This window comes from Salvelinus alpinus, chromosome 9, assembly GCF_045679555.1.
Source record: "Salvelinus alpinus chromosome 9, SLU_Salpinus.1, whole genome shotgun sequence".
Classification (NCBI taxonomy): domain Eukaryota; kingdom Metazoa; phylum Chordata; class Actinopteri; order Salmoniformes; family Salmonidae; genus Salvelinus; species Salvelinus alpinus.
The window spans coordinates 70,743,253-70,887,431 of record NC_092094.1 but is presented as its reverse complement, the minus strand read 5'-3'; the positions used below and the strand labels follow the sequence as shown (position 1 = coordinate 70,887,431).

General features: G+C 44.0%; 2 protein-coding genes across 2 annotated transcripts; both read right to left on the bottom strand.

Annotated features, from left to right (window-relative positions):
* Positions 1-54,310: 54,310 nt before the first annotated feature.
* On the bottom strand, positions 54,311-105,853 carry LOC139530557 (procathepsin L-like). Its single transcript, XM_071327076.1, has 8 exons — positions 105,526-105,853; positions 101,196-101,338; positions 97,663-97,857; positions 63,866-64,063; positions 62,435-62,600; positions 61,750-61,858; positions 61,383-61,484; positions 54,311-55,129 (listed from the first exon to the last, which is right to left on the bottom strand). The coding sequence occupies exons 1-7, from the start codon at positions 105,623-105,625 to the stop codon at positions 61,385-61,387; spliced, it is 1,011 nt and encodes a 336-aa protein (XP_071183177.1). The 5' UTR covers positions 105,626-105,853; the 3' UTR covers positions 54,311-55,129; positions 61,383-61,384.
* A 9,795-nt stretch (positions 105,854-115,648) lies between these two features.
* On the bottom strand, positions 115,649-121,687 carry LOC139530556 (transcription cofactor vestigial-like protein 2). Its single transcript, XM_071327075.1, has 4 exons — positions 121,385-121,687; positions 120,447-120,789; positions 117,817-118,245; positions 115,649-116,858 (listed from the first exon to the last, which is right to left on the bottom strand). Exons 1-4 carry the CDS (start codon positions 121,469-121,471, stop codon positions 116,815-116,817), a joined length of 903 nt encoding a protein of 300 aa, XP_071183176.1. The 5' UTR covers positions 121,472-121,687; the 3' UTR covers positions 115,649-116,814.
* Positions 121,688-144,179: the final 22,492 nt, after the last annotated feature.

The following is a 144,179-nucleotide window of genomic DNA, read 5'->3' as shown; positions in this document are numbered from 1 at the left end:
GCTGAAATAAATATTTCTCTGTACAATTATTCTGACATTTCACATTCTTAAAATAAACTGGTGCTCCTAACTGACCTAAAACAGGGAATTTTTACTAGGATTAAATGTCAGGAATTTAAACTGAGTTTAAATGTATTTGGCTAAGGTGTATGTAAACTTCCAACTTCAACTGTACGTACACTTACAAACCCTCACACATACAGTACACCTACACACATCTCCATCCAATCGCAGATGACTACTAGCCGGATTAAGCATGTGTTATAATGTTCAAAGAATTTCAATAGTAGAATTACAGCAGACATGATTGTTTGATCAGTCTGTCCATTAAGATCAACCCCACTATCAGCCCAAACCATCAACTCAGAGGGAAAGGGAATGGAAGGAGATAGGGGAGAGACCACACACACACACACACACAGGCACACATTCACACCCACACAAATACACTTGCACACTTAACTGATAATACCTGAGAACACGGTGTTTGGAGGATATATTGGCACTGGTGTTGTTAGGCCCGAGACGTTGTCTCCGTGCCAATATATCCTCCAAACACCGCCTTTGAAGGTATTATCACTTTTATACATTGGTTTACCAACATATTCAAATAACGATTTCTATATTTTCATAAAAAATGTTATTTTGATTAATTTAGTCATACTATTTCATCCTTCCACAAGATATAGTTCCGACACAAATCTTTCTACCCAAGCCGGCTGGTCGTTCATTTTATCGGTTCGGTTACCAGTTACCCAGTCGTTCAGTCTTTTTGTTCTGTATCTATGCACATGCGACCCAGTCGTTCGTTCTAAGTGTTCCGTTGCCATGCTGGCAGGCAACGTTCTTATCCCTTGCTTGCTAGCTAGCCAACTACTTATTTACGGTCATGTCAAACAGTGCAGCCAGAATAACAACAGTAGCTGCATTTGTTTAAGCTGTTTTCTAGTGACATTTATTTGGATGAATCCATAACAATGAGCTAACGAGGTGTGATTTCACCTGGCATAGAAAATGTGCTCTCTCTCTTCAGGACACTGTTGTTCAGAGGAGCTAGCCAACAACACAGCTCACACAATCACTTCAAACTGAAGCTGGAAAGACTGCCAACTAGCTGCACTTCGTTTAGTTTGACCTTTTTTCAATTGACATTTCTTTGTATATATCCATAAAGATGATGCCATCTAATTCACAATTTCGACTGGATTAGAAATGCTGCCTGCCTGTCTGCCTCGTCCCGACTAACGACACGCTCAATACTATGGGATAGCTGGAGATCAAATTTGAATATTGAAACAACGTTGCAAATGTCGGAGAGACAGACTGCAAGGTTCATACAAATCTCCGCCGTTGAAAACGAATTGTTAATCTAAAAGAAATGTGAGAATTTCTAGATGCTTTTTATAGTGGAGATCAAGTTTATAAATTGAAGCTGGGCTGATCAGACAGTGGATTGCGCAGTCAGATGGAACAGAGTAAATAGGCATTTTAACGTCATAGATTTAGCTGATGGTAATTTGTGGAATAGACACTGGCAGGAATGCGGTTTTAACCAAATCAGCATTCAGGATTAGAACCACCCGTTGTATAAACACACATATGCACACCTACCCAACTACACACGCATGCACGCACACACACCCATATCTACCCCAAGACTTCTCCATAATCTTCAGTAGACCTACCACCAGCACTTCTGTTATCACTACTCATATATATATATACACTGCTCAAAAAAATAAAGGGAACACTTAAACAACACAATGTAACTCCAAGTCAATCACACTTCTGTGAAATCAAACTGTCCACTTAGGAAGCAACACTGATTGACAATAAATTTCGCATGCTGTTGTGCAAATGGAATAGACAAAAGGTGGAAATTATAGGCAATTAGCAAGACACCCCCAATAAAGGAATGGTTCTGCAGGTGGTGACCACAGACCACTTCTCAGTTCCTATGCTTCCTGGCTGATGTTTTGGTTACTTTTGAATGCTGGCGGTGCTTTCACTCTAGTGGTAGCATGAGACGGAGTCTACAACCCACACAAGTGGCTCAGGTAGTGCAGCTCATCCAGGATGGCACATCAATGCGAGCTGTGGCAAGAAGGTTTGCTGTGTCTGTCAGCGTAGTGTCCAGAGCATGGAGGCGCTACCAGGAGACAGGCCAGTACATCAGGAGACGTGGAGGAGGCCGTAGGAGGGCAACAACCCATCAGCAGGACCGCTACCTCCGCCTTTGTGCAAGGAGGATCAGGCGGAGCACTGCCAGAGCCCTGCAAAATGATCTCCAGCAGGCCACAAATGTGCATGTGTCTGCTCAAACGGTCAGAAACAGACTCCATGAGGGTGGTATGAGGGCCCGACGTCCACAGGTGGTGGTTGTGCTTACAGCCCAACACCGTGCAGGACGTTTGGCATTTGCCAGAGAACACCAAGATTGGCAAATTCGCCACTGGCGCCCTGTGCTCTTCACAGATGAAAGCAGGTTCACACTGAGCACGTGATAGACGTGACAGAGTCTGGAGACGCCGTGGAGAACGTTCTGCTGCCTGCAACATCCTCCAGCATGACCGGTTTGGCGGTGGGTCAGTCATGGTGTGGGGTGGCATTTCTTTGGGGGGCCGCACATTTTTATTTGACCAAATTCCCTTAATATTGCACTACTTTTGACCAGGGCCCATAGGTTGCCATTTCGAACATAGCCTCAGAATACTGCCTATGAGGGAGGAAAAGCAAATTGGTTAAGATGAGACAGGCTCGATCTAATTAGGGTATTTATGTAGCTGGCTCTTTAGTTTGGAGAAATCCTAACTCAGTAGGAGAATCTTATTCACGTATGCTGAGTGATTTAGCATTGCCCATGCTGTCTATTAAACACCTCACCTCCAGTTAATTACTGTCATTCATCCCTTATCAATGAGAGCTGTGGTGTAGAGTCGCTTGGATGTCTTGACACTCACACACACACATACACACATAGACATATACACAGACAGAAAGATGTGTACATATACACAAACACACACATACACGCACAAATGTGCGATCTCATCTCACACCCCTCTCACAGCATCATACGTCCCACCTGGACAATAGAAATACCTTTGTAAGAATGCTGTTCATCGACTACAGTTTAGCCTTCAACACCATAGTGCCCTCTAAGCTCAGGGCCCTGGGTCTGAACCCCTCTCGGTGCAACTGGGTCCTGGACCCCAAGTGTTGAAGGTAGGCAGCAACACCTTCGCCATGCTGATCCTCAACACAGGGGCCCCACAGGGGTGCGTGCTCAGCCCCCTACTGTACTCCCTGTTAACTCCTTACTGCGTGGCCACACGTCTCCAACTCAATCATCAAGTTTGCTGATGACAAAACAGAGGTAGGCCTGATTACCAACAACAATGAGACGGCCTACAGGGAGGAGGTGAAGAAATTTGTCTTGGCCGCTAAGACCTTCCAACTTCTACAGATGCATCATTGAGAGCATCTTGTCAGGCTGTATCACCGCCTGGTACGGCAATTGCACCGTCTGCAACCGCAGGGATCTCCAGAGGTTGGTGCGGTCAGCCCAACGTATCACTGGGGGCACATTGCCTGCCCTCCAGGACATCTACAGCACCCGGTGTCACAGGAATGCCAAAAAGATCATCAAGGACCTCAGCCACCCAAGCCACGGCCTGTTCACCCCGCTATCATCTAGAAGGTGGAGACAGTACAGGTGCATCAAAGCTGGGACCATGAGACTAAGAAACAGCTTCTATCTCCAGGCCATCAGACTGTTAAACAGGCACCACTAGCCGGCCTCCACCCATTACCCTGCCCTGAACCTTGGTCACTGTTACTAGCCGGCTACCACCTGGTACTCTACCCTGCACCTGTACATAGACTCATTGAACAGTGGTTACTTGAATAATGTTTACATACTGTTTAACCCACTTAATATGTACTGTATATACTGTATTCTAGTCATGGCTCATCTTTTATAACTTTTTATTTTACTGGATTATGTGTGTATAGTTTTTTTTAAATTGCTAGGCATTACTGCACTGTTGGAGCTAGAAACACAAGCACTTCGCTGCACCTGCGATTAACATCTGCAAATCTGTGTACGCGACCAATGAACTTTGATTTGATTAGGAGGCTCTTCCTGTGCCTCGGACACCTAGATGTTGAGTCTCTCATTAGAACCTGCTGTGTAAGGGCCTGTGGACTAGTCTTACCTGAGCCTATGTGAGCACTACAACTCTCACCTCACTCTTCCTCTCTTCTCCCTTCCAGCCCTCACTCTAATCCTCTAACCTCTCCCAGCCCACCCTGCAATCCTACCATCACATCTCCCCCTCCCCCTTGCCCTGGTGTCCCATGGCAACGCGCTAATTAGACCCTGCCACGGCAACAGAGGCGGCGTGGTGTCTCTTCCTCCTCTCTTCCTCCTGTACCTGTCACACCAGCAGCTCCCACCAGCCCCATGCCTGCGGGTAGTGTGTGGGGGCAGATAGGGAGGGGAGTGTGGGCGCTGAAGAGACAGGGGAATGTGGGGGCGGATGGGGAGGAGGGAGCGAGAAGGCCACTGCATGCCACTCCCCACGGCCACTAATAAAACACCCGCCGGACCTCCTGATCGATTGAGGCCTGCTTTGGGCTGACGCCCTGCGAGGCCTCATTAGATAAATGAGACGCATCTGAAAGTGAAGAAAGAGGGGGGAAGGAGAAGAAACAGATTTGTGTCACTTTTGTTTGAGGGAGTGAGGGTATAGGTAGTCTAAGACAGGTGGATTACGACCCAGGCCAACGCAGAAGAGTTTAATTGACCGATTAGCTATGTATAAAAACATAAATGCACAGCCCTTTTATGTTATGGAGATACTCATTAGGGTTTAGTAAGCTCTATATTGCTTCACTAATTTGAGAGTCTTTGCCTTATTGTCTCATGGATGCTTACATTACTTTGACATGATGAAAAGATGGAGACCGAGGGAGAGAGGGATGTATTGTAGATAAAGAAAAAAGTGTTGAAAGGAAAAGGAGATAGGGTCACAGACATGGGAGAAATAGAAAGAGGCGGAGGAAGCAAGAGCAGGAGGTAGAAGGACACAGATAAGGAAGAGAGGGAGTGAGGAAAGGGGGCATCATTAGTGCCAAAAGAGCTCTAATATCATCCAACAAATGTAAAAGCCTGGAGTTTGTGAAATGGCATTGGCACATCGATTGAAACCGGTGCTATGGTCAGATGACATGAAAATAGAGCTCTTTGGCCACGCACACCAGTGGTGGGCTTTGCGTCGAAATAAGGATGCATTAGCAGAAACAAACCACATACCTAGTGTAAAATATGGTGGTGGATCTGTGATGTTATGGGGCTATTTTGATTCCACTGGTCCTGGGGCCCTTGTTAAGGTCAAAACACACACACACACACACACACACACACACACACACACACACACACACACACACACACACACACACACACACACACACACACACACAAAGTCATAAACAAATATGAGAATGCTTCCACACACTTAGGCTGCAGACACAAATGAACAGAAACATATCCTACAAATCCAACAAAGTGAAAACACATTTCATAAATATGTCAACATTAAAAACACTGCAGTGACAATAACATATACACACTACACACGATGGTTGCAAAATTCCAGTAAATGTTCCCCAAAAATGTCAAGATTTTCTAGAAATTCCAGTTGGAAGATTCCTGGAATCAGATGTGAATAAGCAGGAAATCTGTGAATCCTTCAACCGATATTTCTGGAGAACCTGTGAATAGGGAAAGTTACCAGAACTTTACAACCCTACTGCACGTACACACCTCAAACACACATATTTGACACCTCAAATCTCTCCTTCCTTGTGAACGATCGCGAATTTCATCCAAGGTAACAACACTCTCTTCTCAGTGTTGACATCCACAGTATGAAGTGTATCCAGCCAGTCAGGCAGTATGCCAGTCCCAGAGAACAGACAACAGGATTTGAAAAGCTCCTGTTCAACACACGGGCTTTGCTCCATCCATCATAACACCCTGGGCTCCTAGCTACTGTAGCTCCCCTGGCTGGCCCTGTCACTACCAGTCAGCCAAGGTAACGCTCATATCCCTCCGCTTCACCAATCAGGGCCCTGCGGAGAGATATGGCTCTGCAGACTTGTGTATTACTCCACTACAACTGTCCTGTGGAGAGTTTTGATTGGGCCTCGGGATGCCTTGGCTTGGGTTTGATTGATGTTTGGGTGTTGCTTGTGTTTACTATGTGGATAAATTAGGGCAAGCTGGATATTGTGCTTTCTTCTATGAGGGGTTTTTATAGGTGTTATCTTTGTATCTTGTATCTTGTCTGCAGAAACTGTGTGGCGTAGTGAGGTTAAGGGTGCATTGAAGAACGCTGTGCTGTTTTAGAAGACTCATGCCACTTCGAGAGTTGATATCTGTCATTGGCATACCACAGAGCAAACACACACACACACACACACACCCACACACCCATATGCACATGAATATAGACACACACACACACACACACACACAGAACGGATGGTTGTGTACACGTGGGGTCAAGTAAAGGGATACACACACTGACCTCAGCTGTTGACCTCTACAGATAAACGATGGAAGAAAAACACAAGGAGGGCAGATGAAAAACGTTATTCCTCTCCGTCCCTCCCTCCCATAGCAGCTCATTCATCATAGCACCTCAGTGGTGATTGGGTGCGGCGCAAAATTTATCAGAGCCTAAAAATATTAAATACTGTATGTGTTAAGTTTCTAGCGGCAAGTGTCTCAGGCAGCAGTGAGGCTGTAATCGTTGCTGGCCAGCAGAGTTAATTGGATTTATTTGTGTGGGCTTTAATAATGTTGGTTTGAAAATAAACACAGCAGCCATGTTTTTCTGTTGTATTTTTTTGCCACCCCTCTCCTCTGGCTCTGTCATGCCCAAATGCAGATTTGTGCTGTCGGGAGTGTTGACGTTGCGCACATTATTTTTCCAGGGAGAATTGCTCTGTTTAAAGGCTTAATTAAATGGTAGGCCAGGAGTAAACACTCCTGTAGCATTGTGGAAAATGTGTTATTATGGTGTTGTATTAGAGACACGCAGGCACACAGAGCTGTTCGAAGTTTCTCTGCTATAGTCAGGTCGTTCCACGAAAAGAGTGCCTTTTTGAGTCCCTTTGATATGTTAAGTAGAAATAATGCACCAATAATGAATTGTAAAAGTCTGATATACAGTGCCTTCAGAAAGTATTCACACCCCTTCACTTTTTCCACATTTTGTTGTGTTACAGCCTGAATTTTAAATGGATTAAATTGAGATTTTCTGTTGCTGGCCTACACACAATACCCCATAATGTCAAAGTGGAATTATGTTTTTTGAAATGTTTGCAAATTAATAAAAAATTAAAAGCTTAAATGTCTTGAGTCAATAAGTATTAAATCCCTTTGTTATGGCAAGGCTAAATACATTCATGTGTAAACATTTGCTTAACAAGTCACATAATATCAATACACCCAATCACTACAAAGATACAGGTGTCCTTCCTAACTCAGTTGCCGGAGAGAAAGGAACCCACTCAAGGATTTCACCATGAGGCCAATGGTGACTTTAAAACAGTTACAGAGTTGAATGGCTGTGATAGGATAAAACTGAGGATGGATCAACAACGTTGTAGTTACTCCACTATACTAACCTAAATGACAGACTGAAAAGAAGGAAGCCTGTACAGAATACAAATATTCCAAAACATGCATCCTGTTTGCAATAAGGTGCTAAAGTAAAATGTCCCCCAAAAATTGCAAAGAAATTAACTTTATGTCCTGAATACAAAAGTATTATGTTTGGGGAAAACCCAATACAACACATCACTGAATACCAAGTATGGTGGTAGCTGCATCATGTTATGGGTATGCTTGTCATCGGCAAGGATTAGGGAGTTTTTGTTTTTAGTATCAAAATAAACAGAATAGAGCTAAGCACAGGCAAAATCCTAGAGGAAAACCTGGTTCAGTCTGCTTTCCAACAGACACTTGGAGACAAATTCACCTTTCAGCAGGACAATAACCTAAAACACAAGGCCAAATATACATTGGAGTTGCTTACCAAGAATGTTCCTGAGTGGCCTAGTTGGAGTTTTGACTTAAATCGGCTTCAAATATATGGCAAGAATTAAAATGGCTGCCTAGCAATGATCAACAAACAACTTGACAGAGCTTGAAGAATTAAAAAAATAATGATGTGCAAATATTGTACAATCCAGGTGTGCAAAGCTCTTAGAGACTTACTCAAAAAGACTCGATGCCAAAGGTGATACTAACATGTATTGACTCAGGGTTGTGAATACTTATGTAAATAAGATATTTCTGTATTTCATTTTGAATACATTTGCAAAAATGCCTAAAAACATGTCTTCAATTTGTCATTATGGAGTTTTGTATGTAAAAAAAAAAAAGATTTAATAAAATGTTGAATTCAGGCTGTAACAACAAAATGTGGAATAAGTCAAGAGGTATGAATCATTTCTGAAGGCACTGTATTAAATTAAGTTTCCCTTTAATATGGACCACATGGGCAATTCAATAAATCAGATTTTTTATACAAATAAAGACTTGCTAAAGTGGCAAAACATTCCGCATTTTGGTATGTCCCTCAATCTGTGCACACGCTGTGACTTCTCGGAAGATGATTTTAACCCACATAACCATGATTTTCACCGTCATTACAAGGCCCTAGTTATTTTGTTGCTTTGCCAGTCATTTCTGAAGATGATTATTTATTTAATGTGATTTAGTGATTCATTTACTTATGTCCGTTATTTAAGATCAACTCTTTTACGTGAACTGAACTCTTGATTTAACATTGTGAAACCTTAAAAAAAAAAAAAAATCTAATTAAACATTCAGCATAATTGTCAAATCATAGTGTAAAAGTGCTGGTTCTACTTATTTTGGCCATTTCCTGGTGTTTTGTAGTGGAAAACTGAGTGGGTTGAGCATACCACGTCAACCCTATTACCCATAGATAGACAGAGCAAGAAATGTTTTAACACTTTAAATGTTTTTGTGAAGCTTGCATTCAATTGCCACTCCATGTTGCACACAGCAAGCTTCCATTCCCCCTGTCACAAGGGGATCTATGGCTGATTTAAGATTAAATCATCAACCCTGTTACGATCAACACTGTTACATTATTTGGCACTTAATAGGCACTTACTATAGTACTTTTTTTAAACTCTTGCGATGGGAAAACATATTTTTTATGTGCGCTTTAAGACAGAATGTAGAAATTATGTGAAATCAAACATTTATTTTTCTCTCCAAGATACACTTCTCAAAAGGCACCAAATTGGTAGAACGACCCAGTCGTCAGTCACCCTCCCTCTCTCCTTTCTGGCCTTACCTGCCACTCAGGACTGTAAAGCCCACTCTTATGCTACCACACACATACACATATGTCCACGTTGGCACATGAACATGCACAACACACACACACACTAAGCCCAAAATGAGCGTCAATGTAACCTACGGTAGGAGTGTTATTTTTCCTGTTTTAGCACAGAACTCAAAAAGGACATTAATGGAGCCAGCTAATTTATAGAAAGCTGCAAGAAAACAGAAAGGCCTACAGCAGCAATATTTGCTTACCACCATGCTCCTTACCAGGTACATAATGCTTTTGTATGATCATGAGAGATGCCTCTTAACTGTGCTGCTTTGATGTAATCCCCCTAACCAACCCTACACGTACTCACCTTACAAAGAGCAATCCCAGGATTCCCAGATTTCCTGCTTTTTTTTGGGGGGGGGGGTTAAGAGAAAATGTTGCAGTTTTAAAGCTAATTTCCTGTAATTCTAAACATGCTTATGAATGACTTTACAGTGCCTTCGGAAAGTATTCAGACCCCTTGACTTTTTATAGCCTTATTCTAAAATGGATAAAATAAAGAGAATTCCTCAGCAATCTACACACAATACCTTATAATGACAAAGTGAAAACAGGTTTATAGATTTTTTTTTACAAATGTATTAAAAAAAATATAACAGAAATACCTTATTTACATAAGTGTTCAGACCCTTTGCTATGAGACTCGAATTTTAGCTCAGGTGCATCCTGTTTCAATTGATCATCCTTGAGATGTTTCTACAACTTGATTAGAGTCCACCTGTAGTAAATTCAATTGATTGGACATGATTTGGAAAGGCAAACAACTGTAAACGTATATAAGGTCCCACAGTTGACAGTGTATGTCAGAGAAAAAACCAAGCCATGAGGTCAAAGGAATTGTCTGTAGAGCTCCGAGACAGGATTGTATCAAGGCACAGATCTGGGGAAGGGTACCAAACCATTTCTGCAGCATGGAAGGTTCTAAGAACACAGTGGTTTCCATCGTTCTTAAATGGAAGAAGTTTGGAACCACCAATACTCCTAGAGCTTGCTGCCCCGCCAAACTGAGCAATCGGGGAGAAGGGCCTTGGTCAGGGAGGTGACCAAGAACCCCATGGTTACTCTAACAGAGCTCTAGAGTTCCTCTGTGGAGATGGGAGAACCTTCCAGACGGACAACCATCTCTGCAGCACTCCACCAATCAGGCCTTTATGGTAGAGTGGCCAGACGGAAGCCACTCCTCAGTAAAAGGCACATGACAGCCAATTGGAGTTTGCCAAAAGGTACCTAAAGACAATCAGACCATGAGAAACAAGATTCTCTGGTCTGATGAAACCAAGATTGAACTCTTTGGCCTGAAAACTACGCGTCACGTCTGGAGGAAACCTGGCACCATCACTACGGTGAAGCATGTTGGTGTCAGCATCATGCTGTGGGGATGTTTTTCAGCAGCAGGGACTGGGAGACTAGTCAGGATCGAGGCAAAGATGAACAGAACAAAGTACAGCGAGATCCTTGATGAAAACCTGCTCCAGAGCGCTCTGGACCTCAGAATGGGATGAAGGTTCACTTTCCAACAGGACAATGACCCTAAGCACACAGCCAAGACAACATAGGAGTGGCTTCGGGACAAGTCTCTTGAGTGGCCTAGTGGACTTGAACCCGATCTAACATCTCTGAAGAGGCCTGAAATAGCTGTGCAGCAACACTCCCCATCAACCTGACAGAGCTTGAGAGGATCTGCAGAGAAGAATGGGAGAAACTCCCCAAATACAAGTGTGCCAAGCTTGTAGCGTCATACCCTGGAAGACTCGAGGCTGTAATCGCTGCCAAAGGTGCTTCAAAGTACTGAGTAAAGGCTCTGAATACTTATTTTAAATGTGATATTTCATTATTTTATTTTATTAGCAAATATAAACATTTAAAATAATGGTTTTTGCTTTTTCATTATGGAAATTATGGGGTATTGTGTGTAGATTGATGAGGGGGGAAAACTATTTAATCAATTTTAGAATAAGGTTGTTGTTAGGTTCTTATTTTTCAGAGTAAATGACTCACAGACACTAGAGAAGCTTTAATCAAGTTTAAATCTTCCCAAAGGTTCTGTACAGCTGTAATCAGACAGCAAAACATGTCTCTCCATTGGTTATATACATCCTACGTAAGACACTCCCTCTCTCCAATCCTTAGTTTATGCCCAAGAGAAAGAAGGTAACCAGATACTAACCCTGATTACTCCCTTAAGGGGAACTGACCTCACCCCTCACCTCCTGACCTCAACCCCTCCTTCACCTAATCTACAGATATCCATCTGTCTTCCCTATATCAACACATCGCTCTCCTCTCCCCCATCAAACACATTCCAAAGCCTTCTGGCTTTTTACAGAGAACCCTTAACTTCTGACACAAAACCCATTCTCTTCCACTCTTCCTATTCAAGGCTTCTTCTTCTCTATCATTTATTTAATATCTCAATGTTCAAAGTTTAGCCGATTCCAAAACTGTAAATTAACAAAATGTGGGGAAAAAATCAAGGGTTCTGAATAATTTCCGAAGGCACTGAATATACCAAACATTAGCAACACCTTCCTTTTGAGTTGCACCCTCCCCCTTTTCCCTCAGAACAGCCTCAATTAACTGGGCATAGACTCTACAAGGTGTTGAAAGCATTCCGCATGGATGCTCGCCCATGTTGACTCCAATACTTCACACAGTTGTGTCAAGTTGGCTGGATGTCCTTTGGGTGGTGGACCATTCTTGATACACACGGAAACTGTTGAGCGTGAAAAATCTAGCAGCGTTGCAGTTCTTGATACAAACCGGTGCGCCTGGCACCTTCTACAATTCCCTGTTCAAAGGCACTTAAATATTTTGTCTTGCCCATTCACAATCCATGAATTTATCATGTGACATAAGGGATCATAGCTTTCAGCTGGATTCACCTCGTCAGTCTATGTCATGGAAAGAGCAGGTATCCTTGATGTTTTGCAGACTCAGAACCTTTTATTGCAAAGTTTGCTGTTTTAGTATACCCAGTGCACTCGGGCTCCCGAGTGGTGCAGCGGTCTAAGGAATTGTAAATAAGAATTTGTTTTTAACTGACTTGCCTAGTTATATAAAGGTTAAATAAATAATAATGTATATACTGAACAAAAATATGAACTCAACATGCAACAATTTCAAAGATTTTACTGAGTTAAAGTTCATATAAGGAAATCAGTCAATTGAAATTAACAAATTAGGCCCTAATCAATGGATTTCAAATGACTGGGTAAGGGTGCACACACTGGGGAGCCAGGTCCACCCAATCAGAATGAGGGCTTTATTACAGACAGAAATACAATCTCACCACCAAACCTGTTTAAAAGAAGGTCACTTTATCGTCCATTTTCCACACACACAGAGACTCCTAAAATACCAGCCAAATACATTTCGAATTGGGAAGAAGTATATGCCAAGGACTTATGTTTAATAGATACACATTATCTTGAATGTGCATCACAGTACCCCTATGCAATGTAGTTTTTTATGACAGTGCATTGAGCTAGCTCATTTAGCCCTCCAGTCAGCACTGACAACGGTACGCTACTTTCTCAACATCAAATAGCAATTACAGGCGTGCACATAACGGAGGTTCCACAAGAACTGTCACCGATCAAATCATTTCAAATGCCCATCCCTAGTGTTCAGTTGTAACGGGTGTCGTCGTCTGAAGAGGAAGAATCGGACCAAAGCGCAGCATGGTAAGTGTTCATGACTTTTATTTACTAGAACTAGAACAAAATAACAAAGTGCAAAACGAAACCGAAACAGTTCTGTCAGGTGCAGAAAACACTAAACAGAAAATAACTACCCACAAAACACAGGTGGGAAAATGCTACCTAAGTATGGTTCCCAATCAGAGACAACGATAGACAGCTGTCCCTGATTGAGAACCATACCCGGCCAAAACAAAGAAATACAACACATAGAAAAATGAACATAGAATGCCCACCCAAATCACACCCTGACCAAACCAAAATAGAGACATAAAATGCTCTCTAAGGTCAGGGCGTGACATCAGTGCACCAACCACACTGTAATTGTATAGTTTCGGGAATTGAAGACACAAAGAGACTGACTGTTCAGGCTGTTTATGTATTCCTGAAAATATTTGTGCAATATACTGTGTACAGTTTCCAATTCTTATTGGTTTTGCATATGCCTTTGGAAAAACATCTACTTTACAGTTCCACATTCTGATTGGTGTTGTGATTGCCCTTGGAAATACATTTTGGTTTGATTGGTAAATGTGTTCATGGAAAAAGATCACTCATTTGACTGTACTGTGTACAGTTTCCTATTCTGATCAGTGTCATGTAAGCCTTTGGAAAAACATTTGACATTTTTGGTAAACCCCAGAGCTCAAGATCTAATAAACCATTTGCTTCATCAAATTCCATCGAGGCCAAACTCAAGTGTACCAGAGCCCAAGAACAGACTCCAGTTCAGTTGTTTGTTCATGGAAATGGACAGTCACTCGTGGTACTTTTTCAACTCTTGGGGAAAAAGCTAATCACAAACTGTACAGTTTGTAGGCCTACCAGACTGCAAAAACTTTTACCAAGCTGAATGGTTCGGTTTCAATGGCGTTTGGCCACAATTCCTCAGTGGTTTTGGCCAAAAGATGGCACTGAAATGCTCCGTTCGCCAGGGACATTTCAGGCAGCTTTCATAAACAATCAAGATTGGGATGAATAATATCATTATTGTTTTCTTATTCCTTTTCATCTCGCCGACTATGATTGGTTTGTGTTCCCTAATCTGCTGACGACACCGTTCACCGTCGATGAGATCATCAGACTTAATTGTCATTTGGATTCAAATGAGTCTGGAACGAGGCTCGCAACATATCCAAGGATGTTAGACAAACAATTACTGTTGATTTTAATAAGCTTGATGACAGTTTGAAGTATTTTCGTACTATCAAAATATGAGCAACTCTATCAACTACCGGTCAAAGTCTCAGACTGTGTTTTGCCTGATTTGATGTTTATCAGTTGTCCTCCACCACACAGCATCTTCAAAAGTAAACACTCTTTACGTAAATGTGCTCACACTAGCTTATGACTTGAAAACGCTGATGAATATTTGTGAGACATACAAAAATAGGCTTGCATGGTTTCTCTTAGTTCTGACAACTCTCTCTCACACACACACACACACACACACACACACACACACACACACACACACACACACACACACACACACACTATCATTTATTGGGCTATAAATTCTGGTAACCCCACTCCACACCAAATCTAATGACAAAACTATAAAATCTGAAACTGTGGATATTCACATCAACAAATAACCTTAAAATCATTACATTGTCATCTCTCTTATCAAAATGAAGACAACAAATACATACATTTACTCAAAAACATTTGTATTATCCCATAAAATGATCTGTACTCTTAATTTTTGGACCCGGACTTACAGTTGAAGTCGGAAGTTTACATACACTTTAGCCAAATACGTTTAAATCCGTTTTTTCACAATTCCTGACATTAAATCCTAGTAAAAATTCCCTGTCTTAGGTCAGTTAGGATCACCACTTTATTTTAAGAATGTGAAATGTCAGAATAATAGTAGAGAGAATGGTTTATTTCAGCTTTTATTTCTTTCATCACATTCCCAGTGGGTCAGAAGTTTACATACACTCAATTAGTATTTGGTAGCATTGCCTTTAAACTGTTTAACTTGGGTCAAACGTTTCGGGTAGCCTTCCACAAGATTCCCCCAATAAGTTGTGTGAATTTTGGACCATTCCTCCTGACAGAGCTGGTGTAACTGAGTCAGGTTTGTAGGCCTCCTTGCTCGATTTTTCAGTTCTGCCCACACATTTTTTATTTATTTATTTATTTTTTACCCCCTTTTTCTCCCCAATTTCGTGGTATCCAATTGTTAGTAATTACTATCTTGTCTCATCGCTACATCTCCCGTACGGGCTCAGGAGAGACGAAGGTCGAAAGCCATGCGTCCTCCGAAACACAACCCAACCAAGCCGCATTGCTTCATAACCTGTTGAGGATAGAGGGCGCTATTTTCACTTTGGGGAAAAATCGTGCCCAATTTAAACGGCCTCGTACTCTATTCTTGCTCGTACAATATGCATATTAGTATTACTATTGGATAGAAAACACTCTCAAGTTTCTAAAACCGTTTGAATTATATCTGTGAGTAAAACAGAACTCATTTTGCAGCAAACTTCCTGTCAGAAAGTGAAAAATCTGAAATCGAGGCTCTGTTCCAGGGCCTCCCTATCAATTTGCTTGAAATTTATGACTATACATGCACTTCATACGCCTTCCACTAGATGTCAATAGGCAGTGAGAGGTGAAATGGGGAGTCTAGGTATATCTATGGTCAAAAGAGAGGTCTTGGAATGACATGACCCCAATTTCCTTTGTTCAGGAAGACGCGGGAAGGACATCAGCTTTGGCTTCTGAAAAGCTTTCCTTATAGACGGCTAATATCTCCGGCTTTGATTTTATTTGATAAATGTGATAATATCATCGTAAAGTATGTTTTTTCAATACAGTTTTATCAGATTATTGAAATTTTTTAGGGAGTTTTGGCGTGTTCCGTTCTCTGCGTTTGGTGACGATGGACAGCTTCGCGCCACTTGGCAAGTTTTGGTTGCTAAATCAACAGACGAAGAGGACATTCTAAATCCAAACAACGATTGTTCTGGACAAAGGACCCCTTGTACAAGATTCTGATGTAAGCTCACCAAAAGTAGGACCCATTTATGATGTTATTTCGTATTTCTGTCGAAAATGTTTACTATTAGTTTCCGCCCAGATTTTGGGCGCTCTCTCGCTATAACGTAAGCTGTATGTCGTACTAAAGTTATTTTTAGAATTCTAACACGGCGATTGCATTAAGAACTAGTGTATCTATCATTTCCTGTACAACATGTATTTTTTAGTAAAGTTTATGAATAGTTATTTGGTCAGAATAGGTGAGTGTCAGAAATATATATCCGGAGATTCTGGAAAATAGTTGCTACGTTTTCACAATGTATAACCACGGATTTCAGCTCTAAATATGCACATTTTCGAACAAACCATATATGTATTGTGTAATATGATGTTATAGGACTGTCATCTGATGAAGTTTATGAAGGTTAGTGAAATAATTAATATCTTTTGCTGGTTTTGTCGCTATCGCTACTGTTGCCTTGAATCAATGCTGTTGTGTGGTTGGCTATTGTAGTAAGCTAATATAATGCTATATTGTGTTTTCGCTGTAAAACACTTAAAAAATCTGAAATAATGGCTGGATTCACAAGATGTTTGTCTTTCATTTGCTGTACACCATGTATTTTTCATAAATGTTTTATGATGAGTATTTAGGTATTTCACATTGGTCTCTATAATTACTCTGGCTGCTTCGGTGCTATTTGTGATGGTAGCTGCAATGTAAAACTATGATTTATACCACAAATATGCACATTTTTCGAACAAAACATAGATTTATTGTATAACATGTTATAAGACCGTCATCTGATGAAGTTGTTTCTTGGTTAGTTTGGTTGGTTCTTGGTTAGTTTGGTTGGTTTTGTGCAAGCTACCTGTGCTGTGAAAGAAATGTCTGTGCTTTTTTGTATTTGGTGGTGAGCTAACATAAATAAATGTGGTGTTTTCGCTGTAAAACATTTAAAAAATCGGACATGTTGACTGGATTCACAAGATGTTTATCTTTCATTTGCTGTATTGGACTTGTTAATGTGTGAAAGTTAAATATTTCTCAAAAATATTTTTTGAATTTCGCGCTCTGCCTTTTCAGTGGAATGTGGGCGGAGTTCCGCTAGCGGAACCCCTGTCCTAGACAGGTTTTAACACAGTGCGAATCCAACCCGGAAGCCAGCCGCACCAATGTCGGAGGAAACACCGTGCACCTGGCAACCTTGGTTAGCGCGCACTGCGCCCGGCCCGCCACAGGAGTCGCTAGTGCGCGATGGGCCAAGGATATCCCTACCGGCCAAACCCTCCCTAACCCGGACGACGCTAGGCCAATTGTGCATTGCCCCACGGACCTCCCGGTCGCGGCCGGCTGCGACAGAACCTGGGCGTGAACCCAGAATCTCTGGTGGCACAGCTAGCACTGCGATGCAGTGCCCTAGACCACTGTGCCACCCGGGAGGCCCGCCCCCACATTTTCTAATGGATTGAGGTCAGGGCTTTGTGATGGCCACTCCAATACCTTGACTTTGTTGTCCTTAAGCCATTTTGCCACAACTTTTGGAAGACCCATTGCGACCAAGCTCTAACTTCTTGACTGATGTCTTGAGATGTTGCTTCAATATATCCACATCATTTCCCATCCTCATGATGCCATCTATTTTGTGAAGTGCACCAGTCCCTCCTGCAGCAAGCACCCCCACAACATGATGCTGCCACCCCGTGCTTCACTGTTGGGATGGTGTTCTTCGGCTTGCAAGCTTCCCCATTTTTCCTCCAAACATAACAATGGTCATTAGGCCAAACAGTTCTATCTTTGTTTCATCAGACCAGAGGACATTTCTCCAAAAAGTCCGATCTTTGTCCCCATGTGCAGTTGCAAATCGTATTCTGGCTTTTTTTATGGCGGTTTTGGAGCAGTGGCTTCTTCCTTGCTGAGTTACCTTTTCATGTTATGTCGATATAGGAGTCGTTTTTCTTCCTAGTTCCGGAAGCTAGAGTGGAAACCGGTCGCATTCCGCTTCGCTCCTCAGGTAGTATCACATTTTCACATTCTCATTTCATTTCATTACAGTACAACGGTTTGATTTGTTTAATCTTAGCTAGCTACTTAGCCGTCTTTGTATCAAAGATAATTGCGTAGCTAGCCAGCTATTCTTCGTTCTTTTAACGTAACTTTTAACGTAACGTAGTCAACACTGCTACCTAGCCAGCTAGCCACCGAACAGCAACACTGTAGTAACTATTACATTCAACGGAACGACTCGATTAGTGTAGTGTTAGCTAGCTACATAGTTGTCTTTGCTGTCTTTGTTTCTAAGATAACTGCGTAGTTTAGACTAATTCGGTTAGCTAGCCAGCTATTTTTCGTCCTTTTAACGTAACGTAACGTAGTCAACACTGCTCGCTAGCCAGCTAGCCACCGAATAGCAACACTGTAGAAACTATTACATTCAACGGATCAACGGAACGATTGATTAGTGTAGTGTTAGCTAGCTACATAGTTGTCTTTGCTGTCCTTGTATCTAAGACAATTGTGTAGTTTATACTAATTAACGAGCCAGTTACCGAGGTTACATAGCTAGCTACCGAGGTTACCTAGCCAGCGACACTCTCAAACAAAGTCAACAACGCAGCCACTGCTAGCTAGCCCACTTCCGCAGTACTGTATCATTTTAATAATTTTGGTCAATAAGATTTCTGCAACGCAAGCTTAACTTTCTGAACATTCGAAACGTGTAGTTCACTTGTCATTCCAATCTCCTTTGCATTAGCGTAGCCTCTTCTGTAGCCTGTCAACTATGTGTCTGTCTATCCCTGTTCTCTCCTCTCTGCACAGACCATACAAACGCTTCACACCGCGTGGCCGCGGCCACCCTAACCTGGTGGTCCCAGCGCGCACCACCCACGTGGAGTCCCAGGTCTCCGGCAGCCTCTGGAACTGCCGATCTGCGGCCAACAAGGCAGAGTTCATCTCAGCCTATGCTTCCCTCCAGTCCCTCGACTTCTTGGCACTGACGGAAACATGGATCACCACAGATAACACTGCTACTCCTACTGCTCTCTCCTCGTCTGCCCACGTGTTCTCGCACACCCCGAGAGCTTCTGGTCAGCGGGGTGGCGGCACCGGGATCCTCATCTCTCCCAAGTGGTCTTTCTCCCTTTCTCCCCTTACCCATCTGTCTATCGCCTCCTTTGAATTCCATGCTGTCACAGTTACCAGCCCTTTCAAGCTTAACATCCTTATCATTTATCGCCCTCCAGGTTCCCTTGGAGAGTTCATCAATGAGCTTGATGCCCTGATAAGCTCCTTTCCTGAGGACGGCTCACCTCTCACAGTTCTGGGTGACTTTAACCTCCCCACGTCTACCTTTGACTCATTCCTCTCTGCCTCCTTCTTTCCACTCCTCTCCTCTTTTGACCTCACCCTCTCACCTTCCCCCCCTACTCACAAGGCAGGCAATACGCTTGACCTCATCTTTACTAGATGCTGTTCTTCCACTAACCTCATTGCAACTCCCCTCCAAGTCTCCGACCACTACCTTGTATCCTTTTCCCTCTCGCTCTCATCCATCACTTCCCACACTGCCCCTACTCGGATGGTATCGCGCCGTCCCAACCTTCGCTCTCTCTCCCCCGCTACTCTCTCCTCTTCCATCCTATCATCTCTTCCCTCTGCTCAAACCTTCTCCAACCTATCTCCTGATTCTGCCTCCTCAACCCTCCTCTCCTCCCTTTCTGCATCCTTTGACTCTCTATGTCCCCTATCCTCCAGGCCGGCTCGGTCCTCCCCTCCTGCTCCGTGGCTCGACGACTCATTGCGAGCTCACAGAACAGGGCTCCGGGCAGCCGAGCGGAAATGGAGGAAAACTCGCCTCCCTGCGGACCTGGCATCCTTTCACTCCCTCCTCTCTACATTTTCCTCTTCTGTCTCTGCTGCTAAAGCCACTTTCTACCACTCTAAATTCCAAGCATCTGCCTCTAACCCTAGGAAGCTCTTTGCCACCTTCTCCTCCCTCCTGAATCCTCCTCCCCCTCCTCCCCCCTCCTCCCTCTCTGCAGATGACTTCGTCAACCATTTTGAAAAGAAGGTCGACGACATCCGATCCTCGTTTGCTAAGTCAAACGACACCGCTGGTTCTGCTCACACTGCCCTACCCTGTGCTCTGACCTCTTTCTCCCCTCTCTCTCCAGATGAAATCTCGCGTCTTGTGACGGCCGGCCGCCCAACAACCTGCCCGCTTGACCCTATCCCCTCCTCTCTTCTCCAGACCATTTCCGGAGACCTTCTCCCTTACCTCACCTCGCTCATCAACTCATCCTTGACCGCTGGCTACGTCCCTTCCGTCTTCAAGAGAGCGAGAGTTGCACCCCTGCTGAAAAAACCTACACTCGATCCCTCCGATGTCAACAACTACAGACCAGTATCCCTTCTTTCTTTTCTCTCCAAAACTCTCGAACGTGCCGTCCTTGGCCAGCTCTCCCGCTATCTCTCTCAGAATGACCTTCTTGATCCAAATCAGTCAGGTTTCAAGACTAGTCATTCAACTGAGACTGCTCTTCTCTGTATCACGGAGGCGCTCCGCACTGCTAAAGCTAACTCTCTCTCCTCTGCTCTCATCCTCCTAGACCTATCGGCTGCCTTCGATACTGTGAACCATCAGATCCTCCTCTCCACCCTCTCCGAGTTGGGCATCTCCGGCGCGGCCCACGCTTGGATTGCGTCCTACCTGACAGGTCGCTCCTACCAGGTGGCGTGGCGAGAATCTGTCTCCTCACCACGTGCTCTCACCACTGGTGTCCCCCAGGGCTCTGTTCTAGGCCCTCTCCTATTCTCGCTATACACCAAGTCACTTGGCTCTGTCATAACCTCACATGGTCTCTCCTATCATTGCTATGCAGACGACACACAATTAATCTTCTCCTTTCCCCCTTCTGATGACCAGGTGGCGAATCGCATCTCTGCATGTCTGGCAGACATATCAGTGTGGATGACGGACCACCACCTCAAGCTGAACCTCGGCAAGACGGAGCTGCTCTTCCTCCCGGGGAAGGACTGCCCGTTCCATGATCTCGCCATCACGGTTGACAACTCCATTGTGTCCTCCTCCCAGAGCGCTAAGAACCTTGGCGTGATCCTGGACAACACCCTGTCGTTCTCAACTAACATCAAGGCGGTGGCCCGTTCCTGTAGGTTCATGCTCTACAACATCCGCAGAGTACGACCCTGCCTCACACAGGAAGCGGCGCAGGTCCTAATCCAGGCACTTGTCATCTCCCGTCTGGATTACTGCAACTCGCTGTTGGCTGGGCTCCCTGCCTGTGCCATTAAACCCCTACAACTCATCCAGAACGCCGCAGCCCGTCTGGTGTTCAACCTTCCCAAGTTCTCTCACGTCACCCCGCTCCTCCGCTCTCTCCACTGGCTTCCAGTTGAAGCTCGCATCCGCTACAAGACCATGGTGCTTGCCTACGGAGCTGTGAGGGGAACGGCACCTCAGTACCTTCAGGCTCTGATCAGGCCCTACACCCAAACAAGGGCACTGCGTTCATCCACCTCTGGCCTGCTCGCCTCCCTACCACTGAGGAAGTACAGTTCCCGCTCAGCCCAGTCAAAACTGTTCGCTGCTCTGGCACCCCAATGGTGGAACAAACTCCCTCACGACGCCAGGACAGCGGAGTCAATCACCACCTTCCGGAGACACCTGAAACCCCACCTCTTCAAGGAATACCTAGGATAGGATAAAGTAATCCTTCTGACCCCCCCCCCCCCTTAAAAGATTTAGATGCACTATTGTAAAGTGGTTGTTCCACTGGATGTCATAAGGTGAATGCACCAATTTGTAAGTCGCTCTGGATAAGAGCGTCTGCTAAATGACTTAAATGTAAATGTAAATGTTTTACTGTGGATATAGATACTTTTGTACCTGTTTCCTCCAGCATCTTCACAAGGTCCTTTGCTGTTGTTCTGGGATTGATTTGCACTTTTCGCACCAATGTACGTTCATCTCTAGGAGACAGAACGCGTCTCCTTCCTGAGCGGTATGACAGCTCCGTGGTCCCTTGGTGTTTATACTTGCGTACTATTGTTTGTACAGATGAACTTGGTACCTTCAGGTGTTTGGAAATTGCTCCCAAGGATGAACCAGACTTGTGGAGGTCTACAAGTTTTTTCTGAAGTTTTGGCTGATTTCTTTTGATTTTCCCATGATGTCAAGAAAAGAGGCACTGAGTTTGAAGGTAGGCCTTGAAATACATCCACAGATACACCTCCAATTGACTCATGAGGTCAATTAGCCTATCAGAAGCTTCTAAAGCGTGACACCATTTTCTGGACTTTCCCAAGCTGTTTAAAGGCACAGTCAACTTAGAGTATGTAAACTTCCGACCCAAAAATGATTTGTGTCATGCACAAAGTAGATGTCCTAATCGACTTGCCAAACTATAGTTTGTTAACAAGAAATTTGTGGAGTGGTTGAAAAACTAGTTTTAATGACTCCAACCTAAGGGTATGTAAACTAACGACTTTAACTGTATGTGGTACATTTTCACAACTTTTAATGGACAAAACGCTAAACAGATATTCAAAATTACTCATATTTCTAAGTACAACAAATAAATTCATAAAGTCCCTTGTTCACTCTTTCAATTTGGATACATATTCAATCTAAGTGTTTGCTTTTAAAATGCAATATTCACTTTACTTTTCATATGATTTTTTTGTAATTTGTTAAAATAAAAATGACTATAATTTAATCAAACTACTCAAAACTGCTAAATACTGAACCAAAATGATGTAGTTACTGTAACGTGTATAGTTTGATAACTGCTGAACACTACACTTCAAGGACCTGGAGTGGCCTAGCCTGCGCTGCAGGATTTTAATCCATGACGGCATAGTGTGTTACTAATGGTTTTCTTTGAGACTGTGGTCCCAGCTCTCTTCAGGTCATTGACCAGGTCCTGCCGTGTAGTTCTGGGCTGATCCCTCACCTTCCTCATGATCATTGATGCCCCACGAGGTGAGATCTTGCATGGAGCCCCAGACCGAGGGTGATTGACCGTCATCTTGAACTTCTTCCATTCTCTAATAATTGCGCCAACAGTTGTTGCCTTCTCATCAAGCTGCTTGCCTATTGTCCTGTAGCCCATCCCAGCCTTGTGCAGGTCTACAATTTTATCCCTGATGTCCTTACACAGCTCTCTGGTCTTGGCCATTGTGGAGAGGTTGGAGTCTGTTTGATTGAGTGTGTGGACAGGTGTCTTTTATACAGGTAACGAGTTCAAACAGGTGTAGTTAATACAGGTAATGAGTGGAGAACAGGAGGGCTTCTTAAAGAAAAACGAACAGGTCTGTGAGAGACGGAATTCTTACTGGTTGGTAGGTGATCAAATACTTATGTCATGCAATAAAATGCAAATGATTTACTTAAAAATCATTCAATGTGATTTTCTGGATTTTTGTTTTAGATTCCGTCTCTCACAGTTGAAGTGTACCTATAATACAAATTACAGACCTCTACATGCTTTGTAAGTAGGAAAACCTGCAAAATCGGCAGTGTATCAAATACTTGTTCTCCCCACTGTATATATATTTATATATATATCGATGTGGCTATAAATACCACATCATTCTCCATCTGCTTAAATAGGACAACTTGGAAAGAGTCACTATGTGCTACCATTTGGAATTATAGTGTATTGTAAAATGTACTGCTGAAATACCTGAGTTGTTTAAAACAATATATTCAATGTGTGTCGGTGCACATACTCTACCTCCTGCCCCTGTCTCACTGTGGTTCCGGCCATGCCGCTGGAACATTAGGGGCCACATCCCCCCTCCCATCTGCCCCCGCCCTGACGTCTCCAGGCTGCGGGCTCCGACAGGCAGGGTTGCCGTGGTGATGGATGGCGCTGAGTTTCAGTGTCAGAGTGTTGCTCGGTTGCTACATGCCGCGTGTGTCCCTGTCTCAGCCTCACAGTCAGGTCAACTCTCCTCTCCTCTGCCTTTAATTAGAGAGCCCCACTTTACAGGGAGAAAAATACCTTGTTTAGTTTAGTTTTATTAGGGTCCCCATTAGCTGTTGCAGATGCAGCAGCTGCTCTTCCTGGTTTGACATGCGTCAACGAACGGTGCTACCTGTTGGAGTGGGGCGGGGTTTTGCCTTTAGAGCACTCCAACCTGTACACGGATCAAATAAATCAGCTAAACACTGGGCATTTAAAGGCAAAACCCCACCCCACTCCAACAGGTAGCACTTGCAAACAATCCCCATTAGCTGACGCATGTCAGATGAGGAAGAAAGAGAGGAAGTACAGTATACAGAGGTAGACGGTGGAGTTCGGAACAACAAAGCTGGGTAGAGGAATGTAAGAGAGGGTTGCGATTAAGGGAGCGATGCTGGTAACGCTTTATACAGATTGTCCCAAGTAGATGGTTTGTAGATTGTTTGTAGATGTTCAATAACTGTGAACAACAGTTCAACTAACTATCCACTAACCCGTACCCGTACCCGTACCCTAAACCTTACTCTCAACCTAACTCTAACTGAAACCTTAGCAAGTAGTTGCTTATCAACAGATAGTATGACCATCTGTAGATCATCTATATGGGACTGTCCAAATAGTGGGACTACTACCTATGAGGAAGCCAGGGGCCTAATTTATTAGGGCGAGGTGTCCCTCTGTCGACAACGTCCGGTGAAATTCCGGTGAAAACGCATTGGAAAATATGGATATTAAACATTTAGGTACATACAAGTGTCTTATGTCGGTTAAAAGCTTAAATTCTTGTTACTCTAACTGCACTGTCCGATTTACAATAGGCTTTACAGCGAAAGCATGCCATGCGATTGTTTGAGGACGGTGGCCCATATCAACATATTTTTCCACCGGCACAGGCTTCATAAATTCACAAATAGCGACTTAAATATTCACTTACTTTTTGAAAATCTTCCTCTGATTTGCAATCCAAAGGGTACCAGCTACTACATGTAGTGTCGTTTTGTTAGATAAAATCCTTCTTTATATCCCAAAATGTCAGTTTAGTTGGCGCCATCGATTTGAGTAATCCATGCAAAGAAAGGAATCCAAAAAGCTACCGCTAAACTTTGTTAAAACAAGTCAAAATACATTTCTATTTAATTCTCAGGTACCCTAAAATGTATTTAAACTATAATATTTAACACGGAAATAAGTATGTTCAATAGGAAAACAATATTAGCAGGTGCGCATCCTCTTCGTCGCATGCACAGACTAATTTCCAACTCTGAGTCCCAGTACTAAAACTCAGAATTCTTCCTCGGTTTGGAAGAAACAAGCCTGAAACCTTGAACAAAGACTGTTGACATCTAGTGAAAGTCATAGGAATTGCAATCTGGGAGCTGCATTTGGATATGCCCCTATACTTTCCATTGTAAGAGCATGGGCTCTCTCAAAAAATTAAATATCTGGTTGGTTTTTCTTTGGATTTTCTCCTACCATATCTATTGTGTTATAGTCTCATATGTTACTTTAACATTTCTACAAACTTCAAAGTGTTTTCTATCCAATGGTACCAATTATATGCATATCCTGGCTTTTGGGCCTGAGTAATATGCCGTTTCCTTTGGGCACGTCAGTCAGACAGGAAGTGGAGAAAAATAGACCCTAGACTGAAGAAGTTTTAAGTTCCATAGTGGCACATACTGGCACTCGCACACACAGACATGCACGCACGCACACAGACACACACACAGACAGACACACACACACACACACTGTCATGGGCCCTCATGACAAAGAGACACTTTGTCAGCCATCTTCCCCAGCCAATCTTCCAACCTTCATCAACTCAATTAGCTATTCCCAAGGTGCTGAGGATCACAGACATGAATGGAGATACATGTACACATGTAAACTTTTGTCTGTCTACATGATGCTACAGTTCAGTGACATGCCTCAATTCACTGAGGAGCAAGTCACATAGAGCATATTAAGGGGATGGTACAAATATATAGCATGCTAACCTCTACCACTCTCATTGGTTTACACTCCATGGTGTTAATGCTAAGTTGTAACCAATGAGGCAAGCCAACAGTTTGGATTGTTGATTCTCTGTCAACAATGGCCCATACATAAACAATTTTCTAGGTATCCACCCAATTTTGGTTTTGGGATCCTGGTACTCTCCTGACACAAGAGTTTTGAGTTAAGGTCATCCCTTCTTGACTGTAAAGCATTTTAGGTTTCAATTATGGGCTCCCGAGTAGCGCAGCGGTCTAAGGCATTGCATCTCAGTGCAAGAGGCGTCACTACAGTCCCTGGTTCAAATCCAGGCTGCATCACATCTGGCCGTGTTCGGGAGTCCCATAGGGCGGCGCACAATTGGCCCAGCGTTGTCCGGGTTTGGCCGGGGTAGACCACCATTGTAAATAATAATTTGTTCTTAACTGACTTGCCTAGTTAAATAAAGGTTACATGGTCTACTCCAATGGCTCATGACTCCCTCTGCCTTCCTTTGCAGGCACCATCATTCTCTCGCTCTCTCTTTCTCTCCCCACCCACTCTCTCTCCCCTGTTGATCTGCTAGTATGGTACTGGGGGATGACGTCACCAGCGGTAGGGGGACAGCAAGCACACCTCCTGGTCACTATATGGCCCAGAGTGTGGGAAGGGCACAGCAGTACCCCTCATGACCCACGGGCGCCCACGCGAAAGCAGGCAAATGCCACACATGCCTTCTGCTGCCAGGTTAAAAAACACAGCCACCCCTTCTGCCCTATATATCCCAATCTCTGTGGCTTTACACTCTGCTTAGTCAGACTTGAGATTAATTTTTTTATGCTTTATTGACTTAAAGGATAGTTCGGGATTTATCTACTTCTCCAGAGTTAGATGAACTCGTGGATACCATTGGTATGTCTCTGCATCCAGTATGAAGGAAGTTAGAGGTAGTTTCGCGGGCCAGTGATAACTAGCGTTAGAGCAATGACTTGAAGTCTGTAGGGACAGCTAGAATGCGAGCTATTTCCATGGTTAGCAATTGCGCTAACGCTAGTTAGCAACTTCCTTTAAACTGCACGCAGAGACAAAAATGGAATCCAAAAGTAGACAGAAGGGGTTAATTGCCAAAATCCTGAACTATCCCTGTAAGTCCATATTAAGTCAACTTATCTCAAGTCTGAATAGTGAATGTGGTTAAAGTATTCAACTGATTATAGCGATCAAATTGTCATGTGTGGATGTGATCACTATTAGAATAGTGCTCTGTAGTATGCTAGTGGGGATATTGGAACAGGGAATATGGATCCCTCATTCACTAAGACATGATGGCTGGTGATGCACGTATTTTTGCTAAATAATCACTACAGTTAAAGTCGGAAGTTTACATACACTTAGGAGTCATTAAAACTCGTTTTTCAACCACTCCACAAATTTCTTGTTAACAAATTATAGTTTTGACAAGTCGGTTAGGACATCTACTTTGTGCATGACACAAGTAATTTTTCCAACAATTGTTTAAAGACAGGTTATTTCACTTATAACTCACTGTATCACAATTCAAGTGGGTCAGAAGTTTACATACACTAAGTTGACTGTGCCTTTAAACAGCTTGGGAAAGTCCAGAAAATTATGTCATGGCTTTAGAAGCTTCTGATAGATAATTGACATCATTTGAGTCAATTGGAGGTGTACCTGTGGATGTATTTCAAGGCCTACCTTCAAACTCAGTGCCTCTTTGCTTGACATCATGGGAAAATCAAAAGAAATCAGCCAAGACCTCAGAAAGACAATTGTAGACCTCCACAAGTCTGATTCAGCCTTGGGAGCAATTTCCAAACGGCTGAAGGTACCACGTTCATCTGTACAAACAATAGTATGCAAGTATAAACACCATGGGACCACTCAGCCATCATACCGCTCAGGAAGGAGACGCGTTCTGTCTCCTAGAGATGAACGTACTTTTGTGCTAAAAGTGCAAATCAATCCCAGAACAAGGACCTTGTGAAGATGCTGGAGGAAACGGTTACAAAAGTATCTATATCCACAGTAAAACAAGTCCTATATCGACATAACCTGAAAGGCCACTCAGCAAGGAAGAAGCCACTGCTCCAAAACCGCCATAAAAAAGCCAGAATACGGTTTGCAACTGCACATGGGGACAAAGATTGGACTTTTTGGAGAAATGTCCTCTGGTCTGATGAAATGAAAATAGAACTGTTTGGCCATAATGACCATCGTTATGTTTGGAGGAAAAAGGGGTATGCTTGCAAGCCGAAGAACACCATCCCAACAGTGAAGCACGGGGGTGGCAGCATCATGTTGTGGGGGTGCTTGCTGCAGGAGGGACTGGTGCACTTCACAAAATAGATGGCATCATGAGGAAGGAAAATGATGTGGATATATTGAAGCAACATCTCACGACATCAGTCAGGAAGTTAGAGCTTGGTCGCAAATGGGTTTTCCAAATGGACAATGACCTCAAGCATACTTCCAAAGTTGTGGCAAAATGGCTTAAGGACAACAAATGCAAGGTATTGGAGTGGCCATCACAAAGACCTGACCTCAATCCTATAGAACATTTGTGGGCAGAACTGAAAATGTGTGTGCGAGCAAGGAGGCCTACAAACTAGACTCAGTTACACCAGCTCTGTCAGGAGAAATGGGCCAAAATTCACCCAACTTATTGTGGGAAGCTTGTGGAAGGCTACCCGAAACGTTTGACCCAAGTTAAACAATTTAAAGGCAATGCTACCAAATACTCATTGAGTTTATGTAGTCTTCTGACCCACTGGGAATGTGATGAAAGAAATAAAAGCTTAAATAAATCATTCTCTCTACTATTATTCTGACATTTCACATTCTTAAAAAATAAAGTGGTGATCCTAACTGACCTAAAACAGGGAATTTTTACTAGGATTAAATGTCAGGAATTGTGAAACTGAATTTAAATGTATTTGGCCAAGGTGTATGTAAACTTCCGACTTCAACTGTATGTGCATATTAACTGATACCAAGATGCATTACACTATATACACAGAGATGCAGCACATGCATGAATGTATTCATGTACAGTATACACAAGGTCATATACCAATATCCCCAGGCACATGGAGAACACATGATACCATGAATAAAACACTCCTCTCTCTGAAGAAAGACCTGAGGCACATGACCAACATCTACATACACTTAAAATAGACATGGCATGCAAGTACACACACACACGTGCAAAGAAATGCACTTTTTATCCTGAATGCAAAGCGTTATGTTTGGGGCAAATCCAACACAACACATGACTGAGTACCACTCTTCATATTTTCAAGCATGGTGGTGGCTGAATCATCTTATGGGTATTCTTGTCCAAGGTCTAGGGAGTTTTTGGTGGGGATAAAAGAAACGGAATAGAGCTAAGCACAGGCAAAATCCTAGAGGAGTACCTGGTTCAGACTGCTTTCCAACAGACACTGGGAGACTAATTAACCTTTCAGCAGGACGCTAAAACACAAGGCCAAATCTAAACTGGAGTTGCTTACCAAGACGACATTGAATGTTCCTGAGTAGCCTAGTTACAGTTTTGACTAAATCGTCTTGAAAATCTATGGCCGGATTTGAAAATGGTAGTCTAGCAATGATCAACAATCAACGTGACAGAGCTTGAAGAATTTTTCAAGAATAATGAGCAAATGTTGTACAATCCAGGTGTGCAAAGCTCTTAGAGACTTACCCAGAAAGACTCACAGCTATAATCGCCGCTAAAGGTGCTTTTACAAAGTATTCACTCAGGGTTGTGAATACTCATGCAAATTAGATATTTCTGTATTTCATTTTCAATACATTTTCAAACATTTCTAAAAACATGTTTTCACTTTGTCATTATTGGGTATAGATGGGTGAAAAAAACATCTCTTTCATCCATTTTGAATTGAGGCTGTAACACAACAAAATGTGGAACAAGTCAAAGGGTATTAATACTTTCTGAAGGCACTGTATGTATATCACACACACACACTTTTCCACAACATACTTCCAGGTTGGACTGTTAAAGCTTAAAAAATGACTGTTGGCTGTTTTACCCCTCAACTCACTAAATGAACTCCAAATCCACTTACCACATGTTATGATATGGGGGGAAGGGTAGTGTTAGGACATAGACAAACACACTACCGTGATACACTTCCACACTCCATCCCCAGGTGGCAGCAGTAACTGGGTCTAAATGCTGAGCGAAGCCCTTATTTGTACACCGGTGCTGCCAATTAGGGGGTTCGCCAGTCAGTGTCCCAGCCGGCAGAGCCGTGTGGCTGCTGGTTTTGTTTGATGACAATGGGCGTGCCTTTTGTAATTTTTCCTTTTTGTACATATTTATGTTTCGTCACCGTTTTAGCAAATAGTAATCTGCGTGGACTCAAGAAGGAGCTGGCCCTGGATCTAAGGTAAGGTAGCTGTCATTCGGGTATATATTGTACATTCAACACCTAGTCGCACAAGCTTACTTTCTCACATTTATGCACACTTCAAGTCAGGTTAAAGACCATGTAGCTAGGCCTAAAACCCCTTGGACATAACGGGCCTAGTGCAACAAACATTGGCCAGCGTATTAACACAAGGTAATCTCTCGCCAAACCGTCAAATTACCTCGTACCTCTAGACATCGACTAGGTACTGGTACCCCGTGTATATTGCCAAGTTATCGTTACTCATTGTGTGATTATTCCTTGTGCTATTTCTCTCTGCATTGTTGGGATAGGTCCGTCAGCATTTCCCTGTTAGTCTACACCTCTTGTTTACGAAGCATGTGACAAATAAAACCCCATGGGATTTGATCAATACACACGAAAATCACCCGCACAGCTGATCTCAATTGTATCCATCACTGGCCACTGATTTACTGCTCCTTAAAGCGGATGTCGAGGATGTCGAGGATCTTTTAGTGCTGATCGCTGCCCAAAAAAATGCACCAACATTTCGCCCTCTGGTGGGTATTATCATCTGAACAAATTGATCCAGTTTTTTTTACTAGACTAAGAACGATTGGTCTATTTGACAATCATTCCGTACAACTGACATAAAGTAGTTCCTCGTTTACCACGGCAAATCTACTATGGCAATTTACCCGACATGTACGAATGGGAAACTAATGTTGATGGTGTAGCCTATTCTTAGCATTTATTGGTTTCCAATTTATGTAAGTTATTAATTACAACTCGTCTTTAAAAAGAGTGGTAATTTCTTATCAAGATCGGGAGAAAATATCCCTGGACTGTCTATATTGGAAATGTGTATTAAATCAAGTCAATCGTGATGCAGTTAGGCCTATATAATCTATATTTTTGATCAAATGAACATGTAGTCTAATAAAGTTATTTCAAGTAGCACACATGTTATTTTGACATCTAAGGTGAAATGTTTGAATGAAATACAGGTCTACTATTTCTATATTCTTATACTCTAATAAGTCTTTTTAAATTCATCAGCCTTCCGGTTTCCGATACTCCGTATTAATACTCCGGATTAATACTCCATTTAATTTGAGGGCGGGAGTAGAGGACGTAGGCGCAGCTTTCTAGTATCATAATCACTTGACATGGTAACAATTTATCTGCTGGTTTATTCTTGTGTGTTTAGGATCGCAATCACGTTTGTTTTAACATGCAGGTGGATGTAATCTCCCGTAAGTAGCATTGAAATCCAGCGGTAACTTGCAGGAGGGCATTAAGTTCTGCCTGTTTATTGCAATCCACCCCATGAGTGCATAAAAAATCAGTCGGCTAGTTATTGGTTTTGTAACACCATTGCTTAAACTTAAGCCCTCCAGTTTGGTTCTCGTCTTCAGAGGATTGTTATAATTGAGTTTCTCATAATTACTGAGGAGCTAATGCATCTTAAATGGCCTCTAAATCAAGGGTCAATATTATTTTGGACACCTTCCACCAATACTGATTGTGTGCTTTGGGCTTGAAGGAGCTCCCTTATTACTATGTACACTGCTCAAAAAAATAAAGGGAACACTTAAACAACACAATGTAACTCCAAGTCAATCACACTTCTGTGAAATCAAACTGTCCACTTAGGAAGCAACACTGATTGACAATAAATTGCACATGCTGTTGTGCAAATGGAATAGACAAAAGGTGGAAATTATAGGCAATTAGCAAGACACCCCCAATAAAGGAGTGATTCTGCAGGTGGTGACCACAGACCACTTCTCAGTTCCTATGCTTCCTGGCTGATGTTTTGGTCACTTTTGAATGCTGGCGGTGCTCTCACTCTAGTGGTAGCATGAGACGGAGTCTACAACCCACACAAGTGGCTCAGGTAGTGCAGCTCATCCAGGATGGCACATCAATGCGAGCTGTGGCAAGAAGGTTTGCTGTGTCTGTCAGCGTAGTGTCCAGAGCATGGAGGCGCTACCAGGAGACAGGCCAGTACATCAGGAGACGTGGAGGAGGCCGTAGGAGGGCAACAACCCAGCAGCAGGACCGCTACCTCCGCCTTTGTGCAAGGAGGAGCACTACCAGAGCCCTGCAAAATGACCTCCAGCAGGCCACAAATGTGCATGTGTCTGCTCAAACGGTCAGAAACAGACTCCATGAGGGTGGTATGAGGGCCCGACGTCCCCAGGTGGGGGTTGTGCTTACAGCCCAACACCGTGCAGGACGTTTGGCATTTGCCAGAGAACACCAAGATTGGCAAATTCCCCACTGGCACCCTGTGCTCTTCACAGATGAGAGCAGGTTCACACTGAGCACATGAGCACATGTGACAGACGTGACAGAGTCTGGAGACGCCGTGGAGAACGTTCTGCTGCCTGCACCATCCTCCAGCATGACCGGTTTGGCGGTGGGTCAGTCATGGTGTGGGGTGGCATTTCTTTGTGGGGCCGCACAGCCCTCCATGTGCTCGCCAGAGGTAGCCTGACTGCCATTAGGTACCGAGATGAGATCCTCAGAGCCCTTGTGAGACCATATGCTGACACATGCACATTTGTGGCCTGCTGGAGGTCATTTTGCAGGGCTCTGGTAGTGCTCCTCCTTGCACAAAGGCGGAGGTAGCGGTCCTGCTGCTGGGTTGTTGCCCTCCTACGGCCTCCTCCACGTCTCCTGATGTACTGGCCTGTCTCCTGGTAGCGCCTCCATGCTCTGGACACTACGCTGACAGACACAGCAAACCTTCTTGCCACAGCTCGCATTGATGTGCCATCCTGGATGAGCTGCACTACCTGAGCCACTTGTGTGGGTTGTAGACTCCGTCTCATGCTACCACTAGAGTGAGAGCACCGCCAGCATTCAAAAGTGACCAAAACATCAGCCAGGAAGCATAGGAACTGAGAAGTGGTCTGTGGTCACCACCTGCAGAATCACTCCTTTATTGGGGGTGTCTTGCTAATTGCCTATAATTTCCACCTTTTGTCTATTCCATTTGCACAACAGCATGTGCAATTTATTGTCAATCAGTGTTGCTTCCTAAGTGGACAGTTTGATTTCACAGAAGTGTGATTGACTTGGAGTTACATTGTGTTGTTTAAGTGTTCCCTTTATTTTTTTGAGCAGTGTATAAGAGATTGGTATCTGTGTGTGTGTGTGTGTGTGTGTGTGTGTGTGTGTGTGTGTGTGTGTGTGTGTGTGTGTGTGTGTGTGTGTGTGTGTGTGTGTGTGTGTGTGTGTGTGTGTGTGTGTGTGTGTGTGTGTGTGTGTGTGTGTGTGTGTGTGTTACCATGTTTGTTTTACCGTGTATGCGTTTATTTGTGTTTTTGTTTCAGTGCACATGTCTACTGTTGATGTGTGTTGTTGGCAAGAGCGAAACTGACAGAGAAAACCAGACAGCTACTTGCATCTGTGGATCTAGGTAAAGCTCTCTGTTAGCTTATTGCAACTGACTATGGGTTGTGGCTGTGGTACACCTGCAACGTGGTATATGTAGTTGTTCATGTGCACATACACATACAGAGTTTGTCCATTTCTGTGTGTTGAAGATTTGTACTGGACTTGTTGAAAGCAAATCACACTTGGATAGAAACAAAGAGAGAGAGAGAGACACACACATGGATACACGCACGCACGCACGCACACACACACACACACAAAAGATAATTTGTCAAGAGAAGAGATATATCCCTACTGTAAAACACACTGTATCTTTCATGTGGGAGAGCATACAGGGAGTCGACCCTGGAGATATACTGGGAACTGGGCTTTGTCCCAAATGGCACCCTATTCCCTATGTAATACACTACTTTTGACCAACTCCTATGGGCCCTGGTCAAATGTAGTGCACTACATAGGGAATAGGGTGCCATTTGCAACGCAGACTTGCTGTCTCCTCACGGTTTCTCCTCGGGGCGAATCAGCCTCCAATTCATTCATGTGTTGGAAGAGGAGGAGAGGAGTGTCAACCTGTATGCTAGGTGAAAAGCCTGTGTTTCCCAGCGCGCTCATGGCTCCTGATTAGGCAGAGTAGGCCAGTAGGCCCGGTTTTATTATGGAGAATAAAAGCATGAGCGCGGTTGTTCCCCTGGGCACCCCATCGGCATAATCCCGGATTGGAGCGGTAGTCCTGGACAGACTTGGGAAGGGAGTGAGGGAGGGATTCAATGTACAGTGGAAAGCGAAGGAGGGAGAGACAAAGGGGGAGGGAGGGAGGGAGGGAGAGAGAGAGAGAGAGGGAGGGAGAGTAATCTGTCATTTCTCCTTCTTTGTCTCTTGTTTTATTCATCCTTTATTCTCTTGCCAAACAGTCTTCCTCCCCTTGGCCAGCTAAACAATCTTTTTTTGGTCGTTTTTATCTCTTGCTACTCCACTACTTATTGAAAGAAGTCAGAGTAGGATTACCCCATGTAACAGGAAGTGAGTTGGACGAGAACAGCTGGGCCCATTTTAGCAGGTCTTCTTCTCCTCACCCCTCCTCCTCCCCCTATCCTCTCCTCCTATATGAAACGTAACTGCCCGTATCCGATGCCTAGGGTCTGGGAGTGACGAGAGCGATAACAGCCTGTGTTAACTGCGTACAATGTTGGGCGATGAAACAACGGAAGCCACTAATTTTCAATTGAAGAAAAGTGATGAGGAGCGAAGTGGGCGGGAGACCGTTGGACAATGCGAGCATGGGCAAGGGATGGTGAAAAGGGTGTGAGCTGAACTTTATGCAAATACTCCGATACCTCAGCATGATTGACCAATCTAAGTTCACTATAGCTTCCAACCCCTACTTGGCTGTTGATACCTACCTGTCGGCTTGATAGCAGCAACATGGCGAGCCACTCTGGACGAAGCATGGCTAGGCAATGCATCGCGATGCATCGCCCCCGTAAGAGCCACGAAAGCGAAAAGAGCGATGAGAGAGAGAAGAGCGACGGGAGCATGATGCTGTCTTCGTGGCCTTCTCTCTTTGCGTGCTGTTTTGTCATGTATTCTTATTCATTTGGATTTGAAGCCCCCTCTCTCTCTTGCTTGTTGTGAAATTGCTCTCTGGAGACAAGGGTCTCCGAGATTAAATCAGGTGTTGTTTTATTTTTCCTGTCAAGCTGCTTTAGATTGTAGAATTCGCCCGGCGGAGGGATTGCATTGACTCAAGCAGAGATCTCTTTTGATGTACCAGGTTTGACAAATAGCCTTTGGTCAAGAGGCAACAGCAGTGTATTACGAGTTTGTTTCAAACAGTAAAAAGTTTATTTTGTTACTTTCATTGTTTTGTTTATTACCTATGCTCTCTATCGCCCACACCTCTGTTTGTTGAGAATAAGAATTGTATGTGCGTGTGCTTGTGTTTATTATTAGCATTATTATTACTATTGCTACACACTATTGGTGTATGCTGAGCCCAACTGACAGCCATGCAACAGGATCAAACATCTTGTGTATGTGTGGGGTGAGTGAAGGGGTGTGTGTGTGTGTGTGTGTGTGCGCAGCCAAGACATGCACAGAAAACATTATACAAACACACACACATGCACACCACTATTCTGGCCACAACAAGCTGTCAGAGCCCTTACGTCTCTCTGCAGTCTCTTTTAATTAGACCTTAATTGCCTGATTAACTCTATCCATCGATGAGAGAGGGAAGACAGAGAGGGAGCGCGAAAACAGCTGAGGCATCGAGAGAGAGAGAGGAGGAGCGACGGAGGATGTATAGAGACATATATAGAGAGACGATTCAATTTCAAAGAGGGGTCAGTTCCAAAAGGAGTGAAGTCTAGGGCCATAATAAAGCATAACATGTGGTTAAAGATGACCGCTGTTTCCATAATGGATACCCTGGAATTCCCTCCATGTTAACCTCTGACCCCTAGCCTCAGGATGCCATTTTGGTTGTACAGTCGTGGCCCAAGGTTTTGAGAATGACAAAAATATTAATTTTCACAAAGTCTGCTGCCTCAGTGTCTTTAGATATTTTTGTCAGATGTTACTATGGAATACTGAAGTATAATTACAAGCATTTCATAAGTGTCAAAGACTTTTATTGACAATTACATGAAGTTGATGCAAAGAGTCAATATTTGCAGTGTTGACCCTTCTTTTTCAAGACCTCAGCAATCCGCCCTGGCATGCTGTCAATTAACTTCTGGGCCACACCCTGACTGATGGCAGCCCATTCTTGCATAATCAATGCTTGGAGTTTGTCAGAATTTGTGGGTTTTTGTTTGTCCACCCATCTCTTGAGGATTGACCACACGTTCTCAATGGGATTAAGGTCTGGGGAGTTTCCTGGCCATGGACACAAAATATAAATGTTTTGTTCCCCGAGCCACTTAGTTATCACTTTTGCCTTATGGCAAGGTGCTCCATCATGCTGGAAAAGGCATTGTTCGTCACCAAACTGTTCCTGGATGGTTGGGAGAAGTTGCTCTCGGAGGATGTGTTGGTAACATTCTTAACATTCTTTATTCATGACATTCTTTATTCATGGCTGTGTTCTTAGGCAAAATTGTGAGTGAGCCCCATGAATTGTCTCAGAATGCTTTACTGTTGGCATGACACAGGACTGATGGTAGCGCTCAACTTGTCTTCTCTGGACAAGCTTTTTTCCAGATGCCCCAAACAATCGGAAAGGGGATTCATCAGAGAAAATTACTTTACCCCAGTCCTCAGCAGTCCAATCCCTGTACCTTTTGCAGAATATCAGTCTGTCCCTGTGTAACGGCTTTCCTCCATCTCTTCATCCGAAGAGGAGTAGCAAGGATTGGACCAAAGTGCAGCGCGGCTAGTGTTCATTATGTTTAATAAAGAACAAGTGAAAACACTACAAACAACATACAAAATAACAAAATGTGCAAAAACCGAGACAGACCTATCTGGTGCAGACAATCACAGAGACAGGAAACAAACACCCACAAAATCCCAACACAAAACAAGCCTCCTATATATGATCCTCAATCAGGGACAACGATTACCATCTGCCTCTGATTGAGAACCATATTAGGCTGGACATAGAAACAGACAAACTAGACACACAACATAGAATTCCCACCCAGCTCACGTCCTGACCAACTAAACACATACAAAACAACAGAAAACAGGTCAGGAACGTGACAGAACCCCCCCCTCAAGGTGCGAACTCCGGGCGCACCCCTAAAACTCAAGGGGAGGGTCTGGGTGGGCATCTGTACGCGGTGGCGGCTCCGGCGCAGGACGAGGACACCACTCCACCACTGTCTTTGTCCCCCTCCTTAGCGTCCTTTGAGTGGCGACCCACTCAAAGGACTGGAGGGCAGCTCATGACTGGAGGGCAGCTCATGACTGTAGGGCAGCTCATGACTGTAGGGCAGCTCATGACTGGCTGACGGCTCTGGACGCTCATGGCTGACTGACGACTCCGGCAGATCCTGTCTGGTTGGCGGCTCTGGCAGATCCTGTCTGGTTGGCGGCTCTGGCAGATCCTGTCTGGTTGGCGGCTCTGGCAGATCCTGTCTGGTTGGCGGCCCTGGCAGATCCTGACTGACGAACGGCTCTAGCGGCTCCTGACTGACGAACGGCTCTGACGGCTCGGGACAGACGGGCGGCTCTAACGGCTCGGGACAGACGGATGGCTCAGACGGCGCTGGGGAGACGGATGGCTCAGATGGCGCTGGGGAGACGGATGGCTCAGATGGCGCTGGGGAGACGGATGGCTCAGATGGCGCTGGGGAGACGGATGGCTCAGATGGCGCTGGGGAGACGGATGGCTCAGATGGCGCTGGGGAGACGGATGGCTCCGATGGCGCTTGGCAGACGGCCAGCTCTGACGGCGTTGAGCAGACGGACAGTTCAGACGGCGTTGAGCAGACGGACAGTTCAGACGGCGTTGGGCAGACGGGCAGTTCAGGCGCCGCTGGGCAGACGGGCAGTTCAGGCACCGCTGGGCAGACGGCAGACTCTGGCCGGCTGAGACGCACTATAGGCCTGATGCGTGGTGCCGGAACTGGAGGTACCGGGCTGAGGGCACGCACCTCAGGGCGAGTGCGGGGAGGAGGAACAGGGCTCTGGAGATGCACTGGAAGCCTGGTGCGTGGTGTAGGCACTGGTGGTACTGGGCTGGGGCGGGAAGGTGGCGCCGGATATACCGGACCGTGAAGGAGGACACGCGCTCTTGAGCACCGAGCCTCTCCAACCTTACCAGGTTGAATGGTCCCCGTAGCCCTGCCAGTGCGGCGAGGTGGAATAGCCCGCACTGGGCTATGCAGGCGAACCGGGGACACCACCTGTAAGGCTGGTGCCATGTACGCCGGCCCGAGGAGACGTACTGGAGGCCAGATATGTTGGGCCGGCTTCATGGCACCCGGCTCGATGCCCAACCTAGCCCTACCAGTGCGGCAAGGTGGAATAGCCCGCACTGGGCTAAGCACGCGTACTGGGGACACCGTGCGCTCCACCGCATAACACGGTGTCTGACCAGTACGACGCCCTCTCACTCCACGGTAAGCCCGGGGAGTTGGCTCAGGTATCCAACCCGGCTTCGCCACACTCCCCTTTAGCCCCCCCCCAAGAAATTTTTGGGTGAGCCTCTCGGGCTTCCAGCCTCTCTTACGTGCTGCCTCCTCAATCCACCGCTCCTGGGCTGTGGCTGCCTCCTTCTCCTCCCGAGAGCGGCGATTCTCTCCAACCTTAGCCCAGGGTCCTTCTCCGTTGAATATTTGCTCCCAAGACCATTCCTCCTGGTACCGCTGCTTCTGTTGCTGCTGCCCATTTCCACGCTGCTTGGTCCGGGTTTGGTGGGTGTTTCTGTAACGGCTTTCCTCCATCTCTTCATCCGAAGAGGAGTAGCAAGGATTGGACCAAAGTGCAGCGCGGCTAGTGTTCAACATGTTTAATAAAGAACAAGTGAAAACACTACAAACAACATACAAAATAACAAAATGTGCAAAAACCGAGACAGACCTATCTGGTGCAGACAATCACAGAGACAGGAAACAAACACCCACAAAATCCCAACACAAAACAAGCCTCCTATATATGATTCTCAATCAGGGACAACGATTACCATCTGCCTCTGATTGAGAACCATATTAGGCTGGACATAGAAACAGACAAACTAGACACACAACATAGAATTCCCACCCAGCTCACGTCCTGACCAACTAAACACATACAAAACAACAGAAAACAGGTCAGGAACGTGACACCCTGATGTTTTTCCTGGAGAGAAGTGGCTTCTTCGCTGCCCTTCTTGACACCAGGCCATCCTCCCAAAGTTTTCACCTCACTGTGCGTGCAGATGCACTCACACCTGCCTGCTGCCATTCCTGAGCAAGCTCTGTACTGGTGGTGCCCCGATCCCGCAGCTGAATCAACTTTAGGAGACGGTCCTGGCGCTTGCTGGACTTTCTTGGGCACCCTGGAGCCTTCTTCACAACAATTGAACCGCTCTCCTTGAAGTTCTTGATGATCCGATAAATGGTTGATTTAGGTGCAATCTTACTGGCAGCAATATCCTTGCCTGTGAAGCCCTTTTTGTGCAAAGCAATGATGACGGCACGTGTTTCCTTGCAGGTAACCATGGTTTACAGAGGAAGAACAATGATTCCAAGCACCACCCTCCTTTTGAAGCTTCCAGTCTGTTATTCGAACTCAATCAGCATGACAGAGTGATCTCCAGCCATGTCCTTGTCAACATTCACACCTGTGTTAACGAGAGAATCACTGACATGATGTCAGCTGGTCCTTTTGTGGCAGGGCTGAAATGCAGTGGAAATGTTTTTTGGGGATTCAGTTAATTTGCATGGCAAATAGGGACATTGCAATTAATTGCAATGCAATTAATTGCAATTCATTTGATTACTCTTCATAACATTCTGGAGTATATGCAAATTGCCATCATACAAACTGAGGCAGCAGACTTTGTGAAAATGTATATTTGTGTCATTCTCAAAACTTTTGGCCACGACTGTACATGATGCAACACTCATCATTACTCAGTTGTTTTTGCTCTGGCTTCAATTGTAGTACCCCCCCCACACACACACTAAATAAAAAACACACACTCACACCCCTCCACTCACCCCACACATACACTAGATGTTTGACCCGGTTGCATAACTGTCAGTTGGGCTCAACGTACACCAATAGTGTGTAGTAGTAGTAATAATAATAAAATTGGTTGGTGGGTGCTTATATTTGTCCTGTTATTTAGCTAATTCCAACTCTCCTTGACACACCCTCAGAGAGTGGGGTCACAGCCAGGGTCAGCCATTATCAACGGCGACCCTGGAGCAATTAGGGTTAAGTGCCTTGCTCAAGGGCACATCAACTGATTTGTCAGCCGTGTCAGCTCTGGGATTCAAACGAGCAACCTTTGTTGTTACTGGCCCAATGCTCTAACCGCTAGGCTACGTTCCACCCTATTCATGCAGTTCCCTGTGTGAACGTGAGCTAACAGCTCCAGCTGTGCCATCCAGCCATGAGAGACCAAGTAATCCCCACTTTATTTTGATCTCTCTTTTGTACGTTTTCAATGAAAGATGTCTTCTTTTGAAGGTCTAATTGATAGATGCTGCTAAGTGCAGGCATAGAGCATAGGTCTCTGTTTTCTTAGTGTTTTGTCAGTACAGGTAAAATATGTTTTCTTATTTAAAATGTATTAAGTTCTGTCCTTGAGATGTTCTTGTCTGTTAATATTGTGTATTAGGTTATGTTTTATGTTTTGTGTGGACCCCAGGAAGAGTGCTTCTGCAATAGCAACAGCTAATGTGGATCCGAATAAAATAACAAACAAATCTCGTCATTTTCTTTCCATTGTATCTGTGGGGTGCTATCATAGCGTCATAGTGTACATGCTGCATGCGCAGTGGGAGGATGGGAGTCGGAGTGAAGTTTTCATGTGGGGAACTCCCTCTTTTCTAGCAGAGATGATACAGTAATGTACCTCCCTTTAACCTCTCCTCACTCACTCGCTCGCACGCACGCACACACACACACACACACAGCTCTCTACCTCTATACCTCTCTACATCTCTACCAGCCAGCCCTAGATAGGTCCTTTCAACATCACTCACCCCACAACGTGGGTGGAACTGCAGATACAACTGAAAGGGAGAGTGCTGTAAGACTAACGAACAGGTTGTTCTTATTGAATTGTGTAGTGTGTGTGTGCGTGTTTGAGAGAGAGCGCGAGAGACTACAGTTTATTTGTAAGATGATGTCATGCAGATAATAAAATGCATTTAAAAAATCAAAACATACATTTGCAACAGTAACATAGCGATCTATAAGAGTGTCAAACTGGGATTGCCAGGATTATTTGTGAAGCATTTATATCATTATTTCAGTACTCAAAGAAAGCCGACAGAGTTTCCATCCAAGAAATGCAGCTGGGAGGAGGAGAAGAAGATTAAGGGAGGGTTTTCTTGGCTTCTTTTGTGGTTTTTATTTCTATTGGCCAATATTGGATGCTTTCTTAGCTGGAATGCCTTTCCCCACCTCTTTTCTTCCTCTCTTTCCTCCCTTCCTCGCTCCCTCTGTGTATTTGTGTGTGTGTGTGTGTGTGTGTGTGTGTGTGTGTGTGTGTGTGTGTGTGTGTGTGTGTGTGTGTGTGTGTGTGTGTGTGTGTGTGTGTGTGTGTGTGTGTGTGTGTGTGTGTGTGTGTGTGTGTGTGTGTGTGTGTGTGTGTGTGTGTGTGTGTGCGAGCGAGCCAGTGGAGCGCACTATAGAGACCTCCTGTCTGTCACAATTGCACATGTTTCCCATTAATGTGACAAACACACTTGACATCCCATTTCCCCACACGCAACACCAAATGGATGATGGGAAGTTGATATCCCGCCGTCGCCGAGCAGCGCATACATGATACAGTCCCATCTGGGGACCCAGAAGAGCGGCAGCGGCTGCCACCGCCACGCACCTTAATGGCTGAAATGCTTGACTGGCACCTGATTCCATCCCGAGTGAAGGGCAACGTCAAAGGGGGCAGAAATGCATTGTGACACTCTTTATTAGGCCGACCAGACGTTTCGGTGCGCGACATGTGCTGCTTGTTGACATGAGACAATGTCTTGGCTGATTCATCGCGGTGGGAATGTGGTGGACATGTGGTGTCAGAAAGTTCTGAGCTCCACCTAGTACTGTATGTTGCTCTGTGTGTGTGTGTGTGTGTGCGTGCGCGCTCGTGCGTGCGTTGTCACTGCTCTACTATTACTGATGTCAGTGATGGCTCTTTGTTGCTCGTGGAGGTGAGGTGGGCTGTTGTAGCTGTGGATGGTAGTTAGCTGTTGACGGTAGTGCTGGGAGTGTCTCATAAGCATTCAGTTGCTGCCATCTTTTGGTGGAAATGGCGACCTGCATATTTCTGCTCTAGTTGCTGCTCTCGTGAGTCAGTAATGTGTCAGTCACATCCTGTGACCACCTCACTTATTGGTACTGGTGAGTAGCTTGTAGTATCTAGCATTGAATGGCAAAAGATGATGCAGTTTACATGTAAAGGATATTTCATTTAGCTTCTTGAACATAGATGTACTTAAACGCCAAACTGTTTCTAATCTACTGAACACAGACAGTGCACTTTACAATACAAGGTATAATTTCTCAGAGATTTAAAATTGAGCTCTATCATGTAAATACAACATAAGGCCCTAAAGCCAAACTTCTCAGTGTAGGGTTGTATGGCTGCATTTACACAGGCAGCTCAATTCTGATCGTTTGCCAATATTGGTCTTATGACAAATTAGAGCATTTGGCAATAACTGGGCAAAATATCAGAAGTTGGCTGTGAACAACAGCACTTGATACACGGATACAATCAGATTATAAAGCCTTTCTAATGAGCAAGGACTATGTATACGTAGCGCGATTCCATCACAGCGTGCCCTAAAAAAATACGATTATTTCGGCAATTCTCACAGAGAAACTTCATTGAGAGGAAGGATGTTTTGACATTCTTTTGACATTTACATTTTTGGAAAATGGTGAAGAATGATACAGATCAGAACATATTGGTGTCATTATACTCCTTATAGTGTGCTCTAAAATATTGAGTATGTATAGATTCTGAAGAAAAAAACGAATCACATTAATTTATTCAACATAAAAATTATTCATATGAATATCTCAAAAGTACCCTTTTTGACTGGCTGATTCAAAATGGCTACTGTGGGATCCTTCCGTTTCTTGTTGTTTTCCCATCTATGAAATACCACATTCGTTAATACAGCATCATTTGCTGTGCTGTCTAAATTGATGGATCAATAAGCTTGGTTACTTTGCTTCCAACAATACCTCCTGATGTTTTCACCAGTTCCATTCTGCACAATGTAGATTGGACACCCTCTCTGGTTGGTTATGCTTGGAATCAAAAGGGCAAATTAAATGCCCTAATTGGTTTCCGTGGGAAGGGTTCTAACATATTTAAATTGATTGCCGGTAATAGTATTTTGTGAGACCACATAGCCTTCGACTGTTAAAGGAGGATTTAACCAAATCAAATAATTTGCTTCTCTCCTCCTATCTTTCTCTCACACACTGTCCGTGTCCAAATAAATACCCATACTTGCATCCTAAATAATGTGCTGTTTGAGTATTCGAAAACAAATTGGTTTAATAGTATGTGACATTTCGAAAAATCAAGCATACTTTAAATGCCTAGATCTCTTCAAGTAAATAACAAAACAACTTGAAAGATGGCAAAAAGCGAATCTTCTGCAGTGGTGTTCAAATGTAAGTCGTTTTTGTTTTCCTTAAAATGATCACAACTTTTTCATCGTAATGTTACATCTTTGAAAACAGATCTGCAGCCTGCTGCCTGCCGTGCCTTTAGCTAGCTACAGTACGTGCTATAGTAGGACTAGAAGTAGTAACTGTTCGAACAGTTACGTTAGCTACAGGGTTACCTGCTTGCTGTTGAGTGACAACTTCATATTTAACTTTGGCTTACTTACTTGTAATTTTTTTTTTTTTCATCTTTATTTAACCAGGTAGGCAAGTTGAGAACAAGTTCTCATTTACAATTGCGACCTGGCCAAGATAAAGCAAAGCAGTTCGACACATACAACAGCACAGAGTTACGCATGGAGTAAAATAAACATACAGTCAATAATACAGTAGAAAACATAAGTATATACAATGTGAGCAAATGAGGTGAGATAAGGGAGGTAAAGGCAAAAAAAAAGGCCATGGTGGCGAAGTAAATACAATATAGCAAGTAAAACACTGGAATGGTAGATTTGCAGTGGAAGAATGTGCAAAGTAAAGATAGAAATAATGGGGTGCAAAGGAGCTAAATAAATAAATACAGTAGGGGGAGAGGTAGTTGTTTGGGCTAAATTATAGATGGGCTATGTACAGGTGCAGTAATCTGTGAGCTGCTCTGACAGCTGGTGCTTAAAGCTAGTGAGAGAGATAAGTGTTTCCAGCTTCAGAGATTTTTGTAGTTCATTCCAGTCATTGGCAGCAGCCAAAGGAAGAATTGGTTTTGGGGTGACCAGAGAGATATACCTGCTGGAGCGCGTGCTACAGGTGGGTGCTCCTATGGTGACCAGCGAGCTGAGATAAGGGGGGACTTTACCTAGCAGGGTCTTGTAGATGACCTGGAGCCAGTGGGTTTGGCGCCGAGTATGAAGCGAGGGCCAGCCAACGAGAGTGTACAGGTCGCAGTGGTGGGTAGTATATGGGGCTTTGGTGACAAAACGGATGAGTTTTAATGACTCCAACCTAAGTGTATGTAAACTTACACTTCAACTGTATGAGATGAGTAATGTGAGATACGGTGTGTAAATTCTTAAAGTGGCATTATTAAAGTGACTAGTGTTCCATTTATAAAAGTGGCCAATGTATCAAGTATGTAGGTAGGCAGCTTCCTCTCTGTGCTAGTGGTGGCTGTTTAACAATCTGATGGCCTTGAGATAGAAGCTGCTTTTCAATCTCTCTGTTCCAGCTTTGATGCACCTGTACTGACCTCGCTTTCTTGATGGAAGCGCGGTGAACAGGTAGTGGCTCGGGTGGTTATTGTCCTTGATTATCTTTTTTGCCTTGTTGTAGGTGTCCTGGAGGTAGTTTGCCCCCGGTGATGCGTTACGCAGACCCTCTAGAGAGCCTTGTGGTTATGGGCGGTGCAGTTGCCGTACCAGGTGAGTATACAGCCCGACTGGATACTCTCAATAGTGCACATGACCATGTCAGTTTGTCGGTGATATGTACACTGAGGAACTTAAAACGTTCCACCTTCTCCACTGCTGTCCCGTCAATGTGGATAGGTGCTCCCTTCGCTGTTTCCTGAAGTCTACGCTCATCTCTTTTGTTTTGCTGACATTGAGTGAGAGATTATTTTCCTGACACCACACTCCGAGGGCCCTCACCTCTTCCCTGTAGGCTGCCTCGTCATTGTTGGTAATCAAGCCTACCAATTTTGTGTCGTCTGCAAACTTGATGATTGAGTTGGAGGTGTGCATGGCCGCGCAGTCGTGGGTGAACAGGGAGTACAGGAGGGGGCTGAGAACACACCCTTGTGGGGCCCCAGTGTTGAGGATCAGCGGAGTGGAGATATTCTTTACTACCTTCACCACCTGGGGGTGGCCTGTCAGGAAGTCCAGGACCCAGTTGCACAGGGCGGGGTCGAGACCCAGGGTCTCAAGCTTAATGATGAGTTTGGTAAGCAAATTTAAGTGGGTCTAGGGTGACAGGTAGGGTGGAGGTGATATGATCCTTGACTAGTCTCTCAAAGCACTTCATGATGAAAGAAGTGAGTGCTACGATAGTCATTTAGTTCAGTTACCTTAGCTTTCTTGGGAACAGGAACAATGGTGGCTATCTTGAAGCATGTGGGGACAGCAGACTGGGATAAGGATTGATTGAATATGTCTGTAAACACACCAACCAGCTGGTCTGTGCATGCTCTGAGGACGCAGCTAGGGAAGCCATCTGGGTTGGCAGCCTTGCGAGGGTTAACATGTTTAAACGTTTTACTCACATCGGCCACGGAGAAGGAGAGCCCACAGTCTTTGGTAGCGGGCTGCGTTGGTGGCACTGTATTGTCCTCAAAGCACGCAAATAATTTTTTTAATTTGTCTGAAGCAAGACGGGGCTTGTTTTCTTTTTGTAATCGGTGATTGTCTGTAGACCCTGCCACATACGTCTCGTGTTTGAGCCGTTGAATTGCGACTCTACTTTGTCTCTATACTGACACTTTGCTTGTTTGATTGCCTTACGGAGGGAATAACTACACTGTTTGTATTCGGCCATATTTCCAGTCACCTTGGCATGTTTAAATGCAGTAGTACGTGCTTTAAGTTTTGCGCGGATGCTGCCATCAATCCACGGTTTCTGGTTAGGGAAGGTTTTAATAGTCACGGTGGGTACAACATCTCCTATACACTTCCTTATAAACGCGCTCAACGAATCAACGTATACGTCAATGTTATTATCTGAGGCTAGCCGGAACATATCCCAGTCCACGTGATCGAAGCAATCTTGAAGCGAGGAATCCGATTGGTTAGAACAGTGTTGGCTAGACCATAAGCACGGGAGCTTCCTGTTATAGTTTCTCCCTATAGGAGAGGAGCAACAAGATGGTCCTGGTCAGATTTGCCAAAAGTATTCATCACCATGGAATGGACGTACACAAAATAGTCCCAATTGGTTAAGTGAAATGAAAATGTATATTTTTTCCCAAAATTCACAAAAAAAATCAGAAGTCACATAAATTGCACACAGGTGGACTTTATTTAACTATCTAAGTGCCACATGTTCTCAGTATGTATACACCTGTTCTGAAAGGCCCCAGAGTCTCCAACACCACTAAGCAAGGGGCACCACCAAGCAACCTGCACCATGAAGACCAAGGAGCTCTCCAAACAGGTCGGGGACAAAGTTGTGGAGATGTACAGATCAGGGTTGGGTTATAAAAAAAGATCTGAAACTTTGAACATCCCACAGAGCACCATTAAATCCATTTTCTTTTTTAAATGGAAAGAATATGGCACCACAACAAACCTGCCATGAGAGGGCCGCCCACCAAAACTCACGGACCAGGCAAGGAGGGCATTAATCAGAGAGGCAACAAAGAGACCAAAGATAACCCTGACGGAGCTGCAAAGCTCCACAGTTGAGAATGTAGTATCTGTCAATAGGACCATTTTTAGCCGTACACTCCACAGAGCTGGGCTTTATGGAAGAGTGGCCAGAAAAAAGCCATTGCTTAAAGAAAAAAATAAGGAAACACGTTTTGTGTTCGCCAAAAGGCATGTGGGAGACTCCCCAAACATTTGGAAGAAGATACTCTGGTCAGATGAGAATAAAATTGAGCTTTTTGGCCATCAAGGAAAACGTTATGTCTGGCACAAACCCAACACCTCTCATCACTCTGAGAATACCATAATTTATTTTAACCTTTATTTAACTAGGCAAGTCAGTTAAGAACAAATTCTTATTTTCAGTGAAGGCCTAGGAACAGTGGGTTAACTGCCTTGTTCAGGGGCAGAACGACAGATTTTTACCTTGTCAGCTCAGGGATTTGATCTTGCAATCTTTTGGTTACTAGTCCAACACGCTAACCACTAGGCTACCTGCCACTGTGGGGATGTTTTTCAGCGACAGGGACTAGGAAACTGGTCAGAATTGAAGGAATGATGTACTGCGCTAAAGACAGGGAAATTCTTGAGGGAAACCTGTTTCAGTCTTCTAGAGATTTGAGACTGTGAGGGAGGTTCACCTTCCAGCAGGACAATGACCCTAAGCATACTGCTAAAGCAACACTCGAGTGGTTTAAGGGGAAACATTTAAATGTCTTGGAATGGCCTATTCAAATTCCATACCTCAATCCAATTGAGAATCTGTGGTATGACTTAAAGATTACAGTACACCAGCGGAACCCATCCAACTTGAAGGAGCTGGAGCAGTTTTGCCTTGAAGAATGGGCAAAAATCCCAGTGGCTAGATGTGCCAAGCTTACGGAGACATACCCCAAGAGACTTTCAGCTGTAATTGCTGCAAAAGGTGGCTCTACAAAGTATTGACTTTGGGGGGGTGAATAGTTATGCACGCTCAAGTTTTCTGTTTTTTTGTCTTATTTCTTGTTTGTTTCACAATTAGAAAATATTTTGCATCGTCAAAGTGGTAGACATGTTGTGTAAATCAAATGATACAAACCCCCCAAAAAATCTTTAAAATGTAAAAAAAAAAAAAAAAATCCAGGTTATAAGGCATCAAAATAGGAAAAACGCCAAGGGGGTGAATACTTTCGCAAGCCACTGTACGTACAGTCACAGTGGGGACGACGACATCGATGCACTTATTGATGAAGCCAGTGACTAATGTCGTGTACTCCTCAATGCCATTGGAAGAATCCCGGAACATATTGCAGTCTGCGCTAGCAAAACAGTCCTGTAGTTTCGCATCTGCTTCATCTGACCACTTTTTTATAGACTGAGTCACTGGTGCTTCCTGCTTTAATAGTTGCTTGGTTATAGCATTTCTTTCACATGACCCATCAATTTAGACAAGTGTGTCTGGGTAAGCGTCATCTAATATTTATAAAATATTTTTATCTGGACACTGTTTACCTGGAATTTTTCCTTATTGTAGGCTACTACTTTTACCCATTTTAGTCTTAATCTTTACTACACTACTCACTGTTTAGCACATGACCTCACATGTGAATCCTTAAAGAGATGGGTGGGGCTGGCTTAAGAGGGTGTGAACAATGCTGAATGGGTGTAGGCAAAGAAACTGGTGACAAGTTTATCATCTTTCAAAGCAGAATTACTTTCCCATTGTGCCTGTAGTGTATGATAAACCATTTTCTAGCTCTAGCTACTTTTATCCAATGTACATAAGACCGAATCGAGCCGGTCGGTCACATATAGCTAGCTTGCTATCTTTTGGATACACACTTGAAAGTCTATTTCACCTATGCCATGGATGTCACTGCTAGACTGGTAGCTACCTTCAGCAGAGTAAACATGTTTATTTGTTTGTTCTTTGACTAAAGTTAGCTTATATAATCGAGCTAACTTTAGCAAGTAAGAGTAACTCAATCAGGGAGCCATCTGTTCCAACCTTGTCTGGAAAAAACTCTGTTACTAAAAATAGAATTGTTGATATAGCTAACTCACTCTCTGTGTTTTGGTAGCAATGATAAATGTGTATGCATCTATGGTTGGTTTGTTGGTTCTCAGCTGGCTAGCAATCACGCTGCCAATTTAGTGACGCTAGCTAGCTAACAGCAAGCTGACACTATTGAAATGTTAGTGTTTGGTGTGCTAAGCTAGCCAGTCTAATACAATTAGTGAGGTGGTTAAATTGTGTATTGTTGTGTGTTTTGTTGGTGGTACAGAATCTTATTCCACCAGCATGTGCTTCGAACCCCTAGCTCTGCACAAGGTGAAGGTAAGTTGGCAAAAATATTCACAAGTTAACTGCTAAGATAGCTCAACTTACAGTATGCATGGCATAAACATGAATTAGGTAGTGTTTGTATGGGTTTTTGTTTGTGTTCGTGGGGTTACATGTGGTTAGAGGTAGCCTGAGGATCACAGAGTACCTGCCAGATGACAACCACCTTATTCTTCTCTCTGCAGATTCTCCAAACACAAAACAAAGTCACATCTACAGAAATCCCCTGTCAAGGGCTACTACTGACAAGAATGATATGTCAAAGTCAATGGGCTGGGGGAGGTTTACAGATAGGTCTTTGAGATGAGGAAGGGGTATTTGGTTGTGCACTTGTAACGGATGTGAAATGGCTAGCTAGTTAGCGGTGGTGCGTGCTAATAGCCTTTCAGTCGGTGACGTCACTTGCTCTGAGACCTTGAAGTAGTGGTTCCCCTTGCTCTGCAAGGGCCTTGGCTTTTGTGGAGCGATGGGTAACGATGCTTCGTGGGTGACTGTTGTTGATGTGTGCAGAGGGTCGCTGGTTCGCGCCCGGGTCGGGGTGAGGGGACGGATCAAAGTTAAACTGTTACATTGATGCTGTTGACCCGGATCACTGGTTGCTGCGAAAAGGAGGAGGTTGAAAGGGGGGTGAGTGTAACGGATGTGAAATGGCTAGCTAGTTAGCGGTGGTGCGCGCTAATAGCCTTTCAATCAGTGACATCACTTGCTCTGAGACCTTGAAGTAGTGGTTCCCCTTGCTCTGCAAGGGCCGCGGCTTTTGTGGAGCGATGGGTAACGATGCTTCGTGGGTGACTGTTGTTGATGTGTGCAGAGGGTCCCTGGTTTGCGCCCGGGTCGGGGCGACGGACTAAAGTTAAACTGTTACACACTGTTGTGCTTATAGACAGTACATGTATTGTTGTGTATGAAAACAATTGAAAGGTGCCGTTTCTCACCAATCTTCCATACACAACAGTACATAATGTGTAAGAACTGCCCTCATAAAACTTTTCACACCTTCTGCAGCCCCCCAGCCCATTCACTTTCTTGACTGATCTTTCCTCTCAAAAGCAGCTCCCAATGTCACTCATTGTCCTTCTCCAAATACTTAGGTCTCAACTGGTTAACACCTTTACCAACAAAGGTGTGTTGCCCTAAGTCCCTTCCACAAAAAGTGTAAAATGGCAACACCACAACCATGTCTTTCCAGGAGATGTGCAGTAGCAGCAAATCTGCAAGAGGTACAAACAATTGGTGTTTAAGATCTACGAGCCCTACACCACTTCTGACAGAGGTTTGTCCAGCTGACCGTACACCACAGACGGGACAAGACCATTCGCCACAAGCACAGAGTCTCAGCTTCCTCAGCCTATGTCACGTTCCTGACCTATTTCTGTTAGTTTGTTGTATGTGTTAGTTGGTCAGGACGTGAGTTTGGGTGGGCATTCTATGTTGTCTGTTTCTATGTTGGTTTAAGGGTTGCCTGGTATGGCTCTCAATTAGAGGCAGGTGTTTGGCGTTCCTCTAATTGAGAGTCATATTTAGGTAGGTTGTTTCACAGTGTTCGTTGTGGGTGGTTGTCTCCTGTGTCTGTATGTATGTTCGTGCCACACGGGACTGTAGCGTTTGTTTGTAGTCGTGTACCTGTTCGTGCGTTCTTCACGTTATATGTAAGTTCGTGTCCAGGTCTGTTTTCATCGTTTATTTGTTTTGTAGTTTATTCAAGTATAGATCGTTTTCGTCTTTGTCTGTTTTGTTTATTTAATAAATATTATGTGTTCACAACCCGCTGCGCCTTGGTTCCCTCAATACTCCTCCTTTTCGGTTGAAGAGGAGGAGGACCACCGTTACAGAACCACCCACCAAATTACCAGAACCAAGCAGCGGGGAAAAGGGCAGCGACAGCAACCGCAGAGATCCCAGGATTCATGGACATGGGAGGAGATCTTGAACGGAGAAGGACCCTGGGCACAGGCTGGGGAGTATCGCCGCCCCAAAGCTGAGCTGGAGAAAGCGAAAGCTGAACGGCGGCGATATGAGGAGGCAGCACGGCAGCGGGACAGGTACGAGAGGCAACCCCAGAATTTTTTTGGGGGGGGGCTAGAGAGGAGTGTGGCTAAGCCAGGTAGCAGACCTGAGCGCACTCCTCGTGCTTATTATAAGCAACGCGTCACTGGTCAGGCACCGTGTTATGCGGTTAAGCGCACGGTGTCGCCAGTGCGTGCCCATAGCCCGGTGCGCTATAGAGCAGCCCCCCGAAAGTGTCATGTGAGTGTGGGCATCCAGCCGGGGCGTATTGTGCCTGCTCAGCGCGTCTGGTCTCCGGTACGCAGTTTCGGTCCAGGGTATCCTGCGCCGGCTCTGCGTGCTGTGTCTCCGGAGCGCTGGGAGGGTGCAGTGCGTCCTATGCCTACGCTCCGCTCGTACCGGGCAAATGTGGTAGTGGAGCCTAAGAGAGAAGTGCGCGTAGTAGGCACTAGATCTCCAGTGCTCATCCACAGCCCGGTTCAACCTGTGCCTGCACTCTGGAGGGTACGGGCTGGTGTAGTATTCCAGCCTGGGGGAGTGGTGCCAAGGCTGCGCACCAGAGCTCCAGTACTCCCCCACAGCCCGGTCCTTCAGGTGCCTCTTAACATCAAGCCTCCTGTAGGTCTCTCCAGCCTGGTGGGTCCTGTGGCAGCCCCACGCACCAGGCTGTCTCTCCGTCTCCTCCCTACAGGTGTGCCCGTCTGCCCAGCGGCGCCTGAACTGCCCGTCTGCCCAGCGGCGCCTGAACTGCCCGTCTGCCCAGCGGCGCCTGAACTGCCCGTCTGCCCAGCGGCGCCTGAACTGCCAGTCTGCCCAACGGCGCCTGAACTGCCCGTCTGCCATGAGCCTGCAAAGCCGCCCGTCTGCCATGAGCCTGCAAAGCCGCCCGTCTGCCATGAACCTACAGAGCCGTCCGCCAGACAGGAGCCGCTAGAGCCGTCCGCCAGACAGGAGCCGCCAGAGCCGTCCGCCAGACCGGATCAGCCAGAGCCTTCCGCCAGACCGGATCAGCCAGAGCCTTCCGCCAGACCGGATCAGCCAGAGCCTTCCGCCAGACCGGATCAGCCAGAGCCTTCCGCCAGACCGGATCAGCCAGAGCCTTCCGCCAGACCGGATCAGCCGGAGCCTTCCGCCAGACCGGATCAGCCGGAGTCCCTCAGCCAGGACCTGCCGGAGTCCCTCAGCCAGGACCTGCCGGAGTCCCTCAGCCAGGACCTGCCGCAGTCCCTCAGCCAGGACCTGCCGGAGTCCCTCAGCCAGGACCTGCCGGAGTCCCTCAGCCCGGACCTGCCGGAGTCCCTCAGCCCGGACCTGCCGGAGTCCCTCAGCCCGGACCTGCCGGAGTCCCTCAGCCCGGACCTGCCGGAGTCCCTCAGCCCGGACCTGCCGGAGTCCCTCAGCCCGGACCTGCCGGAGTCCCTCAGCCCGGACCTGCCGGAGTCCCTCAGCCCGGACCTGCCGGAGTCCCTCAGCCCGGAGCTGCTGCCCCTTATCCCGGAGATGCTGCCCCTTCATCTAGGTGGGTTTAGTTGGAGGGTGGTCATTGGGAGGGGGATACAGAGGCGGGGAGTGACTATGGTGGTGTGGGGACAGCGTCCGGAGCCTGAGCCACCACCGTGGTCAGATGCCCACCCAGACCCTCCCCTAGACTTTGTGCTGGTGCGCCCGGAGTTCGCACCTTAAGGGGGGGGTTATGTCACGTTCCTGACCTATTTCTGTTAGTTTGTTGTATGTGTTAGTTGGTCAGGACGTGAGTTTGGGTGGGCATTCTATGTTGTCTGTTTCTATGTTGGTTTAAGGGTTGCCTGGTATGGCTCTCAATTAGAGGCAGGTGTTTGGCGTTCCTCTAATTGAGAGTCATATTTAGGTAGGTTGTTTCACAGTGTTCGTTGTGGGTGGTTGTCTCCTGTGTCTGTATGTATGTTCGTGCCACACGGGACTGTAGCGTTTGTTTGTAGTCGTGTACCTGTTCGTGCGTTCTTCACGTTATATGTAAGTTCGTGTCCAGGTCTGTTTTCATCGTTTATTTGTTTTGTAGTTTATTCAAGTATAGATCGTTTTCGTCTTTGTCTGTTTTGTTTATTTAATAAATATTATGTGTTCACAACCCGCTGCGCCTTGGTTCCCTCAACACTCCTCCTTTTCGGTTGAAGAGGAGGAGGACCACCGTTACAGCCTACCATGCCAAACAACATTGCTAATGTGCTGAAGGTGGAGAAAGGACAGTGTGTCTCAGCATAAGAACATGTAGAACCCCCATAAAATAAATATAACTATTTTCTATCAATCCTCGACATTTGTCTGCCTTTATGGATACACAGAATATATTTATTATAAGCTGTACAGGGCTCTGAAGCATCACACACGTTAGACATTCAGATATATCCAAATAATGTTTATTTGTCAAGATCTAAAATACAGGGGAGTGTACAATATTTAATACTAACTCAAAAAGAGAACTTGGTATTCAACAATAATGTTATACAGTAAAAGTAACATACAGAAAATACAGCATGAACAGTGTAGTACAGAGAACTGTAGATACAGATTGTTACACTAGATAATGTGATTTAACCAAAGATTTTTGGTATAATTTACTGGTAGTTACAGGATAGGTACTGTTTGGTGTAGCACAGCTGGGTGTCTACCCCAAAGTGCCGCATGTCATGATGACAGACATCCGTGTCGATCAATGAGATAACTGAGAATTTTCTGAATTCAAACTGACTCCCGACAACTGGTCACAGACATTTTATGAGACTCCTGTTCCCACAAGTCGAGGATGAAGACAGCATCGCTAAGGTTGGTCAAAAATGATCTGTGCTACTACACCAAACAGTAACTATCCTGTAACTCCCAGTAACGGATACCAAAAATCTTTGGTTAAATTACTTTCTGGTGTAACAATTTGTAGCCAAGAGAACTGGTGATCAGCAAATGATGGGAGAGGTGCTCATGATGAAATTGCAATTCACAAAGAAACATACAGTAAGATACAGTATGTAAAGTTCAGGGAATACTTGCACAGCCTGTGGGAGGAGTGTTGTCATGATCAAACTGCCATTCAGCTCCTCTTGAGTCATCTTCTGCTTCAAATCCAGCATAATGTCCAATCCATCAAGAGGGATATAGTTCACGGGATACGGTTCTGATACAATAACACACGCAGACAAATCAATTCTGTTACTTTCCATCTTCAGGAAGAATCCCAGGCACCAAATGGTATTGTCTGTAAGACAAAAAAAGATAAATGATAGTCTATTGTACAATTTGAATGGCAGTTGAACTGTACCAGCTTAACATCAACATTAGCGTAGACTAATTGAACATGCATACATGTGCACAGGTACAGAGATTACATTTAGAACAATATCTAGCCTAATAGAAAGAAAACAATAACAAGTTAGCAGGCACCAGGCTAACTAGCTAGATAACTCCAGTCATGTGCTAACATTTGCTGGTAAACCTAGCTTTAGGTGGCTGGTGGTAACCAGGAGTTGTAACTGGTTCAGGGAACAGAAAGTAAAACCGGAAAATAACTACATTTTTTGAGCAACAAAACCAGAACCAAGAATGAAAGTGATCTATACGGTTCCAGAACAGAACCGTTATTTTAACAGCAAGGAACCAGATAATAACTTTCTTTTACAATCAGGGCATTTTTTTCCCAGTCCCACAAAAAAATGCAACAAAGTGCCAATGCAAAGCCCTCACTGTCACTCAGTCCAGTGTTATTTGAAGGGTCAAATAGGGTTATTTAACCTGTATGTTTTTGACACGCAACGACCCGAACAGACTTCCATAGTTGGTGTGAGTCTAAGTTATTAGATGAGCGTGTAGGCTATCTGCTATCTCCCCCTCCCTCCGAAGCATGCATAGTCTACTGTAGCTACTGACATTACAGGCGTGATTCAGAAATAAGGGAGATAATTTTTTTATTCGAGAATGGATAAACATTTTCAATGCTAGTTAAGGATACTATTAGTTATCTCATTTCACATTGGATGTATTAACTACAAAAAGGCAAGATGTGTTTTCATTTTAATTCTGGTGCCGCTCTGCACACACAAGCTTGTTAGCTAGCTTGTTAGCTAGCTATGGTAGCTCTGGTCTAGTTCTCAAAAACTCTAGGTGGCATTATGTGTAATGTAATGGAAATGTGAGTCCTGATCAAGGGTTAGCTCTCGTCCAACATTAGTTAAAGCAACTCTCTGAAGTTCAAAGACATTCAAAGAAGCCGCTCCTCCGTAGGTATAATTCCATGGGCCTAATTCAGATAATACATCTCATAAGAACAAGATGCCCAGCACTCTCCTCACATGCAAAATGTCAGTCGCATGTCGCACCCTACACTACACTTGTCTGTCCAATGCATGCACATAGCAAGCTGCTCTATACATTGGTGAAGTGATGTAATGTTGATTACACAGGTTTAAAAAGGAGCAGAAAGGAAAGATATAAACCACTCTTTTTGGGGGTTTGAACCGGTTCTGAACTTTAATTTGCTGGTCGGAACAGTGGAACAAAACGATTAAAAATTATTTGGGTTCCAGCACTTGGTTGTAACATTGTAGCTTGCTCTTTAGTAAACATACAGTGCATTCAGAAATGATTTAGATCCCTTGGCTTTTTCCACATTCTGTTACGTTACAGCCTTATGCTAAAATGGATTTATTTTAAATTCTCCCCTCATCAATCTACACACAATACCCCATAATGACAAAGCAAAAACATATATTTTTTTAGTTTTTGCAAATGTATTTAAAATAAATCACAGTTACTTAAGTATTCACTGGATATCATAAGGTGAATGCACCAATTTGTAAGTCGCTCTGGATAAGAGCGTCTGCTAAATGACTTAAATGTAAATGTAAATGTATTCAGACACTTTGCTCAGTACTTTGTTGAAGCACCTTTGGCAGTGATTACAGTCTCGAGTCTTCTTGGGTATGACGGTACAAGCTTGGCAGACCTGTATTTGGGGAGTTTCTCCAATTCTTCTCTGCAGATCCTCTCAAGCTCTGTCAGGTTGAATGGAAGCGTCGCTGCACAGATATTTTCAGGTCTCTCCAGATATGTTCGATCATGTTCATGTCCGGGCTCTGGCTGGGCCACTCAAGGACATTCCGAGACACCTGTGTTGTCTTGGCTGTGTGTTTAGGGTCGTTGTCCTGTTGGAAGGCGAACGTTTGCCCCAAGTCCTGAGTGCTTTGGAGCAGGTTTTCATCAAGGATCTCTGTACTTTGCTCCGTTCACCTTTCCCTCGATCCTGACTAGTCTCCCAGTCCCTGTCGCTGAAAAACATCCCCACAGCATGATGCTGCCACCATGCTTCACCGTCCCGTCCAGACGTGACGCTTGGCCAAAGAGTTCGATCTTGGCTTCATCAGACCAGCGAATCTCAGGGTCTAAGAGTCCTTTAGGTGCCTTTTGGCAAAGTTCAAGTCATGTGCCTTTACTGAGGAGTGTCTTCCGTCTGACCACTCTACTGTACTGTAAAGGCCTGATTGGTGGAGTGCTGCAGAGATGGTTGTCCTTCTGGAAGGTTCTCCCATCTCCACAGAGAAACTCTAGAGCTCTGTCAGAGGGACCATCCATTTCTTGGTCACCTCACTGAACAAGGCCCTTCTCCCCTGATTGCTCACCTTGGCCGAGCGGTCAGCATTAGGAAGAGTCTTGGTCGTTCCAAAATTCTTCCATTTAAGAATGATAGAGGTCACTGTGTTCTTGGGGACTATCAATGCTGCAGACATTTTTTTGTACCCTTCCCTAGATCTGTGCCTCGACACAATCCTGTCTCGGAGCTCTACAGACAATTCCTTCCACCTCATGGCTTGGTTTTTGCACTGTCAACTGTGGGACCTTATGTAGACAGCTGTGTGCCTTTCCAAATCATGTCCAATCAATTGAATTTACCACAGGTGGACTCCAATCAAGTTGTAGAAACATCCCAAGGATGATCAATGGAAACAGGATGCACCTGAGCTCAATTTCGAGTCTCATACCAAAGGGTCTGAATACTTATGTAAATAAGGAATTTATGTATTTTTTATATATTTACTAAAATTCCTTAAACCTGTTTTCACTTTGTCATTCTGGGGTATTGTGTGTAGATTGATGAAGAAAAAAATGAATTTAATCAATTTTAGAATAAGGCTGTAACATAACAAAATGTGGAAAAAGTCAAAGGGTCTAACTACTTTCCAAATGCACTGTATCTACGACTAAAAAGAGAAGAGATTTTACTAATAATAATAATTTCCCCCTACTGTAACATAGTAGTATGTTAACGTTAGTCAGCAATACACAATATGGGTTTTAGTAGATAATCTAAAGTTAGCTAGCTAGGTGGCTTGCAGTAAGAATAACTTACTTAGTTAGCCACCGTATTTGGCATCTGCCCTTTTGCTGCCGGCATCAGCTGTAGCTCAGCTTCTAGCTAAATCCAACTATTTGTTTTGAAACCTCTTCCGGTTGAAATATCTATGGTTGAATGTCACCATGGAGCTAAATTAACATTTAAAAAAATGCTCCATTGTCAAATTTGTGTTGATGAGAGGAATCACTTGAAGTCATTGCAGTCTGGTCAGTTCTTTCAGTTTTGCCCAAAGGATTGTGCTGTTAGTGTCTGCCTCCCTTTCAAAAAAGCCTGCCTTGGGTGAGAGATGGTGCCCAGAGCACAAGGCACCACCCCACACGAGTTGTAGTCTTTCAGAGACTAGAAAAAAAATGTGTCAGCTTGTTAATTTAGCAATTCATCCGCCAATAGGAACATCACAGAAAGACGTCCAATGGCTCTATCGAACAAGATCAACGATATCTACATGCACAAAAATGTAAACAGATGTAGGATCTTAATTTGAACACTGTTTTGTTGATGAGAATTTTCCTGCATAGCAGGAAATGCAAACTTGTAGTGTATTCAAGGTTTAAAAAGTTTCTAAAGTTTGTAATTTCCACTTAAAAATGTCAGACTTGATTTGCCCTAATGTAAAATGTATCAATCTCTACAAAAAAATGGCATTAATTATAATCCATATAATAATTCACATTTCCTGTTGCTGCAAGATAATTTTCCTGCTGTAGCAAACTGTCTCAAATTAAGATCCTACGTCTGGAGTGTGATCAGTATCACATAGAGCCGAGCAGGACCACATTTATTTTCAGACCCCCCCCCCATTAATATACCAGAAGCTGTCATAGGGTGTATCATTCAGCGCGCAAAGCTCAGACCCACCTTGCTTCTGGGCAATGATGAAAACATGCCCAAATTCCCCATGGTGAAATTCCCCTTTCATTTGATCACCCTGTTGCAGGGGAACTTGTAGTGTATTTGAGGTTTTAAAAAGCTTCTGAAGTTTGTAATTTCCACTTTGAAATTTCAGACTAGATTTTTGTTTTGTATCAACCCCTACGAAAATGACCATCCAAATAACAATTAACATATCCTGTTGCTGCAGGATTATTTTCATGCTGTGGAAAACTGTCTTAAATTAAGATACTACATCTGTAGTGTGCATGAATCACTGTGCATTACAACGATTAATTAAAACCTGTTATGGCTGCAGGGGGCGTATTGGAAAAACTGGAAAATATGTGCCAATTTTCAAACGGCCTCTTAATCAATTTTTGCTCTTACAATATGCATATTAATATTAATATTGGATAGAAAACAATCTCTAGTTTCTAAAACCGTTCTAATTTTTTCTCTGAGTGGTACAGAAGTCATTTGGCAGCACTTTCCCTGACCAAGAAGTAGAATGTCAGAAGTCTATGCTCGCTTCAACGTTATGCCTATACATGGTCATTATACGTAAGACCCTACGTACACTCCGTACGCCTTGCTCTGGGTGTCAAGAGGGTATGAGAGAAGAAATTTAGTGAATATCTTGTTCAGAGGTTGAATAAGAGCTATTTCTTTGACGTGACCGACCACTTCCGGAAGTCTGAAGCGCGCGTCTTGGGAGTGATATTGTGTTCTGTTTTGCTGCTGTTTTGGACGGGAACAATCTCCGGCTGGGTTTTTATTTGATAAATGAGACCATATCATCGTAATGTATGTTTTTTCAATATAGTTTAATCAGATTATTTGAATTTTTTTCGGGAGTTTTGCGTGTTCCGTTCTCTGACTTTTTTAACGTTGGACAAATCCGTGCCAGTCGACCAGTGCCAATGCTAAGTGAGAAGGGACAGTTGCCATCCTGACTCCAAACAACGACTCATCTGGACAAAGGACACCCTGATCAACATTCTGATGAAAGATCAGCCAAAGTAAGACCCAATTTATAATGTTATTTCATATATCTGTCGTGCATGTCAACTGGTCGTGCGCGCCCAAGTGTGTCTGGCTATTGTGGCTATGCTAACATAGCGCTACATTTTGTTTTCGCTGTAAAACATTTAATAAATCGGAAATATTGTCTGGAATCACAAGAATCCTGTCTTTCAATTGCTGCACAGTATGTATTTCTCAGATATGTTTTATGATGAGTAATTAGTTATTTGACGTTGGTGTCTGTAAATGTTATGGCTGCTTTCAGTGCAATTTCTGATTGTAGCTGAAATGTAATTTATGATTTATACCATAAATATGCAAATTTTTCAAAAAAAACATATGCTATACAATTAATATGTTATCAGACTGTCATCTTATGAAGTGGTTTCTTGCTTAGTGGCTATATATACTTTATTTGGTCGAATTAGTGATAGCTAGTGACGGAGTAAAAAACTGATGGAGTTAGAAAAGTGCTCTCTTTTGCTGACGTGGTTAGCTAATAGATTTACATATTTTGTCTTCCCTGTAAAACATTTTAAAAATCGGACATGTTGGCTTGATTCACAAGATGTCTACCTTTCATATGCTGTATTGGACTTGTTAATGTGTGAAAGTTAAATATTTAAAAAAAATAGATTTTGAATTTCGCGCCCTGCACTTGAAATGGCAGTTGTCATAGGTGTACCTGTGTGGGGATTGCAGCCCAAACAGGTTTTAAGTTGATTTGGTATGTTTGTGTGGGAAAATGTGTGATGAATTTTCAAACGGAATTAACTTTTGGCCTTGCAAAGTATATACGTTTAGTTTACTTCTGGGTCTGCTTCAATCCAGTATGAATGTTTACTCAGTACACAAAAGCCCTTCTGTCTGAGAGGGAGAACACACAGTAAAGCTGTGTCATGTTATCCATTTGAATAATTGGGATAGACACTGCTAGTAGGGTCTATTTAATCTGTATCGCCGAAGCGTTACCGATTGCGCGATAGAAATGTAAAGGTAATTAAAGCAGTGAACGAAGTCTCTGCTGACACAGGAAAATTGCCTTCAAATTTCAGTCAAGCTGAACTTCCACGATACGGAATGAATAGAGCCCTTGGTTATTAAACTATAGATATAGTTGTGATCTAATGCTATGGTAACTAATGAGATAGTAAGCGAGTATAGATATACAGTCGTTGTAATAGACACCGATGCCCGCAAGACTCACCCTTAGACCAGGGGGTAGCTGGAAGCCGTGGCGATGCCACACTGGTTGTGCTTATTCCTGGACATCATTATGTAGCCCTTATCTCCCCAGTCAAGGCCCCAGCTAGAACACACACATCAAGCAAACACTTAGCATTTAGCAATGGCATAGCAACATTGATATTAGTGTGTTGGACCGCTTAAACCACCTGTTTTAAGCATCATAGTTTGTTCTTGGCACATTCGATCCCATTCTAACTAATAAGAGAGCCCATCTCTGACAGTACTGAGATTAGGAGATGCAACTGCAACACCATTGGCTTATGGCTGCTCTTGACCAATCAGATAGGCCTAGCTTGATTTCATACAGCGTACAGTATGTTGTTTACCTGTTCTTCACCAGCCAGTAGTCCTGGCCATCATCACTAGTGCCATAGCCCACAGCCAGCACACCATGATCCAGCTGATCGCTGCTGCAGTCTGGCTCATCATAGACACCTGGGAATGAACAACCGTTCGGTTATTCTCAATATACTGTACACACAATCAGCCTGGTATCAGTTTATATGTGTCACATATTGAATATTTTGCAAAGGATATGTATCAGGACTGTTGACGCCCAAGTCAATACATTGCTTTCAATCTACAAAACACACAAGGAGTGTTACTGTACATCTAAGAAAGATGATAACAAGTCACAGATCATTCAGTACACAGTTATGAACCATAACTTATGGCGTCTCAATGAAGCGTTCATAAGCCCTTTACAAAGGCCTACCTACATAAATCCTTAAATAATTCATGAGAAAATGTCATACTAATTAAAGGGTAGTATAAAACCTATGCCACATTTGTTAAAGAACCAGATGTCATGACCTGTTATTAGCTAAAGGGCTAAGGTTATAAAGGGTTTATAAAGGGTTTATGAAGGGTTTATTACGCTTTATAAGTTATAGTTTGTTTAAAGTTTGACCAAGATGACAAGTGTAGGTCCTGATTGATCTAGAGAGAGCCGGGTCTTAAAAGGCCTAACCTTATTCATCTGGAAAGAGGCATGTCTAAAAAAGACCTCACCTGATTTGTAGAGCTGGAAGGAGGAGTGTGCAGCAACAATGGCTACAGACACAGGTCCGACGGTGGCCACGGCCTGCTGCAGGGCGCTCTCGTCACCGCTGGTCATGTCAACATACCCGGTGCAGGTGGCACCCAGACTGTCTGGCTTGTAGTGGCACTTCTTGTCCTGTCATAGAAAGACATTGTTAAATATACACTGTAGAAATGTAGTTGCTAATTGTTTATGGCAAAAGTTCAGTAGAAAAGCATTATTTTGACTGTACGTTAAAATAATAAGTATTCTTAAAATTGGCCAAAAATAGCATGAACTAGTATAAGTAAGCACATATATTATATCCACACCTAAATGTGTCATTGTAAAATAATGCTCTCAACTGTCTGCTCCTTGTCTGATTATACTGCACCACTAAGCATTTATACTAGATGTCACTGTTGTGCTTCTTCCTTGAGTTAGGAGGTGGTCAATTCAGAATGTTGGAATTGACTCCAATTCAATTAATGAATTGAAATTAGAATCGAAATGGCCACACCCCACAATACCTAGAATTAGAATTTGAGTGACAGGAAGTAGAATTGAATTCAGTGCAATTAAAATAAATTCCACTCAGTCATAGAACATGAATTTCATTGAATCTGACAGTTCATTCTTGCAGATACCAAAGAATATATGACCTTTCTCTGGAAACAATGTTCATACTCTTTTAACCTTAGTGCTTATTATAGCCAAATATATTTACACCAACCATTTTTATTTGTTTGGCTTCTTTTTGAAGGCCTCAGGGTCAACTTGAGGGTTCAACTAATGCATTCTGGGAAATGTAGTTTTTACCCCATATTTTAAGAACATTAAGTGATTAATGAAATATAACAACTTAGAATATTCACATACAAGTTTTGTTTTCCTTGATCATTCACATTTTAAAAGTTTGTCCTGATAATCAATTGTTTCAACAATATTTTATATGCATGTATATAATAACATGTTTGATGTATTTATGTACAAGATGTAGGATTGTATAGACTACACCTATTACGGAATAGAATAATTAGAATTGAATTTCACTTTTCTATTCTATTTCCTTTCATTCAAATTCGAATTGCAATTTTGTATCCTGTTTATTACTTCAATTCAAATTAAATTCAAATTCAAGAATAGAATTTATGCTCTGTGTGGGGCTGATGTGGGCTGGCGTGAAAGGATGAATTTGATCCTATCTATACACTGATCTAAGGTCAGTTTGGCATTTCTCATTTCTAATGCTTAACCATTGGGCTTTAGGGAGAGCCATCTGATGCAAATCTGTACCTAAAGACAACTTCTATCAAGATCTGGGGTGTATTCATTAGGTACCAAATGGAAGAAAATGAACTGAAATGTTTTTAAACGTGTGGTCCTAATGAACACAACCCTGCCCACTGTTCAATGCTCACCTCAGCATGGTAGGCATAGGAGTCTTCAGTGTCCAGGCCTCCAGGGGCCAAGGACTTGATGTACTCGAAGGCCTGGTCCATGAGACCGCCCATGCAGACCATGTTGCCGAACTCACCGGAGCAGTCAACCAGCTGCTGCTCACTGAGGGACACCAGCTTATTGGTCTTCCTGTAGTGCTGGCCTTCCAAAGAGCCAGTCTGAGGGAGGGAGGGATGGAAGGAAGGAGGTGGGGGGGAGAAAAAGTACACTTAAACGGCCACACCAGTAGATATCTACTTTTTCGAGCTGAGAGACGATGGCCAGAGCTTACCCATGATATTACACAACGTCAATAAGTTATTGTTTTAGTCAAAGTATGATGTTTTGGGACAAATCCAAACTGCCAACTTCGTGCAAATCCGTGTGAATGTGATATATTTTCCTGTGATATGACACCCTACGTTTCGTTTCAGGAATGGGTTTATTTGAATGTTACCACTCACCAGCATGGCATTGCTTATTAATCAGAAACAGATGCAAAGTTATTCCTATTTGTGACTGAGATGAGCCAAAGAGCCTTGTGTCCACTTGGCTGCCTGAGCCGTGGCCTAAATGAAAAAAGGAGGTGCAAACTTGTGTTTTAGGACCTATACTTTTCCCCCTAGAAAATGATTATTATCCGTTGGATAATTTTGTAAATTCTCACTTATTTTTAATGTAGTCTCTATTAAATATCTTTATACATACAGTGTGGTCCAGTGCATTCGGAAAGTATTCAGACGCTTTGACTTTTTCCAGCCTTATTCTAAAATGTATAAAATCGTTTTTTCCCCTCATCCATCTACACACAATACCCCACAATGACAAAGCAAAAACAGGTTTTTAGAAATGTTTAAAAAATATATTTTAAAAACTGTAATATATTACATTTACAAAGCAAAAAACAGTTTTTGTAGATTTTCTTTTGCTTTAAGTTGTTAAAAACCTGTTACGGCTAGACGTTGCGCTAGTGGAACCCCTCGACAACATCCGGTGAAATGGCAGAGCGCCAAATTCAAATTAAATTACTATAAATATTAAACTTTCATGAAATCACACATGCAATACACCAAATTAAAGCTACACTTGTTGTTAATCCAGCCAACGTGTCAGATTTCAAAAAGGCTTTACGGCGAAAGCAAACCATGCGATTATCTGAGGATAGCACCCCACCAAACAAACACATGACATTCATATTTCAACCCGCCAGGCGCGACACGAAATGCAGAAATAGCGATATAATTCATGCCTTACCTTTGAAGATCTTCTTTTGTTGGCACTCCAATACGTCCCATAAACATCACAAACGGTCCTTTTGTTCGATAAATTCCGTCGTTATATCTCCAAAATATCCATTTATTTGGCGCGTTTGATCCAGAAAAACACTGGTTCCAACTCGCGCAACATGACTACAAAATATCTAATAAGTTACCTGGATCGGATCCCAGCCGGCGAACCAAAACAACGATGCCGTAAAAGGGGCAGACGAAGCGGTCTTCTGGCCAGGCTCTGGAGACGGGCACATCGCGCACCGCTCCCGAGCATACTACTCGCCAATGTCCAGTCTCTTGACAACAAGGTAGATGAAATCCGAGCAAGGGTAGAATTCCAGAGAGACATAAGAGACTAACGTTCTTTGCTTCACGGAAACATGGCTCACTCGCAGCAGCGCCTCTTCAACCTCAGGAGGCTGAAGAAATTCGGCTTGTTACCAAAAGCACTCACAAACTTTTACAGATGCACAATCGAGAGCATCCTGTCGGGCTGTATCACCGCCTGGTACGGCAACTGCTCCGCCCACAACCGTAAGGCTCTCCAGAGGGTAGTGAGGTCTGCACAACGCATCACCACGGGCAAACTACCTGCCCTCCAGGACACCTACACCACCCGATGTCACAGGAAGGCCATAAAGATCAAGGACAACAACCACCCCGAGCCACTGCCTGTTCACCCCGCTATCATCCAGAAGGCGAGGTCAGTACAGGTGCATCAAAGCAGGGACCGAGAGTCTGAAAAACAGCTTCTATCTCAAGGCCAACAGACTGTTAAACAGCCACCACTAACATTGAGTGGCAGCTGCCAACATACTGACTCAACTCCAGCAACTTTAATGATGTAAAAATTGATGAAAAATGTATCACTAGCCACTTTAAACAATGCCACTTCATATAATGTTTACATACCCTACATTACTCATCTCATATGTATATACTGTACTCGATACCATCTACTGCATCTTGCCTATGCCGTTCTGTACCATCACTCATTCATATATCTTTATGTACATATTCTTCATTCCTTTACACTTGTGTGTATAAGGTAGTTGTTGTGAAATTGTTAGGTTAGATTACTCGTTGGTTATTACTGCATTGTCGGAACTAGAAGCACAAGCATTTCGCTACACTCGCATTAACATCTGCTAACCATGTGTATGTGATAAATAAGATTTGATTTGATTTGTGCACCTGTTGCAAACATTTCTAACAACTTTCCTAATACAACTTTAGGTATTTTTTACGTAAATAGTCAATCAAATTTAAGACGGGATAAACTGCGTTCAATAGCGGATAAAAACAAAGTGGAGCGAGCTTTGAGGTCGCGCGCCCCCTAACAAACAGAACACTAGACTCGACCCTCATTCTGAACAGCCCTACTTATTCATTTCTCAAAGGAAAAACATCAACCAATTCCTAAAGACTGTTGACATCCAGTGGAAGCGATAGGAACTGAAAGCAAGTGCCACAGAAATCTAGATCCACATAGAAACCCCATTGAAAAGAGAGTGACCTCAATTTTCTTTTTTTCTGGATGGGTTTTATAAAGTTTTCACCTGCCATATCAGTTCTGTTATACTCACAGACATTATTCAAACCGTTTTAGAAACTGTATTTCCTATCTACATCTACCAATTATATGCATATCCTAGCTTCTGGGCCTGAGTAGCAGGCAGTTTACTTTGGGCACGCTTTTCATCTGGAAGTGAAAATACTGCCACCTAGCCCGAAGAGGTTAAAGCACCTTTGGCAGCGATTACAGCCTCAAGTCTTCCTTGTTATGATGCTACACGCTTGGCACACCTGTATTTCGGTAGTTTCTCCCATTCTTCTCTGCAGTTCCTCTCAAGCTCTGTCAGGTTGGATGCACAGCTATTTTCAGACTACAAAGGGAAGCACAGTCGCGAGCTGCCCAGTGACACGAACCTACCAGATGAGCTAAATCACTTCTATGCTCGCTTCGAGGCAAGCAACACCGAGGCATGCATGAGAGCATCAGCTGTTCCGGACGACTGTGTGATCACGCTCTTCGTAGCTGACGTGAGTAAGACCTTTAAACAGGTCAACATACACAAGGCTGCGGGGCCAGATGAATTACCAGAACGAATGCTCTGGACATGTGCTGACCAACTGGCAGGTGTCTTCACTGACATTTTCAACATGTCCCTGATTTGAGTCTGTAATACCGACATGTTTCAAGCAGACCACCATAGTCCCTGTGCCCAAAAACACAAAGGCAACCTGCCCAAATGACTACAGACCCGTAGCACTCACGTCCGTGGCCATGAAGTGCTTTGAAAGGTTGGTAATGGCTCACATCAACACCATTATCCCAGAAACCCTAGATCAACTCCAATTTGCATACCGCCCACAGATCCACAGATGATGCAATCTCTATTGCACTCCACACTGCCCTTTCCAACCTGGACAAAAGGAACACTTATGTGAGAATGCTATTCATTGACTACAGCTCAGCGTTCAACACCATAGTACCCTCAAAGATCATCACTAAGCTAAGGATCCTGGGACTAAACACCTCCCTCTGCAACTGGATCCTGGACTTCTTGACGGGCCGCCCCCAGGTGGTGAGGGTAGGTAGCAACACATCTGCGATGCTGATCCTCAACACTGGAGCTCCCCAGGGGAGCATGCTCAGTCCCCACCTGTACTCCCTGTTCACCCATGACTGCATTGCCGGGCACGACTCCAACACCATCATTAAGTTTGCAGACGACACAACAGTGGCCTGATCACCGACAACGACGAGAGAGCCTATAGGGAGGAGGTCAGAGACCTGGCCGGGTGGTGCCAAAATAACAACCTATCCCTCAACTTAACCAAGACAAAGGAGATGATTGTGGACTACAGGAAAAGGAGGACCGAGCACGTCCCCATTCTCATCGACGGGGCTGTGGTGGAGCAGGTTGAGAGCTTCAATTTCTTTGGTGTCCACATCAACAACAAACTAGAATCGTCCAAACACACCAAGACAGTCGTGAGAGGGCACGACAAAGCCTATTCCCCCTCAGGAAACTAAAAAGATTTGGCATGGGTTCAAAAGGTTCTACAGCTGCAACATCAAGAGCATCCTGACTGGTTGCATCACTGCCTGGTACGGCAAATGCTTGGCCTCTGACCGCAAGGCACTACAAAGGGTAGTGCGTTCGACCCAGTACATCACTGGGGCTAAGCTGCCTGCCATCCAGGACCTCTACACCAAGCGGTGTCAGAGGAAGGCCCTAAAAATTGTCAAAGACCCCAGCCACCCCAGTCATAGACTGTTCTCTCTACTACCGCATGGCAAGCGGTACCGGAGTGCCAAGTCTAGGACAAAAAGGCTTCTCAACAGTTTTTACCCCCAAGCCATAAGACTCCTGAACAGGTAATCACATGGCTACCCGGACTATTTGCACTGTGAGGCCCCCCCCGCAACCCCTCTTTTTACTCTGCTGCTACTCTCTGTTTATCATACAGTGGGGAGAACAAGTATTTGATACACTGCCGATTTTGCAAGTTTTCCTACTTACAAAGCATGTAGAGGTCTGTAATTTTTATCATAGGTACACTTCAACTGTGGGAGACGGAATCTAAAACAAAAATCCAGAAAATCACATTGTATGATTTTTAAGTAATTAATTTGCATTTTATTGCATGACATAAGTATTTGATACATCAGAAAAGCAGAACTTAATATTTGGTACAGAAACCTTTGTTTGCAATTACAGAGATCATACGTTTCCTGTAGTTCTTGACCAGGTTTGCACACACTGCAGCAGGGATTTTGGCCCACTCCTCCATACAGACCTTCTCCAGATCCTTCAGGTTTCGGGGCTGTTGCTGGGCAATACGGACTTTCAGCTCCCTCCAAAGATTTTCTATTGGGTTCAGGTCTGGAGACTGGCTAGGCCACTCCAGGACCTTGAGATGCTTCTTACGGAGCCACTCCTTAGTTGCCCTGGCTGTGTGTTTCGGGTCGTTGTCATGCTGGAAGACCCAGCCACGACCCATCTTCAATGCTCTTACTGAGGGAAGGAGGTTGTTGGCCAAGATCTCGCGATACATGGCCCCATACATCCTCCCCTCAATACGGTGCAGTCGTCCTGTCCCCTTTGCAGAAAAGCATCCCCAAAGAATGATGTTTCCACCTCCATGCTTCACGGTTGGGATGGTGTTCTTGGGGTTGTACTCATCCTTCTTCTTCCTCCAAACACGGCGAGTGGAGTTTAGACCAAAAAGCTCAATTTTTGTCTCATCAAACCACATGACCTTCTCCCACTCCTCCTCTGGATCATCCAGAGGGTCATTGGCAAACTTCAGACGGGCCTGGACATGCGCTGGCTTGAGCAAGGGGACCTTGCGTGCACTGCAGGATTTTAATCCATGACGGCGTAGTGTGTTACTAATGGTTTTCTTTGAGACTGTGATCCCAGCTCTCTTCAGGTCATTGACCAGGTCCTGCCGTGTAGTTCTGGGCTGATCCCTCACCTTCCTCATGATCATTGATGCCCCACGAGGTGAGATCTTGCATGGAGCCCCAGACCGAGGGTGATTGACCGTCATCTTGAACTTCTTCCATTTTCGAATAATTGCGCCAACAGTTGTTGCCTTCTCACCAAGCTGCTTGCCTATTGTCCTGTAACCCATCCCAGCCTTGTGCAGGTCTACAATTTTATCCCTGATGTCCTTACACAGCTCTCTGGTCTTGGCCATTGTGGAGAGGTTGGAGTCTGTTTGATTGAGTGTGTGGACAGGTGTCTTTTATACAGGTAACGAGCTCAAACAGGTGCAGTTAATACAGGTAATGAGTGGAGAACAGGTGGGCTTCTTAAAGAAAAACTAACAGGTCTGTGAGAGCCGGAATTCTTACTGGTCGGTAGGTGATCAAATACTTATGTCATGCAATAAAATGCAAATTAATTACTTAAAAATCATACAATGTGATTTTCTGGATTTTTGTTTTAGATTCCGTCTCTCATAGTTGAAGTGTACCTATGATAAAAATTACAGACCTCTACATGCTTTGTAAGTAGGAAAACCTGCAAAATCGGCAGTGTATCAAATACTTGTTCTCCCCACTGTATATGCATAGTCACTATAACTATACACTCATGTACATACTACCTCAATTGGGCCGACCAACCACTGCTCCCGCACATTGGCTAACCGGGCTATCTGCATTGTGTCCCACCCGCCACCCGCCAACCCCTCTTTTACGCTACTGCTACTCTCTGTTCATCATATATGCATAGTCACTTTAACCATATCTACATGTACATACTACCTCAATCAGCCTGACTAACCTGTGTCTGTATGTAGCCTCGCTACTTTTATACTCTCGCTACTGTATATAGCCTGTCTTTTTTACTGTTGTTTTTATTTCATTACCTACCTAATGTTCACCTAATACATTTTTGCACTATTGATTAGAGCCTGTAAGTAAGCATTTAACTGTAAGGTCTACTACACCTGTTGTATTCGGCGCACGTGACAAATAAACTTTGATTTGATCTCTCCAGAGATGTTTGATCTGGTTCAAGTCCAAACTTATTCCATTCAAGAATGATGGAGGACACTGTGTTCTTGGGGACCTTAATTTACCACAAGTGGACTCCAATCTAGTTGTAGAAACAGGATGTACCTGAGGTCAATTTTGAGTCTCATAGCAGAAGAGAAGGTCGATCACGGAGTCGTAGACTCGACACGGGAACAGAGGAGAGGTCCGAGGTTTCTTCCGAGCCCACAGGAAGATGTCCCGGGGCAGGCTGCGCCGACTTCAGGCAATGAGCATGGCAGAATGGGCTCCAGCCCATGATAGCACCAGCAGTCCAATCGATAAGAGGATTGTGCCACTGGAGCCATGAAAACCCCAATACCACGGGTACCTGAGGAGACTTGATGAGCATGAACTGCATGTACTCATTTTGGTTCCCTGACACTGGCAGGTTGATAGGAGTAGTATTGTGGGTGACACTGCCTATCGAGCACCCATCCAGCGCTCTGACATCCATGGGAATGGAGAGGGGCTGAGTGGGGATACCCAGCTCTGACACCAGGGTAGTGTCCATGAAACTCTCATCGGCCCCAGAGTCAACGAGTACCCGGAGAGATTTTGACTGTTCGCCCCACAGCAGGATGGCATGGAGAGGGGTACGAGTAAGGGGAGAAAGAAAATTCTCCATATGGCCCACCAGAGTACTTGTACCTACTGATGAGCCTGGTATTTTAATGGACAGGTAGACACGTAATGACCGGTAGTCCCACAATACAGACAACTCTTGGTGTTGTTGGGTTTTGAGAATGTGAAATGGTAAGTCCCGGAAGGTAAACCCAAACTGGTTAGTACCTGTAGGGTAAGTCCTAGGGGGTAAATCCCTAGTAGGTTGGTTCCTGCTAGTACTATAAAGTATAGAGTAAATCCCGGAAGGTAAACTCGAGCAGGCTAGTACCTGTAGGGTAAGTCCTAGGGGGTAAATCCCAATTGGGTTAGTTCATGTGACTGCTATAAATTTGGAGTAAGTCCTGAGCAGAATAGATCTGTTGAGGGTAAGTCACATAAGTCCCGAGCAGGAGAGTTCCTGTGGAGGGTAAAATTTCAAGAGTAAGTCACGAGCAGAATAGGTCTGTGGAGGGTAAAATCTCATAGATAAAGTCCCGAGCAGAAAGCCTGTGGAGGGCCAAATCTCATAGGGAGGGGGGAAGTCCTGAACAGGGTAGTCCTGTGGAGGGTAAAACCCTAGTCTAACGGTGTATTGGCCAGACCTGTAAGAAGGGTGGAAGCACAGTTGCAGTGGCCGTGAGAGCGCAGGGTGTGAGTGTGTGTGTGAAAGAGAGGTTAGTTTTATGCCCTGTTGGGGTGGTGAACCATGAGAGATTATGTGGAAATATGGGTTATCAATAATAGTGATATTTGAGGAAATACTGGAATAAGACATTAAGTCATCCGTATTCTCCAGTAATAGGTTCGCAGATGCTATAGTAACGGTTCTTATACAAGGTATTAAGTGCCGTGACCAATTAATTGTAATCCGGGGAAGAGGGTAGTGCTACCTTGGAAAATGACATGACGAACAATGTCACTGAGAAACGAACAATGTCACTGAGGGAGAGAGAGTAATGTATAACGTTTACATTATGTCAGGATATGTTATTGTTAGCCATCCTCTGGGAGGAGAAAAGACACCGTCTGGTATCAATAACCATGACAGCCTTGAGTTGGGGAGGAGTGAGCACTTTGGAGTAGAGGTCAGGTTAGAGGAAGAACAGATATAACTAAGGTTCTGTCTAGCCACAGATATGCATTGGCTGTTCAGATGTGGGGGAGGACACTCAGCCTAGGAGAAAGGGTTAAATATCAGTGCTTGTGTGACATGTCGTTTGTCTGAATCCAGCTGTATTGACCCTTTGGGAAGAATTACACTACAGGGGGTGCTGTTTCAACTTGGACATTTATCGTTCCCAAATTAAACTGCCTCGTACTCAATTCTTGCTCGTACAATATGCATATTATTATTACTATTGGATAGAAAACAATCTCTAGTTTCTAAAACCGTTTGAATTATGTCTGTGGGTGAACCAGAACTCTTTCTGCAGCGAAATCCATGACAGGAACTGCGAAGGTCTGAAAACGAGGCTCTGTTCTCAGATCAGTTTAAAGCCCTGTATGTATCCTATGGGTCGACATGAACTGCACCCGCCTTCCCCTGGATGTCAGTAACCAATGAGAAGTGGAATGGAGTGTCTACGTAGTTCTCAGAGCTTATAAAAGGCCAAGGAACGAAGTGAGCTCTCTTTTCGTCGTTCGTCATTGCGCAAAGCAAGACCTCAAGATGGCATTTTGAAACGCTCAGTTATCGGCCTTAGCTATATCCGTCTGTAATTTAATTCGATATAGGTGTTAGAAACATCATAACGAAGTTATTTTAAACCGAGTTATATCAGTTTATGCGAGTATATTGCTATTTTCGGAATTTCCTTAGTATTGCGTTTTGGGGATTTGGGCATGTTGTGGCCACATAGCTATTGTTAGCTGCTAATTCCGAAGTTGAAGACGACGTTTTACAACCAAGCAACGATTATTTTGGACAAAGGACACCCTGCCCAAGATTCTGATGGAAGCTCGTCCAAAAGTAAGAGCTATTTATGATGTTATTCCGTATTTATGTGGAAAAATGTAAACGCATTTGTCCGCCATTATTGCGGCACTAGTCTGGCTGTAACGCACACTGTATGTCTAGTAACGTTAATTTTAAAAATCTAACTCAGCGGTTGCATTAATAACTAATGCATCTTTCATTTGCTGTCCAACCTGTATTTTTTTGTCAATCTAATCGATAAATAATCGTAAACTTAGGTGCCTTTCCAAGATGGCGCCGGCCAGAATGCATGACCTGTTGCCACTGATCACATTGTATAACCACGATTTGTGCTGCTAAATATGCACATTTTCGAACAAAACCTATATGCATTGTGTAATATGATGTTACAGGACTGTCATCTGACGAAGTATATCAAGGTTAGTCAAAAATTATATATCTTTTGCTGTATTGTTACGATCGCTAACCTGTGCTGCTGGTAAATTGCTTGTGTTTCTGGCTATTGTGCTAAGCTAATATAATGCTATATTGTGTTTTCGCTGTAAAACACTTAAAAAATCTGACATTTTGGCTGGATTCACAAGATGTTGGGCTTTCATTTGCTGTACGCTGTGTATTTTTCAGAAATGTTTTAAGATGAGTAATTAGGTATTTGACGTTGGTCTCTGTAATTATTCTGGCAGCTTCGGCACTATTTCAGATTGCAGCTGCAATGTAGAACTGTGATTTATACCTGAAATATGCACATTTTTCTAAAAAAACATATGCTATACAATAAATATGTTATCAGACTGTCATCTTATGAAGTTGTTTCTTGGTTAGTGGCTATTTATATCTTTATTTGGTCGAATTAGTGATGGCTACTGATGGAGTAAAAAACTGGTGGAGTAAAAAAAGTAATGTCTTTTGCTAATGTGGTTAGCTAATAGATTTACATATTGTGTCTTCCCTGTAAAACATTTTAAAAATCAGAAATGATGGCTGGATTCACAAGATGTGTATCTTTCATCTGGTGTCTTGGACTTGTGATTTAATGATATTTAGATGCTAGTATTTACTTGTGACGCTATGCTAGGCTATGCTAGTCAGCTTTTTTATTGTGGGGGGTGCTCCCGGATCCGGGTTTGGGAGGAATTAGAGGTTAAGCTTCTCTAATGTCCGTGAGTTATTTACTCTGAAAGTTAGAACCTAACAGTGTTAAGTCTGCATAAACGTTCGGCTGGAGACAACCAACTCTGCCGAGTTGCATCGGCTCCGTAAGAGACTTGTCGGCAGACCTTGGAGACTGTCAGGGGAAATCGGGTAACCTCGGATTCTCTCGGGAACGTAGACGCTGGGGACTCCTCGGTGGGATCCTTAGGCGAGGGAGTGGGACCGGAATCAGACCTCCTCTCCCTCCTACTTTCCCGTAGCCGCCCATTGATCCGGATGGTCAAGGCGACGAGCGAGTCAAGATCTGTAGGCAGCTCCTGGGCTGCGAGCTCGTCTTTTACTTCCTCCAATAATTCGTGAAGGAACGTGTCAAATAGGGATTCTGGGTTCCAGGCACTCTCGGTAGCCAATGTGCGGAAATCAACCGCATAGTCTGCCACACTGCGGGAGTCTTGACGAAGATGGAGTACCTTTCGGGCAGCCTCTCTCCCAGACAACTGAGAATCTAAAAACTTTTTCACCTCAGCCACGAACTCCTCCAGACTGAAGCACACGGCTTGTTGTTCCCACACCACCGTAGCCCAGGCGAGAGCCCACATCAGCGTTATAAGGTACGCTATCTTCGAGCGGTCCGAGGGAAAGGACGAGGGCTGCAGCTCAAAGATGAGGGAGCACTGGGAGAGAAACTCCCGACAGGTTCCTGAGACGGTAAGCAGGGTTCTCGGGTAGCCGTGGTAGCCTGGCGAGAGGCGCTGCTGAAAGCGGGGTTACTGAGGGGCTGGGAGGTTACTGTCATGGCTGGCTGCCTAACAGACAATGATTGGTCCAGCAAATATACGAAGTAACTCCTCGTGTCTCCTTGGGAGGAGACAGCGTTGCGGAGCTGGTCCGAGTCTGCTGGGTCAGTCATGGCCAGTTCGTACTAACACGACTCAGTATAAGACCCAGATGCAGACACAGGAGAGAGACGGAAGATTCAAGATATAGAGAAGTTTATTAAAACCACAAGAGGCAGGAAAAGGGCAGGTCGAGGATAGGCGGAGGTTCGTAACCAGGTCCGAGTCTGATAGGTACAGGGCGGCAGGTAGCCTAAGGGTCAGGACAGGCAGAAGTTCGTAAACCAGGTCAGAGTCAGATAGGTACAGGACGGCAGGCAGGCTTGGGGTCAGGGCAGGCAGAATAGGTCGGAACCGGAAGAACTAGAAAACAGGGACTAGAGAGAACAGGAGTACAGGAAAAACACGCTGGTAGGCTTGAAGGAGACAAGATGAACTGGCAACAGAGAAACAGAAAACACAGGTACTGTATAAATGCATAGAGATAAATGGGGAAAATGGGCAACACCTGGAGGGAGGTGGAGACAAGCACTTGACAGGTGAAACAGATCAGGGTGTGACACTTAAGTATCAAAAGTAAATGTAATTGCTCAAATATAATTAAGTATCAAAAGTTAAAGTAAATGTATAAATCCTTTCAAATTCCTTATATTAAGCAAACCACATGGCACAATTTTTCATTTTGTTACATTTTTTATTTATTTTTTATTTTTTACAAATGAAGCCAGATCAGAGGCAGTAGAGATGATGTTGATGATTAACTACCAGAGAGAGAGACCAAATCAAGACGCTGGACAGAGTGGATTTCAGTTGTAACAAAAAGGCAGTTTATTGGCACAAAGATATCTTGTCCTGCAGTTTAGCGTGCACGGACCTAATCATATGGCTCGGAAGGAGCCAGCTGAAAAAGGGTCCTAAACAGAGGTTACAGCAGATTTTATACATGGAACAATGTAGGTAGAGTCTCGTCGTGTTGGTCTTCTGACTGGTCCTGAAGAGTTGGAGGCAGGCCTGCTCTAGCCAGAACAGGAGCCCCATTGGTGCACAGCAGAGTCCTCTGCTCTTGGCACCCGACCAGTAGAGAGGGAAGTGAAGTGTGTGTGTTCATGCGATGTAATGTTTGTGTGTCCAGGAGTCATGAGATAAGGGGAACTGTAACTGGCAGTTACTGTCTGGGGCTAGGGGGTTTCCTGATTAGAGGGATGTGAGCAATTACTTAAGTCAGGCGGTTTAGTTTGGCGCTTCTATAACTGTTTTGTGCGGTCAGCATCCTTGTCACAATGGGGTACCATTGTGTCAATGGGGAACCTTGTTCTGTGCAACAGCAGTCTTGTGTTTTAGTCATGGGGTGTGTTGTGCAAGCTTTTAATCCTATGGTCACAAGCAGGCTCTAAAGCAGCCGGAGGGCCCTAGGCCAGTATATGAATATATGTATATATGACAATGACCAGGGCGGTTCTCTTGAAGTGCGTGAATTTGACAATTTTCCTGTTCTGCTAAGCATTCAAAATATAGCGAGTACTTCTGGGTGTCAGGGAAAACGTATGGAGTAAAAAAGTACATAATTTTTTATTAAGAATGTAGTGGAGTAAAAATAAGTTGTCAAAAAATATAAATAGTAAAGTAAAGTTCTGATACCACAAAAAATGACTAAAGCTCCTTAGGGATAGGGGGCAGAATTTGGAAGTTTGGATGATTGAGGTGCCCAAAGTAAATTGCCTCTTACTCAGGCCAAGAAGCTAGGATATGCATATAATTGGTAGTATTGGATAGAAAACACTCCAAAACTTTCCAAAACTGTTAAAATAATGTCTGTGAGCATAACAGAACTGATATAGCAAATTTATTTTTTGGAGGTGACACCATTTAAAATGCCTGTCTATGGGGAAATCAATGGAATAACTCCCAGATTGCAGTTCCTAGGGCTTCCAGCAGATGTCAACAGTCTTTAGAAAGAGTTTCAGGCTTGTTTTTTGAAAAATGAGCTAGAATTTGTAGTTTTTGTAAGTGGCTCCCATTTTGGCTGTAGTGTTGTGGCGCACGTCGGTGAGGGCGCACACTTCGTTATTTATCTCTGGTAATGAACATACTATTCTCCATCTTAAATTTTATAGTTTATTTACATATTAGGGTACCTGAGGATTGATTAGAAACGTTGTTTGACTTGTTTGGACGAAGTTTATTGGTAACTTTCGGGATTCATTTGTTTGCATTTTGAACGAGGGAAACCGGTGGATTACTGAGTCAAGCGCGCCAACTAAATTGACTTTTTGGGGATATAAAGAAGGACTTTATCGAACAAAAGGACCATTTGTGATGTAGCTGGGACCCTTTGGATTGCAAGCAGGAAGATCTTCAAAGGTAAGTGATTTATTTTATCGCAATTTCTGACTTTCGTAACGCCTCTGCTTGGTTGGAAACTGTTTGTAATGCTTTTGTACGCGGGGCGCTGTCCTCAGATAATCACATGGTGAGCTTTCGCCATAAAGCCTTTTTGAAATCTGACAAATCTGGATTAAGAAGGAGTTAACCTTTTGTCAATAGGGGGAGCTGTTAGCACTTTTTTTTTTTTTGACATTGCCAAATTAAACTGCCTAGTACTCAATTCTTGCTCGTACAATATGCATATTATTGTTATTATTGGATAGAAAACACTCTCTAGTTTCTATAACCGTTGGAATTATGTCTCGGAGTGGAACAGAACTCATTCTACAGAACTTTTCCTGACAGGGAGTGAGATTTCAGAAATCTTGGCCTCTGGTCCCAGGTCAGTTTTAATGTCCCTGTGAATGCTATGAGGATACAAACACTGCCTACGCCTTCCTCTAGATGTCAGTAAGTGGTGACAATTTGAATGGAGTCGATTGCGCAATCAGGGCCTGTATAAAACACCAAAGACCGGAAGGAGCTTTCTTTCGGTCCCTGCGCTCGACGCACAATGTACGTCGGACTGGGCTCTTTCCAAGCCTTGGTTTAGCCAGTAATATATCGCCGGTCATGTTTTTACCCGTTATAGGTGTTAAAAACATCATAAGGTAGTTAATTTAAACCGTTTTATAGCAATTTATATCCGTTTAGTGCGATTTTGAGGCATTTATTTGTGACGTCCTTCCATGAGCTGGGCACTTATCCTGTACATACCGAACGTTAGTGGCCATTTCGAGGCCAAGAGGAGAAGTCAGGAGGGAGGGGTTCCTGAAAAAGTGCAAAGGCCTCATTAGGGTCCTCAACCTCCAAAAGCGGGTACATATGGGCCTGGTCCTTGGGCATAGGGGTAATGGCAGTGGTAATCAATCTAGTGGCTAATGTGCGAGCGCAAGGAATACAGCAACAACCGCACAGGGTTAGGATAGCCACAAAAACAGCAACGGACACTAGGACAGAGGAGATCAGGGTCTTATATTTACCAAACGCATCCATCCAGGAGTCCCACATAGTAGTGTCAACTCCGGAGTGTTGTTTCATCTTCCCATTAAGCGTGCGAAGACCCTCTACGGCGACAGTAAGACTACCATCATTCGCTGTATTATTGGGAATGAAAGTACAACATTGCTCCCCGAACATGGCACAAACACCTCCGCGTTCAGCCAACAACATATCTACCGCGATTCTATTTTGAAATGCCATCAGGGATGTAGCTGCCAATTGGCCATGGACCGCCTCGAAGCCTTGTTAACCAAAATCACACATTATTAACCAAAAAAAACGAGAAAATGTTAAACCCTCAGGTCCATCCCTCTATACAACCTGTACCAGGTGGGCTCGTCGCCACCCGGGAACTTCAAACCTTCACAACAGGGAGGACAAACATCACTTTTTATTCATTCGACAACATCAACTACAGCAAACCAAGGGTCCTCCTCTGTCAGGCCCACTCTCCTGCGAAAGCTTGATTCCGTATCAGCCTCTCCAACTGGAGCATCAAGCAACGGCATCATACCAGAGGTCCTTGCCACATCTGTAACAGACTTCTTCAAACAAGGTATGATACAGGCAGCACAGCACATGAGCATAAGAAAAACAACAACTAGGGTCAGAAATCCAGTAATCATCACTGCAGTGTACTTACCAAACCAACCACCCAGCCAGGGAAACAGTCCACTCTCCTCCACACCTGCAAGACCCTTCATCTCCACCGATAACCTTGCCTACCCACTCAGAGCTTTTGAAATGCTCCCATCCGGACTAGTATTGTTAGGGACAAACGTGCAACACTGTTCTCCAATCATTTTACATACACCTCCCTGGTTGGCCAGAATCATGTCCAGTGCTAGTCTATTTTGTCTACTGGTTTGAGACGCAGCACCCAATTGTTCAGCCATCCCCGTAAGTGCTGTGTGGGTGTAGTTAACAAATCGCTGTTAATTATAATAAAGATAATTGATCCAGGCATTTTGTTTAGTATCAACAATAGCTGGGCCAATGGTGGACATCAGATGCCACAGACCATCATTTCTGTTTAATGCCTGGCATTCGTGGGGGACCCCTATTGGGACCCCCAACAGGTTGGTGTGGATTTTATCTGTACCCTCGGACCAAGGAGCGTCACGGTTTGTCACACCCTGGCCTTAGTTATCTTTGTTTTCTTTATTATTTTAGTTAGGTCAGGGTGTGACATGGGGAATGTTTGTGTTTTGTCTCGTTTCGGGTGGTTTTATGGAAAAGGGGGTGTTGGGTTTAGTGTATGGGTTTGTGTTGAGTGAATGTTTCTAGGTATGTCTATGGTTGAGTGAATGTTTCTAGGTATGTCTATGGTTGCCTGAGTGGTTCTCAATCAGAGACAGATGTCTTTCATTTGTCTCTGATTGGGAGCCATATTTTAGGCAGCCATGGGCATCATGTTTTTGTTGGGTCATTGTCTAGGTCTGTGTCTGTGTCTAGGTTGCATGTTTGCATTTTGTTCGGTTATAGCTTCACGGTCGTCTATTTGTTGTTTTGCTTCATTCGTTCATCTCCTAAATAAAGAGAAGATGTATTTTTCACACGCTGCGCCTTGGTCCTCTCTCTCTCCCTTTGACGTTCGTGACAGAATGACCCAACCATTCAGGACCAAGCAGCGTGAAAGGAGGGAACCAGAGCCAGTTGTGCGGATATTGGAGGTGAGCAACGGGAATGATACAGAGACTGTTAAGGATTTATTGAGGAGTTTGGAGGAGAGTGAAATGAGGGAGCTGCTGTGTTGGTGCGTGAGGCACGACATCCACCCGACAGAGCGTGTGCGGGATGTGATGTTACCTGAGTCAGTTCTCCATGCTCGTCCTGAGTTGCGTGCTAACCGTCTGGGAATGACAGTTCCACGAACTAGGTCTCCTGTGTGCCTCCCTAGTCCTGCTCCTCCTGTAGCACCTTCCCGCTCTAGCCCGGTACCACCAATTCCGGCACCACACACCAGGCTTCCAGTGTGTCTCCAGAGCCCTGTTCTTCCTCCACGCACTCGCCCTATGGTGCGTGTCTCCAGCCCGGTACCACCAGTGCCGGCACCACGCACTAGGCCTAATGTGCGTCTCCAGAGCCCTGTACGCACTGTTGCTTCTCCCCGCACTCGCCCTGAGGTGCGTGCCCTCAGCCCGGTACCACCTGTGCCGGTACCACGCACTAGACCTATAGTGCGCTTTGAGAGCCCAGTGTGTCCTGTAACTGTTCCCCGCACTAGCCCTAAGATGCGTGTCCCCAGCCCGGTACCACCAGTTCCGGCACCACGCACTAGGCCTAATGTGCGTATCCAGGGTCCAGTATGCCCTGTTCCTTCTCCCCGCACTAGCCTTCAGGTGCGTGTCCCCAGCCCGGTACCACCAGTTCCGGCACCACGCACCAGGCCTATAGTGCGCCTCAGCCGGCCAGAGCTGCCCGTCTACCCAGTGCCATCTGAGTCATCCGTCTACCCAGCGCCGTTTGAGTCATCCGTCTACCCAGCGCCGTCTGAGTCGCCCGTCTGCCCAGCGCCGTCTGAGTCGCCCGTCTGCCCAGCGCCGTCTGAGTCGCCCGTCTGCCCAGCGCCGTCTGAGTCGCCCGTCTGCCCAGCGCCGTCTGAGTCGCCCGTCTGCCCAGCGCCGTCTGAGTCGCCCGTCTGCCCAGCGCCGTCTGAGTCGCCCGTCTGCCCAGCGCCGTCTGAGTCGCCCGTCTGCCCAGCGCCGTCTGAGTCGCCCGTCTGCCCAGCGCCGTCTGAGTCGCCCGTCTGCCCAGCGCCGTCTGAGTCGCCCGTCTGCCCAGCGCCGTCTGAGTCGCCCGTCTGCCCAGCGCCGTCTGAGTCGCCCGTCTGCCCAGCGCCGTCTGAGTCGCCCGTCTGCCCAGCGCCGTCTGAGTCGCCCGTCTGCCCAGCGCCGTCTGAGTCGCCCGTCTGCCCAGCGCCGTCTGAGTCGCCCGTCTGCCCAGCGCCGTCTGAGTCGCCCGTCTGCCCAGCGCCGTCTGAGTCGCCCGTCTGCCCAGCGCCGTCTGAGTCGCCCGTCTGCCCAGCGCCGTCTGAGTCGCCCGTCTGCCCAGCGCCGTCTGAGTCGCCCGTCTGCCCAGCGCCGTCTGAGTCGCCCGTCTGCCCAGCGCCGTCTGAGTCGCCCGTCTGCCCAGCGCCGTCTGAGTCGCCCGTCTGCCCAGCGCCGTCTGAGTCGCCCGTCTGCCCAGCGCCGTCTGAGTCGCCCGTCTGCCCAACGGCGCCTGAACTGCCCGTCTGCCCTACGCCGTCTGAACCGTCCGTCTGCCAGGAGCCTGCAAAGCCGCCCGTCTGCCAGGAGCCTGCAGAGTCGTCCGCCAGACAGGAGCCGCTAGAGCCTTCCGCCAGACAGGAGCCGCTAGAGCCTTCCGCCAGACCGGATCAGCCAGAGCCTTCCGCCAGACCGGATCAGCCAGAGCCTTCCGCCAGACCGGATCTGCCAGAGCCGCCAACCAGACAGGATCTGCCAGAGCCGCCAACCAGACAGGATCTGCCAGAACCGCCAGTGAGCCATGAGCGTCCAGAACCGCCAGTGAGCCATGAGCGTCCAGAACCGCCAGTGAGCCATGAGCGTCCAGAACCGCCAGTGAGCCATGAGCGTCCAGAGCCGTCAGCCAGCCATGAGCGTCCAGAGCCGTCAGCCAGCCATGAGCGTCCAGAGCCGTCAGCCAGCCATGAGCGTCCAGAGCCGTCAGCCAGCCATGAGCGTCCAGAGCCGTTCGCCATCCAGAACTGCCCTTCAGTCCGGAGTTGCCCCTCTATCCTGAGCTACCTCTCTATCCTGAGCTACCTCTCTATCCTGAGCTACCTCTCTATTCTGAGCTATCCCTCTGTCCTGAGCTACCTCTCTGTCCTGAGCTACCTTGTCCCGGAGCTGTCCCTTAGCTTAGAGCTGCCATTTATCCAGAACTGCCCCTCAGTCCAGAGCTGTCTCTCTGTCCGGAGCTGCCCTTCAGTCCGGAGTTGCCCCTCTATCCTGAGCTACCTCTCTGTCCTGAGCTACCTTGTCCCGGAGCTGTCCCTTAGCTTAGAGCTGCCATTTATCCAGAACTGCCCCTCAGTCCAGAGCTGTCTCTCTGTCCGGAGCTGCCCTTCAGTCCGGAGTTGCCCCTCTATCCTGAGCTACCTCTCTATCCTGAGCTACCTCTCTATCCTGAGCTATCCCTCTGTCCTGAGCTATCTCTCTGTCCTGAGCTACCTTGTCCCGGGGCTGCCCCTTAGTCCGGGGCTGCCCCTTAGTCCGGTGCTGCCCCTTAGTCCGGTGCTGCCCCTTAGTCCGGTGCTGCCCCTTAGTCCGGTGCTGCCCCTTAGTCCGGTGCTACCCTTTAGTCCGGTGCTGCCCCTTAATCCTGTGGGGTTAAGTTGGAGGGTGGTCATTTGGAGGAGGCTACGTAAGCGGGTAGTGACTATGGTGGGGTGGGGACCACGACCTGTGCCAGAGCCGCCACCGTGGACAGACGCCCACCCAGACCTCCCCTAGACTTTATGCTGGTGCGCCCGGAGTTCGCACCTTAAGGGGGGGGTTATGTCACACCCTGGCCTTAGTTATCTTTGTTTTCTTTATTATTTTAGTTAGGTCAGGGTGTGACATGGGGAATGTTTGTGTTTGCCGTCTGAGTCGCCCGTCTGCCCAGCGCCGTCTGAGTCGCCCGTCTGCCCAGCGCCGTCTGAGTCGCCCGTCTGCCCAGCGCCGTCTGAGTCGCCCGTCTGCCCAGCGCCGTCTGAGTCGCCCGTCTGCCCAGCGCCCTCTGAGTCGCCCGTCTGCCCAACGGCGCCTGAACTGCCCGTCTGCCCTACGCCGTCTGAACCGTCCGTCTGCCAGGAGCCTGCAAAGCCGCCCGTCTGCCAGGAGCCTGCAGAGTCGTCCGCCAGACAGGAGCCGCTAGAGCCTTCCGCCAGACAGGAGCCGCTAGAGCCTTCCGCCAGACCGGATCAGCCAGAGCCTTCCGCCAGACCGGATCAGCCAGAGCCTTCCGCCAGACCGGATCTGCCAGAGCCGCCAACCAGACAGGATCTGCCAGAGCCGCCAACCAGACAGGATCTGCCAGAACCGCCAGTGAGCCATGAGCGTCCAGAACCGCCAGTGAGCCATGAGCGTCCAGAACCGCCAGTGAGCCATGAGCGTCCAGAACCGCCAGTGAGCCATGAGCGTCCAGAGCCGTCAGCCAGCCATGAGCGTCCAGAGCCGTCAGCCAGCCATGAGCGTCCAGAGCCGTCAGCCAGCCATGAGCGTCCAGAGCCGTCAGCCAGCCATGAGCGTCCAGAGCCGTTCGCCATCCAGAACTGCCCTTCAGTCCGGAGTTGCCCCTCTATCCTGAGCTACCTCTCTATCCTGAGCTACCTCTCTATCCTGAGCTACCTCTCTATTCTGAGCTATCCCTCTGTCCTGAGCTACCTCTCTGTCCTGAGCTACCTTGTCCCGGAGCTGTCCCTTAGCTTAGAGCTGCCATTTATCCAGAACTGCCCCTCAGTCCAGAGCTGTCTCTCTGTCCGGAGCTGCCCTTCAGTCCGGAGTTGCCCCTCTATCCTGAGCTACCTCTCTGTCCTGAGCTACCTTGTCCCGGAGCTGTCCCTTAGCTTAGAGCTGCCATTTATCCAGAACTGCCCCTCAGTCCAGAGCTGTCTCTCTGTCCGGAGCTGCCCTTCAGTCCGGAGTTGCCCCTCTATCCTGAGCTACCTCTCTATCCTGAGCTACCTCTCTATCCTGAGCTATCCCTCTGTCCTGAGCTATCTCTCTGTCCTGAGCTACCTTGTCCCGGGGCTGCCCCTTAGTCCGGGGCTGCCCCTTAGTCCGGTGCTGCCCCTTAGTCCGGTGCTGCCCCTTAGTCCGGTGCTGCCCCTTAGTCCGGTGCTGCCCCTTAGTCCGGTGCTACCCTTTAGTCCGGTGCTGCCCCTTAATCCTGTGGGGTTAAGTTGGAGGGTGGTCATTTGGAGGAGGCTACGTAAGCGGGTAGTGACTATGGTGGGGTGGGGACCACGACCTGTGCCAGAGCCGCCACCGTGGACAGACGCCCACCCAGACCTCCCCTAGACTTTATGCTGGTGCGCCCGGAGTTCGCACCTTAAGGGGGGGGTTATGTCACACCCTGGCCTTAGTTATCTTTGTTTTCTTTATTATTTTAGTTAGGTCAGGGTGTGACATGGGGAATGTTTGTGTTTTGTCTCGTTTCGGGTGGTTTTATGGAAAAGGGGGTGTTGGGTTTAGTGTATGGGTTTGTGTTGAGTGAATGTTTCTAGGTATGTCTATGGTTGAGTGAATGTTTCTAGGTATGTCTATGGTTGCCTGAGTGGTTCTCAATCAGAGACAGATGTCTTTCATTTGTCTCTGATTGGGAGCCATATTTTAGGCAGCCATGGGCATCATGTTTTTGTTGGGTCATTGTCTAGGTCTGTGTCTGTGTCTAGGTTGCATGTTTGCATTTTGTTCGGTTATAGCTTCACGGTCGTCTATTTGTTGTTTTGCTTCGTTCGTTCATCTCCTAAATAAAGAGAAGATGTATTTTTCACACGCTGCGCCTTGGTCCTCTCTCCCTTTGACGTTCGTGACACGGTTCTGCCATCTCCTGGTTTGGTCCCGGGCCTCTGTGTCATGTGCAGCTCCCAGGAGGTGGTTAGCTGTAGCCTCAATAATAGGCAATGGTGTTTATCAGACTGGCCAAAGCACATGTGCCCTGACAATCTCCTTTCAAAATGGGGGTCAACCGCCTGGCAGGTCCACACATCCACCATACATCAGCAACACCTCTAGTTAATAGTGACATTAGTGATGCAGGCAGTAGTAGGGAGCCTCCCATAGTCTATACCCCTACCTGTACCAGTGTTACAGCTGTAATATCCCCCATATGCCTTGACTCCCCACGGTACCTTCTGGGGAGGGACTTCTGGGAACACAAGACTCAGAGTTTTACACAGGGTTGAATTTGGCTTAAACTTTCCAATATGCACATCCAACCTTCCCCATTACTTAGGGCAAATGGGTGAGCAGCCAGAATAGGTCTGGCATGTCCACATACGACACAGTCCTTTCTATTAAGTGTTTTGTAGGCCAACCACATATTCTCCCTACCCTCTTAACCAGTTTCAGTTCCCAATTGGTCACTATCTGAGATGTCTTTCACATTTATTACCTGTACCGGATTGGAGAGCTTAGGTGGTGGTGTGGGACTTGGTCTTGAAGTGGTGGAGGAGGCCGGCTGAACCCTGGTCCGTTGGAACTGGTGGTGGTTCTGGCAGTACTGTGATGGTAACATCCCCATCGTATCCCAATCAGACAGCTCAGGACTACAAGCAGTCCTGTAAAGCCCCATCCTCTCCCAGAGAACACATCATCAGCCAGAGATCAAGCAACACTTTCACTTCTATGAACGTACACAGTGATGAGAGGGCGGGGTCAGGGATTCTTCATTAAGGAGTTGACCCCCGAACTCTATTAGCAACGGTTCTTCTCCTTAACTCTGTGATCATTCGACAGTGTCAGTGTGTCTCACCCTCCAAGTGCGATATGCCCCCAGGTCGAGTGAATCACCTTCTCCTTTAATTCACCTGTAACGCATAAAATCCTGGACATACAGGTTTGGTTAACAAACAGTTTCTCATTTGTTCTATCTGATTATATATTTAACTTCTATGCCTATTTGTTAGCTAGAAATTTTTAATTTTAAATTAGTTTATTATCCAATAGGCCCCATCCTATCCTAGACCACAATGTACCCCTCCACAATGTACCCCTCCCCCGTTTGATACCTGGCTCTGGCCAGGTATCAACCTTACCTACTCTAAATAATGACTTAGGTAAGATTAGTAAAATATTCTTATGTTCTACATTATAATATAGGAACGCCCCTTTCATTTTCCACATGTCCAATTGTCCCTTGGGCGTCCATTCATATCTATCCTTTACTTTAAAATGTATCTGTGCTGCTTATATATGTTAACCCCCTTCTCTCCTATCTTATTCCACAGCCTACCTTGCTCATTTCCTGGTCCCCCCTCCCCACTCTGCTCTCAAACCTTCAAGGTCTCAACAGTGCGGGGTAGACCCATCTGTCTGCCTTTTTCTAATAATAGTCAATAACAACTATGTGTTCCTTTAGCAATATTAACTAAGTGTCTCACTGTTTTGACTTTATCATGGATTTAAAAATAACAACAACATGTCTTATAGTGTCAATCTCTAAAGTCCTTACATAACCTTAATAAACCTATCTCTATCCTATCAATAATTTTAATACTATTTAACTTCTTCAGGCTGCAAGCCCGACATCGGGATCAATATGACAACAGCCTGTCCAAGTGCAGAGCGCGAAATTCAAAATCTATTTTTGTAAAATATTTAACTTTCACACATTAACAAGTCCAATACAGCATTTGAAAGATAAACATCTTGTCAATCCAGCCAACATGTCCGATTTTTTAAATGTTTTACAGAGAAAACACCACATATATTTATGTTAGGTCACCACCAAATAAAAAAAGACAGAAAGACATTTTTCACAGCACAAGTAGGCTGCATTTAGCATGCACAAGCCAACCTAACTAACCTAGAACCAACCTAAATAACCTAGAAAAAACTACCTCAGATGACAGTCCTATAACATGTTACACAATAAATCTATGTTTTGTTAAAAAAAAATGCATATTTTAGCTATAAATCAGTTTTACATTACTGCTACCATCATAGCTACAGTAAGAAATCGCACGGGAGTAGCCAGAGAAAATACAGACACCAACGTCAACTACCTTATTACACTTCAGAAAACATTTCAGAGAAATATATGGTGGATAGCTAATGAAAGAGAAAGATCTTGTGAATACAGACAATATTTCAGATTCTTTAAATGTTTTACAGCGAAAACACCACATATATTCATGTTAGCTCACCACCAAATACAAAAAGAGAGACACTTATTTTTCACAGCACCGGTAGCATGCAGCTAGCATGCAGCTAGCATGCAAAGCCAACCTAACTAACCTAGAACTAACCTAAATAACCTAGAAAAAACTCCCTCAGATGACAGTCCTATAACATGTTACACAATAAATCTATGTTTTGTTCAAAAAAAATGCATATTTTAGCTATAAATCAGTTTTACATTACTGCTACCATCATAGCTACAGTAAGAAATCGCACGGCAGTAGCCAGAGAAAACAGACACCAACGTCTACTTCTAATTTCACATCAGAAAAGATTTCAGAAAAATATATGGTGGATAGCTAATGAAAGAGAAAGATCTTGTGAATACAGACAATATTTCCGATTTCTGAAGTGTTTTACAGCGAAAACACAATATATCGTTATATTAGCTTACTACAATAGCTAGCACACAGCAGCATTGATTCTAGTCAAACGCTAGCGATAGCACAGTTCGACAGATATATGAAAAAGCATCCCAAATTGGGTCCTTATCTTTGTTGATTTTCCATCAGAATGTTCTCCAAAGGGTCCTTTGTTCAGAACCGTGTTCATTTGGACCTAGAACGAACGATGTCCCTGTTGAATTAGCATGACACACTGGCCATGCCATGCTAACCTCTCCGTCTTGACAAAATTCTTGCGTCGCATCACGTCTAAAGTCCAGAATAAATTTCAATAATATAATTAAAGTATATTGAAAAAACATACTTTAGGATGATTTTGTGACATGTATCAAAGAAAATCGAAGCTGGAGGTCATATTCACCTATAACGAGTGTTTTCCAGGAGCGCGGTCCAGTTCCTACTTCGCGCCCAGAAAAAATTATAAAGTGCGCACTTATCACTCAAAGAGGTTCCTTTCAGTCCCTGACAGAGATAATCAAGTCCTTTTTTCTCTCACTTCCGCATGACAACCAGGGGAAGATGTGTGACGTGTTTGTACAGTCCCAAGTGCCAAGGCCTTTTATAGAGAGTATCTTGAAGAGAGACATAGCTTCTTGGAAAATTCACTTTTTCCAGAAAATGGGCTGTAAAAAGAGTTATGTTTCACTTAGAGAAATAATTAAACCTGTTTTAGAAACTAGAAGGTGTTTTATATCCAAAGGTAATAAATAATATGCATATTGTACGAGCAAGAATTGAGTACGAGGCCGTTTGAAATGGGCACCTTTTTTCTGGCTACTCAATAATTTCCCTTGCAGCCATAAGAGGTTAAATAAAAATATTCTAATGGCCAAAACAAATGCTAACCCTATCAAAGCCTTTCTTTACTAATAAGCTTTTTCCCCCAAGAGTCCACTATCAATAATTAATATATGTTTTACAGTGTGGATACCTTATCAACAGTAAAGTACCACTCCTAAGAACTGAAACTTATGTCTTTTCATTAATGATTTTAATGTTTATGTATTTTCCTGCCCTATTGGCTTAAAATATCTCCCGTTCAACCCTCAATGTATCATATCTCCCTCCATTTATTATTAATGACAAAGGGGATTTTTCCAGTTGTAATACCAAATCAATAATAGTCAATTAATTTACCTCAAAACTAGTATCCCAAATGACCACAAATGCATTATCTACATGGCCCTCCCCCGAAGCTGATCAGACTTCAAGAGACAGCCATGATACAGGTCAAAGGTTATACCACCCCTGTATAGTCATGTTCCTAGACATTTTAAAGAACCCTTTATCCTTAAAATCAAAAAATTCACTTGTGTAATTAAAACTCAGAAGATAAAACTCCTAATATTCTAAATATATGAGTATACCCCTTTAAGATATCTTGTCTCTGTGAACATGGAAATCCCCTTAACACAAACGTGTACTACTAAAACAAAACCTAATAATTATGATAATACCCTCAAATCATTCGTTTTAAATTTCCTCTATGTTTCATGTAACTCATTCAGTCTTTCTCCAAATTGTCTCCCCAAAATACTTTACACTCACACAACTGTGATAAACGTGTACTGTCCCTTTAACTCCCGGCCAGCCATACCAGTTTGCGGGCCGTTCATTGTTCCCCATAATGAAGACAGATAATGTTTAGAATACGTTTACTCTTTGTTCGAATTCCCTGGTGTTACCTAACCAAAAACCAATAACTTTTAGCCACTTTTGAAAGTGACTCAAAGCTATAATGTACGCATATTCCCTCTAAATGAGAAAACCAGATTTCTCTGTCATAATTTGATACGGCCACACCCGGTGGGGAAAGAACAAATTGTATCCCGTTCCTCCTATAACACCCAATGCTAAATTCAAAGTTGTGGTTAAATATACGGATTTGCCAATCATTATCAAATGTTGAATATATAGGTTTAGTAATGTTATCAAACAGATTAGTATAGTTCAAATCAGGATACAACATCATTGCCTGGTTGCAAAAGTGCATCGTGAGTTATGTCGACAACTAGCGCTCAACCCATGTTCAGAACGCAGCAACTTTTAACGAACTGTAAATCATCGTTGACTCACTGCAACAGGCAATAGTACGGGTTCGATAACCCAAAACCAATTTATCACAAAGGTTGGATCTTGAATAGAATTTACAACATCAATCAACATCTCTCAATCAAAATTATATTGCAGGAAATACAGAAAATAGTGTACCTGAACAATGCGTCGTTACACAACAAATCATTCTGTCTCTAGCAACGTACCCTGAAAATTTAGTAGCCAATACAATACCAAAACTAACTCTCTTATTCCTGCCTCTAGGCAAAACATCCACTTACTCCAACTGAGTTTTGCACCAAAACTATCGTATAAGTAAAATCAACTTCTCAACTGTCTCAATTCCAAAATGTAAACGTACCATATACTTCGCTAAATTCAAATCGCATGTCAGTCATCCATAATAATTATAACATTCCGATGGGCACAACTTTATCGTATTTCTCCGTTATTCTTTAGAATTCATCAGGTTTAGGTAACTGTCACTTCTACGATTCAGTAATATAAATACGACTCACGTCTCCATACATTATTCATGAAGATCATTGAGGCAACACAACGTATCACATCGAAAGGGCATCGCTATCATCGACACTAATGACCATATTTTTTTTAGGCAAAACATACAAATGGTTTAATTACCATTAAAAACTCAGATTTTAGTCAGTACCGTGAATCGAAGTCCGGTCTCAAGCTTGGGAGGCAGCTATTTAACCCCTGAACCACCATTACTTTTGGAATAAAGGAGCCAATATCCCTATTATTATAATTTTCTGTAGTCTCTCTAATTCGAATTGGTTTTAAGTTTTTCGTTATGTCACCAGCATTCAATCAGACTCCCCGTCGAATTTAGGCTGCTCAAATCAGCTCTGACCTCAGTCAGTGTTCTGGAAGGAATTGGGGCTGGAGTGCAGTGTGTAAGGTGGTGCCAAGGTGCGCCTGATTTACCTTTGACCTGGACAGAGTGTGAAGTAATCTCCTTCACTTCGTACGGTCCAGTCCACCTGGGTTCCAGCCACTTTCTTTTGTGGACTTTAACCCTCACCCAGTCACCAACTTTTACCTTCAGTGGTGGCGTGTCTCCCGGCAGCTCCCCCTCTTGGACCTTGCGAACCTGGGAAGAGAGTGCTGCAGAGAGTTCCGTAAATTTTTCACATAGTCTAACATTTCAATTTGTTGTACATCAAGAGCGGGCATATGACCTCCCCCCCTTGGTGGACCAGGCATGACTCTTCCAGTCATTATCTCATGAGGAGAGAGATGGGTGCCTGCTCCTGGTGAGGCTCTCATGGCCATCAACGCCAGAGGCAGGGCTTCAACCCATGTCAACTTCGTACCTGCACATGCTTTAGCTATCTTAGCTTTCAACGTTTGGTTTGGCGTTCCACCAGACCTTGGGACCGGGGGGTGGTACACAGAACCGAATCTGTGTGTTATGCCAAATCTTTCTTCCACCTGTCTTAGGTGTTTGTTACTGAAATGTGAGCCATTTTCAGATCTGATTTGTCTTTAGATGCCATACCTGGGTATTAGTTTGGTTTGTAGCCACTTAACGACTGACTTGGCATCCTCTTTTGCTGTTGGTATTGCCTCTACCCATTTGGAGAACCTATCTACCATGACTAAGAGATAGCGTTTCCCTTTAGATACATTATCGGCGCCCTTATCGGTGTAATCTATGCTAATGTCCTGAAAACATGCATTAGGCACTGGGTATGAGCCCATTGGTGTTTGATATGGTTTCTTTGGATTGTGGTATCTGCTATGGTGGTATAAACTAGTGTGTTCGGGCTACTTCCTGTTTTAAATCGCTATTTTCTATCTTTGTATACTTAGCCCGTCCTTGGTCGAAACCAGGGATGTATTCGTGGTGCCGGCACAGACTTATCTCTTGATCCTCACCCTCGCATACAAAGATTTTATCAGTATGTGGTGGCAATTACGTGTGTGTTTTTATTTGAATCTGTTCAGCGATTTATTTGGGTATTTTCTAGAAATGATTCGGCAATTTCCTTTTGTAACAATATATTAGTAAATTCAGGCGGTCATATAACAATTGTCAGAATAATTTCAGCACTTTGGGAAATACCAACAGCAAAAAGGGAAAACCAAACAGTCAGCCGCGCAAAAAGCCGCGCCCAAAGAGTCCCACTACCCGCAGTCAAGCAACCAAGAAACAGCCACCATAAGGCTCCGTATCAAATGTTATAGTTTAGTGTGAAATGGTCATCCCTAATCCCAGTCTCGTGGAACGCCAAACTTACAGAGACTACTTCCACTTAAATACACTACACAACCTATTCAATAGTACACAACTTATTTAATAGGACAGTTTTTCATACACAACCTATTGAATAGTACACAACCTATTCATTAGGACATTTTCAACCTCACACACAGCCTATGCAATAGTACACAACTTATTATATAGGACTTATTCAACCACACACACAGCCTATGCAATAGTACACAACTTATTATATAGGACTTATTCAACCACACACACAGCCTATGCAATAGTACACAACTTATTCCATAGGACTTATTCAACCACACAGCCTATGCAATAGTACACAACTTATTCCATAGGACTTATTCACACACACAGCCTATGCAATAGTACACAACTTATTCCATAGGACTTATTCACACAGACAGCCTATGCAATAGTACACAACTTATTCCATAGGACTTATTCACATAGACAGCCTATGCAATAGTACACAACTTATTCCATAGGACTTATTCACACACACAGCCTATGCAATAGTACACAACTTATTCCATAGGACTTATTCACACACACAGCCTATGCAATAGTACACAACTTATTCCATAGGACTTATTCACACAGACAGCCTATGCAATAGTACACAACTTATTCCATAGGACTTATTCACACAGACAGCCTATGCAATAGTACACAACTTATTCCATAGGACTTATTCACACAGACAGCCTATGCAATAGTACACAACTTATTCCATAGGACTTATTCACACAGACAGCCTATGCAATAGTACACAACTTATTCCATAGGACTTATTCACACAGACAGCCTATGCAATAGTACACAACTTATTCCATAGGACTTATTCACACAGACAGCCTATGCAATAGTACACAACTTATTCCATAGGACTTATTCACACACACAGCCTATGCAATAGTACACAACTTATTCCATAGGACTTATTCACACAGACAGCCTATGCAATAGTACACAACTTATTCCATAGGACTTATTCACACAGACAGCCTATGCAATAGTACACAACTTATTCCATAGGACTTATTCACACACACAGCCTATGCAATAGTACACAACTTATTCCATAGGACTTATTCACACACACATTTCAGTTATCAATTCTCCATTTAGTCAGAACAATACATCAGTAATATTTTAAATGCAAGATATCTTTTTACCATGCCTTAATTCCTTAAAGGTAATTTAACAGCAATTCATACTCACGCTCAGTACTACTGATCAAAAATTTGGCAATTGACTAAAATATAATATGCAGATTTTTGATTTAACAGGCTCTGCTTGCCTTTTATGTCGAGCGCTCTGATCAGTTTCCTGAGGCAAGTTGAATGGCCGATGTCTCCTGGCGACAGGTCACTCTTCCGTCTGGTTTGCGCTCAATGATTTGTCTCCTCTCACACCAACTTGTCATAGATCGAATTCAGATGTTAAAACCATCCTCTGCTACCAAGTTTTGTTGATGATTAACTACCAGAGAGAGAGACCAAATCAAGACGCTGGACAGAGTGGATTTCAGTTGTAACAAAAAGGCAGTTTATTGGCACAAAGATATCTTGTCCTGCAGTTTAGCGTGCACGGACCTAATCATATGGCTCGGAAGGAGCCAGCTGAAAAAGGGTCCTAAACAGAGGTTACAGCATATTTTATACATGGAACAATGTAGATAGAGTCTCGTCGTGTTGGTCTTCTGACTGGTCCTGAAGAGTTGGAGGCGGGCCTGCTCTAGCCAGAACAGGAGCCCCATTGGTGCACAGCAGAGTCCTCTGCTCTTGGCACCCGACCAGTAGAGAGGGAAGTGAAGTGTGTGTGTTCATGCGATGTAATGTTTGTGTGTCCAGGAGTCATGAGATAAGGGGAACTGTAACTGGCAGTTACTGTCTGGGGCTAGGGGGTTTCCTGATTAGAGGGATGTGAGCAATTACTTAAGTCAGGCGGTTTAGTTTGGCGCTTCTATAACTGTTTTGTGCGGTCAGCATCCTTGTCACAATGGGGTACCATTGTGTCAATGGGGAACCTTGTTCTGTGCAACAGCAGTCTTGTGTTTTAGTCATGGGGTGTGTTGTGCAAGCTTTTAATCCTATGGTCACAAGCAGGCTCTAAAGCAGCCGGAGGGCCCTAGGCCAGTATATGAATATATGTATATATGACAATGACCAGGGCGGTTCTCTTGATAAGTGCGTGAATTTGACAATTTTCCTGTTCTGCTAAGCATTCAAAATATAGCGAGTACTTCTGGGTGTCAGGGAAAACGTATGGAGTAAAAAAGTACATAATTTTTTATTAAGAATGTAGTGGAGTAAAAATAAGTTGTCAAAAAATATAAATAGTAAAGTAAAGTTCTGATACCACAAAAAATGACTAAAGCTCCTTAGGGATAGGGGGCAGAATTTGGAAGTTTGGATGATTGAGGTGCCCAAAGTAAATTGCCTCTTACTCAGGCCAAGAAGCTAGGATATGCATATAATTGGTAGTATTGGATAGAAAACACTCCAAAACTTTCCAAAACTGTTAAAATAATGTCTGTGAGCATAACAGAACTGATATAGCAAATTTATTTTTGGAGGTGACACCATTTAAAATGCCTGTCTATGGGGAAATCAATGGAATAACTCCCAGATTGCAGTTCCTAGGGCTTCCAGCAGATGTCAACAGTCTTTAGAAAGAGTTTCAGGCTTGTTTTTTGAAAAATGAGCTAGAATTTGTAGTTTTTGTAAGTGGCTCCCATTTTGGCTGTAGTGTTGTGGCGCACGTCGGTGAGGGCGCACACTTCGTTATTTATCTCTGGTAATGAACATACTATTCTCCATCTTAAATTTTATAGTTTATTTACATATTAGGGTACCTGAGGATTGATTAGAAACGTTGTTTGACTTGTTTGGACGAAGTTTATTGGTAACTTTCGGGATTCATTTGTTTGCATTTTGAACGAGGGAAACCGGTGGATTACTGAGTCAAGCGCGCCAACTAAATTGACTTTTTGGGGATATAAAGAAGGACTTTATCGAACAAAAGGACCATTTGTGATGTAGCTGGGACCCTTTGGATTGCAAGCAGGAAGATCTTCAAAGGTAAGTGATTTATTTTATCGCAATTTCTGACTTTCGTAACGCCTCTGCTTGGTTGGAAACTGTTTGTAATGCTTTTGTACGCGGGGCGCTGTCCTCAGATAATCACATGGTGAGCTTTCGCCATAAAGCCTTTTTGAAATCTGACAAATCTGGATTAAGAAGGAGTTAAGCTTTTAAACGATGTAAGACAACGATGTAAGAAATATTTTCATGAATGTTTAATATCACAAATTTTGTATTTTGAATTTCGAGCTCTGCAATTTCACAGAATGTTAGCCCAAAGAGGTAGTACGTTAAAGTATTTTTACTTCAAATATATGTACCTTTGCATAGTTTTAGGGCCACAGCCCACAATGTTTGGAAAACAGCCGAATACAAAAATGTTAACATTTACAGACTGGAGATATGAGTTACACCACCCAAACACACACTCATTGTTGTTTCGCTCTCACCACATGATACAAAGGTAAAAGAGTAGAACAGGCCAAACAATTACTCTACATCTAAGTTGAGCAGAGTCTATACTGTACTTAACAACCTTTTGTCAATAGGGGGAGCTGTTAGCACTTTTTTTTTTTTGACATTGCCAAATTAAACTGCCTAGTACTCAATTCTTGCTCGTACAATATGCATATTGTACGAGCAATATTATATTATTAGGTCAGTTTTAATGTCCCTGTGAATGCTATGAGGATACAAACACTGCCTACGCCTTCCTCTAGATGTCAGTAAGTGGTGACAATTTGAATGGAGTCGATTGCGCAATCAGGGCCTGTATAAAACACCAAAGACCGGAAGGAGCTTTCTTTCGGTCCCTGCGCTCGACGCACAATGTACGTCGGACTGGGCTCTTTCCAAGCCTTGGTTTAGCCAGTAATATATCGCCGGTCATGTTTTTACCCGTTATAGGTGTTAAAAACATCATAAGGTAGTTAATTTAAACCGTTTTATAGCAATTTATATCCGTTTAGTGCGATTTTGAGGCATTTATTTGTGACGTCCTTCCATGAGCTGGGCACTTATCCTGTACATACCGAACGTTAGTGGCCATTTCGACGGGACAAGAGGACATCTTTCGACCAAAAGACGATTAGACCGGAGAAAGGATACATTGCCCAAGATTCTGATGGAAGAACAGCTCATAGTAAGAACTATTTATGATGATAAATCGCTGTTCTGTTGAAAAATGTTAAACGCATATTTCGCCATTTTGTTTTGTGTAGCTTCGCTTTGGCGGACCCGGTATTGCACAGTAAGGATAATTTTAGAAATGTAATTCAGCGATTGCATTAAGAACTAATTTGTCTTTCGATTCCTGTCAACCCTGTATTTTTTAGTCAAGTTTATGATTTATTATCGATTAGACTAGATCACGCTCAAAGATGGCGCCCGACATTTTCAGGCCAGTTTTGCTACTATTCTCATTGTATAACCACGGTTTTTTGTGGCTAAATATGCACATTTTCGAACAAACTCTATATGTATGTTGTAATATGATGTTACAGGAGTGTCATCGGAAGAATTCTGAAAAGGTTAGTGAAAAAATTAATATATTTTGGTGATGATAACGTTATCGCTCCCGTTGCCTTGAATTCATGCTGGGGTAACGTTTGCACATGTGGTATGCTAATATAACGATTTATTGTGTTTTCGCTGTAAAACGCTTAGAAAATCTGAAATATTGTCTGAATTCACAAGATCTGTGTCTTTCCATTGCTATGCTTTGTCTATTTTTATGAAATGTTTTATGATGAGTAAATTGGTAATACACGTTGCTCTCTGTAGTAATTCTAGTCGCTTTGGGGAGATTTGTGATGGTGGCTGCAATGGCAAACTATGATTTATACCTGAAATATGCACATTTTTCTAACGAAACCTATGCTATACAATAAATATGTTGTCAGACTGTCATCTGATGAAGTTTTTTCTTGGTTAGTGGCTATTTACTTCTTTATTTGGTCGAATTGGTGATAGCTAGTGATGGAGTGGAAAAATAGTGGAGTAAAAAAAATGGTGTCTTTTGCTAACGTGGTTAGCTAATAGATTTACATATTGTGTCTTCCCTGTAAAACATTTTAAAAATCAGAAATGGTGGCTAGATTCACAAGAAGTGTATCTTTCATCTGGTGTCTTGGACTTGTGATTTAATGATATTTAGATGCTACAATTTACTTGTGACGCTATGCTAGGCTATGCTAGTCAGCTTTTTTACTGTGGGGGGTGCTCCCGGATCCGGGATGAGTACCAACTAAAAGTTAATAACCCCTTCCAACCCTCTCCCTCCCTTACCGTGCTGAAAGCCCAGCAGGAGCCACAATCCTTCTGATCCTTGATGGAGGTGACATAGCCCTTGTCCCCCCAGTCCATGGTGGTGGGCAGATCATTGTCCCCAAGCATGGGTAAGAAGGTAGAGCCGCCGCGGGGCTTGGAGGCATTGAAGGAGCCCAGGCAGCGCTGGGAGATGCGTCTGTACTCCTCGTTTTCCTGTGGTAGCACAACAATAGACATGCACTGAGTGTAGAAAACATGAGGTAATACCTACTCTTTCCATGAAATAAACTGTCCAGGTGAATCCAGGTGAATGCTATGATCCCTTATTGATGTCACTTGTTTAATCCACCGCAATCAGTGTAAATGAAGGGGAGGAGACAGATTGAAGAAGGATTTTTGAGCCTTAAGACAATTGAGACATTGATTGTGTATGTGTGCCATTCAGGGGGTGAATGGGCAAGACAAAAGATGTAAGTGCCTTTGAACGGGGTGTGGTAGTAGGTGCCAGGCACACCGGTTTGTGTCAAGAACTGCAACGGCAGTGAGTTTTTCCACAGTCAACTGTTTCTCCTGTGTATCAAGAATGGCCCACCACCCAAAAGACATCCAGCCACCTTGACACAACTGTCGACAGCTTGTGAGTCAACATGGGCCAGCATCCCTGTGGAACGCTTTCGACAACTTGTAGAGTCCATGCCCAAATGAATTGAGGCTGTTGTGAGGGCAAAAGGGAGTGAAGAGGCGACTCTCACAGTGAAGAGGCGACTCCGAGATGCTGGCCTTCTAGGCAGAGGACTCGTGAAACGTCTGTTTCTCAAACTAGACACTATGATGTACTTGTCCTCTTGCTCAGTTGTGCACCGGGGCCTCCCACTCCTCTTTTGATTCTGGTTAGAGCCAGTGTGCTCTGTTCTGTGAAGGGAGTAGTACACAGCGTTGTACGAGAGCTTCAGTTTCTTGGCAATTTATCGCATGGAATAGCCTTCATTTCTCAGAACAAGAATAGACTGATGAGTTTCAGAAGAAAGTTATTTATTTCTGGCCATTTTGAGCCTGTAATCGAACCCACAAATGCTGATGCTCCAGATACTCAACTAGTCTAAAGGCCAGTTTTATTGCTTCTCTAATCAGGACAACGGTTTTCAGCTGTGCTAACATAATTGCAAAAGGGTTTTATAATGATCCATTAGCCTTTGAAAATGATAAACCTGGATTAGCTAACACAACATGCCATTGGAACACAGGAGTGATGTTTGCTCCGCCCACAACCGTAAGGCTCTCCAGAGGGTAGTGAAGTCTGCACAACGCATCACCGGGGGCAAACTACCTGCCCTCCAGGACACCTGGAGGGCAGATAGTTTGTTCTGCCTGCGGCTATGGAACCCTGACCTGTTCACCGGACGTGCTACCTGTCCCAGACCTGCTGTTTTCAACTGTTTTCAACTACTGTGATTATTATTATTTGACCATGCTGGTCATTTATGAACATTTGAACATCTTGGCCATGTTCTGTTATAATCTCCACCCGGCACAGCCAGAAGAGGACTGGCCACCCCTCATAGCCTGGTTCCTCTCTAGGTTTCTTCCTAGGTTTTGGCCTTTCTAGGGAGTTTTTCCTAGCCACCATGCTTCTACACCTGCATTGCTTGCTGTTTGGGGTTTTAGGTTGGGTTTCTGTACAGCACTTTGAGATTTCAGCTGATGTAAGAAGGGCTATATAAATATATTTGATTTGATCTACTCCACCCGATGTCACAGGAAGGCCATAAAGATCATCAAGGACAACAACCACCCGAGCCACTGCCTGTTCACCCCGCTATCATCCAGAAGGCGAGGTCAGTACAGGTGCATCAATGCAGGGACCGAGAGACTGAAAAACAGCTTCTATCTCAAGGCCATCAGACTGTTAAACAGCCATCACTAACATTGAGTGGCTGCTGCCAACATACTGACTCAACTCCAGCCTCTTCAATAATGGAAAAATTGATGTAAAAAATGTATCTCTAGCCACTTTAAACAATGCCACTTAATATAATGTTTACATACCCTACATTACTCATCCCATATGTATATACTGTACTCTATACCATCTACTGCATCTTGCCTATGCCGTTCTGTACCATCACTCATTCATATATTTTTATGTACATATTCTTCATCCCTTTACACTTGTGTGTATAAGGTAGTTGTTGTGAAATTGTTAGGTTAGATTACTCGTTGGTTACTACTGCATTGTCGGAACTAGAAGCACAAGCATTTCGCTACGCTCAAATTAACATCTGCTAACCATGTGTATGTGACAAATAAAAATGTATTTGATAATGAGCCTCTGTACGCCTATGTAGATATTCCATTAAAAATCAACCATTTACAGCTACAATAGTAATTTACAACATTAACAATGTCTACACTGTATTTATGTTATTTTAATAGACCAAAAATGTGATTTTTCTTTCAAAAACAAGGACATTTCTAAGTGACCCCAAACTTTTGAATGCTAGTGTAATTGTATGCTGTAGCGTTAAGATTTCCCGTCATTGGAAGTAAGGGGCCTAACCCGAACCATTATTCCTCCTCCACCAAACTTTACAGTTAGCACTATGCATTCGGGCAGGTAGGGTTCTCCTGACATCCGCCAAACCCAGTTTCATCCATCAGACTGCCAGATGGGTGATGGTGAAGCGTGAATCATTACTTCTGAGAATACGTTTCCACTGCTCCAGTCCAATGGAAGTGAGCTTTACACCACTCCAGCAGACAATTGTCATTTCGCATGGTGAACTTAGGCTTGTGTGGGGCTGCACGTCCATGGAAAACATGTGACGGTGCCACGTTGAAAGTCACTGAGCTCTACAGTAAGGCCATTCTACTGCCAATGTTTGTTTATTAGTGGATTTGGCTATTTCAGCCACACCCATTCCTGACAGGTGTGTAAAATCGAGCACACAGCCATGCAATTTCCATAGACAAACATTGATGATATGGCTGGGGACACTTTGATTCTTGAAAGTCCAATATTTAAAAAACTTGATTGCTGACATGCAAATCCTTTCTGGACTGTATCAACAGTGGACTAATGGAAGAAATACCAGAATATAATTTTTGAGTGGATTTTCCCTTTAAATTCCTTTTTTTTTAGGATTTGGATAATGTGATGAATCGTAATTAATCAAAGCAAATTCTGCAATTAGTTTAATTAAATGTTTGAATTGTTCGATAGACATAATTGTTATTTATAATCAATGGAAACAATTATTTCAGAAAGACTAAATGTATTTCCCTTGTTTTGGGGCGAATCTATCATTCTGTTGTATCTAATTATTAAGTTCAGGTAGACTAGAGGATACAGAGTCAGTAGCCTACAGGTACAGTAGCCTACATACTATCAGACTGTTTTTCAAGTTGAATTGTGTTTATTTTCTACCAATGCTGTAACTCTGAAAAGGGGGACGGAAAATAGATCCTTCTATTCTTCATTTAATCCTTTATCTTTACACATATGTTAACTATTCTTCACTGTGCTATTAAAATCGCATGTGTCTGGGCCATACCATGTCAGCGAAGTAAGTCATGCCCAGGCGATAGGACTTGATGCCCTGGTCAGCCAGCATGTTGTGGACCAGCACCAGTTTACGGTTGGAGATCCAGGAACTCCTGCGCTGAGATTCCTCCACTGGAGAGCTGTAGGACTTTCCTGTAGGGAATCAAAGTCAGTTTATTCAGGGCTCTATTCAGACATGAGAAAAGTTGACCAAAGACCTGAATTGAAACCGTAATAAAGCGGGCTCCCCGCCTCTGTTTTGGTAAAAAGCTGAGGGATAAGGCCTGGAGAAATGTAACCACTCTCAAATTCATATGGATGCAAGGACTGACCATCCATGATATCAAAATTATTGTTTTAACTATGCATGAGGCAATACAGTGTTTGTTTACATTTACATTGTTTACAAACATTGGAGTAAAACAAGGTTATATTTTAGGTTCTGATGGGGTTTGACAGTTGAACTAAGCTTATGAGGCATTTATTAGTTATAATCAATAGGTATATATAATTCATTTATATGTCCAAAAATGGATGTAGCAACTATCTTTAACATGAACTTCAGTAAAAATATATATATATATATTTTATTGATTTAAGTCCATGTTAAGTCTATTTATCTCAAGTCTGAATTGGGCCCTCAGTTAGGAAGCAGTAGAAAACAGCAAAACCAGACGTTCACATGGTGCCTCCAGCTCTTAATTTGAGCAGGATCCTGCCAGAACAGGATCCGGTACTGCTAAGTTTTGGAGGGAGAGGCTATATGGACACGCCTGGTGCCCAAATTGATGATGTATGTTGTGCACAGCAGATTGTGTAGTGGAGTCAAACGGATTCGGTTCAGTCAATTCGGTCAGTCATCCTGATGAGCGCTTCCCAGCTAGCTAATTTATGCTTGTTGTGGCTAGAACCTTTGAAACTTATCTGCCGAAGTTGGGACTTGGGAGAGTGTTCAGAATCAACTACATGGCACCTTGATACAACACTGTTACAATGGTAATGCACCAGCTTGTCTTTAAGGTAGCTAATTGGCATGTCACGGTGACATCCAGATGGTGACCAATACTATTGAGGTAGATACTGTATGTACATATAGGTAGGGGTAAAGTGACTAGGCAACAGGATAGATAATAGACAGTAGTAGCAGCGTATGTGATGAGTGTGGAAGTGTTGGAGTGTCAGTGTAAGTATGGGTGAGTGTGTGGGTAGAGTCCAGTGTGTGTGCATAGTCAAAAAGAGTTCAATCTAGATTGTCTGAGTAACTATTTGGTTAACTATTTAGCAGTCTTATGGCTTGGGGGTAGAAGCTGTTTAGGAGCCTTTACGTCCCAGACTTAACGCTCCTGTACCGCTTGCAGTGCGGTAGCAGAGAGAACAGTCTATGACTTGGGTGGCTGGAGTCTTTGAACATTTTTAGGGCCTTCCTCTGACACCGCCTTGTCTAGAGGTCCTGGATGGCATTACCCTCTAGCGCCTTGCGGTCGGCTACCAAACAGAGTTCGGCCCTCCGTTTCCTGTAGTCCATGATTAGCTAACGCATGCTGCTGTTGTTGCCAGCTACCCCATAAATCATTTAGCTGGGAATGGCTCATCAGGAAGACTGACTGAACCTAATCCAAACGAAGCTTAGCTGTGAGACATACACTATATATACACAAGTATGTGGACACCCCTTCAAATTAGTGGATTTGGCTATTTCAGCCACACCCTTAGCTGACAGGAGTATAAAACCGAGCACACAGCCATACAATCTCCATAGACAATCTCTATAGTTCCAGTGAAGGGAAATATTAACGCTACAGCATACAATGACATTCTAGACGATTCTGTGCTTCCAACTTTGTGGAAACAGTTTGGGGAAGCCCCTTTCCTGTTTCAGCATAACAATGTCCCCATGCACAAAGCGAGGTCCATACAGAAATTGTTTGTTGAGATCGGTGTGGAAGAACTTGACTGGCCTGGACAGAGCCCTAACCTCAAACACATCGAACTCCTTTGGGATGAATTAGAACGCCGACTGTGGGCCAGGCCTAATCGCTCAACATCAGTGCTCGACCTCACTAATGCTCTTGTGGCTGAATGGAATCAAGTCCCTGCAGCAATGTTCCAACATCTAGTAGTTGGCCTTCCCAGAAGAGTGGAGACTATTATAGCAGCAAAAGGGGGACCAACTCCGTATTAATGCCCAAGATTTTGGAATCAGATGTTCGACGAGCAGCTGTCCACATAGTTTTGGTCATGTAGTGTACATTATTAATTTGGGCACCAGGCGTGCTGTGATAGAACAATTACATATTTACCTGATTTGTTTGATATTAATAGTTAGCAATTAATACTGAACAAATAGGAGGATATTTCTGTCCTGTTAGTGTCTGTGTTTTCATGGGCTCCACTCTTGTTCCCTGCAGCTAATATGGGCGTATGGTCACCAGAGATGGCTTGAGCTGACAAATTAGTTAAAGACTGCATTACATAGACAATATGAGGTGGGTGTAACCGAGATAGAGATAGCCAGGAGGAGTTTAGAAGAATTCCTCACTCTCTAAATCATCCTTGCATCTGGGAAACTAAGCCAGAAAGGGGTTAAGACAACGACAGGATGAACCCAGAGTGGCTTATGATGCTCCTTGGTCTGCATGAAGGGGGTTGAACCAACCATGGCTGAGCATTGTTAGTGTCAGCTATTTTTAGTACTCTGCATTTATGTAAAGGTTAGGTTACCTGGTCCAACACTCAAGGGTGGGGGGGTCGACCAGCCTCATTATTGCAATAACTAATCGATATTAAATAGAGATGATTGTTTGAGGAAATGACCAAGTCTCTCTCAGCACTGAATTTCCACGACAGTGTCCATATAGCCAGAGAGGAAGAGGCGAAGCGAGAGACTCAACTCGGCCAAAACTCTGCCTTCTCCAGCAGGTGGTGGTGTTAGTTTCTTTTGCCACCAATCGAGGAGTTTCGAATTTAGCCCCTCAAAAATGGAATGGTTTATTGGCCCTTATATGGTTTATTTGATAGAATAGAAGTTCTGTAATGCTTAAGTTGTTACAAGTATACTGATTGACTCCTTGTTAATTCTCTTGCCGATATTTTCAGAATTGATTTGTGTGGGCCGTGAATGTTCTTATGTTTGTGCAACTTTGTAGGCTATGTTTTGAAACCAACAAGTGGCCTTTGCTGTGGTGACAGAGAGAGAGAGAACTGTGCTTCTAGCCATCTCCCTACCTCTGCTCTGATAGACATAAGCCTGCGACTCTCTCTCTATCTCTCTCCAGTGTTGCACTGCATAATTTACTTTAAATGATCTAATATGCCCATTTGTTAGATTTCTCCCCGTATAGAATTGTAGGTTACTGTTATGCTTAGGTCTAGATACGCTTGATAGGCTTTGCGACATGTTTACCTGAATGCTGGCCTATAGAGAGCAGGCGAGGATGCATCTGCACTTTGAAGAATAGACAGACAGTAGCCCACTTAAGCCACAAAATGGAAAACCAACTGAAATCTTTTCGGGAACATCAATATTGGCATGTTTAATAAACAACAAAACTAATTTCATTAAACTGGTGAGAGCTCTTATTTCTGCTCTTTCTATAATAATAATACAAATTAAGCGCTGGGTGCCTCTATTAAATATACGCCTACAATAACAAGATATGCAGGCTGTGAGTATGTCACAATCGTCGTATGGTGAAAGAGAGGAGGACCAAGGCGCAGCGTGATAATGATACATCTTCTTTTATTGAAGACGAACACGAAACTAAAGACACTATACAAACTAAACTAAACAAAACAACAAACGTGAAGCTATACAAACAATAAGTGCATCCACTGGCAACTTACACATAGACAATCACCCACACCCTACCTAATGACTATGGCTGCCTAAATATGGCTCCCAATCAGAGACAACAGTAGACAGCTGTCTCTAATTGAGAACCAATCTAGGCAACCATAGACTTACATAAACACCTACAATGAACACAACCCCATGAACTCTACAAACACCCCCTAGACAATACAAACACCCTAGACGAGACAAAAACACACAAACATCCCCCATGTCACACCCTGACCTAACTAAAATAATAAAGAAAACAAAGATAACTAAGGCCAGGGCGTGACAGAGTAGCTCCATAAATGTTTTATTTGTATGAAGTAGCTCTTATGAAAGTAAAGGTTGGCGACCCCTGCTCTACATCATCTTTAACAGGACAATGAGAAAGAAGAGGTTCAGATTGACAGATAATAAACATGAAGAAAAGAGGAGAGAGTCACACACTCCATTATTGTCAATGATAAGAGGCTGAAATGAAATAGGCTAGAGATGCATCTCTTACCAAACTTCAGTTTCCAGGCATGGAACTCCAGGTCCTCCAATGAAAGGCTAGCTGCGCTCGTCACTGCCAGAGCAGCAGCCACAACTACCAACAACTTCATTCTGAGGAGAAAGACAGCAGAGATTTACTGAGAATTTGGAGACTGATATCATACAGGAGGCTATGCACCAGATGTTTCTCTTTATCTCACTCTCATACTGTATACAGTCTTTCTTTTCTCTGTTTCTCTCTCTCTTTCTTCCTCTCTCTGTCTTTCTCTCTCTCTCTCGCTCTGTCTCTATCTCGATGTCTATCTTTCAATCAATTTTTTCATCCCATCTCAGCCACAGGAAGTGTGTGTGTGTGTGTGTGTGTGTCTGTGTGGCTGCTCACCTGTGTGTGTGTGTGTCTGTGTGTCTGTGTGTAGGATGTCTTGAAGCCACTGGCTGGTGATGGACGCCTGTCACTCTGTCCTCTGCTTAACTTCGGGATCCGTGTCCCCTTCCACGGGACTGTTGAGCTAACATAGGCTAATGCGATTAGCATGAGGATATAAGTAACAAGAACATTTCCCAGGACATACACATATCTGACATTGGTAGAAAGCTTAAATTCTTGTTAATCTAAATGCACTGTCCAATTTTCAGTAGCTATTACAGTGAAAGAATACCATTGCTATTGTTTGAAGAGAGTGCACAATTTTGAACATGAAAAGTTATTAATAAACAAATTAGGCACATTTGGGCAGTCTTGATACAAAATGTTGATACAGAAATGCAATGGTTCATTGGATCAGTCTAAAACTTTGCACAGACCAGAGCATGCTTACCAGTCAATTTACTGATATAACCAGGTGTGGGGAAATCATGCTAGAACATTTGCATGGCAAACAGGTCATTGCTTTAGGAAACATCTTGTCAGACATTTTTTATTGTCGAAGGATAGCCTGCAATTTCATTGCACATTGATCTTTACAGTATGTTGTGACAGAGTAAAACAAAGTATCATTAATGTCTCATTGATTGACTAACGCAAATTCAATTTGTAATCAACCACAACTTGAAACCATGTTGTTTTTGTCGGTGTTTGGTTTAAACCTACGGTCAATTAAGATGAGAACTGCATATGTATGTCAATTAATTTCTGCTAAATAAAAAAAAAAAGCTATCTTGATGCAACATGATTACATTGCAGTAATAACAAAAGGTGGAATAACATGGAAACAATATTGACTCGACCACTTTGTTTCCGGTGCAGATGTAAGCCTACATCTACCGTTGTGTGGTTTGTCTGTTTGATTTTGTGTTTGTTTGTTTCCATACTCTTAGTAGTCACACAAAATTGGGTGCGTTTCATTTTCTGTCCAGAGTTTCTGTCAACGGCTTTTTCAGCTATTTGCAAGAAATGACTAACCCATTATATATAAAAAGGTTTTCGTTACCCTGTTTCTCATCTATCAGTGGGTGGTGTGATGGGTATATGTGGTGCTCTCCACTACCACATCTTCCTGTAATGTCTACTGGATTGTTTCTGTGGTGCCCAGTCCAGATGTCCTGTGGTAATAGTCATGGTAATTCGTCTTACCTTCTCTTCAAGTAACCACAGGTGTTAGGGGAAGCTGGGAGGGCATAAGAGGAACACACACACGTGACGTCACAGCTGTTTGAGTGTCAACTGCATGCTACACATCTTGAGGTTCGGGTCATCTCACTGGAAACACATGGGAACAAAAAGCCTGTTGACAGAATTTACTTCTCAGAAACATTTACCCATAACAGAGCAACTTCTATGTCTCTTATTCATGGCTCCGTACATTTTGTATTTTTAGCGAAAACGTACATTTATTACCATCAGTATCAAATAGCAACACCTTAGCTAAGATAGTTTTTAGAGAACTCCTGCACCATCACCCTGCTATCGTTCTAATCTTGTGTGAGTTCACGCCACAGGTAGGTCTATTGAGGGACAAACCGACTTCTGTCGATGAACTATTTTTGCCTGCTCTAATCAAAAAGATAGCTTGCTCTTTTCAACAACAGTGCAGCACATCCTGTCTACCCACAAACTTCCTGTTAGAAGTTCAGGTTGGAGACTTTCCCTCTCAAATGTTTTTCATCTACCTCCTTTTACCTGTCTCTTAACCGTAGTGTAATTTTTCGAGTTGATCTTATTTGCTGTTGAAATATTAATAAATGATGATAGTGACATAAGTAGTACGTTACCAAAAGTGACATATATCTAATATGTCAGCTTCAGTGACACCTAATATGTCAGCATTAGTGACATATCTACAATGATTAAATGTCACTATTTTTGACATAACTTTTCCAATGGTGAATTTCTGCATGGCCATTGTAGGTCAATGGTCGTCATGACGGGAGTGGACGTGGGTGTGCTTGCAAGTCACAAGACTTACCTGTCAAAACAAAAAGCCCCAGATAATAAAATATAGTAAAAATGTAAATGAAAACGTAAGCCAAACACTGTGATCAGAATGGCATGAACTCATTAAAACCTTTATTTATTTATTTCCGGTCTGATCCATTTTGGTAGGAAGGTAAGGTACAGTGCATTCGGAAAGTATTCAGACCCCTTGACTTTTTCCACATTTTGTTCCTGTACGTTACAGCCTTATTCTAAAATGTATACAATAAATGTTTTTCCTCATCAATCTACCCACATTACCCCATAATGACAAAGCGAAAACAGGTTGAGAAATTTGTGCGTATTTATATCAAATAAAAAACGTATTTACATTAGCATTCAAACCCTTTGCTATGAGACTCGAAATGGAGTTCAGGTGCATCCTGTTTGCATTGATCATCCGTGAGATGTTTCTACAACTTGATTGGAGTCCACCTGTGGTAAATTCAATTGATTGGACATGATTTGGAAAGGCACACACCTGTCTACAGTATATAAGGTCCCACAGTTGACAGTGCATGTCAGAGCAAAAACCAAGCCATTAGGTCAAATGAATTGTCTGTAGAGCTCAGAGAAAGAATTGTGTCGAGGCACAGATCTGGGGAAGGGTACCAAAACATTTCTGCAGCATTGAAGGTCCCTAAGAACACTGTGGCCGCCATCATTCTTAAATGGAAGAAGTTTTGAACCACCAAGACTCGTCCTTGGGCTGGCCGCCCTGCCAAACTGAGCAATCGGGGGAGATGGACCTTGGTCAGAGGTGACCAAGAACCCGATGGTCACTCTGAAAGAGCTCTAGAGTTCCTCTGTGGAGATGGGAGAATCTTCCAGAAAGACAACCATCTCTGCAGCACTCAAACAATCAGGCTTTTATGGTAGTGGCCAGACGAAAGCCTCTCCTCAGTAAAAGGCACATGACAGCCCGCTTGGAGTTTGCCAAAAGGCACCTAAAGACACTCAGACCATTATCTGGTCTGATGAAACAAAGATTGAACTCTTTGGCCTGAATGCCAAGTGCCATGTCTGGAGGAAACCTGGCACCATCTCTACGGTGAAACCAACATTCTGTGGGGATATTTTTCAGTGGCAGGGACTGGGAGACAAGTCAGGATCGAGGGAAAGATGAACGGAACAAAGTACAGAGAGATCTTTGATGAAATCCTGCTCTAGAGCGCTCAGGACCTCAGACTGGAGTGACAGTTGACCTTCCAAAAGGACAATGACCTTAAGCACACAGCCAAGACCACGCAGGAGTGGCTTCGGAACAAGTCTCTGAATGTTCTTGAGTGGCCCAGCCAGGGACCAGACTTGAACCCGATCTAACATCTCTGGAGAGACCTGAAAATTGCTGTGCAGTGACGTTCCCCATCGAACCTAACAGAGCTTGAGAGGATCTGTAGAGAAGAATGGGAGAAACTCCCCAAATACAGGTGTGCCAAGCTTGTACCGCCATACCCAAGAAGACGCAATGCTGTAATTGCTGCCAAAGTTGCTTCAACAAAGTACTGAGTAAAGGGTCTGACTACTTATGTAAATGTAATTTTTCAGGGTTTAAAAAAAAAAAAAATTGCACAAAAAAAAGAGTAAAACCTCTTCTTGCTTTGTAATTATGGGGTATTGTGTGTCGATTGATGAGGGAAAAAAACTATTGAATCAATTTTAAGATAAGGCTGTAACGTAACAAAATGTGGAAAAAGTCAAGGGGTCTAAATACTTTCCGAATGCACTGTATATGTATGTGTGTTTTACTGTATTTTGCTGATATTTCTTTTCAAATAATGTATACTGTAGTTATCAAAATGAGCCCAGGGCTTGTGGGGGAGGTGTACTGTCACCTAAGCCACATAAAGTGACTTTCTGAATGAGATAGTGAGACAGACAGACCAGCACAGTCTTACAGTAAAGCCGCCACACACACACACACACACACACACAGTGGTGAAAAAAGTACCCAATTGTCAAACTTGAGTAAAAGTAAAGATACCTTAATAGAAAATGACTCAAGTAAAAGTGAAAGTCACCCAGTAAAATACCACTTCAGTTTACGTCTAAAGTATTTATTTTTAAATATACTTAAGTATCAAAAGTAAATGTAATTGCTGAATTATACTTAAGTATCCAAAGTAAAAGTATAAATAATTTCAAATTCCTTATATTAAGCAAAGCAGACGGCACCATTTTCTTGTTTTTTTAACATTTACGGATAGCCAGAGGCACACTCCAACATAATTCACAAACAATGCATTTGTGTTTAGTGAGTCCGCCAGATCAGAGGCAGTAGGGATGACCATGTGTTCTCTTGATAAGTGCGTGAATTGGACATTTTCCTGTCCTGCTAAACATTAAAAAAGTAACAAGTACTTTTGGGTGTCAGGAAAAATGTATGGAGTAAAAAGTACATTATTTCCTATAGGAATGTAGTGAAGTAAAAGTGAAAGATGTCAGAAACATAGAAGTAGTAAATATAAAATATATATATATATATATTAAATATCTTACACCACTGCACACACCCACGCATGCACGCACAGGCAAGCAGGCAGGCCCACGAACACGTTCACAGCAGTCTGCTGCTAAACCACTGAACACCTGTGCTATGTGAGTTGTGTGGGTGCATAAAGATTACAACCTATGCTGCATTTACAGCTGGAGTCAGGTGACAAGTCTGCAGGGGTACGAGGTAATTGAGGTAGCTATGTACATATAGGCAGGGGTAAAGTGACCAGACAAAGGATAGATAATAGACTGAGCAGTAGCAGCAACTTGTGAGTGCATGTGTGTATGAGTGTGTCTCTGACACCGCCTGGTATAGAAGTCGTGGATGGCAGGGAGCACGGCCCCAGCGCCATGTGGTCGGGTGCCTTGCAGTTGCCGTACCAAGAGGTGATGCAGCCAGTTAAGCAGCTCTCAATGGTGCAGCTGTAGAACTTTTTGAGGATCTGAGGGCCCATGCCAGATTTTTTCCACCTCCTGAGGGGGAAGAGGTGTTGTTGTGCCCTCTTTACAACTGTGTGGGTGTGTGTGAACCATGTTAGTTCCTGATGTGGACACTAAGGAACTTGAAGCTCTGGACCTGCTCCACTACAGCCTTATCGATATGGATAGGGCGCGCTCGTCCCTCTGTTTCCTGTAGTCTACAATCAGCTCCTTTGTCTTGCTGACGTTGAGGTTGTTCTCCTGCCAGGTCACTGACCTCCTCCCTGTAGGCTACTTCATCGTCGTCGTTGATCAGTCCTACCACCGTAGTGTCATCAGCAAACTTGATGATGGCGTCGGAGTCGTGCCAACCCATGCAGTCGTGGGTGAACAGGAACTATAGGAGGAAACTAAGCACACGCCCCTGAGGGGCATCTGTGTTGATGGTCAACGTGGCAGATGTGTTGTTGCCTACTCTCACCGCCTGGGGGGGGGCGACACGTCAGGAAGTCCAGGATCCAGTTGCGGAGGGAGGTGTTCAGTCCCAGGGTCCTTAGCTTGGTGATGAGCTTTGAGGGTACTATGGTGTTGAACTCTGAGCTGTAGTCAATGAATAGAATTCTCATATAGGTGTTCCTTTTGTCCAGGTGGGAAAGGACAGTGTGGAGTGCAATTGAAATTGTGTCATCTGTGGATCTGTTCGGGCGGTATGCGAATTGGAGTGGGTCTAGGGTTTCCGGCATGATGGTGTTGATGAGACATGATCAACCTTTCAAAACAGAGCATGACAACAAATGAGTGCATGCTGCAGCACAGGAGACGTTTTGATTTGAATATTTTACTAGGTAAGTCAATAAGGACAAATTCTTATTTACAACGACACGACAGCCTACCCCAGCCAATCCCGGACAACGCTGGGTCAATTGTGTGCTGCCCTATGGGACTCCCAATCATGGCCAAATGTGATGTAGCCTGGATTCAAACCAGGACTGCAGTGACACTTCTTGCATTGAGATGCTGTGCCTTAGACCGCTGCACCACTCAGGAGCACCCCCGAGTGGTGCATACAGGCTATTGGTAAAAAAGAGGATAGTTAGGAACAGTGCTAAATTTGTCTACCAACTGTAAAAATTGAGCGCAACAGAACCAGTTACAACTGAAGTATCTAATCATAAATGAATGAGAAAAAAAACAGCTATTCATTTTTTAACACAGCAGCCGTTGATCATCAGGTAGGCCTATATGCACTTGTAAAACAAAAAATTTTTGGGAAACTTTTTATTCCATGATATTGTTGTTACAAAATAGATTTGTGTTGACTGTGATTTGGGCATGGGAATATAACAGTATCTGCTAGGCTAAATTAACAAACTAGGCATGCAATGCTCACCGCATGATCTCCTTAATAAGTGAATTCAAAGGCACTGTAGAATGACTATAGCCTAATATGGCATTTTTTGTTTCATTGTTATTTATTTTATTTTATACAACCTAAATGCAAAATTATTTTAGGAATAAGGTTTTTTTGAAGCCAGAAGGAGGCTAGTATCAGCTATATTTATGGGGGGGCAGGTATCCTAGTGGTTAGAGCGTTGGACTTGTAACCGAAAGGTTGCAAGATCAAATCCCTGATCTGACAAGGTAAAAAGCTGTTATTCTGCCCCTGAACAAGGCAGTTAACCCACTGTTCCTAGGCTGTCATTGAAAATAAGAATTTGTTCTTAACTGACTTGCCTAGTTAAATAAAGGTTAAAAAATATATATATATAAAAAATGCTGCTGCTTAAAAATCCTCTGCCATCAACTCATGTTTCAGCATGATAATGCACGGCCCCATGTCGCAAGGATCTGTACACAATTCCTGGAAGCTGAAAATGTCCCAGTTCTTCCATGGCCTGAAGGCTCAACATACATGTCACCCATTGATCATGTTTGGGTTGCTCTGGATCGATGTGTATGACAGCATGTTCCAGTTCCCGCTAATATCCAGAAACTTCGCACAGCCATTGAAGAGGAGTGGGACAACATTCCACAGGCCACAATCAACAGCCTGATCAACTTTATGCGAAGGAGATCGTTGCGCTGCATGAGGCAAACATCTGGTCACACCAGATACTGACTGGTTTTCTGATCCACTCCCCTACTTGTTTTTTTTAGGTATCTGTGACCAACAGATGCATATCTGTATTCCCAGTCATGTGAAATCCATAGATTAAGGCCTAATGAATGTATTTCAATTGACTGATTTTCTCATGTGAACTGTAACTCAGTAAAATCTTTGAAATTGTTGCGTGTTGCGTTTATATTTTTGTTCAGTATAGTTCACTCGCATTGGCGGATGGCATTTTGTTTATCTGGAGTGGTAATGGGAACTCTCCACCAGATGGCAGCACTGTCCACACTTACTGCAAGGTAGTGGTTTGCATTGACACCTCTGCCTCAACACATGCAAAACAATTGTTTTTGGAAAAACTATAAGGGAAGTGAAGTGAGAAGTTCACTACCAGGCTAATGTAATACAATTCCCATGCGATGACCAATTAAAATGAGAACATACACTGAGTGTACCAAACATTAGGAACACCCTCAATTCGTCGGGGCATGCTGGCCCATGTTCACGCCAATGCTTCCAACAATTGTATCAAGTTGGCTGGATGTCTTATGGTTGGTGGACCATTCCTGATGTGAAACTGTTTAGCGTGAAAAATCAAATCAAATCAAAGTTTATTTGTCACGTGCGCCGAATACAACAGGTGTAGACCTTACAGTGAAATGCTTACTTACAGGTTCTAACCAATAGTGCGAAAAAAAGGTGTGTGTGTGTGTGTGTGTGTGTGTGTGTGTGTGTGTGTGTGTGTGTGTGTGTGTGTGTGTGTGTGTGTGTGTGTGTGTGTGTGTGTGTGTGTGTGTGTGTGTGTGTGTGTGTGTGTGTGTGTGTGTGTGTGTGTGTGTGTGTGTGTGTGTGTGTGTAAGTAAAGAAATAAAACAACAGTAAAAAGACATTTGAAAATAAGAGTAGCAAGGCTATATACAGACACCAGTTAGTCAGGCTTATTGAGGTAGTATGTACATGGAGGTATGGTTAAAACCCAGCAGTGTTGCAATTCTTGACACAAACCGATGTGCCTGGTATTTAAAAATGTTGTCTGGCCCATTCTCCCTCTGAATGGCACACATACCCAATCCATGTATCAATTGTCTCAAGACTTAAAAATCCTTCTTTAACCCTCTAGAATCTAAGCCCTGTCTAAGCCGGAGGAGGGAGAAGTGTTCTAAGCAAACATTTTGGAATTGTTTTAAGATGGTCATTACAAAGATTATTTAACTATTTGATTTAGTATTTTAAGAACCCGTAATGGATGAAACAAAAACGTAATGGATGAAACATTGAATTTGGCTATACTGGTATTAACCAATAGAAACGTATTGAATAACAGATTCCCTACATGGAACAATTAAAACATTATCTAAAGGAAGTTTGTTCTGAAGTATCTGTCCTATATCTGAGAGATATAAGATAGATCAAGAAACTATTTGTATGTCTTTTTTACATGTATTTATCCCCTTATTTTAGGCACTAAACTATCTCCATAAATACCTCCATTCGGTCTATGTCATGGAAGGAGCAGGTGTACATCTCAGTGTGCATCTCTGGTGTAGCTAAACAATATGCTGTTACATGTTCTTTAGGTCATTACAGTTGTAGTGGCAGATTGGATATATAAACATTTCTATGCTTGCATCGTAGAATTACATCTTAGAACTCTAATTAATTCATTTGAAGTATTTGAATATGATCTTTGTGGCTTAAATGGGATATAAAATACCCTATGCTTATACCGTTTACAAAACTGTATACCTTATAATATACCTTTTGTAATTGTGTGGCTTTAAGTTGTCTGACAGAGGGTGCTTTTAGCAACAAGATACAGTTCCTCAAAAAGTCATTCCAACTTGATTACTTTACATGTGTTTTTCCAAGACTCGGGGCCATGGTCGTGTCCCAAATGGCGCCCTATTCACTACTTTTGACTGGGGCCCGTAGGGCTCTGGACAAAGGTAGTGCACTGCATAGGTAATAGGATGCGATTTGGGACTCAGCCAGTAACATACTTGGCTGCTCCCGAGTCGCTCAAACATAATGTCCATCTAAATGAACATGTACGATGCTTGGCATACTTACACAATTTGATTATCATCCGGATCAATAGTGCAGCAACACTTGTGCATAACTGGGAGGGTTGGAGTCATCTCTGATTACACGTGATTGGAATTCAAAGCTCGTTTCCACTTCATAGGTGTCAAGGTGTCAAATGGAAGTGAAACAGAATGTCTTTGGAGGTGTTTGGATTATTTGGATTATTTTAGATTTTGGAATTGAATTCTGTTTAAATTTACGCCCCACAAAACTATGTTGTTTACATTGATAACTCAATCACGGTCATTTCAAGTGTGACATATCTTCAGGCCTTCACTAGCTTTCCCAGCAGGCAAAATGTGACATGTAATGTAACAATTACATAATTCCCTGGTTGAAAAGACATCATACGACCAGATTACAACCAGGTAAAGGTGATTTTTTTTTTCATGACAACATAAACACGTCATAGGAAAGATGTGTCATTTGGTCAGATAACCATTTTTTTAAATTTTAGAACCAGTTTATAACCCGACCCTGACGTCACAAAAGACTTCATGATGATATCGTTGCAACCAGTTTTGCCACTGGGTTATGCTGATTGGTCCATATACGTTTTAATAATCACTCCAATCATTCTGTAGAGATATTGAAAGAAAGTCTGAATTTACCATAAAAATATTTATTGACAATAATGTTATTTCTTGAAACAAGCAAGAGAATGCACACCCTGAATAACACTTCTAAGGTCCACATTTTAAAACGGCTAAAAATCATATGTATAATGAAAGGAACATCAATGGAACACATTCAAATTATTAAAAATAAATGTGGTGTCTGATCAATACTTGATCAACAGCTTGAAATGCTTATTATTAAATATGCTGATCATTGACATACATTGTAGTGTTTCCTTTCCTCAAACTAAAAGGTTAGTTCATAGATCAACAAATACTATCAAACACCTTTATAGTAGCCTCTGGCAATCATTCTTCAAGAATTTCTCAACCATCTTTTAATAAACCACAACCACAGTATTTCCAGAGCACTGGCCAAATGAAGATTTAATTTCAGAAATGCATATTAAAACACAAATAAATAGAAAAAAAACAAAAAACATTATGATTACATTCACAATCCAAAACCATACACAGCCAGTCCAATCATCGCATGTCCATTTGTTGAAATGCAGATAACGGCCCAGAGTGCAGTGTCAACACAGAGAAGAGAACCTGCAGTAGGGATGGGTGTAGTGAAAGATTGGGCGACCGGTATAAGCATTTCAATGTTAGTCTACACCTGCTGTTTACGAAGCATGTGATAAATACCATTTGATCTCATCCGTCTTTGTTTGCACTTCCCCTGTGTCCAAAGGAAGTTTCTTATGAGCCTGTCCCTCTCTGTCTTTCTATCCAAACCAGGACACTGTTGTTAGCACATTGCTAGTGGCCTCCAATGTTCTCTATGCTGCTACACCACACAGATGAGCCCTGAGCAGCGATAGGAGAGGAGAGGGATAGGCCAGTCATCACAGAACACAGAGCAGTGGTCTCCAAGGCTGTACATCTTCTCTCTCTGCTCTGCTCTCCATAAGCCCAGCCTCTGAGTCTTTATCTCCATGGTACACACATGCCGACCTGGAGCCTCTCGGCTGCGCTGGCACTGTGGGCCTGGGGGGAGGCGAGGGCAAATGGGGGGGGGGACGAGGGGGGTGGTGGGTGAGGGATAAAGGGGGATGAGGGAACAGCGAGGAGGGGGCGCTTCAATGGTACAGGTCCAGACGTCCTAATTGGATCCGGTAATGGCTGGTCGATGGTAAAGGAGGAGGGTTGTTAAAACCAGTACAGGTCCTTCCCTTTCTTGTGATGCTGGAGGCCTGGGGATGTAGAAAAAAAGACAGAAGATACAATGGAGGAAAACAATGAGAACGAGGCACAATGGTTGTCATGGCTGCTCCTGCTCTTTAATCCAAACAGCTTCAATTTTTTTTAAAGGCTATTGATGATGTGTTTTCCCTGACACTAATTTTCTGTTTATGCCATACAACAGCAGCAAAGAAACATACAGTAGGACAGCTCACAAATGTGACCTAAAAGTGACAAATATAGCTGAAAGAAACAAACTGCTGAGGTGGCTTGTAAGACCAGGTTAATGTAGAGGTTTAGTCTACCGAGACTGAAGACTAAGTTGTGGGTGGATGTTAATCGCCAAATTGGGCTCTGGTTAGAGAGTGAGGTGGACAAAATTACAACAGTTTATTATTGGCAACAAACCGTCCCAGCACTGAGGGCAAAACACACTGATAGAGAACTGGTAAAAGTATGTTTTTTTCCCGGTCAATAACGCATACTGGTGGAGAGTCCTGTGATGGCTGCCACACCAAATAAATGTTTGGTGTGCTCGGCAGCCATCGTTATACAGTCAGGTGACAGGTCGTCTGGTGGGAAACTGACATTTAATAGTGTTACATTATTGATCAGCTTACATTGAAGAATTCGGAACAATAGCACAATGACAACCGAAATGACTAAGCCATGTTGACAGATGATATTGAAAAGTCCATTTCATTGGGGTTGCGGGTACATATTCATCTGTATTAAAATAATTTCTGGGGGCTCAAAAATCCGCTTTCCAATGTTAATGTCAGTGGTCATAAGCCTGTCGAGCGTTTGAGGTTCATGGTGTTAACCGATATTGCAAATTTATGGGACTATGGACACGCAGGTGGCTGTGGCTGCAGCAGAGAGGACTGCTATTGAAAAGTTGCAGGTTGTTGTGGTTGTGCTTGTTGTGGTTGCGGTAGGCTCCGCTGAAGTAGAGAAGCGACTCCATACCTGCGTCCATGTTGAGGGTCATCTCTCCGGGGGGCAGCAGGCCCGGCCAGGGCGCGGTGGGGTCCAGCTTGGTGACGTCGTAGGGGTGGTGCACGGGGAGGGAGCCCAGGTGGTGGGGCCGCACGGTGGGCATAAGCAAGGGGCTGTAGGGGTGGTGGGGCTCCAGGCCACCAGGAGTGTAGAGTTCGTGGAGGGGCCTGGGGGGCCCGTAGGCCTGGCTCGGGGTGTAGCCCCACCCCTCTGATGGGTGGAGGTGCGAGTGGGGGTGAGCATGAGGGTGCGGAATGCCCGGGTGGAGTCCGGAAGCGTAGGGGTCCATGGAATAAGTGGGCATTCCGGGTTCGCAGTGGGAGCGACTTTGGGGGGAGGAGTAGTTGCTGTCCCAGAAGGAAGGGGGGAAGCTGCGGCGACTGCTGGGTGAAGGGGTATCTGAGAGAGAGAGAGAGAGAGAGAGAGAGATCAGGTTTAGGCATATGTCACGGACAGTTGTGTTACTGTATGGCATGGTTTACAGACACATATGGAATAGCCCGTGAGAGATGCATGCAAGTCATGAAAACAACAACATTAGGTCACATGGTTTTTACACATATGTACATACAGCACAGTCCTACCAACAGTAGTCTCCTGCAGGCCACAGAAATAAATACTACAGAATCTTAGAGAGAGAGAAGAGAAGAGAGAAAGAGAGAGAGAGAGAGAGAGAGAGAGAGAGAGAGAGAGAGAGAGAGAGAGAGAGAGAGAGAGAGAGAGAGAGAGAGAGAGAGAGAGAGAGAGAGAGAGAGAGAGAGAGAGAGAGAGAGAGAGAGAGAGAGAGAGAGAGAGAGAGAGAGAGAGAGAGAGAGAGAGAGAGAGAGAGAGAGAGAGAGAGAGAGAGAGAGAGAGAGAGAGAGTCCGAGTCCGAGTCCGAGTCCGACACCAAGACTGCTAACAAAATGGCGACATGGACTGAGTTGACCTTGTATTTTTATACTGACTCTATGCACACTCACACACACTGACGCTCCAACACACACTCACTTCATTTGCTCACACACACATAACATGCACACAGATTTATACTTACTCTACACACACACACTCACATACAATCATCATATACGCTATATCCTGATGCCCAGTCATCTTACCCCTATACATATCTACCTATATCACTCCAGTATCCCTATAAATTGGTATTGGAACAGACCCTGTATATACAGTAGCTTACTTACTTCTCACGTTCTTATTTCTTATTTGTATTTCTTGTGCGTTTTTGTTCCGCCTTATGTTATTTGTAGTACTACATTGATATTGATGACTGTATTGTTGGGTTTAGAGTTTGCAAGAAAGGCATTTCACTGTGCTTGTGCACGGGACATTAAAACTTGAAGCAGAGAGAGATACAGACACTCGTTGACACAGAGAGTAAGAGAACCCTGTCCCAGTATCCTGCCTCCTCTCAGCCCCCTTACTTACCCCCTTCTTTTGGACCTGTACATGAACCCCTCCCCCCAACACACCCCTCCCACACCCCCCACCTGTTGTTTTTTTCCTGCACCACTTCGTTCGCCCGAAGCAGAATGTCAGTGGGACAGTTTTAGGCTTTTAGACGTTACTTTTTATATTTAGAATTTACTCTGAAAACAGACACCGTCGTGCGGCAGTGCATGCAGTAGCCCCAATCAAACCAGTTGTGTGATAAATCAGCGGCGGCCATTGTGGGGCCGACCGGAGCCATTTGAAGGCGATATGCTGGCCCGCGGGGTTCAGCGCTTACGGCCGCGTATAAACATAGTATCTGTTGTCAGGCAGGAAGACGTCCAACGAGAGAGGGAGAGGGAGGATCTAAGTCCTACATAGGAATCGGGAGGACAGGCAGAGCACAACTCGAGTTTGGGTGACTACTTTGGCAAATGTAATAGTGGTACCATTGATCGAGAGAAAGTTGAAACCATTTGTAAAAAAGCTGTAGAATACAATTAATGTGAAGACATTGGTTGACGCGAGAGGAATATAAAAATCTTCTGCGCTGTCTGCACCTGTTGGTGATTGTAGAGCAAATGTCCACCGATTGTTAATAGCCCATTCATCTGAGCAATGTCAGTCTCTTTTGTGTAAAACAATCTCTTTACCTGGTTCTCTCTACAATATCAGTTTCATTTATGACATACTGCCTACCATTGGGTCATTTCTTGGCCCAAATCCTAAACTTTGTTAATCTTACCATTAATCTTTTTCTGAAAAATCATCAAACTACACTTAACTGCCCAAAAACACACTTAACTGAGAGCATGAAGCATGTCACACTTGTCTAATAATATCCCTGACCCTTGACCCTCAAGCCTTCCTAACCTCTGACCCCATTAGGGCAGAGGACAACAGGCACCACTAAACAAGCACCCTTCTGTCCATTTCTTTGCCTTTTTGGTTTGCCATTGTATATCTACACACACACTTCTGTGTGTCCTCTGACAGCCTCGCCTGATGCACACACACACACACACACACACACACACACACACACACACACACACACACACACACACACACACACACACACACACACACACACACACACACACACACACACACACACACACACACACACACACAAACACCGAAAACACTCCTAACTATGCCTATGCTACCTTTGCCCAGGTCCGATGCCCTCCTCTTGCCCTCTCCCTCCATGTAGGAGCTGAGTGCCCTGGAGAAGTGTTCGTCTACCACACTGCTGATGTCCCCTTGGTAGTACGTGAAGAGGACACAACGAGACGTCAGGTACTCAGCCTCGGGCACTTCCTGTTTCTCCTTATGGCACTCCTCTGGTCGAGTGGCACGGGGATATGAGGATGAGGAAGAGGCGGAGGAGGAAGAGCCAGGGCCCGTGCTGGTGCCCGCCGAAACCCCCTCCGGACACCTTGTCATCTCCACGCTCTCCATCATGAAGTCTCTGCGGCGAGGAGAGGGGCTCCTCAGACCGATGGGTGCCTGAAGGGGGAGGAGGAAGGGGGGCAGGGTGGGGGCAATGGACAGTTGTTAGAAGGGAGAGATCTGGAAGACCAAGTCTATTGTGACATAAGACGTGTGTGTGTGTGTGTGTGTGTGTGTGTGTGTGTGTGTGTGTGTGTGTGTGTGTGTGTGTGTGTGTGTGTGTGTGTGTGTGTGTGTGTGTGTGTGTGCATTGACTAATAGTCTTGTGATCATGACACTGTTTTCACCACAACTATTCAAACGAAATCAGTATGTGCCAATTGGTAAGCCTCCTGTCATACAAATACCGACAACATACACCCACTGCTTATGGGTCTGATAAACTACCAACATTAGACAAAACAAATGTGAAATCCATAGCATTGATCATGGAAAATTGAGAAACAGAGAATCGCAGGTTTTGGAAACATTTTTGGAGACATTTGGTTTCTTACAGACCTCGTTGATAATCTCCCCATAGATCCAACATTTTGTGTAGGTAAAACAATCAAATAGGTTACTTTTTTATGCAAATAAACTTATTCTCGGAAAACAAAGTTTCTCTCGCACGTTTAATTAATTAATTCGAAAACATTTGACAGCGCCTCCTTACCTGGAAGCTGTTGATGAACGCGGGGGCGGCTGGATCGTACGGTGCGTAATGTCCATAGGCTGGGTACATAACATCCAAACAACTCATGGTAATGACACGGTGTCCTCTCGGGCCAGGGAAGGGAAGTGTCGCACTGTCATATGGAAACCAACGTTGTAAGAGAGCGACAACATTCCGCTACCAGCAGCAGCAAGGCAACTAGAGAAGGCGCTCGGTCAGTGGCAATGCGCAGCAGGCAGCACGAGGCTCGACATCACTCCAGAGCGCGCTCTCTGCTACGCTGCGCAACAGCAGCTGCGCTCTCAGATTGTGGTGAGAGAGGTTTATACAACAAAACCCACACAAGAGTTTCCTGTACATCTCGACCCACCCACCCTTGTCCAATAGCTTCCCGCTAAAATAAATGCTCTGATTTGTAATATTACATAAGCCTAAGCTGTTTAGTAAAGAGCACGAAAATATATTACGATTTCTTTCTATTAAGATAAGAATTGTATGCTATTAAGAAATGTAGCCAATGATAATTTGTGAGTAATCGGTTCATTATTGTAAAGTTAATCTATTATTATCGAATTACGTATTGTCCATGCACGTTTTCTATTGTCCATGCACGTTTTCTATTGTCCATGCACGTTTTCTATTGTCCATGCACGTTTTCCAATTTCCATAATGTAATCTGTCTAATTTAGTTGGCATGATCCTTAACTTCTTTGACCCCAAATGAAACTTTTCCAAGGGTTACACAGAGGGTCATAGGCCAATAGGCCCACTGCAGAATTAGATTCAGTTATGGTCGTAGAGGCAATAGAGTCATTTAACAAGCAAGTGACTTCATTAAAGGATATAGGAAATGTGTATTCCATTCCCATTTAAAGTGTCAAGTTGGCCATCTTTTAAAACATCCATGGGGTAGCCAAGTAAATTCTGCGGACATTGGAGCTATTTGGTGGAATTCTCAGAATGACACTTAGGTGTCAACTGTAGGGTGCACACACTGGCCATACCAACACCAGGAGAAAAAAAATACACAATTCCATGACAAATTATCACCCATCAGTTACACAAACAAGGAGCTTTCCTCACATAGTATGTCATCTGATGTCATAGTACGATTTTATAATAACAAAAGAAAAATATGAATCAATTTACCCTACATGAATTACTTTACTTTGATAGGTTAGATGTCCTATCAAAAATGTGACCCATTAAAACCCATAACAGTCCAAGCCCTGTCTAAGCCCAAGAAGGGTTTTTTACTAAGCTATATGGAATTGTTTTAAGAAGGTCATACCAAGGATCATTTATCTATTTGATTTTGAATTTTAAGACCCCTTGAAGTATCTAAAAAATATATACAAAAGTTAGTTGATGAAAAAATATATTTGGCCTTACTGCTATTAGCCCATACAAACGCATTGAATAACAGATTCACGACAGATAGTCCCAAAAATAATCGATGGGGTCAGGGCTCTTTGTGCACAGGGGCATTATCATACTGAAACAGGAAAGGGCCTTCCCCAAACTGTTGCCACAAAGTTGGAAGCAAATAATCGTCTAGAATGTCATTGTGTGCTGTAGCGTTAAGAGTTCCATTCACTGGAACTAAGTGGCCTAGCCCGAACCATGAAGAACAGCCCCAGACTATTAATTCTCCTCCACCAAACTTTACAGTTGACACTATGCATTGGGGCAGGCAGCGTTTCCTGATATCCGCCAAACCCAGATTTGTCCGTCAGACTGCCAGATGGTGAAGTGTGATTCATCACTCCAGAGAACGCATTTCCACTGCTCCAGAGTCCAATGGCGGCGAGCTTTACACCACTCCAGCCGACGCTTGGCATTGCGCATGGTGATCTTAAGCTAGTGTATGGCTGCTCTGCCATGATAACCCATTTCATGAAGCTCCCGACGAACAGTTCTTGTGCTGACGTTGCTTCCAGAGACAGTTTGGAACTCGGTACTGAATGTTACAACCGAGGACAGACGATTTTTAAAGTTTTTTTTTTGCGCTTCAGCACTTCACGGTCCCGTTCTGTGAGTTTGTGTGGCCCATTCTTTCGAGGCTGAGCCGTTGTTGCTCCTAGACATTTCCACTTCACAATTAAAGCACTTATAGTTGACCGGGGCAGCCCTAGCGGGGCAGAAATGTTACGAACTGACTTGTTGAAAAGGTGTCATCCTATGACGGTGCCACATTGAAAGTCACTGAGCTCTTCAGTAAGGCCATTCTACTGCACAGGTGGTTGGTAGCACCTTAATTGGGGAGGGCGGGCTTGTGGTAATGGCTGGAGCGGTGTCAGTGAAATGTTATCAAATACATCAAACACATGGTTTCCATGCGTTTGTTTCCATTTTATTCGTGCCGTTCCAGCCATTCTTTTTTTCTACAGAGATTGCATGGCTGTGTGCTCGATTTCATACACCTGTCAGCAATAGCCAAATCCACTCATTTGAAAGGGTGTCCACATACGTTTGTATATACAGTGCATTTGAAAGTATTCAGACCCATTCACTTTATCCACATTACGTTACAGCCTAATTCTAAAATGTATTAAATAAATAAAAATCTCCATCAATTTACACACAACATCCCGTAATTACAAAGCAAAAACAGGTTTTTAGAAATGTTTGCAAACTGAAAAAATAAATCAAATGAAATATAACATTTACATAAGTATTCACACCCTTTACTCAGTACTTTGTTGAAGCACCTTCGGCAGCAATTACAGCCTCGAGTCTTCTTGGCTATGATGCTACAAGCTTGGCACACCTGTATTTAGGGAGTTTCTCCCATTCTTCTCTGCAGATTTTGTCAAGCTCTGTCAGGTTGGATGGGAAGCGTCGCTGCTCAGCTATTTTCAGGTGTCTCCAGAGATGTTTGATCGAGTTCAAATCCGGTCTCTGGCTGGGCCACTCAAGGACATTCAGAGACTTGTCCTGAAGCCACTCCTGCATTGTCTTGGCTGTGTGCTTCGGGTTGTTGTCCTGTTGGAAGGTGAACCTTCGCCTCAGTCTGAGATCCTGAGTGCTCTGGAGCAGGTTTTTATCAATGATCTTTCAGTACTTTGCGCCGTTCATCTTTCTTCAATCCTGAATAGTTTCCCAGACCCTGCCGCTGAAAAACCTCCCCACAGCATGATGCTGCCACCGACCATGCTTCACCATAGGGATGGTATTGGCCAGGTGATGAGCAGTGCCTGGTGTCCTCCAGACGTGACGCTTGGCATTCAGGCCAAAGAGTTCAATCTTGGTTTCATCAGACCAGATAATTTTGTTTCTCATGGTCTGAGAGTCCTTTAGGTGCCTTTTGGCAAACTCAAAGCGGGCTGTCATGTGCCTTTTAATGAAGAGTGGCTTCCGTCTGGCCACTCTACCATAAAGGCTTGATTAGTGGAGTGCTGCAGAGATGTTTGTCCTTCTGGAAGGTTCTCCCATCTCCACAGAGGAACTCTGGAGCTCTGTCAGAGTGACCATCTGATTTTCCGTTTGGTCGGGCTGCCAGCTCTAGGAAGAGGAAACTTCTTCCATTTAAGAATGACGGAGGTCACAGTGTTATTGGCGAACTTCAATGCTCTACGGACAATTCCTTCGGCCTCATGGCTTGGTTCTCTGACATGCACTGTCAACTGTGGGACCTGATATAGAAGGTGTGTGCCTTTCCAAATCATGTCCAATCAATTGAATTTACCACAGGTGGACTCCCGTCAAGTTTTAGAAACATCTCAAGGATGATCAATGGAAACAGGATGCAGCTGAGCTCAATTTCGTGTATAGCAAAGGGTCTGAATACTTATTTAAATGAGGTATTTCTGTTGTATTTATTTTTTATAAATTTGCAAAAATGTGGAACATTTTCTGAAATGCTGTTTTCACTTTGTCATTATCGGGGTATTGTGTGTAGATTGATGAGGAAAATAGTTTATTGAATCCATTTTTTAACAAGGCTGTAACATAACAAAATGTGGAAAAAGTGAAGGTATCTGAATACTTTCCAAATGCACTGGATATTTGTATAGAATTTTTTCAAACCATACCGGAGGACCTTCAGATGAGTGTTGTGACGCCTGTGGGCGTCCTAGAGCAAAACACCTTTCCACAGAGTGGTCATATTAGTGAGCAGCCAAACCATTCAGATGCTACAGACGATTTTGTGAGAAGACTGATTTTCGGGATGTCTCACTGTCTCTTTCACCTTTCACCACAGATACGGAAGTGCGAAAGTGCGACACTGTGCGACACACTGGCGGATGCGGTGGATTAAGACATATACAATGCAAAAACATAAATATCTCTAGCTTAAACGGACAGATTTTTATGGAGATTTGTTTCTTATGCTAATTAGATTTCCACGGAGGCGCGGACATTGACTGGGGGGTTTTAATAGTTTAAAAGAGCAAGGTGGTGCTTTAAGTTTTAAAGGAGCTAATTAGATTTTCATGGAGGCGCGGACTTTAACTCTGGGGAGGGTTTAATAGTTAAAAAGAGCAAGGTGGTGCTTTAAGTTTTAAAGGAGCCTGATTTGGTCGGCATGCCAGTCTTTTTGACAGACACTCGGGACTGCCTGGGAGAATTGTGTGGAATATTTGCAGAATTCCTTCGACGAGTGTCAGATGAGTTGGAATGCCTCTGATGTCTGTTAGCAGATGAGGCCGGTAGGAAGTTGGGGGAAGTCGTGTTGCTGCTTAGGTGGGTGGGTGGATGTTGATGTCTAGAATCCCTGCGATACAATGTCTACAGAAGGTAGAAACATGGCAAAGGACATTTCGATATCATGTTGCTGTGTTTATGTGTTGTGTATCAACTAATGCTTTTACTTTTGCAGTTTAAGCTCTGATTCAAGCATTATTTCATTTATCTTGTCTTTTTCTTTCATACAACGCTCTTTTGATGTTGTCGTCTGCCTAAATATTTAACATACAGGACGGAGCTGGGCAGAGCCGGCGGCTGGGGTGCTGGAGCCAGAGCTGTGTGTGATGCAATGTTGGTGCACTCCAACTTACAGCGTGATAAACAGCTGCTGCTGATGGAATGGAGACTTCTAGTATTAATGACCATGACTTTCTATCTCCCTCTTCCCTCTCTTCCCCAGCAACACATAAACCTCATCGTTGTCTTACCTCACTCTGCCTTTCCTCCGGAACAATCATCTACAGTCATTTGTCACTATTTGGCAACAGTGTGTGTGTGTGTGGTTAGCAATGCAACACTTGTCATGTACTGACCACACTAGGAAAGGGAGGAGGGCGAGTGACTCAACCCCTTGACTGGAGCAGAGAATAGAGGTAGGGCACAAGCAGGTTAAAATAGGTTAATGTCTACATGCATCATTATGAGCATTAGTGTCCATTATTTGTGCATAATGATTGCTCATTTAGGTCATTGATTTATAAATAATTAATTGTATTGATTTTTACTTTATTTATTTGAATGATTTATTGTGTATTATATATTTCGTTTTTTATTATTATTAAAGCACAATAATGTGTATGTGTTTGCATGTGTGTGCGTGGCGTGCGCTAGCTGAAAATAAACAAGTTACATCACTGTTGCATATGACCCCGGACATCCAAACCCATCCTCTTTCTACACAGGCTAAATGAGAACTGCTCCGACGCCTCTGATTGGCTGACCTGTTGAGAGAAGTAATGGCACCAGCTTTATTTAGACCTCCAATATGATCGTGACACCAGGAATACTTTATAATCCATGCTATCAATCACCGTTGAACAATTATTTTATTTTTTTTACGAATTAAGTAACATCCAAGAACATGTCGCTGTGGCCAGCAAAGCATGACTTTGCACACAACACACAGGCTATACACAGTACTGCATGTTTGGACAGAGCACAGATAGATACCATGGTTAAAACAGACAATCATTGTTTTACTTCACTTCAATTGCGAACGCAGCGTTCATTCTGGTTTAACCAGGCTATGGAAGATTGAACCATAACCACTGAAACAACAACGCCTTTTTTAAGGTCTCTGTCTGGCACGGACCCAAGGGGGTCACTCTGCCTCTCCCAGCATTCCACACTTGTTTATCCTATCGGCCTGCTTCAGCTTCAGCTACACAAATCCCCCCTGCTCCATGCAGCATGTGTTAGAGAGACATAGACAGAACAGCTGCTCTCTTGTCCTGGTCTTCCCAGTGGCTCACAGTCCCTCCAGCTGTCCTGAGCCATCCCTATGGGTCTGACAGTGACACACACACACACACACACACACACACACACACACACACACACACACACACACACACACACACACACACACACACACACACACACACACACACACACACACACACACACACACACACACACACACACACACACACACACAGTCTTGTACAGCTAACCTTGTGGGGACATACAATTCAGTCCCATTCAAAATCCTATTTTCCCTAACCCCTAACCCTAAACCTAACCCTAATCCTAACCCGTACTCTTACCCTAACCCTAACCCTAACCTTAACCCTAACCCAAAAACCTAAACTTTATCCTAACCCTAAACCTAACCCTAGCTCCTAACCCTAACCCTAAAACTAACCCTAGCTCCTAACCTTAATATTTAACTTAATTCTAACCCTAACACTAATTCTAACCTTAACCCTAAACCCCCTAGAAATAGCATTTGACCTTGTGGGAACTAACAAAATGTCCCCAGCTGGTCAACATTTTGTTCGTTTACTATTCTTGTAGGGACTTCTGGTCCCCACAAGAATAGTTAAACACGTCCACACACACACACACACACACAAACACACACACACACACACACACACACACACACACACACACACACACACACACACACACACACACACACACACACACACACACACACACACACACACAGGCCCAGTTTCAGACTGAATGCTGCACTCACCATTGTTTCACTTAAACCAGGCTGTAACATGGCTAAGTCAAAGGTGCCGTCCATGACAATATATTGAATATAGGAAAACTGCATTATCAGGCTTGAGTTATTAGGTCTATTGTTACGAAACCAATAGTTTACGGATATTGTTGCGCTCACTTTGACTAGAGGTCCTAGGCCTAGTTACATGGTCTGTAACCTGAATGAATGTGTGCATCTATGTGAGAAATCAGCGTTTGAGAGGACTGTGTTGGATGCACGTGTGCCCAGGGAGACAGCAACCTTACCTTAGGTCCAGGGCCAGTTGACTCCTTTGGGTCAGAGAGCCCAAGCAGATTATGTTCAGATGGTGGCAGAAACAAATACATACAAAAAGCTGGGACACTCACTGATGATCACCTTAATTTGCAGAACATGTCCTTATCATGGCTTGGCAGAACAACACTTGGACCTGGGTGCTGGCAGCTGCCCCCTGGGGGAATAGAGTGTGGAAGTGGTAGTGGTCGTGAGCTGAAGCGTGCAGTGTAAACTACCTAACCTATTCCATAACACTATAGTGGCTGTTATAAGGTTTATCTCATTTACATAAGTATTCACACCACTGAGTCAATACTATGTAAAAGGAGCTTGGGTGGCGATTACAGCTTCGAGTCAGTCGTCTTGGGTATGTCTGTATCAACTTTGCACATCTGGATTTGGGGATTTTCTCAAATTCTTTCTTGTAGATTTTTTCAAGCTCTGTTAAGTTAGATGGGGAGCAGCGGTGAACAGCAATCTTTAAGTTTTTCCACAGATTTGAATGGGATTCAAGTTTGGGCTTTGCATGGCCACTCAAGGACTTCTACATTCTTGTTCTGAAGCCCTTCCCCCATTGCTCTGGCTGTGTGCTTGAGGTCATTGTCTTGTTGGAACGTAAATCTTTGCCCCCTAAGGTCATTTACACTCTGAAGCAGGTTCTCATCAAAGAGTTGCCTATACTTGGCTCCATTCATTATTCTCTCTATTATTACCACTATGATGCTGTCATCACCATGCTTCACGGTAGGGATGGTGTTAGATGGGTGATGAGCTGTACCTGGTTTTCTCTAGACAATAGAGCTTTGCATTCAGGCCAAATAGGGTTTTTTTCTCATGAGACCACAGAGTCTTTTGCCTTAAGATCTCAGAGTCTTTCACGAGACTTTTAGCACATTCCAAGGCGTGCTGTTATATGCCTTTTTCTCAACGTGGCTTCCGTCTGGCCACTCTCCCATAAAGCCCAGATTGGTAAAGTGCTGTAGAGACTGTTGTCCTTCTGGCAAGTTCTCACATCTCAGCCAAGGAACTCTGTACTACTGAAAGAGCTGCTTCCTGTGCTTGTCCCTCCTATGCTGAACATAATAAACGGCTCTCTATCCCACCGGATGTGTACCAAACTCACTAAAAGTGGCAGGAATAAAGCCTCTCTTGAAAAAGCCAAATCTTGACCCAGAAAATATTTAAAAAAATATCGGCCTATATCGAATCTCCCATTCCTCTCAAAAAAAATTGAAAAAGCTGTTGCGCAGCAACTCACTGCCTTCCTAAAGACAAACAATGTATACGAAATGCTTCAGTTTGGTTTTAGATCCCATCATAGCACTGAGACTGCACTTGTGAAGGTGGTAAAATACCTTTTATTGGCGTGAGACCAAGGCTCTGCATCTGTCCTCGTGCTCCTAGACCTTAGTGCTGCTTTTGATACCATCGATCACCACATTCTTTTGGAGAGATTGGAAACCCAAATTGGTTTACACGGACAAGTTCTGGCCTGGTTTAGATCTTATCTGTCAGAAAGATATCAGTTTGTCTCTGTGGATGGTTTGTCCTCTGACAAATCAACTGTAAATTTCGGTGTTCCTCAAGGTTGCGTTTTAGGACCACTATTGTTTTCACTATATATTTTACCTCTTGGGGATGTCATTCGAAAACATAATGTTAACTTTCACTGCTATGCGGATGACACACAGCTGTACATTTAGATGAAACATGGTGTAGGCCCAAAATTGCCCTCGCTGGAAGCCTGTGTTTCAGACATAAGGAAGAGGATGGCTGCAAATGTTCTACTTTTAAACTCAGACAAAACAGAGATGCTTGTTCTAGGTCCCAAGAAACAAAGAGATCTTCTGTTGAATCTGACAATTAATCTTGATGGTTGTACAGTCGTCTCAAATAAAACTGAAGGAACTCGGCGTTACTCTGGACCCTGATCTCTCTTTTGACGAACATATCAAGACTGTTTCAAGGACAGCTTTTTTCCATCTACGTAACATTGCAAAAATCAGAAATTTACCGTCCAAAAATGATGCAGAAAAATTCATCCATGCTTTTGTCACTTCTAGGTTGGACTACTGCAATGCTCTACTTTCCGGCTACCCGGATAAAGCACTAAATAAACTTCAGTTAGTGCTAAATACGGCTGCTAGAATCTTGACTAGAACCAAAAATGTTTATCATATTACTCCAGTGCTAGCCTCTCTACACTGGCTTCCTGTTAAGGCAAGGGCTGATTTCAAGATTTTACTGCTAACCTACAAAGCATTACATGGGCTTGCTCCTACCTATCTTTCCGATTTGGTCCTGCCGTACATACCTACGCGTATGCTACGGTTACAAGACGCAGGCCTCCTAATTGTCCCTAGAATTTCTAAGCAAGTCTTTATTGAAGACTCATCTCTTCAGTAGGTCCTATGATTGAGTGTAGTCTGGCCCAGGAGTGTGAAGGTGAACGAAAAGGCACTGGAGCAACGAACCGCCCTTGCTGTCTTTGCCTGGCCGGTTCCCCTCTCTCCACTGGGATTCTCTGCCCCTAACCCTATTACAGGGGCTGAGTCACTGGCTTACTGGTGCTCTTCCATGCCGTCCCTAGGAGGGGTGCATCACTTGAGTGGGTTGAGTCACTGACGTGGTCTTCCTGTCTGGGTTGGCGTCCCCCCTTGGGTTGTGCCGTGGCGGAGATCTTTGTGGGCTATACTCGGCCTTGTCTCAGGATGGTAAGTTGGTGGTTGAAGATATCCCTCTAGTGGTGTGGGGGCTGTGCTTTGGCAAAGTGAGTGGGGTTATATCCTGCCTGTTTGGCCCTGTCCGGGGGTATCATCGGATGGGGCCACAGTGTCTCCTGACCCCTCCTGTCTCAGCCTCCAGTATTTATGCTGCAGTAGCTTATGTGTCGGGAGCTAGGGTCAGTCTGTTATGTCTGGAGTATTTCTCCTGTCCTATCTGGTGTCCTGTGGGAATTTAAGTATGCTCTCTCTAATTCTCTCTTTCTCTCTTTCTTTCTCTCTCTCGGAGGACCTGAGCCCTAGGACCATGCCTCAGGACTACCTGGCATGATGACTCCTTGCTGTCCCCAGTCCACCTGGCCGTGCTGCTGCTCCGGTTTCAACTGTTCTGCCTGCGGCTATGAAACCCTGACCTGTTCACCGGACGTGCTACCTGTCCCAGACCTGCTGTTTTCAACTCTCTAGAGACAGCAGGAGCGGTAGAGATACTCTCAATGATCGGCTATGAAAAGCCAACTGACAGTTACTCCTGAGGTGCTGACCTGTTGCACCCTCGACAACTACTGTGATTATTATTATTTGACCATGCTGGTCATTTATAGCAAGACAAAGCAGTATACAAGATAAGGGTATTTTGATGGCTATAAAGTTGATTGATTGTGAGGCCAGTGTCCAATGCAAGACCAGTGTTCAATGTGTCCAATGCGAACCCAGGCAGTTGGCAAATACAGCCACTTTCCCCTCACTCTGTCTGTTTATTAAAGACTAACCCTCTCAAATGGACAGAATGCGAATTAACAGATTGACAGGAGTAGCTGGCGGGTGCCACATTCCTCCCACTGTATGGCCGTGCATCCCAGTCCCCCCCATTTGGCGTGCATGCAGCGCTGCCACCGGGTCACTCATGTCATATACACTGCTGTGGGGACAGGGGATTGTCACCTTCCCAACGGACATTCTTCCAGAGGGGGAGATCGAGGTTCAGAAGGGGGCTGTGGAGGTTGGTGGTCAGCGCCCAGTGAAGAAGACATGGATAGGGGAATGAGGCAGGGAAATGGGGGTGGGGGGGTAATACGGGAGTCGGGGGGAGGTGGGTTGGGGGTGCCACACAAATGTGGCATGTCACATGGTCAAACAGAGTCTGATTTACAGGCGATCGGATTCCGCGTCAGAATGCCAGGTATGGAGGAGTGATGTCAGGGGGGCGCTTTTAGACGGTGCCTTTCTAACCAAGCAGGGTTCAAGATGGCAGAGTTGTTTGTGCACCCAGGCCCCCAAGCATCTCTCTTCTTGCCTCTGCATCCTTTCCTGAATCACCCTGATTCTCCAAGGTGCCCTGGGTTCTGACGGTTAGTCCTATGTACCACATGGCATGCAGAGTGAAGCATTCGAAGGGTAGCAAGGCTGGTGAAACACTAGGATGCAATGAGAGGTGGAGGGAGAGCGATCAAGTCACTGAGAGAAACCCAAAGGGAGGGAGGGACACAAATAGAAAGGAGTAATGTGAGAAAAGGGGAGCGAGAGAAAAATATGAAGTGACCAGCCACATAACGAGCGAGGTTGGGTGAGGGGTGGCACCTGCTGTAAATAGTGAGGGAGAGACAGAGAGAGGGAGTAAAAAGAGAGAGACTATAGGAAAGAAGAGGTGGATAATTAGGGAGGTATGTCCCCTACCCAGAGCAGCTACAGACAGTCAACCCAGAGAGCTTAGAGACAGTGATTTACTTTGCGGTGACATCATGGAGACCGCAGCTATTTTTATTAGCTGGTAAAAGTGCCAGATCAGCTCCACACTACACCACCTGTTCAATCCAAGCCAATCACAAAAACCCTTGGGAAAAAGTCAAACACAGAAAATGATTGGGAGTTGAAAGGAGCAATGTGACGCTGTGCGTGTACGTGCTACTGTTTGGGAAATGTTCAACGAGACAAGCCAAGTTTGGAGTCTCGGTTCTTCCACAGCCTTCGCTTCCTGGTGCATGTGGTTTTTACATTCGTGGCATATCTGTATAAGTAGGGTCTGAATTGTACATCGACTCTAATTTTTCACGTACTAATTTCATACATGAAGAGCGCCTATTTCAACTCAGTCCCTCCAGTTCTTTTGTGTTAGCAGCAGACCGGGAAGAGGTAACGTCACCCTATGCGGGACACACACACTTTTGGTAACGGGTGCACATGGAATTTTAAATATAAGGCCTACCTGTCGAAGCGGCCTCATGAACCATGGCTTACTCCTCACTCCTTATACAAGTGGGGTTGGGTGGGGGAAGGTAGGGGTAGGGTTATTCCTGGCCCCCTGCCCTAGACATCTTATGTGCCAATCACATGCCGTCTGACTCTGACCCCTGAAAACGATCCGTGGTAACCGGAGTTCTTCATACAACTCCCGGTCGATGATGTCACCTCCCTAGACAGTGATTGGCGACTTTAAAAAGACTGAGAGGAAGAGAAAATGTGTGGTGAAGTTAAACAAACTTTATAGCAAGATAATAAACGAGGTAAAGATAGACATGGACAGTATTGATCTACGATGTGGAAAATCTCAAATCTGAACGAACATTTATCGACGGCCCTGTTTGTTTAATTCAACAACATATTATTTCAGACATTTCTTTTTACCTCTAAATGGTCTAAATTTGTCCAATTGTATAATGCGTTCTGTAGTGTAAACCTTTCTATGCATTGGCACATATCTGCAGGTTTCCATCCCAAATGATATAACTGTCCCCTTTTTATCCTAAGATCCAATTTGTGACAACAAGAGGAGAAAGACAGACTGACAAGGATCAATATTGTCTGTCAATGCGAGCAGGCCTTTTGTATTGAGAGGCAGGTGTGTGGGTGTGTGTGGGGGTGACATTGTAGTGGAGAGAGAGCTGAGGGTATGTAGCAGTGATAAACCAATGCTCTCATTAACCTGAGGTACAATGGATGGATATATGAAGGGTAGTCTGAGAAGTCTGCTCCATAGATCAATATAAACCACATTCACTGTTCAATCCCACTAATGAGGGCCATTCGTAACTGTGTGTGTGTGTGTGTGTGTGTGTGTGTGTGTGTGTGTGTGTGTGTGTGTGTGTGTGTGTGTGTGTGTGTGTGTGTGTGTGTGTGTGTGTGTGTGTGTGTGTGTGTGTGTGTGTGTGTGTGTGTGTGTGTGTGTGTGCGTTCGTGCGTGCGTGCGTGCGTGCGTGCGTGCGTGCGTGCGTGCGTGTGTGTGTGTGTGTATGTGTGTGGAATTGAAAGGGTCGCTCAAAGTCGTCTCTCATATGGGACCCTGCACAAGCTGCAAGCGCTGCTGGTCATGTTCTGTCCATTGCGACAAAGAGGCTATCTTGTGGTCGGGACATGGAATGACAACACATTGTCATTCCACAACTCAGTCAAACTTTTGGTTGGTGCACCATCACATTTTTATCAGAAGCTGAGAGTCAAATTAAATAAATAAAGCCTAGCCAACTAAAAGTAATTTCAAATAAAATATGTTAACTTCTCTAGGGTATGCGGGGACGGTAGCGTCCCACCTCGTCAACAGCCAGTGAAACTGCAGGGCGCCAAATTTAAAACAACAGAAATCCCATAATTTAAATTCCTCAAACATACAAGTATTTTACACCATTTTAAAAATACACTTGTTGTAAATCAGGCAAAAGTGTCCGATTTCAAAAATGTTTTACGACGAAAGAACACCAAACGATTATGTTAGGTATGAGCCAAGTCACAGAAAAAGACAGCCATTTTTCCAGCCAAAGAGAGCAGTAACAAAAAGCAGAAATAGAGATAAAATTCATCACTAACCTTTGATGATCTTCATCAGATGACACTCATAGGACTTCATGTTACACAATACATGTATGTTTTGTTCGGTAAAGTTCATATTTATATCAAAAAATCTGAGTTTAGACAGGACGCTACTGTCTCACTTGGCAAAAGGCCTGAGAAAATGCAGAGCGCTAAATTAAAATTAATTACAATGAAAATTACTATAAAATCAAACTTTCATTAGATCACAGATAAAAGATACCAAATTAAAGCTACACTGGTTGTGAATCCAGCCAACATGTCAGAATTCAAATAGGCTTTTCGGCGAAAGCATACGATGCTATTATCTGAGGATAGCACCATTGTAAACAAAGAGAGATACGCGTATTTCAACCCTGCAGGCGCGACACAAAACGCAGAAATAAAAATATAATTCATGCCTTACCTTTGACGAGCTTCTGTTGTTGGCACTCCAATATGTCCCATAAACATCACAAATGGTCCTTTTGTTCGATTAATTCCATCGATATATATCCAAAATGTCCATTTATTTGGCGCTTTTGATCCAGAAAAACACAGGTTCCAACTTGCTCAAACGTGACGACAAAATATCTCAAAGGTTACCTGTAAACTTTGCCCAAAAATTTCAAACTACATTTGTAATACAACTTTAGGTATTTTTTAACGTTAATAATCGATAAAATTGAAGACGGGATGATCTGTGTTCAATACAGGATTAAAACCAACTAAAGCCAGCTTTCTGCTCACGCACTTCGATCAAACAGGACACCTAGAGTGACTCGACTTCAAGATGGCCGTACTTCTTCATTACACAAAGGAATAACCTCAACCAATTTCTCAGGACTGTTGACATCCAGTGGAAGCCGTAGGAACTGCAAGCAGGTCGCTTAGAAATCTGGTTTCCCAATGAAACCTCATTGAAAAGAGTGACCTAAAAAAAAAAAAATCTGAATGGTTTGTCCTCGGGGTTTCGCCTGCTAAATAAGTTCTGTTATACTCACAGACATGATTCAAACAGTTTTAGAAACGTCAGAGTGTTTTCTATACAAATATACTAACAATATGCATATCTTATCTTCTGGGGATGAGTAGTTGGCAGTTGAATTTGGGTATGCTTTTCATCCAAACGTGAAAATGCTGCCCCCTACCCTAGAGAAGTTAATCTAATCTGCTCATTGGAGTCTATTTCATATTTTTTATTTCATTTCCATGATTGCAAACGTTTTCTGAATGTGATGGTTTCATACTCGCGAAATAGCCTATAGGCCTATAACAAGTTAGGATATAGGCTACCATTTGTCCCATCTCTCATTTAATTGGACCCACTTCACTGTAGTAAATCGATAAGCTATTTCAAGTATTTTGCTCTATCTATGCGATCCGATCCGAAGCACAGTTTAACAGTAGAACAGACGGTTCACCTTTTCCATTGACGTTTGTAGACTACGTCTGAATAGCCTACTGTAAATGTCACATTTCTCAAGTAGACAATATTTCATTAATAAACATAATACATGCACTGAGTGTACAAAATGTTAGGAACACCTTCCTAATATTGAGGTGCACCCCCTTTTGCCCTCAGAACAGCCTCAATTCGTTGGAGAATGCACTCTACCAGGTGTGGAAAGTATTCCACAGGGATGCTGGACCATGTTGACTATAATGCTTCACACAGTTGTGTCAAGTTGGCTGGATGTCCTTTGGGTGGTGGACCATTCTTGATATACACGGGAAACTGTTTTTTGCAGTTCTTGACTCAAACCGGTGCACCTGGCACCTACTACCATGCCCTGTTCAAAGGCACTTATATATTTTGTCTTGTCCATTCACCCTATGAATGGCACACATACACAATCCATGTCTCAATTGTCTCAATGCTTAACATCCTTTTTTAACCTGTCTCCTCCCCTTCATCTACACTAATTGATGGATTGAACAAGTGACATCTATAAGGGACCATAGCTTTCACCTGTAGCCTATTCACCTGGTCAGTCTATGTCATGGAAAGAGCCTGTGTTCCTAATCTTTTGTACACTCAGTGTATATCATAAACATTGCAGAATCAATTCCTCACCTTTCCTGGCCATGATGAGTTCATATTCCCGAAGAAGCCATACAAACATGTGCATCTCTCATTTAATTGTGCCTATTATAATTTCAAGTTTTTTCTCTATGCATGCGAAATGAGCGCAGTTTACAACATACAGTAGAATTGAACAGGCGAACAGACAGTTGATATTTTGCATTGGAGTGTGTAGGCTACTGTAAGTAGGCCTAGCCTACTGTAGTTAAAAGAAAATCTGAGTAGGCAATGTTTCAGAAATCACAGGCAGTGCAGGTCAAATCAAGACAAACAGACACACACCTTAGAAATGGGGGCCTGCTGTCATGAGTACCCAAGGTAGGTCGTTTGAGGCCTTGCATGGAAGGGGCGGTTTACTCATCTCTGTGGCCGTGGCTGTGTTTCTTTTGCTGTTGTTCGTTGGTCTGTTGCCGGTGTTGTTTTGTGCTGAAATAAAAACCACCGATTTGAACTAATGTTCAAAAAATATGAAGGCTTTCTGTTGTAACAGATGTTGCCGTAACACAAACAAGACGCCGTCTACACATTGCATTGGGGCAAGACTACAGGCGTTTTGTGTGATGATGTAGTCTTTATAGTTCTGCTGCCATATAGCCAGTGTTGCTGAACAAATAACTCTGCCTCCTGGCTCTCAATAGCCAATGTTTGCTATTGACTGCCTGTCAGTGTCTTGCATGCAGTAATGCCTAAATAGCTGCATGTAGGCTAACTCCCCTCCTGAAAAAAGAAAATGAAATCGCTAGACTGCCCGTTGTGTCGTGCTTATGTTTGCAATAGATTACTGTTAGACAGACAAAGAACTAAGTTTGTTCAAACTGTGTTTCATGTACAAGCGGCAGCGGAGTCACAGGTTGAGCACTGAGCAGCAGGCGAAAGGACTCGAAGGGGGAAGCGGTAACGGATCCTGCTGCACAAGTGCAGAGATCTCCATATCATTAGTCCAGAAAATACCTGTTCCAGAAAATACGGAACCGCAGCCACTCCGTTGTTTTTATTTATATTTTATTGCTATAATGTGATCACATGGTGGCATATGCATATTAATCCTAATATTTGTTTTATTGCACTCACAATATATATGAACTTGAGAGAGAGAGAGAGAGAGAGAGAGACAGAGACAGAGACAGAGACAGAGACAGAGACAGAGACAGAGACAGAGACAGAGACAGAGACAGAGACAGAGACAGAGACAGAGACAGACAGACAGACAGACAGACAGACAGACAGACAGTGTCCGATCTCCTTAAGCGATAAACACTACAAATAAAATAAAAGATGTAACAACAAAATGACTACATCGGGCTAGATCACAACATGCGTATGTATTAATAACAGTATGCATATACAGTGGGGAGAACAAGTATTTGATACACTGCCGATTTTGCAGGTTTTCCTACTTACAAAGCATGTAGAGGTCTGTAATTTTTATCATAGGTACACTTCAACTGTGAGACACGGAATCTAAAACAAAAATCCAGAAAATCACATTGTATGATTTTTAAGTAATTAATTTGCATTTTATTGCATGACATAAGTATTTGATACATCAGAAAAGCAGAACTTAATATTTGGTACAGAAACCTTTGTTTGCAATTACAGAGATCATACGTTTCCTGGAGTTCTTGACCAGGTTTGCACACACTGCAGCAGGGATTTTGTCCCACTCCTCCATACAGACCTTCTCCAGATCCTTCAGGTTTCGGGGCTGTCGCTGGGCAATACGGACTTTCAGCGCCCTCCAAAGATTTTCTATTGGGTTCAGGTCTGGAGACTGGCTAGGCCACTCCAGGACCTTGAGATGCTTCTTACGGAGCCACTCCTTAGTTTCCCTGGCTGTGTGTTTCGGGTCGTTGTCATGCTGGAAGACCCAGCCACGACCCATCTTCAATGCTCTTACTGAGGGAAGGAGGTCGTTGGCCAAGATCTCGCGATACATGGCCCCATCCATCCTCCCCTCAATACGGTGCAGTCGTCCTGTCCCCTTTGCAGAAAAGCATCCCCAAAGAATGATGTTTCCACCTCCACGCTTCACGGTTGGGATGGTGTTCTTGGGGTTGTACTCATCCTTCTTCTTCCTCCAAACACGTCGAGTGGAGTTTAGACCAAAAAGCTCAATTTTTGTCTCATCAGACCACATGACCTTCTCCCATTCTTCCTCTGGATCATCCAGATGGTCATTGGCAAACTTCAGACGGGCCTGGACATGCCCTGGCTTGAGCAGGGGGACCTTGCGTGCGCTGCAGTATTTTAATCCATGACGGCATAGTGTGTTACTAATGGTTTTCTTTGAGACTGTGGTCCCAGCTCTCTTCAGGTCATTGACCAGGTCCTGCCGTGTAGTTCTGGGCTGATCCCTCACCTTCCTCATGATCATTGATGCCCCACGAGGTGAGATCTTGCATGGAGCCCCAGACCGAGGATGATTGACCGTCATCTTGAACTTCTTCCATTTTCTAATAATTGCGCCAACAGTTGTTGCCTTCTCACCAAGCTGCTTGCCTATTGTCCTGTAGCCCATCCCAGCCTTGTGCAGGTCTACAATTTTATCCCTGATGTCCTTACACAGCTCTCTGGTCTTGGCCATTGTGGAGAGGTTGGAGTCTGTTTGATTGAGCGTGTGGACAGGTGTCTTTTATACAGGTAACGAGTTCAAACAGGTGCAGTTAATACAGGTAATGAGAGGAGAACAGGAGGGCTTCTTAAAGAAAAACTAACAGGTCTGTGAGAGCCGGAATTCTTACTGGTTGGAAGGTGATCAAATACTTATGTCTTGCAATAAAATGCAAATTAATTACTTAAAAATCATACAATGTGATTTTCTGGATTTTTGTTTTAGATTCCGTCTCTCACAGTTGAAGTGTACCTATGATAAAAATGACAGACCTCTACATGCTTTGTAAGTAGGAAAACCTGCAAAATCGGCAGTGTATCAAATACTTGTTCTCCCCACTGTATGCAGAGATGTTGCTACACACTGTTGATGGAGCTACAGAGCAGCTTGTGAACAGACAGGTGTATTGGACCAGGGTTCTCCGGGTTAGGTTTTGGCCGGGGTAAATAAGAATTTGTTCTTAACTGACTTGCCTAGTTAAATAAAGGGTAAATATATAAATAAATAAAATAACAGGGTTAGAAATAGCCCTGTTGAGTTGAGTGACTCACCAAAATTATTTGTTTTTCATGTTGTCATGTGTTCAGAGTGATCTCTACTGGCGTAATATGGGACTGCAGTTCTGTGGTCACATCCTGGGTCTTTTGCGTTCTCAGCTTAGTTGTTTTACCATTGCTGGAGGTAGCTATGTATTGTGCACCAAGCTATCCATTGTATTTCAATATTTTTTTAGATATACTGTATAACTTGTTGTAAGTTGTAAACCTCTAAAGTGCTATCCCCGTTATTTATGTTAGCGTGTTTTGTGATGGTTTAATTGGACTTCTGCCCAGTAACTGGACATTTCGCATTTCACCTCAGTTAGCTATGCTAGCTCCGCCCATTGCTTAATATGGTTATGCTATAGGTATGCTCACATTAGCATTGGTTTCTTGAATAATGAAATATGATTTTATTTCTCGATACCCAGATTCTGTTGTAAAAACTGCAGTCGCCAAGTATTCACCAAGACACAGGACCATGTTTGTTTGTGTGTGTGTGTGTGTCTTTTCCAGGTATGTCACGCAAGTATTTTAATGCAGCGATTCTCAACTGATGGGTCGCGACGCACATTTGGGAGGTTTTGAGTACCCACTCGGGTGTCTGAGTAATTAAAAGAAAAATACAATTATAATGATTTATTTATTTTTGATTAAAAAAATACTCCAGTCTGAACTTAAATGACTTAAACCAGGTAGAATGTGTGTATAAATGATAATGAACTTAATTTATTTTATAACTGAATCTCTGAATTTTTTTTGTCAACATAGAGCTATTAGCAGCACTATTTGATTGATTTTGTGGTCTCAAGTGAGTGAGTTTATTAACATTCTTCATCAAGAATATGGTCAAAATTTTATTATTGACAATCAAAGAGGTGGGAATGTTGTTCCCTTGTCATTTTATTGTGGGGCTTGCAAAGCAAAAGCCTTAAATCTTCAACATACTTCTGACTTTTTATGATATTATACGTTTATTATTGTATCTCATAGGACTGCATGTTTTAGTTTGCATCACCATTTATGGAGATCCTTTTATAAGAACTGCAGTCACCAAGTACTCAACACACTGTCTGTGTGTGTGTGTCTTTTACCAGCAATTAAAGATATCAAGAGTGAGAAACAAAGCGCTCCTCTGTCAGCCTCCTTCCATTTGAGAAAAAATAGAGATAATTTAGAAGACTTTACAGTAGTGATCCGCAGGGTTGGAAAAAGAGGAGGAGATGTTATCTGAACCGCCTGAAGAAAGGAAGAGAGATGAATGATGAACCTGGGATGATAAAATGGGGGTTCGAAATAGAATGCAAACAACGCTGGAGTTTTTAGGAATGATGAAGTTTGAGTGTTACATTCTAAGTGAATCCAACCATGTACAGAGCAGTAACTAGGTCGAGAGAGGCATGGAGCATATGCATTTTAAAATGAGTGAACTCGCTATCAAGCAAATTAAATTGATAACCGGTATTAGCATGCTATAACAAAACAATATTTTCAGTCAAGTAACATTTGTAAATCTTTTATTCAACTCAATTTTGCTAAATAAATCTGACATGTACAGGATATTCCATTCAGTGTATTGAGTTCATACAGAAAGAGAATTACAGTTACAACAATGACATAATTAAACATGAACATTTATAAAAACCAAGGATAAGAAATGACGAGATCCCTGCTTGAGATCCCTCCAAATTAAATGTTTTTACAGTGCAGTGTGGTCAACTTGAATACATTCAACTACAGTGGAGTATATGGTCAACTACAGTGGGGTATATTCAACTACAGTGGTCAACTACATTGGAGTATATTAATGATGATGTACAGTACATGAACAGATGTTAACTCATGACTTGAGTGTGTTTACGTGTGTGTGTGGTCAAGTTCAACGTGAAACCTATTCCGTCAAATCAAATTTTATTTGTCACATACACATGGTTAGCAGATGTTAATGCGAGTGTAGCGAAATGCTTGTGCTTCTAGTTCCGACAATGCAGTAATAACCAACAAGTAATCTAACCTAACAATTCCACAACTACTACCTTATACACACAAGTGTAAAGGGATAAAGAATATGTACATAAAGATATATGAATGAGTGATGGTACAGAACGGCATAGGCAAGATGCATTAGATGGTATAGTGTACAGTCTATACATATGAGATGAGTAATGTAGGGTATGTAAACATTATATTAAGTGGCATTGTTTAAAGTGGCTAGTGATACATTTTTACATAATTTCCATCAATTCCCATTATTAAAGTGGCTGGAGTTGAGTCAGTATGTTGGCAGCGGCCACTAAATGTTAGTGGTGGCTGTATAACAGTCTGATGGCCTTGAGATAGAAGCTGTTTTTCAGTCTCTCGGTCCCTGCTTTGATGCACCTGTACTGACCTCGCCTTCTGGATGATAGCGAGGTGAACAGGCAGTGGCTCGGGTGGTTGTTGTCCTTGAGGATCTTTATGGCCTTCCTGTGACATCGGGTGGTGTAGGTGTCCTGGAGGGCAGGTAGTTTGCCCCCGGTGATGCGTTGTGCAGACCTCACTACCCTCTGGAGAGCCTTACGGTTGTGAGCGGAGCAGTTGCCGTACCAGGCGGTGATACAGCCCGACAGGATGCTCTCGATTGTGCATCTGTAGAAGTTTGTGAGTGCTTTTGGTGACAAGCCGAATTTCTTCAGCCTCCTGAGGTTGAAGAGGCGCTGCTGCGCCTTCTTCACAACGCTGTCTGTGTGGGTGGACCAATTCAGTTTGTCCGTGATGTGTACACCGAGGAACTTAAAACTTTCCACCTTCTCCACTACTGCCCCGTCGATGTGGATAGGGGGGTGCTCCCTCTGCTGTTTCCTGAAGTCCACAATCATCTCCTTTGTTTTGTTGACGTTGAGTGTGAGGTTATTTTCCTGACACCACACTCCGAGGGCCCTCACCTCCTCCCTGTAGGCCGTCTCGTCGTTGTTGGTAATCAAGCCTACCACTGTAGTGTCGTCCGCAAACTTGATGATTGAGTTGGAGGCGTGCATGGCCACGCAGTCGGGGGTGAACAGGGAGTACAGGAGAGGGCTCAGAACGCACCCTTGTGGGGCCCCAGTGTTGAGGATCAGCGGGGTGGAGATGTTGTTACCTACCCTCACCACCTGGGGGCGGCCCGTCAGGAAGTCCAGGACCCAGTTGCACAGGGCGGGGTCGAGACCCAGGGTCTCGAGCTTGATGACGAGTTTGGAGGGTACTATGGTGTTAAATGCTGAGCTGTAGTCGATGAACAGCATTCTCACATAGGTATTCCTCTTGTCCAGATGGGTTAGGGCAGTGTGCAGTGTGGTTGCGATTGCGTCGTCTGTGGACCTATTGGGTCGGTAAGCAAATTGGAGTGGGTCTAGGGTGTCAGGTAGGGTGGAGGTGATATGGTCCTTGACTAGTCTCTCAAAGCACTTCATGATGACGGAAGTGAGTGCTATGGGGCGGTAGTCGTTTAGCTCAGTTACCTTAGCTTTCTTGGGAACAGGAACAATGGTGGCCCTCTTGAAGCATGTGGGAACAGCAGACTGGGATAAGGATTGATTGAATATGTCCTTAAACACACCAGCCAGCTGGTCTGCGCATGCTCTGAGGACGCGGCTGGGAATGCCGTCTGGGCCTGCAGCCTTGCGAGGGTTAACACGTTTAAATGTTTTACTCACCTCGGCTGCAGTGAAGGAGAGCCCGCAGGTTTTGGTAGCGGGCCGTGTCAGTGGCACTGTATTGTCCTCAAAGCGAGCAAAAAAGTTATTTAGTCTGTCTGGGAGCAAGACATCCTGGTCCGCGACGGGGCTGGTTTTCTTTTTGTAATCCGTGATTGACTGTAGACCCTGCCACATACCTCTTGTGTCTGAGCTGTTGAAT

Excerpts from the sequence above, each read along its gene's own strand:
- LOC139530557 (XM_071327076.1), bottom strand. The coding sequence starts at position 105,625 with ATGAAGTTGTTGGTAGTTGTGGCTGCTGCTCTGGCAGTGACGAGCGCA. Across the intron at positions 97,858-101,195 it reads TGACTTACTTCGCTGACATG|GAAAACGAGGAGTACAGACG; the intron begins GTATGGCCCAGA and ends GTGCTACCACAG. Across the intron at positions 61,859-62,434 it reads CTTCCAGCTCTACAAATCAG|GTGTCTATGATGAGCCAGAC; the intron begins GTGAGGTCTTTT and ends GTTCATTCCCAG.
- LOC139530556 (XM_071327075.1), bottom strand. The coding sequence starts at position 121,471 with ATGAGTTGTTTGGATGTTATGTACCCAGCCTATGGACATTACGCACCG. Across the intron at positions 120,790-121,384 it reads CGTTCATCAACAGCTTCCAG|GCACCCATCGGTCTGAGGAG; the intron begins GTAAGGAGGCGC and ends CTCCCCCTTCAG. Across the intron at positions 118,246-120,446 it reads GGCATCGGACCTGGGCAAAG|ATACCCCTTCACCCAGCAGT; the intron begins GTAGCATAGGCA and ends TCTCTCTCTCAG.